A 144179-nucleotide genomic window follows, 5' to 3' on the forward strand; every position below is an offset into this window, starting at 1 on the left:
GGGCCACAAAGATGATCAGAGGACTGGAGCACCTTTCCTGTGAAGAAAGGCTGAGGGAGTTGGGCTTGTTCAGCTTGGAGAAGAGAAGGCTTTCCAGTACTTAAAGGGTTTCCAGCACTTGAAGAGAGCTTACAAATAGAAGAAGGGCTGACCTTCACATGATCATGATATGACAAGGGGGAATGACTTTAAACTAAAAGAGGGGAGATTTCAGCTAAATGTTAGGAAGAAATTCTGTACTTGGAAGGTGGTGAGGTGCTGGCACAGCTGCCCAAAGAAGCTGTGGGTTCCCCATCCCTGAAGGTGCTCAGGACCCCTGGACAGCCAGAGCTGGTGGTGGGCAACCAGCCCATGGCAGGGGGTTGGAACTTAATGGGATCTGAGGTCCCCTCCCACCCATGCCTTTCTATGAGCCTATGATTCTATGACAAACTGAAAGGGACAATTATTGGGGCTATTAAAATGGGACATCTTTTATTTCCGTGTGAAGATACATATGTAACTTAGAGAAATGAAATGGCACTTTTAAGGGTAGCACACTGCAAAATATGTGTAGGACAGGTTTATCCATGAAAGGGTGTTTGTGTGTGTGCATGGGGAAAGCCGCTCTGGTCCCAGGCTGCTCTGGCAGCCGGCAGCTCCCAGCAGTGCTTTCGCTCACCACTTGTGCCGAGCTCAGCACGCTGCTGTGGTGCCTGAAAAGCTGCTCTGAGGAAAACGGGCTCTCAGTTCTGAGCAGCGGGACCGGCAGCAGGACGGTGTCGGTGGCCTCCCCAGCATCCTCCCTCCCCCTGCTTTTATTGAAAGGGAGAGCGACCGGACCAAAGCCGATGGCATATTTACCTTCGCGAGTTTTAAAAAAGTTAATTACTGCTTGGAGCAAGTTGGTACGGCTGTCCTGAGCTGCCTTTTATTAGTAGTCGCCTTCATTAATTTCCCTCGCTGGATTTGCTGCTAATAGCCGCTTGGTCCTGGGCAGCACAAAGCAGCATCTGTGCCATTGAACGGAGAAGCGGGAGTCGGGCAGAGGGGGGCCAGGGGGAGCGACGCCGTTTGCAAATCAACCCCTATTAATGTGATGGCCTGAGCTGCGCTGGCGGCAGCTCATGCTTCCCCTGCCCGGCACAGCAGCTCAGGCCTCAGAAGGCCCCCATGCACCTGTAGGTGCTGGTGGTGGCATCCCGGGAAGCAAAATAGGAAGCGGGGTGCTGGGTGCACAGCCCCAGGTGCCCCATCCTGCTAGGAGGGGGGATGCTCAGCAGCATCCAGCAGCAGCTGGGTCGTTAGCACTTGCTGTCTTGGAAATTTGATTTTGTTGTTGTTACGTACTGGGATGAAATTCTAATTGGAAAGAAGGAAAAGCGAGAATAGGGCAGGGGGAAGTCAGTGTTCCCAGACGTGTGGTGCAGGCAGCTGTGGCAGCAGGAGGACCTGCAGAGGTGCAGGTGGAAGAAGTTCCTGAACCGTTGTCTTCCCAAAGCAATGGAGGAGTGCATTAGCACATGGCCATTGCACTGTCAGCAGTGGGATATTCGGGTTTGGCCTGCTGCTTTCACTGGAGGCATGGACGGCCCTTCAGGCCTCACGTCCTGCTGCTGGCAAGGATATTTCACTGTTCCTCTCCAATGAGCTTCTCTCATTCTGCAGAGACCACAGAACTGGTCCTTAATGATCCTTAGTGATAACAAATCCACCCTATAAAGCAACTTAGTTAATACAAAAGTCTGAATGTCTCAAAAAACAAGAATGTTAGTTGGCTGGTCCAAATGGCTTTCTTTGGAAAGCAGAGGAAATAGCGAAACAGAGATGTTGCTGGTTGGAAGCTCTAAGCTCTCACCCAAAGGGTGAAGAGTACTGACCTGTGCTGGGGACTGACAGAGCAACCAGGCCAAGCACTGCAGTGCTAGTGCTGCTGGGAACAGGGCAAGCTGACGCTCAACGCCAACTTTTTCAAGCTGCTCATTCAGAAATCTGTCAGTAGCCGTAAATTTAGCTGGGATGGGAAAGTGTCTTACATCAAACAACAAAAGAAACCAGCTGCTAAATGCTAATACTACTATGTTGGGAAGTATTCCAAATATTAAAATTCCCCATGTATGCATTCATGCAAAAGCGTATCTAAATACATTTTTTTTGGTCAAGCAAGCAGCAGACTGGAAAAAGGCGCTGCTTCTCGGGGTCGTGGGGCTGCCTGTGGGCAGTGCATGCGGACACTTTGTTCTGCAGGGATTGTTTGGGAGGGTTTCTTTTGCTCCTAATCACCTCTGCAGAGAAGGAAAAGACTTTAACACAACATTTCTGCCACCGACTCATTCCCAAAGTCTCTCTGACCACCTTTGTTTCTCCGTGGCAATCCGGAGTCCTTTTTTTGTGGTAGCATGAAGCCACGTTTGCATGGTTTCTGTCACTTGGTTAAAGGCAGCACACCCCCCACCGCAGACAAGGCAGCCCTTTATTGGCTGCGGAACAAGATAACTGGCTTAATCTTCCCGGTAACACGTGAACTTCCATGTATCACTTTAATCTGCGAGACACTGGGGCTGAGTGTACCGTCACATGCCGATTTTACTTTTCTATGAGCGAGTGACTCCCGGGCTCAATGATGGATTGTTTTGCTCCCTTTTAACAACAGTCAAGATGGTGAATGCCCCGGGGTGATAGACAGTGTGCAATGGGAACGGCAGCAAATCTGATGGCCCAGTTCAAGTTCACCTGACAAAGCTGGAGCAGTCTGCGAGCAGCATTCGAGAAAGGATTATTCACACTAGCATTATATTTTTGAATGCATTTTTCTTCCCTTGCAGCTGCCCAGCTCCCCAGCACTGAAGGTTTATGCACCATAATAAAGAGATTTAATTTTTTTTTCTCTTGCTTCTCCCTCTTTACACCTAGCTCTAATTGTTCAGCGCGGTGATAGGGCATCTTTCCAAACAACTCGGCGCAAACATCCCCTCGAAAACAATGGCATTGCTATAAAGCGGCAACAAAAGCCTAAAAATCTCTGCCGGTTGCAGAAACAAAAGCTGATGGATTTGTTAAAGCTAACGCTGTGGTGCTGGGACCCATCTTTCTGTGGGAGTTTAATGCTGTGTTCCCTTTCTCTTCACACAAATCCCCCAGGAGGAGCGATCCCAGGGCAGAGACCCTCGAGGCTCAGTGAGAAGGGGAGCACATCAGTGAGGGCAGCTTTCAGCACCGCATGCAGGAAGGCTGCTCACCAATTGTCTGATGGGGACCCCTGTAGCACATGGGTGACTGTGCACACACATTGGGTGTGTTGGCATGGTCTTGGAAGAGTAAACCCAAGGTACCATCATGCTTGTTTTTGCCTAGAGGCAGGTTGCTGAGCAGCTGCAGGTGCTATCTCCAGCCCTGTTATTCCAAGGGGGATACACACACACACCTTTTCTTGGGATTTCACAGAGCAGCTTTTGGCCTCCTGCTTTGGAAAATGACTTTTATTTTCTTTATCCTTCAACCAAAAGCTCCAGCCTGCTTAACTTGGGAGCAGCACATGGTGTCATGAGCTCCTGCTCCCTCTCCTCTGGGTGTTTTCTCAGCTAAGAAAGGCCCATAAAATCGGGAGGCACCGTGACATCATGTGCATGCATTATCTGATGGTGCCACTGAGTTGGACTCAGCTTACCAGCTTGCGTGGGAAAAAGAAGTGGGATTTCAGCTGCACAGCCAGCATTCACAAGGCTGGAAGGGGTCTGCTTCCCAGCATGTGCTTCTGAGACGTACTGTGTGCCTCTAACCCAGCACACACTGTTGGAGCACATGGCCAGTATGCATGTGGCAGGCTGGCCAGTGCTGGCCTTAAATATCTGGTTCTCTGTGGGTACAATGCTATGTTACAGCCATGAACAATAACAGAAATTCAGCTGCAGTGTTTAAGTTGAAGGCTATAGTCTGAGTTGCAGCTGTTTGTATGAGAGGGAATAAAGTATGACCCCTGCATGGGCAGAATCATCAAGAGAAATCCTCTTTGTGCAGGTAAAGGTTTAGCCTGTGGCTGCATGAGCAGAGCGAGGTGAGAGGATCAGGTCTCGGCAGGGGCTGTTAGCTGTGGGAATTCATTACAGAATCATAAAACTTATGGTGCTCACAGACAAAAAGAGGTACTGTCCTCAGGTGAGAACTGTTCTACCTTTGGGAAACTCTGCTGAGAGTTCGCTAGATGTAGCAGGCTTAAATTATTCATGTATGGATTATCAATGTTGTGAGGGTTTTTTTTTTTGTTTGTATGTTTTTTTTTTTCTTGAAGAACAGCAGTTTTCTCAGCTGTTGCAGTTAAAACACTACTTCCATCTATTTAAATACTTCATGGTCACACCCATGAACACACTTGTAACAGAAATGCTGAGTGAGGCCTCGAAAGAGCAATTGAGCCATTGCTACACTTTTCACTGCATTATAGTGTTCCAACACTCCTGTGAAATAAATTGCATTTTTATTTTTTAATCAGCCCCAAACATTGCCATTTGTTCCTTGAAGCATTTATACAACTTACTGTGAATTTTACGGATGGCTGAAACGCAAGTCTCTGTCTCACTCCATTTTGTACTCTTTCCAAAGAGCAGATGGTGCCTGTTGCCCTGAGTCTGTAGATGCATTGGAGGTTTGTACAGTCTTGTAGTACATTTCCACTGAATTTTGGAGGCTGTTTTCTTCTTTCTCTTATGTTCTTCTGTTAAGTCTCACAGATGGTTGTAAGAGCACATGTTTCAGATGGTACTCAAGACGGTAACATGGTACGACCTGGTGTTACTCTACATATCCCAAACTGTTGCAGGTGCTTACACGGATGTCATCTCAGAGGCCCTGTTCTCACCAAGACGACATGTTCCTAATTGTGTGTATGATAAATATCACCATACCATTCAGCTTATGGGCCATACTCTCTTTGGCTGTCTTCTGTGAGTCTACATTGGTGTCTCTACTGAGGGTCTCGTTAAAGAAAGGCAATGGCAGATTTCATTGCATTCCACATGTTGATTGTTGAAGAAATAATAAATTCCTCTCTTCCCAAAGTTAGAGCGTGAAACATCTTTGCTATTAAGAGAATGAATCTGTGGGTCTGTGAGGTAGATGAGACCTTTTCCATTACCTGTTACCCAGCCTGCAAAAGAGGGATATGTTTTGGCAATGAACAGTACAGCCTTTGCACCATCACACTCACTACTGGCTGCTTGGCACAGCAAATCCTCTGATAACAGCATTTCAGTGATTCTCAGTTTACACCTACGTCAGTAAAAGCAGAATAAAACTCTAGGAGATACATAATGGATATTTAAATCGTATATGAGCATCCTAGACATATCTGAGTGCACTAAAGGTTGAATTTTGAATGTCATATCCTGGGCTTTCAAGCAAAGAGCTCAGCTCTTCATTAGCTGAATAGATAATTTTTTAGGCTTGCCGATTATGAGAAGGAGGAAGCTCAGGAAGATCCACGGTCTCTTTTAGTGATTCTCCTTTAGATGCTTTCCTCAGGCATGTCCTTGCAGATTGGCTTCACCTTAATTGGGTGCACGAAGCTGTGGCACACCAGGGCACTGTAGCTTTCCTGCTCCTACTGTGACACAGCAGACAGCAAGAACACTGCTCAAGGTAAAAAAGCACCTACACATACCTCTCTCACTTTAGGTCGTTTAGAGAAGGTATGTCCTGTAAAGCATATTCTGCAACATGAGGGGACATGCAATAAAGGAAGCTCAGTGCAATACAAACCTTGCAGGTCAACAACAACTTCCGTTCCATTGGAGAACTCGTAGGAGAAATGGCCGTAGGCCAGACCATACTCTGTGGCTTTGTACTCATTCTTTACTACCTTTGTGTTGTTGGACAGCTTCACAAACTCCCCAAGGATATAGGGCTCCACACTCACACATCCTTTTATTGTCCTGTCTTCCAGAATCTGAAAAGAGAGTTTCAGTGACACTCACCCAAGTAGAGATGTAAAAACAAGGACACTAAAGATCCTCTTAACTTTATTTCTGTCGTTTTTTTTTTTCCTGCTAGAACTTTCTATCATAAGATGGAAAGAGTCCCCATATTAATCCACTGCTAATTTAAATATAAGTTCTGGAAAGTCTGTGCTTTAATCAAGAGCAGTGGTGTCACCAGATCCAACACAAAGCCAACTTAGCAGGCCAAACTGGGCAACAAATTCTACAAATATCTAGCTTGTCCAGCAAATGGGAAACTTCTTTCAGAAGACTGTGTCTAAAGCTGAAAAGATTTGGATAACTCTGCTCCTCTTGGTCCTCCTTCAACATGCAAATAAAAAATGGTGGGTTTTTTGTGTGTTTTTGGTTTTTCTCGCCCCCAGTAATTTCTCTGTGCAGAGACTAGCATAAATACTGACTCCAGGTTGTCATTAAGCCTTACTAGCAAGTGGCATAAAGCCAGATCTAGTGCCAGAATATCTAGCAGAAACAGTAACATGCATGTCATGCTATCATATACATAGTAATAATGAAACTGTGAATTCAGCTCTGCACCCTGCAGATGCTGGTATACTGCTAGAATGATCTAAAAGACTGAATGACTCTAGAGCTTCATACAGAAGTGAATTTCTGGTTTCCACCAGGACATAGCATCTTTTTTTTTTTTTTTTTTTTTTTTTAAACCAGCATTTTTTTGAACTTGCATCTCTGTGCATAAGTATCTTCTGTCTTGAAAAGATCAGGTGCATCTACCAGGTAATATCACGTGAATTAGAGCATGTCATCTACAGGTGGCCTAACTATTTAAACAAACAAAAAACAAAAACCAACCAACCAAAATGACTTACGACTCTTTTCCCATCAATTCCCTGGCACTGTTTTGAAGATAGCTCTTACCAGAAGTACTGCAGATGGGATATAAAAGATTTGGGTAGGGACCTTTTGCTCGTACAGCCTTTTGTTGAATTCTGTCACGTAGTATTGGGCAGTCATTTGTCGTTCCACATCACTGAAATGATGAAGAAGCCCCTTCTCTTCTTTATATTCTTTCCCAACATACCTAAGCAAGCAGAAAAATCTTTGCTGTAGTCAGTTTTGCAGCAGACTGCACTCAGGAAGCCCTACTTGTGGTACACAAACATCACCACAAAGCAGAGTGTGGCAGCCAGTTGGTGATGGTGATACACCTAAAATTACAGTGATTAAAGGTATGAGCTTTTTTCCATCTCCTATAGTAAAATACTGTAAGGATTAACCTGATCCTAAGACAAAGGTTTCATATTAAGGAAAGATTTGAAGTCAAGCTTTAAAATACTGTTCTTAACACATAAGAATTCTTACGCTACTTCTAATAATAATCTACAGTCTGTGATTAGCTGCAGGTAGAGCTCTCCTCATGTTGAGGCCTAATTGAAGCAAATAGGTGATTTTAACTCAGCTTTCAGAACAAATGCATCCATTGCATGCACCCACTGCTAAACTTAAACAACTGAAGAACTTCTCTGCCTGTAGCTTTTGTTGCTTCTTCACTCTGTGCTAAGAAAGATCTCGGTGTCAAGCAGTTCTAGGCTGGGAGCTGCGTACTCAGTACTGCACCTGTCTGTTAGCTAGGGTAACTTCTTACTGACTCAGGCCCTGCACCATATTAAGCTTTCCTTCTTTCAGATGGGAGCAGATATGAAGCTGTATTTCTTGGCCTATGGATGGAACAAATGCTGGTGTCTTCACAGGAAGGTAAAGGTGAGCAAACTGATTTGTGTCTGAAGTACTAATACAACTCTGTGCTTGCCCCTCTTCAGCATCATAAAATGTTGTATTGCCTACCCATGAATAGGATTAGGAGAGCTTGTTTTATGAAACAGCAGAACCTGGAATCTATGCTAGCTTAATTACTTACAGTTGTTTTGGGTAAAATTATCTTAAATCAAGTTAATCTCAAATTAAGTATGTTTTGTTAGGGTGCTAGGAAATAGCAGAAATAGGAATTCCCTAAAGCAAATCTAGAAGCCAAATAAAGTGACAGTTAAGCTCATTTAAGCTCACTTGAGTTTGTTTCAGCATGGATGAAGGTAGTCTAAGAGTTGTCATGAGCAAACGGACAATAACATGGTTGTTAGAAGACAACAGTAAAGTAGCCTTTTCTTTCCAAAAATTCAAAATTAGAGAGTCAGATGGAATGATGAGAAGAATTAGCGTAGTAAAGACTGCAAAGTGCTCAATAGATTTAAAAAGGCAATGAAGCATTCTTGCTAAAGTGAATCAGTCAAAGGCTAACTCAGTGTAAACTAAATTGAAACAGAATAAAGAAAAAAAATCTCCCTTTGTGACTGTAATTCACTTGTCCAAGTGAAAACTCCTTCTATCTTCTGAAAATACCTTACAAAAATTACAGCATGACAAAGCAGTGTACTAGCTGAATCACAGGTGTGAGATGAGTCTTACCAGAGTTTTCATTCATGATTACACAGAATAGCACTGAAAATTTTTCTTTCAGAAACTGGTTTCATCAGTACCTTCCCAAGCTTTCTTCTTGGTGCAGGAAGTGTATCCAAAATGCATTTCTCTGTTTGCCTTCTTTTGCCACGTTCAGGTAGTCCCCAATGAATACAGATGTTTCCTGGCCTGTCCAGAGGCCTGATTTCTTTGAGTATTTCAAAAGAAGAGCAGCTACAAGAAGAAAACACTGCAGGTAGACTGAACAGTTCAAGACTTCTGTAAACCTGTGCTGAGGGATGATATCTCATCACAGAGGAGACAAGGTATCCAGGCAGAGTTCCAGGCAAACAAATATATGCTAAGATGTAGCTAGGTCTACATCAAGGACAAAAAGTCGCTAAACAGATTTGAAACATGATAGGATGAGCCCCCAGCAGGTTTTACTTAATGAGCTTAATGAGCTGCAGAGATGCTGCTCCTAACTTCTGTGTTTTCTAGTATATTCAATAAGAGTCTACAAATTAAGATACAGCAAATAAATTAAACTGTTATTTATGATTAACTTAATAATCATTGTCTCAATGCATAGTTTGCAGGATTAAATGTGGAATCTAAATTGGCATAAGGAAAGGGAGAGGAATGACTTGATGAACTGGCACAAGGCACCAAGTGACCTGAGCTACCTACTGCATGAAGGGATGAAGCAGGAGGGATTGAGTGGTCGTGGAGATGGAGCCCATCTCTGTTAAGCTGCCAGTGATGTGCAAGTGAATAAGAAGGAATAGTAGAAAATGGTTCAAGGGGGTGTTCTTCTGCTGCTAAAACTGCTGCACAAAACTCCTTAGAATAACAATTTATAAAACCCTAGAAAGTGGTGACTAAATTATGAGGTTAAAAAGCCCGAGTAAAAGCTGTTTTCTATGGAATTAGCATTGCTTGAAAATGCCAGTTCCTGTGAGGAAACTTACAGTATGCTTTATGAAGCTGTTTAGACTTAAACATTCCAGTAGGCATCAATCTCTGGACAAGCCAGTTGTGTTCTACTCCTGCCAGAAGCTGCATGTAGTCATCATCCCTCAGAATCCGAGCATCAAGGATTTCTTCCTTGGTTCTCCCAGGTGTGAAGACAAGACCACTTCCCCTCAGGCTTAAAAATGGACTTCCAGGGGAACTGCCGGGTATCGGATCTGAGCTGTGCCATGGACGCAGTGATGAGCTGAACAGTCTTTTGTTGCTCTGAGGCTTTTCCTCTTCCTCTTCTTCAGTACTGGCACACTCGAAGTGTTTTGTTACAGATTTGTTTCCTCGCAAAGGCAAACCTGTTGCTGCACCTGGAGCCACCAGAAGCACTGGAGCAGTCGCTCTGAGAGAACTGTTTACTAACTCTCCAGTACTGATGAAATCAAATTCAGTGTCATCTACAGTTTCTGCCTGGGGGTCAACCTCAAGCACTTCGAGAGATCTGTGTCCGACTGTGGCTGCAGGTTTCCTCAGCCACTCACTCACGAAGGAGCTGCCGTCTGGCTTTGGCTCGCTGCCTGTAGATCCTGCAGCAGCAGCGCTACTGGTGGGAGGACTGAGGTCGGACGAGGGGTGCTCCGTGCTGTCGACGGTTCCTCCCCCCGGGTCCCGCCCCACACAACTGTTTTGGGCCGGGGGCGCGGCCACCCCGGAGAGGAGATGGCCCACCCTGGCGCTGTCCGTGGTGCTGCAGCCTGCGCCCATCGGCCGGGCGGCCATCACCCAGGGCTCCAGCTCCGCCCAGGAGGAGGAAGAACACTCCTCCTCCTCCATCCTGGCAGGATAAGAAGGAGCGGTGAGGGAAGGAACCGAGTTGTTCTTTAAGTCTGTGTTATTCGTCTCCGTTTTCCCTTCCGAAGAGTTCTCTCCCTTCCTCAGCTTTGCTCCCTCAGGAGAAGCCTTCTCCCCAGGCCTTCCAGCTAGGGCTGTGTCTACCCCTAAGAAAGGCTGAGGTGACCTCAAACAACCATATGGAAGCTCTCTAAGAGAAGTATATTGAGTTCTGGGTGACAATGAGTGCATGTAAGCAGCTTGACCATTTTCATCTGTTTCTGTTGTGCAGCACTGCTCCTCCACTGAGCCTTTTTCTTGTTGCTGTCCTCCACTGGGTGACTCTTTGTTGCTATTACAGTTCAGTTCCTCCCAGCTGGAAGAGTAACTTGATAGTGACAGCTTGCACCAAGCATTCTCTGAAGAAGTGGTTTGACTTCTGTTTTGCCATCTGCTGAAAACACTGTTTTCATCAATTATTACTCTTTTTACTGATTCGGTCCCTTTTTCAATTGAAATATTTCTTACATCAGAACTGCTCTGTTTGTTTCTTGTTTGGCCACTGAGCTTCTCTGAGCTACTTTCCACTTTTGGTGTACTAAACATTTTTCCAGCACCCTTCCTCTGGTATGCTGTGTCATCAGTGGTACACATGGTGTCTGTATTTTTGGTTTCAGTTTTTAAAGTTGTAATACAAGCTCCCACATGTGTTTCTCCCAGTGTGTTTTCCTTAATTCTGCAAGGATTTTTAAACACTTCACACACTGAGAGATGGTGCTGAGAATTCATGGCAAGGATTTTCTCAAAGTTGGCTTCCCCTTGCAGAACAGGTTTTTTCACTGCCCCTTTATAGCTGTCTGGCACATAAGACCTGGCATCAGAATTAGGAAAGGTTTCCACTTGTAGGAGCTTCTTAACAGATGTGATCAGAGACATGATCTCTTCCGCAAGCACTCCTTTCTCTTCCTCTTCCTCTTCCGTAAATGAAGTGCTGTAGGTATGCAGTTTTGCTATGGCTTCTCTACAAAGTTGATCAACCTCACAGAGTTTCTCACTCTCCCCATAGAGCCATCGATGCACGGTTGTGAGGCAGAAAGCAGCTTTAATAAAACTGTGGAGCTCCTGCTTGCTGGTGACATGACTGTTATCATTCTTGGTGAGGAGGCCGATCTCAAAGGATTCTTTGGCTTCAGACAAGTAAAACTTCCTCCTTTCTGGGGGGCAGTCCTTGGAGTGACTATAGGACAGCAAACACACTCCACGGATGTTCTGGGAGGAAGAAAAGAGGAGTCTAGGAATTAAAAACCTGTATCTCTGTCACAAATAAATGAGAGGAAAAAATATCTTTCTTTCCTTCTTACAACTGAAAGCAAATAGTGGCTCTAACTGCTTGCTGCTGTGTTTCCATGAGGAAACAATTTTGCTTTTTCACCTTTGAAATATATTTGGAGTTAAAGGAGAAGCAGCACTCCCAGTTGGTCTTGAAAGCCCATCTTTACTCTATGGATAGATACTGCTTTCTTCCCATCTGCTTAGCTTCAGATTAGAGTCCAGTGTAACATATAGCATCTGCAAAGCAGATAGGAGCCTACTCTATGGTATGAAGCTTGGAAGCTATATTAAAGCCAAATTTAATAGCCTAGACTCTTCTCTTACATGCATAACTCTTCCAGAATGTGGGCTAATACTCACCACAGCTGTGAGCACAAACAGTGGGGTATACTGGCTGTATACTGCTGCTAATTTGCAGGCTTCAGCAGCTGATAGCAAGCGATGGCCGGACTCCTGGAGAAGGGTCTGGTGAAACAAACAAACAAACAAAAAAACAGGAGAAGCTCCATCTTAACAGCTGTCTTTTCAAAGAGAAGGATTTATCTGAGAGGCAACCCTACTTGATTGGAGGGAGGCAGCTTGGGATTTACCCATCAGAATCCAATGGGATTTGTAGATTTCTGATACATTTGAATCTTAGAGAAGGACACAGAATCTGACACAACAACCACTTGTATTTCTGAAGAAGACTTTCAACTTAAGTTTATCATAGATTTATTGGGTTTGGCTCTGTAAATCTTCTGTCTACTATACACGCACATACATACATACACACTCTACAGTTACTCTTGTTTTCTTTTTCCCGGAGCTAGGCAATTTTCTATCTAGGTGCTAATAAACATTTCCAATGGGAACAATGGAATTTGCTTTAGCCCTCTCAGCAAAGATGAGAAACTGGAGGATGCAAAAATATGGTTGAATTTGAGACAATGACATACAATTTGTCAGAAGAATCTGCACTAACAAAAAAACAAACCAGAAGTCTTACCAGGTTAATTGCTGCATTGGTTTTAAAACGTACATAATCCTTCTCATTCATGGAAGAAAATATATCTGCCAGAATACCCAAGGAAGTTGCAATTCCCTGAAAAAAGAAATGGAAAGTAATGGTAGGGTTTTTCCCCTATGCTATGAAGTGTTGATTGCAGTAAGTTAGGTTGTATGTACAGCAGGAAAAACACACAAAACAAAACAAAAAAGTTCCAAAGGGAAGCACTGCTAAGTAAGTCAGAGTGGTCATCTCAGGGTGGTAGGGTTTTATCAATTTGAACTTGCAGAAAGTGCAGCCTAGTGTATACTTAGGAGTTTCCTTAAGTGGTAGCTATCCTAATTGCTACTAGTTCCGAGTTTCAACAGAAATTTGAACAACACTCCATTTTCCTTAGCTATTTTTCCTAGGTGCTGTTTGTGACAGTGAAGATAGGGGAGAGGTGATGCGGTCTGTTTTTGTCGTATACCCTTTACTGGAGTACAATTACAAAAAATGTTAAAGCATCACCCCAGGACTCACAGGACTTATGTTCACATTCCTATTTAGCTACGGGCACTTGGTGTGACTGCTGCTTCATTGGCAGTGGGAAGATTAGTGTGACCATGCCTCACAAAGTTGTTGAAGACAGATATGCTAGTTGTTGCAAAGTGTTTAGGTACCACAGGGCCAGAGGATATCCATCACTCACAACTGCTAGCATAGGGCAGCTTATGAACCCTCCAGCAAACAGCTCAGTTACTGGCTAAATAAATTTAGCGGTAGTCCTACAAAAAAAAAACCACAAAAACTTGTGGCTGCATTCTGGGATTAGTGAGTCCTTTTCAGAAGCAGCTGTGACATACTAGGTGATGGTTCACTTCAGATGATCCTGCTTAATGAAAATGATTGCTTTCATTCCCCTGCAGGAAAAAAGGTGTCCACAAGCCTGTGCGCGCATGCATAAATGATGTGCAATACTTCAGTTAGAATATTTGCCCTGAGTGTTAATGGTATCTGAGATGCATAATTGAAACACTTTTAAAAAGACATGACTGAAGTAACCAGATGCTAATCTGGAATCACTATTAGGTTAGCAAGATTATCCAGAGTGAAAAGGAGATCTTACTTTTTTATCTGCTTGAGGAAGTTTGAAATATCCCACAATTGAAGCCCAAATTAACTCCGCTGCCTCATACCACATCCCTGGAATAAAACAGAAAACAATTACTAAACACAGTACTTCTTTCAGGTAGCTTTCAACATTGTAGGTGGATTTTATACTTCCTAGAGACAGAAGCCCTCAAAACAGTATAAATCCATAGAATCATAGAATCCCCAAAACAGTCTAAATCCATAGAATCATAGAATCCCCAAGGTTGGAAAAGACCCCCCAGTATCATCTAATCTAACAACCCACCTACCAACAATATTTCCTCATTGAAAGCATTTTTTGCTTTGGTGACAGTGAATGGTTTTTTTTAGTTTCCTCTAGCTTTTGACTGTACATGGACACACATTGTATGTTCATGAAAGACTTCAATTCAACAGTCACTGAAGATAAAGGGTCACAGCAAGGGCATAAAATTAAAGCTGATGGCCTCAAGTACCAAGTCCTAGATACAGAAGTCCATCATGCTAAATGCTAGGGATCTTCTTGAATTGACTGAGGAAAGTGCTGTGATAGATCTCTGTTAAACTATAGCATGCCTTTGGGAACAGTGAACTTGATAAAAGCATCAGAAGAAAAATGGAATGATATTTCAGGATGTTCTGTAGCTTCTGGCTACGTTAATAATAAAATGATAATTCCTAATATGTGCCTGCTTGGTACATGGTTCTAGGTCTCTGCTTCTTCCAACAGATGTGTATATACCTCATCTTCTGTGACTGCATTACAGACACCAGGCAGATGTTTCACATAAGCTAAAATTCTGACATACAATAAATGCATTATTTAGAATAGTGAATAACCTTGAACAGATACTTATAGAAAAAAGAAAAAAAACAAACCTTACCCAGCTTTTGCAGAATCTGTCCTCTGATTTGTAAGCAGACTGACTGAACAAGGATCCTATCACTTTCCTTAGCATACTGCCAGGTACCTGGGAAAGAATTGAAAATTTCAATAGAGAATGAATAATGCTGCTGCCATTTTCAGCCTCTGAGGACAACCTAAACCCCAGCAAACTGTGAGGAATCTTTCCATTGAATCCATCCAGTTTGAGTCAGATCTTACAGCCAGAGAGATGACAAAGGGTAGTGCAATAAGGAATATAAGCAGACAGCATGTGTCTTAAGTGACAGCTGTACAGAGTGTAAGAACTACATAAAATGTGAAAGGTACCTTTCTTCTTTGAAGTAACAAAAAATCACTGTATGTAAAACATACTGAGTTGCAATAAAAAGCAAAAGGATTTACACTGCATATTTTTGTCATCACTGACATATGCAGTAGAACAAAATACTTTCAACACTCGCAAAGAAAAAATTCTTTTCAGATATCAGAGCATTGCAAAGATCAAACCCAAGGTTTTCACATTAAAACAGAATTACTAGTTACACAAAGTCTTTCATTATCAAACCTATTTTGATACCTGATTATAATACAAAATGAAATCACCACTTTAACAGTGATATGAGGTATTTTGTTTGAGGCTCTGTTGAACGAGGACCACTCGTATGAGAATCTCAGTTTGGCATTAGAAACAAAACAACAAAAACCAGAATAGGCTTGCTAAATTTTTTAATTTTCATAGCTGTTGTGAAACCTGAATATAGCAACTAAATACACTCTGAAGACTAAAAGTTAGCTAACAAGTCTAAAAATCTAAAATATATTGTCTCAAAACCATTATTAAATTGTCATTTTGGATGCCCATCCAAATTTGTGAATTTTTATCATTATAAATAGTACATGCCCCTGCAGATCTGAAACAAGTCATGCTACCAGTGGTATGGTCATTTGACAGGAAGGGGAAAAAAAAGTAGCTTCTGAAAGTACCACCACATATTAAAGAATATTCCCATTTTTATAGTTTGCGTCTGTCCAGGCATGGAATGAAGTGCTGCAAGATGCAAGATTCACTCTCTTTTCCTTAATTCCAAATTATGGTAAATAAACGCACCGCTACCTGTTACAGGTCTGGGTTATATAATTTCATTCACAAAATTAGTGTGAATAAGACCATAAGCATTACTCAGCCTGGTTTGTTTTCTTGGGGGTGTATGTTTTCCTTGCTTTTTAGATCAGTAAATTTCTTGAAATTGGTCCATGTTTTACAGAGAAATTAGTAGTAAGGCTGGCAATCCATAATATTTTTCCTCCCAAGTGGAGACATACAAAGATGGACTGTGGAAGTTTCAAAACAAAGTCTCAGTTCACAGAATGAAACAATCGTAGGGGTTGGAAGGGACCGCTGGAGATCACTGTGTCCATTGAGTTTCCATGCTGTAGTAGAGTGACAACAAAGGGACAGCAAAGGAATGGTGGTGAGAAAAGACTGATGTCAGATTGGCTGCATTTGAAATTTTTGTGACTGTTAAAATTGGTACAAAAAAAAAAAATATATATATATATATATATATATATATATATAAAAATATATATATATAGTCCCACCAAAATAGTAATTATGAAATTGGAAAATAAATATATATTTACCTGTTGCTCCATTGTCATTAATAAGGCTGCTGAGGATGTATTCAGCTTTTAAAAGTTTACCTAATTAAAAACAAATCAAAACATTAAGAAAGTGAATATAAAAACATGCATTGTGGTATGAACAAAAATATTCGCTAGTGAAAGCCCCAGCAAACTGTACTCCTCAGTGCTGAAATTGTATTCACAATCAGCCTAAACTTCCCAGTTAATTGTGTACTGCTAAATGCTGCCTCGTGCTCAGGAATCACTGTGACACAGGCTATTCTGCATACACCAAAAATTTTGCAAGTAAGTGCTGGTGAAACAAATGTTTCTAGCTACACATCTACTTCCAAAAAACTCTTTACTTTCTTTCAGGAGAGATGTTAAGGCTGTATGTTGGTTTAAGAGTCAATCCAGCTGCTCACACAAGATTAGCATTGTTGGACCATGACTCCAGGTAGACTCAAGTCTACCTGCTTTTAAGAAGCACCCTATGATCACAAGATATAGCCAAAATCTGAGCAAAAAAGGATGCAGTGTTCAACAGAAGGTTGGTACTCTGCATTCTGCATTTCATCCACCTGTCATATGGTTCAGAGGTTTTGTTGTGTAGCAGAGTCATCTGAAGCAGCTTGATGGGCTACAAGAAACGTCTGAAAGTCTAATATGATTAACACTGATGCTGCACCTTGCTTTTTGTCACAGTTATCCAAATTCATTCATTCACTGCTCCAGCCAGTGAAGAAAGATTAATGCTGGCTGAACTAGCCCATAGATCAGGTTGTGTCAGCAACAAATGGTTATGCAGGGAGCTAACAGTCCTATTTTCTGCAAATAAAATATTCCTTAATTGTCTTTTTCAAAGCAGGTTTTTCTGGATCTATCTTGTTCCCCAAAAGAAGTAGGAATACATCTTTGCAATAGAAAGATGATATATAAAATACCCTTTAGGTGTTGCCCATGTTATAGAACGATGGACATCTAAAAAATTAATATATCAATCAATTTTCTTAGAGGGGGTAAGCTGCATTGTTTGCATAGTCAAGTGGTCCCACTGGAAGAAAAAAAAAAAAGAAAAAAAAAAGCAGCTGGGACAGTGCAGAGAAAATGCCAGGACTCTAATTTACTTTTTAAAGGCCCTTGGTCAGAAGTATAGCAATTCAGATATCCCTGTTTGAAACCAGCGGGGAATATTTGTTAAGGAACAAAAGCTCCAATTAGTATTTTCTACACCCTTTCACAATTTTCTCTACTGCTTTTGGCTCTGAAGCCCTTTATACCAGCCCCTTTGTGCTACTGAGAGGAGCTGGGAGGGCCCAAGGGGGCCGGGAGCGGGCTGTGTGTTTGAAAAGATGGCACCAGGATCATAAGCATGTCATCCCCAGAAAGGGACAAAGTATCTTCTTCAAAGTCAAGTAGCTCCTAATTGGGTCTGAGCTGAGAAAATGGAGCAGTGGCTGCCCGGGAGCTGGTACCTGCATTGACAGCAAGGCGAGCCTGGCGGATGACCACCTGAGGACCAATTGGTGTGGTGGGCTGCAGCTTGTGCAAGCCCTTGGCGATCTTCAGGAGTTTGCTTGAGGCATCAATCCAGTACAGGAACCGGTCAATCAAGAACACAATAGCAGCTGCTGTCACACAATCCTTGACCATGATGGAAGCTTTCAAATAAACCTGAAAAGAACACCAGTGCCATGGGCTACCTCGAAGAAATCCACGGAGCAAAGACTCTGCCAACTGTTTATAGAAAATACTCAGCTTTAGCAATACTTCTCCTAAAAGGGCTGCTACATACCATTTAAAGACAGGTTGAATTTCCTTAGTCATTTGTTGAAAGGCAACTGCACAGATTTATAAGCAAGTAGAATTACCAAACAATACAAGAAGCAAAAACTATCAATTAAAAGGCTGCCTCAAAATTTCTACTCATAACCTCTGTCTTCCTAGGCATTTACAAAACAGGGTAAGTCTTTGTAGCATTGATTAGATATTTACTATAAGCTATAATTTGACTAATTCTGGCCATATTTTCATTCTTAAGATTGAAAGATTCTGGTTTTTGTTTTTAATTGAACATTTGGGGGTTTTTTTGTTTGTTTGTTTTTGTCTTTGTAATTGGTGTTCAGTATTTGGAACCATATAATTTGTTAGTCTGTTAATGAATTTAAATTATATTCAACAGATTAATAACGGTAATAACAATTAGTTTTAAAGGGAGTCTGGGGAGACTGGAAATGGTCACTAAAGCATTTGTCTCAGATGGGACTGCCTTCTGTCTGAGTACTACATTTTCAAGAATATGACTGTCAGCTTTTCTTTGCCTCTTTTTCCTTAGAAGTCCCCTAGGAAATGGGGGACACTTAGGGACCATGTGGCTATCTGTGGAACCAGACCCTGGCTATAAACAACCAGCATCAGTGTAGCTTTAAGTTCAAATGGAAGATTAAAATTTCTTTGTACACCACATACAAACAAACAGGGCAGGCAATGCTTTCCCCTTGCAGATTACCTTTAATAACTTCTGTAATTGCAAGAACTTTTTCTGTATTCCAGCAGTCATCACGCTGACATGAGGAATCATACAGAGCTCCTCAGGCAGCATGCTGTTAAGAGGACAGGACCCCAATGAAACCACCATGTAGCCTCTTTGAGGATGCAAATGGCACATCGATGGCTACCAAATACCACTTTCTGTGGTAGATAGCATATTACTTTCAAAACTCAGCAATCAGCTGTAACAAAGGACCCATCTCTTCGGCCATGCAGTCTCAGGGGTGCTAGGCACAGCCGTGGCTTGCCTGGACTTCATGGCAGTGGCCATCAGAGCCTTGCCTCCTGGTATCCCACCTGGCTCCAGTGCCAGTGAGCTGGCAGTGCTCAAGTACTGTGTTATGATATGGGAAAAATTGCAAGAGAATAAAGCAGGAAACACCTTCAACTATACGAAATCTCCTCATAAAAAGAAAGTGTTTCTCATAGCATTCCTGTCAGCCTGTAAATCTGCTAATAGCAAAGTTTAAGCAACACAGTGGCTCGGGCCCCACTGCATCATGAGAGGATGATTGTCAAGAAGGCTTTGTGAAAATCCCCACTAAAACACTCAGTTGGACAACTGTCTTCAGTTTTTATCTTCAGCATGCGTTTCCTTCCCTTCTTCCTTGTGTGGACACGCAGGCCCAAGAGCACCATGTCAGAGATGCTGCTGATTACTCCAGTCACCACTGGGCTTCTTGAGTCTCCTCACTGCCTCCACCCTGTCCAGACTTCTGCTCTCTTCTCTCAGTTCAGAGAACCACCTCCTGACAGCAAGACTCATTCTTGATTTTAGCAGCTTAATCATCAAGTGATAGAGGGCAGGAATGGCAGCAGCCTGAGTTAACACTTGTTTCTAATGAACAGAGCCCTCTAAGGTGTGGGGAAAGCCCATATCAGACCATCCAGAGAGCTTGTGATTATGGTGTGAACGCTGGGCTGCAGCATCAATCCGCTTCAAGTGTTTTCTGGCTTGTTTGCACTTCACTTGCCTCTGCACAGTGAGGCAGATTTGTGCAAATTTCCTTTTTTTTTTTTCTTTTTTTTTTTTTCTGAGCTTGAGTTGGATTTTCTAAGAGGATGGCACTTGAAAAGGATTCCTGGAGCTCTGCACGTACAGCCCGCTTGTGCTGGTCAACAATGGAGGAATCCCCCTCTCTAAGCACCTGTAAACTGACACTGCAAACTATCCATTTGAAATGCTCATGAACAGGCCATATATTTAAGCACAGAGCATCGCCTAATCTATTTTTTTTCCTCCCCTTCTTCCTTTAATAGATTGGAGCACAAAAGCCTGAGAGAGGGTGACCTACCAAACAAAAGGGCCTTTGAGTCCCTAGGAAAAGTAGACTTGGAGGAGGATGGAAGGAATCCAAGTGGCCCTATTATTTCCACTTGCACTAATTAGACATTTTTCTGTCAGCTATTGAGCACTGCTGAGAGGCCAAACTCACTGAATTCATTTCTAAAGTGTTTACAGAAGTTTGCATCTGTTTGTGTCTCTTCAGGAGGAAAATAAGCACTTCAATAGCATTGTGGAAAATCTAAACGAAGCATCCTATTCTGAAGGGCTTGGCAGTCTTGCAGCTGCATAATTTAACTCCTCGCTCAATGCCGAAACCTCTTGTGTCCCTCTCCAAAACCAAATGGACACAAAATGTAGAAAAGTCAAGCCAGGGGGAGAGACTCAGCTCCTCTTTCCTGAAAGGCCGGGCCGCACGCTGTGTGGCACACAAGGACACGGTTCGGTGTCAAGCTTTGCAATTATGCTCCCTGCAGCACACCCAGAAATCCATACCCACGCCTTTCACCCACTGCCAAATGGCACCACTCAGGAATTCCTCAGCCCAGCTCGGCTCTCACTTGCGGGCATGTTTCTCTTCAGACGGGACAAATGAGATAAACAGGTTTACTCGCTGTCTTTCTCACTGCATCCACATCGAGATGGAAGGGGGAAAAGAGAAAAAGAAAGAGTGGGGTACGTGCGCACTTTGTTTTAACATCTGTGTCCGTGATGCCCAATGCATATGTCTAATTGAGTTTAGGACACAAAGGGAACCTCACGCTTGGGAAGTGGAATCAGGTGGTGACAGAATTAAATTTGCACGAGATTTCTATACACAGACTGTGGGGGAAAATGCAAAACAGCCTTCAGTGAAGGGCTTGTCCTTAATGGCGATGAGTGGGAGGGTGTGCTGTGTGCATGGTTTCCTGCATTAGTGGGTTAACTCCTCCTCACGCCGGGGCCGAAGTTTGGGTCCCAGTGTTGGGTTCAAAGCCGTGATGCCTCCTCTGCATTGACAATGGGGCTGCTCCCGAGAGGGAGCAGCTCAGAACCGGGGCCATCTGGCACGGGAGCTGGCAGCATCGCGTCAAAGGGAAATTATTGGTGCATAGTAAATGAGGGTGGGGAGGAGGGGAAGGGAGTTGCAGAGATCTTATGCGGCAGCTGATGTAAGAGGAATTACAAGCCCAAATAAATGAAATATTGATTTAATCCACTCTCTCTGCCCTCTTTATAAGGCGACAGTCCCACAGGCAATTCCCCACGCAGCCTGCAGGTGCAGAAGGGTCCCCATTGCAGAAACATCCCTGCAGCATCAAGGGTTGAAATCATTTTTGAAGTGCACACACAGTTTTGCAGGCACTCTGGACTCCTGCATTTGCCTACGGTCATTCACCTCACCCTATTTTAGTCTTTATTTGTAATCAAGGCTGAGGTTTTAAACTCTAAAATCTAAATCTAAAAATAAAGAGTAGTCACAAAAAAAATCTCAAGCTATGTGCACAGAGTAGGCATTTCCAGGTGCCAGGTTCTCCTTCAAAATCTACTGCCAGTTAGTGTTTCACTGAACCCTAACAAATTGCCTGTCTCTTTCTCCCCCTACATTCGTACCCTGTCAGATTAAACACACAGTCAAAACAGCAATGGATTTGGCTGAAGTCTCACCCTTTTACCCCACGCACTGTTAGCAAAGCCTGCATTTCCAAGAGACCAAAGCCGCTGTCACTGCACGGGACTTCTCTATCAATCTCAGCCTTTCAGCTGGCAATCAGAGCACACTCTGCAAATAACAATGAATTAAGCCTCCTACCACCTCTGTGACTGGCAGGAGAAAGCATGGCCATGATGTGCAGATGGATAAGCCTGAACACAGAATGGGTGAGTTGTGCAGTACATAGTTGCAGAGGAAGGAACGACAGGTTCCTGGACACTTTATTCTCTGCTCAGAGCAGCAGAGGATCCACTTTAATGGCTTGAGCGACTGAAGCTCTCAATTAGCTCATATTATTTATCCTGAAGGCGGTGGAGAGTTGGGTGTTTATTCAATGAGCCTAGCATTAGGTCAATTATTGGTAACTCAAAACACCGCAGAATGGAACAGTTTTGACAAGCTGCCTTATCATCCTTCATGAAGTGAGAAACTATAGGGGCAGTGGGGCATGTTCCTCCATTCTGTTCCCAGCTCCTGCTCTTGAGTGCACTGCCTCTTCCCTTGTCACTTGCTCCAGCAGAGCAGACCCAGGAGCGTTCACCTGGCTGCACCACGTCCCAAATCCTCTGCAGGATGGAGAAGGACACATACCTCACCACAACATGAAGAGAAGGCACCACCCCTGCTCTAGATGTGCTTGCAGACTGAGGGGTCAGTGGGAAAATGCTTGCCAGTGGGTCAGGAGACACTGCCATGATGGACTTGAACATTCTCAGGAGAAGCGTTTTGGGGCAGGAACAGAAGAAAAGCCTTTAAAGCACTGAGGAAACTTCCTGAGCAGGAGTTCCCGTGGGCCTTCTCTTTCTGACAGTAGGGATTTGAGGGATCCCTGGAGCAGAAAGATTTTGCTGACTACTAACTGTAACAGGAACTTTGTGGCACCGATTTGCCCTTGCTGTGCTCCGTCTTCAATTAAAAGCCAATTGGTGTTTCCTTGTGTTACATTAAAATACTGCATTAAAGGGGATATGTTAATACTTCAAAATAGCTAAGTGCCTATGAGAAACCCTTCCTGATAGGGCAGCATCAGTACCCTTATTATCATATACAGATCCAAGAGTCTCCAAGAGTCTCTTTCCTAAATCTGTCCTCAAGAGAAGCAGCTGGAGGAGGGGAGGGAGAAAAATAAAATAAATATCACAGTGACCCCATTAAGACAACTCAAAACCTTTTCCAGGGACAAAAGGCTCCATGAAGCATCATCTGAGAACAGTAAATGCTGCTGATGCGCAAAGCAAACAAATAGCCCTATTGGTACCCAGGACCACAGCTCATGTTTTTCTCCGGCACTGCCCATGCAAATCCTGCTGCAGTTTTTCCATATGTGCAGTAGAAGATGAGTGCTCTGCAGCACTGCACGGCAGTGGGACAGGGCTGGCCAACTGCACAGCTGTGCTGAAGCTCTCCCACTGAAGCTGCTGCTTTGGCAGGGCAGTATGAGTGACACATGGGATACTGTCCATCGTCCCACATTGACAGGGCCTGATTTCTGATACTTCTCACTCAAAAAGCCCCAAAGTGACAGGGTTTGTGCAGCATAAGGGGACAGGATGCCACCAAGCCCTTCATGAGTTGAGATCAGCCTGCAGCCACAGCTCTGGGCTCAGTCATTCCCTACTTCACACAGATCACCAAAGAAGAGCTCTTAAGAGGCAGATAGCAAAAGGTCAGCCAGAATGACCAAGGTCTTAAGGGCTTTGGTTCTCCTGTTACCACACCAGCAGGTATGGGGAGGAGTAAACTAAATCCTCAGCTCCCTCTTCAGCTGTTTTTCAAAGGCTGCAGCTCTCAAGATCCACACACATCCCTAAGGGTATCAGGGCACTTCCCCCAGAATGATTATCCTAATGATAATCCAGCAGCACATAATTAGGTAGGGCCCAGGCAAAGGCTACAGGGACTTATTCTTCTTATTCTTTTCCACAGCCACATTAACTACGAGGAGATTCTGTATGACCAGGGCCAGGATCTGCACTCCTCCAACTAGAGTGGAGATCAGCCTGCACAGCCTCCCGCACAGCTGCCTGGAGTAAACCTGCTCTTGGAGAGTCTTGGGAACACATGCAACCTGACAGACACTTTTAACCTGAAGGTTATTCAATAGTGCATTTAAAAATAAACTGAGAATGACTGTCCTTAGTGTAATTGCACAAGCAAATGAAATCTTTGAAGCTGAAAAGTGGCAGGGTTAAGATAGTAGTTTACATGTCTATAGTTAGAAAGATTATCATGGTGGAAAAGGACAATCAAAAATGATATGCTCACCCGTATCCTAGGCTCACAGTAGAAAACTTCAAAAGGAGGGATCTCCAGAAAGAGATCCTTCCCCAGTGGCAGTCAGCCCTTAAATGGGATTCTAGGAGAGGTGCAGCCAGGCTGCAATCCTTCCAGTCACACAGGTGAACTGCCTTCACCTGTGCTCCCATGGCTGACTCAGTCCTTTCCTCAGGTGACCAATCAGTGGTTCAGGCTGTGACTCAACACATCATTACAAGGGGTTTGAACATAGGCTCTAATTGTATAAGAAAACACAACCAAACATTTCATGAATAATCCCAAAAGAGATCTACTTGCATGTAAAGTTGTCTTCCAATGAAGCCCTCAGTAGGGTTTGCAGGATCAAAGCCTGTGCGCTCGTGGGCATGTTGCCCTCTGTTGGCTGGCCACTGAGCACAAGGGTATTTCCATGTCTCCAGATATGGGTGATCTGCAGGAAGGGCAACACTTGCAACTCTCCCTTTTGGAAGCGCAGCCTCATCCTTTACCCTGCAGCAGGTATTCTTTTTTAGAGAAGTTACCCCTGTTTGTTTACTGTGATCCCACAGTAGAGTTAAAGAAAAGCTCTCTAAAAGGATGCAGGTGTGGGTGGCTTTGCTTTCTTGGTGCATCAGACGAGCACACAGCCACCAGCATCGGGCATCCCACGTTTTAAAGTGTAGCACTAAGGCAAACCCTTGAAGCCAAAGCCTAATCCGCTTACTCCCTGCACTGGTCTCATGGAGCCTTTCAGCCGACGTGACGCGCAGCGTAGAACGGCCAGTCGGGGCGCAGGCAGCCAGAGCTCCACACCGCGCAGTGTGTTATGGTAATGAAGCGCCTTTCATTCAGGGATCTCAAAGTGCTTTTTAAATGTAATGAATTACGGTTTATGAGCTTATTCTGAGCATGGCAAATTAAAATAAACAGAGATGAATTTTTTTTTTTAAGGTTTTCATGAACGTTAAATTGGCAAAGACTTGAATATTTTTTTCCTTTGGGGACTTGCATGATCTTTCTGTCCCTCGTGCCAAAAAAAAAAAGAAGAAAGTTGCTCAGACTTTTATCTTTCCTCATCACACTGTAATCACTTCTCTTCAGCTTCATTTCCCTCCCAGCTTTTTATTCAAAGAACTGAAGCAGCCTTTGCTCTGCCTTGAAATTTTATTTAAAAAAAAAAAAAAAAAAAAAAAAAGGGGGGGGGGGGAGGAATGAATGAAGGGGAAAAAAAATCCCTTTTCCCGACTAATACTAATAATACAGGTCAAAATGTCAGTCTTTCTACAATTAAATGGAAAACAAAAAAGGTTTTCCCTTTTTCCCATGGTACAATAGCACTGGAATATAAATTACCAGCGAAGATGAAATAATACTTCAAAGCACACAGGGAAAGGCAGCACAATGTTTACAAAGTATTTTCAACCACACGACGAAGCATTGAAGCCGATGGTTACCAATGGACTTCAGGGGGTGTTGGTGAATAGTCTGAAACGAGCATGCGGTGGGATTTTAGGTCCCTATGGTCTATGACCCCATGATATGCTTTGTTTAACAAGGGCAGCTGCAGTTATCAACAGATGTTTCAGCAATAAATAATTGGTATCATCTCAGAAAGGACCCATCTACCTGGGGAGAAGGCATAATGCTGAGAACACTGCCCCTCTATTACCGCCGCATTAATCTCCCATCTATCCAGGTCTCTCCGGGAGCTTACTGCAGGTGTTTGTCCTGGGAGAGAGCAGACAAACGCTGCGAAGCCGGAGTTCTGAACAGGGATTGTAAAGGAGGTCAACCTCAGCCATAAATTTCTGTCGGAGGCCACACACACCAAAGAAAGAAAATAAATGCCCAGGGAGCAGCACCACCCCCCGGCACATTTGGGATCCCTGGGACCCATGGTGCTGGCAAAGGGATGTGCAGTGGGCACAGCCCTTAGCTTCCTGGAGCTCCTCATCACTGCCCAAAGCCATCATCCTCCCCAGGCAACACCTGCAGGCCTCGCTCAGGCTCTGCTGGGAGAAGTCTGCCCCTTGGGCAAGCAACATGTAACTCAGATAAATCAGAAAGCAAGAAGCCATGGGAATTCCTTCCTGCTTTCTGATCTTAAAGATAGATAAAATATGCACAGTATGCTTTGGGATCCCTCAGCACCTCCTGGATCCTGCAGCTCCTCACTCAGACTGGTGCCTCTTATGCACATGGAAGACCATTACATGCTTAACTTGCTTGCCTTGGCTTTGGCCAGCTCAGGTCCCAGTCAAGCGATTTTCTGGAAAATCACTAGAAAAGCGTTTTGGCTTTATTACAGTGCCAGGTCTTCAGGTAATAAGCAAACACACATCTTGTTGGAAACAGAAGTGAGCAAGATGAATGAGCAAAGCAAGCACTCAAGCTAAACAAACAAGAAACTCCACACCTTCTCAGAGGAGGAAACCTTCCTGCCCCAAGCATCCCACGCTTCCCACAATAGCTGTGCTGAGCTTCATACCAGTAGATCGGGGAGCCTGGCACCAATCGTATCCTGCAGGTTGATTTTGTCCTCTGGGCCCAGATCCTGCTTGTATTGCCATTTCTCTGGCACAAAGGGCCACTTCATTCCCTTCGCCTCCTCCAGAAGGGTCCTCAAGTCATCAGGAAGCAATGCTGGAAAAGACAAATTGCTGGTAAAGATACAGCAGTGAGCACAGCCATGATCCCACACAGAACAGCTGCATTGCACAAAACAGAGATAAACCTACAGAGCAGTTGGGCATAGATCTAAAGGGATGCAATGAAAAACAGTCAGATGTGTTTGAGAATGTTTAACTCATCATTTGGGAAAAAAAGTAATTGGTTTGAGTTAGTCTAAAAAAAAGATTGAGTAACTCAAAGAAAGCTACAGGATACATTTTCCCTGAGCAGCAGAGAGATCATTGCTACAGCAGGAAGAAATTGATCCACATGCTTGGGCACTGACACTGCCTGCATGTGCAGAGCAGATCCCGGCGGAGGCTCGCACAGCCCTCTGTTCATGCACTGACCTGGCCACTGCTGGAAGCTGTTTCTTTGGAGGCAGTGTATCACAGTCATTCAGGTGAACTGAGAACCCTGTGTGTCAGGATTGCTGGGGCAGAGGATGCCAAGCTCCTGCATGCTATACCACAAGGCTGAAGAGCTGCTGCTGTGCCCTGAGCACAGTCTAGCTCCTGGGTTGTGCTCCCAGCATGAAGCATCGCCCATGTGCCATGAAGCCATTGGTCCAATCGTGTCTCCAACCCATCTGACTGAGGAAGGACTGCTAGTGGGAGCACACAGCTGGAACTGGGCCTGAATCTGTCCTTTCCTTTCAGCTGCAACCCACATTTAATTTTCTCCAAACAGCAGTGAAGCTGCAGCTCCTATGTACTGTACTAACCATAGGCCAAGCAGGCTCTCTGGCCAATAAAAGTGGATTAGCAAGGATTATTGACCAGATGGGGTCAATGGTGATCATCAGGTGCAGATCTAACCCCTACTGGCCATTAATCCCCAGAAAAAATCCTGCTCAGAGACCATAATTTCTTTAATGAGATAATGCAAATAAATGTATTACTACCTACTTTTTAATCTATCTTTTATGGAGAATGGAAGAAAATAAACTACATAAGGATTCTGTTTTGTGCTCATATTGTAGTGCATTCATCAGTATGTTTTTCCTATGCAAAAGAGGGAAGTCTGATATGGAGGGCCAGTTTTCCAAAAAGTCACCTTTAAAAAATACATCACTTTTTCCAACACAAGTTTTCTCACTTGCTGATGCAGGTCTGGACACACTTCCCATCAGATCACAGCACAACTGCACTGCCCTGCTGGTCTCATATCACGCCTTCAGGAGGCCTAGCCTTTCTTGGTACAAAGAAAGGAGCCCAAGAGGCAAGGCCAGAGGAAGAAGAGTTCCTATCCCCATGCATCTCATGGCTCCTGTGGTGATGGCACTGCAAAATTAGGTAGGAATAGGGGCACTCTGCCCCCTCATCAGGCCTGAAAACTGAGGTAGGGCCTGACCCTGTATGTAGGTTGGCCAAGAAGAGGCCAGCGGTTGAAGATCAAGCTTCCCAAAATCTTCCTCAAAAGAAGACAAAGAGTGCCTGGAGACAGTCAAGCACACTGATATTAACTCTCCCCGTATGATCCCAACAGGGGTGGGAGGATTTTGGGGGGAGGGGATCTAGGGAAACAGTCATAGGATTCTCACATGGACAGCCATTCTGTCTCCTCCTCTGCCATCTGCTCTTCCCACTCAAACTTAAGCTTACTTAAATAACACCAAGCAGGAAAAGTAATAGTGTCAGAATGTACAAAAACAACCAATGGGATGATGTGGATGTTGGTATTCTCTCTGAAAAATACAGGTATTTCTGCTACCCAGTTCTTCCAGTCTCCCATGTCATACTTGGTTAAGCCTTAATGCCCCTCCAGCCTGATGCACCAAAGAACAAAGAACATCTTTACTAGTGAAGTTTCACTCTCAGAGGCAACCCCAGCAGTCACTGTGGATGGACAAGAGGAACTCAGAGCAAGGTTTTCAGCAGGATCTGATCTATGAGCCCCAGCCACCTTCAGTGTTGGGCATTTGTGTTTGTTTGCTGGGCTTTGAGTCCTGACCTGATTCCAGTAGTCACCACTTGGAAATAAATGCAATTAGCATGCTAATGATATTAATTTGATACTGTGACATAGAAACATCCACTATAAGTACATGAAGTAGCTGGGGAGCTGGTATGAACAATCCTGTAGCCATGAACTGAAATACAGGTGCCAGAACAAGAGTGCCAGCAGAGAGGGCTCTGAGGGCCACGGAAGCCACAGGGCCATGAGTTTTCCCTTCCAGAATGGGCAAATGGGTCTGAGCCCTGTAGGCACAGGTCCTGGGGAGATGGGAGATCATTGCAGGCTCTGATTGCCCATTTCCTCCAGCAGCTCACCTGAAGGGCTGCAGCTAATCAAGCAGTTATAAAGGCGCTGATTTACCTTAGCTGGAACTAAACTGATTATTTCTTGTCTACTGCAGTAATAGGAGAGAAGGGATGAGGAGGGTGAAGGGAAAAAGCTCTACCTGATTAGGAGTTCAAGAGCCTATTCTGAGGGGAGATAATCAAGCTTTAAAGAATTTGTGATGAGAAAACAAAGTAGCCTTTTGTTGAAAACAAAAAGAGAAGAATCTTCCAGCATCCCTGGCAGAAATCTACATGCCACCCTCCAGCACAGACAGGCTGAGGTGCTTCAGAAAGGGCGGCTGACCTCCCAGCGAGAACAAGGCGTGCGCAGAAACATATTTGAAGCAGCCCCGCACTCTGGGCAAACAAAGGGTTTTAAAGATCACATTGACGTGATGGTCAAGCCGGTCATGCAAGCAACACCAAACATTATTGGCTTTAAACTGGAAAAGGGATGGTACAGCAGATGTGTAATACAAAATAGAACCTGCATAAAATTCAAGTTTTGCAATTTTTTGCTGATGCCTGTACTGTTTCCCCCAGAAATATCAATTTTGTCCTTTACTGCATTGCCCTGTACTCACTGAAGTTATTTTTTGGTACGGCAGACAGCAGTATGTAACATCTCTGCTCTGCACAGAACAGGTGTGACCCTCACATGCCCAGCAATGCAAACATGGCTCTTCATTGGTGAGCAAAAAAACTGTGGAAGTTACGTTGTGGAGCTCTCTGGAAGTCTGACTCTGGAGAAAACTGAACTGAGCCTGTCAGTGATTAGTATCAGCTGCATTTCCACCAGAATTAGTAAGTCATATTTTAAAACCTCCCTTATTACCACAGCACTGAAATAAATGTTTCTAGCCCACAGTGCTAGCACTGAAACAAGTGAAGAGCTCCTCTACTAGTGCCCTCCCTAACTACTGCTTCCCTTCCCGGTTATTCATTCCAGCCATTAGCTGACATGGGCTTTCCTTTCAAGAGGGATACTGCAAGTTTTTTCTTTGGACACCACTTACAGAGGTCACATGCATTTTACGAGATAAAGATTCAGGCAATGAGCTCTTTAATATATCAGGAGAAGCTGACAAACAGAGAGGGCCCTCCCCCAGCCCCACTGAAAGGAGAGGAAATATGTGCCCTTATTCAGAAGTTGCATCCTTTTTCTTTTTTTCTTTTTTTTTTTTTTCTTTTTTTCTTTTTTTTTTAATAACTGAAATTTATGTGCATCAGCAAACTTTCGGGCATTGTTCTTCCCCAACTAAACTGTTCCTTACAGCCTCATGTTTACTGAAGCCTAAAATTAGAACTGACAGCAATTCACCGCAACAAAGTGGGCTGCTTTCCCCTGCCTACCCGCAGCCCACGTCCCATTCACTGCCCTGAAATCCAGTCGTCTCTTGGCTCTCATCTGCCAGGAGCAGAAAAATAGGGCATGGCTAAGGAGCGGCCGCCCGCCCTGCTGTCCCTGGGGCCTCACCTTGGTGCCGCTGGTATTCCTGCTCCTCTTCCTCACGGATGTCTGCCTTGGCTGACAGCAGTGCGGCCAACGAGCGCTCACAGTCCTGCAGCAGTGTGGCCACTGCGCCGTGGGTGTTCATGGCCACCGCTCCGTCTTGGCTACTCCAGCAGAGAGGGCTCCTTTGAGGCGGAGGGACCTGCTGAACAGAGCAGGAAGATGGCTGAAGCCCCGTCCAGCAGCACCAGTGAGCGCTGGGGGAGCCCTAGGAGCAGAGGCCTGCCTGATGGGTGCTTACGGCGTTGCCAGTGGTGGAGCAGAAGGAAAAGCTTTCTGCCTCAGCCATCTGAAATGAAATGTGTGGAAATATGTCTTCCATTCTTTCCTGTGCAACAAAACAAATCTGATCGTTCTCTTGCTTAATGAACTCCTCCCATAATTCAAAGTGATGTGGTTGGAAACAGCCTATGAAAATATTTCTGAAGTTGGTGAAGCTGTAGGCTTCAGGAAGGGGAAAGCAGAACGGCAGGCAGCCAGGCACAGCTGGCTCTGTATCTCATCAGCTGAATTCTCCTCTGCTGCAGCTTGGGGTGGCTGGATCCCAACTGGCAGCACCAGGTGGCCTGGAGATCAGAGAGCAGAAGCAATGAGCTCATGCAGAAGCAGAGGGAGGCAGGTGGAGTGAGGTGGGGCTGGCATTCATCAGCATGGAGCCCAAGGCAGGGGCCAGGCAGCGGGGCTGTGCTAGCACTGCAGATGGATGGCACGAAGAGAAGAAATTAAACGGGGACACAGAGAGGAGGTTGGGGCAGGATGCAGTGCCAAGAGCAGCTAGAGTATGGGGAAGGCAAGCATGAGGTGCAAAGACCCTCGTCCAAACCCAGGCATGCCAGGGCATATCAGCTGCATTCCACTTCTGCAGGGTTTTCACGCCAGCCATAGCGCATGGGGAGCCACGTGTGCATCAGTATTTGTGGAGTATCTGCTATGTGAACAATGGCTCAAGCAATGGGAAAGTGCTCTGAGGAGCGGCACAGGTTCCATCACTGCATTTGTGACTCTCAGCTGGCCAAGAAAGTGACTGAAAAATAACCCATCAGAAAAAGCAATCTAATAAGATATAGCATTCAGGTGAGGGTACTTAAAACAGATTAAAGGCTTCAGTTCCCATCCCTCAACAAAACACAGAGGTGGGATTTCTGCTATCAGCCCTTCCCTTCTTTGCTCTCCCCAAGTTATGCCTTGCTTTTTCTCCAACTACTTCTGTGTTGTACATGCCTTCCTGAGAGAGGTATTTTCTGAAAACAGGCCACCTGTGGGCATGGAGGCAGCACACAAGCACAGGGCAAGGTTGCAAGGACAAGCTGAGAGCTGTGGTGGCAGCACACAACTGTATGGCCGTGGGCCCTTCCTAGGGCTTTTCTCCCATCTTAGCTGAGGAACCCAGCTGCAGGCATGGACACAGAGCAAGAAGCAGCCAGAGGTATGGTTGGAGACAGCTGCAGCATGGTGCTCTAGCAGAGTGGCAGCCCTGCGATGTAAGGATGTCTGAGCTTGGTGACAACAGCCAGACATGTGCGTGGGGCAAGCCAAGCCCTCTCCTCCCACCCTTCTGGGTCTAGAAAAGCCAGACTTGTTGCTGGATACCCATTAGGGAAAAGAAAAGCGTCTGCCTTTGCCATGATCGCTGTCACACACCTATCGCTCTGCTCTCCATGCCGACATCTGCTAATTGATTCATCTGATTACACAGCCCTGCGCGGCCACGGCTGTCCCATGAGTACCTCCCAGGTTTGGATGGAGCGTTCCTGCCATCTGGCCCTGGCTCCACTCCTTTGTGTAATTGATTTCTCCCAAGTCCTGTCCCCGAGGAAGCCCTCTCCAGAAGCTGTGGTGCAGATGCAGCTCAGACCCACAGCCAGGCAGGCAGGAGGCTGCTAACAGTGTGCAGGAGCATGTCACAGCCCTAGCAGGAATATGTCCATAACCAGATGGTGTACGACAATGTGCTGAAGCTGAGACACTTCACAGAAAAAAAACCCAACAAACCACAGTACTAAAAGCATCCAAGCTTACAGACACACTCCAACGTGTCTGTGTTGCAGCGACAGCCCTGCTCTAGCCTTACAGGCAGCCCATGGAGGGCTGCAACCTGGGCGAGCGTGTGGGGCTGTGCTGTGACGCTGAGAGTCCCGTGGCTTTGTGAGCCGCATGGCGCGCGAGCTGCACAAAGAGCAGAGGGGGCTTAGTGGGGAAGCTTAAATTAGTGTAGAAGTGCAGCACGTGGCTTGCTGGGATTGCGGGGATTTAACTCACCGGGAAACTGCTGGATCCGTAACAGGGATATAGGCAAGGCGGCAAGAGAGAGGTTTTTCTTCAAGTATGTTTTTTCAAAGAACTAAATAAACAGTGAGGGCACTTAGTGTAATAAATAGCGATTTACGGCAGCAGGACCAACAATGTGGTGGAACCACACAGACCAGTGCAATAAACTGCACGGTACACTCAGAAGCAGGACAGCCTTTTGAGACCCGTTACTGGGGGCAATGACTTGTGTCATAAAATCAGATGAAAATGCACCAGAGAGCTTTAAACTTCAGCAGCATCCTTTGCACAGATGCACGCTGTAAGCTGTGTTTAGTAACAGCTGCAGCTCTGTGTGGCAGCTGAGAAATGAAAACCCTGCAGGCAGCACGTGGCAAATGCAGGACCTGAGAGTGGAGCTGAGCAGCAGAACCAGCACAGTTCTGGTGAGCCCTAGGACAGTCACTAGTTGGCTTCCTGTCACTGCTGATACATCTCAACAAGCAGCACTTTAAGAAGTTGTGCTGAAAACTGAAAGTAGGTCCAAAAATGACTCCACAGCTGTCTACAGAAAAGTGCTTTCTAAAGACACACCACCCACTACTACAGAACACCTAGACACACCTACACTACTTTGGCTGCCACTTTCAAAACATGTAATAAAGACCATTTTATATTACAGTGAAGATTTGGGCAATCAATGCAGTTCAAAGCAGAAATGATGGAAATAACCATCTGCACCATTTCAGGTTAGTGCTTGGGTTTCAGTAACTTCTTGCATCAAGTATGATGACCGAAAGTACAAAGATCTCAGGGAGAGGGGAAGCATGTTGCTGCAGATGCCTCTAATGGGAGCTAGGACTCAGAACAAGAGGGAAGGAGGGGAGAAGGGAGGGAAGGTCTGAGTGGCCCACAGAGAAATGATCTCTTCAATAAGAAATGGGCCATACTGTGACACTTCGGAGCCCTTGGGCTAGAAGACCAAAAGGTCTGTCAAGAGAAAGAAATTTTTTAAGTTATACTGTGGACAGGAGGGAGTCCGGGAGTTAGTTGGGCCAGTGTAAAATTACAATTAACTTCAGAGGCTCAAGTAAAGAGAAGATGCAATTGATGCACTGAATGCAGCAAGCATAACAACCATTTGTTTCTCAGACAAAATTATTTAGGAAATTTTCCATGGCATTATTGTCCTGAAACACAAATTAGAGATCATCAGAGCTTTTCTCTCTGAAAATACATTATCCTAATTTCCATCTTACTCAGGCTACCCTCCAATTCCAGGGAGACTAATGAAGAGGAAGCAAAGACCTGATGAGTTCCACGCAGAGGCTACATTTATGGATTAATCCCAACAGGGAGCAAATCAACCTTATTCCCAGAGTGCTCTGTTGGGACTCAACACAATCAGTTGAGGACAGGGTAGTTATTTATGACTGAGGCTGTTTTGACTTTCAAATAAACATTTTAATTATTTTAAGTGCTACACTGGAACTTAGAGTACGAGTCCTGTTTTAATTTAGATGGCGGCCTTGCCTTGCTCTCCTCCCTCCTAATCCCAAACCACTCCAGTCATTATGATACAGTGCCAGTGATCCTGATCATTATGCCTGTGACATTTGAAAGTGTGGACCAAAAGCAAAACCCACTGGTCAGGCTGCTAAGAAGAAAGCCCACATGCTCTGTACCTGCAGTGAGGCGGTCTAGCTGAGATTTGTGCGTCTGCCATAGCTTGCTTTACCAGTAGCACCCCTTGGCATAGAACTAATGCACATGAAAAGAGCATCTTAATAGGGGTACCAACTCTGAAACCCATTTGCACACCCTGATCCATCCTTGTGCGATATTTTCTATGCCAGCCTTTCCAAGCAACTATCAGTTTCTGTCAATAAGAGAGAACCTGAACATTTATTTTACCCTCAGCACATAGTAGAGAGCACACATGTCCAGGGCACCCCCAGCTCCCCACCCCATGGATTTGTGCAGATATTTTCTGCAACCCTTCCCATTACCTGTGCCCCAAATAACAGGCTTAGCTTTGTTATCAGATTTGGCGACTTAAGGAAGAAGAAAAAGCAGAAAAGGAAAACTTGCTTAAAATGATTTAGTCTCATAGCAAAAGTTTCAACAACTGACTTAATATTATCCTCTATGGAAAGAAAATCTGGTTCCCTGCTTCAGTATACACACATTTGTGCTCTCCTAGAGCGTTTACCTTGCTTGCCAGTACGCAGAGGCTCTGCCACATGAGAGAGACAAGATGATGACCAAACAACAGCAAAATTCATTTGCTAGTGGATTTATTTATTTATTTTACTTCTCTGGCTTAAAGATGAGATGTTTTCCTTCAATAAAGCTGCATATACCAACCGACATTGGCTGTATTAAAATAAGGAAGAACCTCAATCAAAGAGCCTCTCCTAAGGCAAGCTTTCTTGTTAATATGCACCAACATGAAAGGCTTTCTTTTCATCCTATACAACTACAGTGTGTGTAAATTGCAGGGGGCTCATTGGCATAAATCTTGGCTGTGACCTCTGAGGTAAACTGGATTTACATTACTTTCTGACAAGAATTAAATGAAGGCCTTGTGGATATATGAACAGCCTTCTAGACTGCAACAGATGGGCATGAATGTGCTCCCTAGGCAAACTATCAGTGACATCTGTGTCCTCCAAATTCTGGTGGTCTCAGCCAATTAGCAGGCAAAAGGGAAAAAAAAAAAGGCAGCCTCTGCACAGCTACCCCAGTCAGTGCCGAGCAGAAGTGCTTCTGTTTAGAAATGGGATCAAGAACAGCCTCCAGCAGCAAGGGGACAGTTATCTGACCGGGTGCAATGCAAGGCAGCACAACAGAAAGCACTGAGGTAATTAGAAAGGATATTAATATGGATACGGGATAAATCCCAGCCTTGGCTGAGCCTGTGAGACTAAAGTAATGGGCTGCAGTGATGGATTTACATGGATAGGACAACAGAGTTCTATCCACACTAAACACAGAGATGGGTCCAAAGTGCACTCAGTGCCTTCCACAGCCAAGCTAAGCATTAAGGAGCCCATCCCCAGCCCTGTACACTCTCAGTAAACCCCAGTCCCCCACAGCAACAGCTGCACCCAGGCATGAACCCTGCTGGCACAGACCTGCCTTGACGGCAGAGCCACCTCTGCCAGGTGCCTCTGTGACATAGCCAGGCCTGAATCCTCCCCCTGCCACACACAGTCTCCCTTGTCCCAGCTGATAACCAGGTCTGACACCCAACAGTGTGGGCGCTGGGCAGGCAGGGCTGTGGGGTTGGAGCGTGGTGCCCATGCAAAGCACCTGTTGTTTTATCCTAATGGTGACTTCCCAGAGGTGCCGTTTGGGCTGTTTCCCCTCATCTCTGCTCTGCTGCGTGCTACTAGGGGATGCCAAGAAAGGGAATAATTGAGGGGCAGATCAATAAATTATAAAGTCCCAAAAAAAAAAAAAGAAGACATAATGAATTTGGTACAGCACATATTTTTAGATCAAAGATGCCTTTGAAGTGACAAACCCTTAATCCATAAACCACTGAAGCACTTCCTTTCCCTCACAAACTACTTGTTGTCAAATAAAATGGAAGTTAAGGAAATTATCTTTATCTGAAAATGGCCAAAAGAAGCCATCATCTAATGACAGCCTTGTCAAAATGACAATTGGGGAAATTGTTAGGCAGGCAAGGCCTAACGACAAGAGGAATAAGCTTGCTGTTTGCTCTAATCTGGTCAGGCAGGCCCCACACAATTCTGCACAGCTTGCCGTGTGAAACAGCCGAGTCTTTGTCAGTGTGAGCGAGGGCCAGGAGGACTTCTCTTTCATGAATATGTATCACCACCCCTCTATGTCTATAGAGAAAGAACCTTCCAAACACCAAAATAAGAAATAGTTAAATAAAACAAACCATCACCATTTTAAAAAAATCTTAAAGCAACAAAATCCTAAACTATGGAGTTGTGCCAGGTGAAAACTATTAAGCAAGGAAAACTGATATTTTGGAAAGGGAGTCAGAAGCATCTTCTTCCCAAAGGCTTTTTTGGGTTCAGACTCCAATCCCCAGAACATGGGGAGGAGGCACTTCAAGTCATCACAGAAGCAAAATGGCCCGTTGGGGTACCTGAAGTCTATCACTGTGTTTCATATGGGGCACATTTTCAAATGTGCTGCTTTGGGGTCAAAGCCCAGGTCACAATCACCTACAGGGATGCCACATGTCCTAGGAAGCATACACATGCACAGCATCAAAGATGAAAATAAATCCATGCATAATAAACATTGTACAGTGCATTAATGCAATAACAGCGGATTCCTCAACACACAAAACTCAACAGAGGCTTACGGAAGAGGTCCAGTGCTCACCAAAGAATGGATTTCTCAGAGGTATTCAAGACCTTCTACAAATAAAATCCCTTCCAACTCAAGACTGACAGTTTGAATTTTTGGTTCCCTTGAAGTTTTGGAGCTTTTTAAATATATATACCACGTAAATCTTCACAAATTCAAAAAACTAGCATAAAACTGGAGGAGAATCACATCAAGACTACTGGACTGCCAGTGGAAGCTAATGTACAGACAGAAACTGCCTTTAAAAGATGAAATGTCTCAGAAATATTGTATCTCTGTAAGACTGATGCTGACACACATTTAAGCCCAAACGTACTGTCTAGAGCAACAGAATGGCAGGCAAGGTAGGGATGCAGTATTGAACCATGACCATGCTTGTTATAGAAAACCCAAATGAAGCCGTTTTAAGATGCAGTGGGTTTTCTCCCTGCTGGAGAGCAAGGACACTGTTATAAAGCATTCATCAATGTTTGAAAAGTTACATTCAAAAGTTTGTTTTAAACTTCATTTGTAAGACTGCAAACCAGATATTTCTTCTCTATGGAGAGATTGTGGTGATACTAAAAACTTCAGTTTTTTCTCCAAACAACAAACGGAATATAAAAGTTTGACTTCCAGCAGAGATATCATGACACAATGCTCAATTTTGAGGGTTTACAATATTATGCAATGTTTGCTGTAGACATTACCATTTCATTAGCATACTCTACTTTACATGAAATCCAGCAATGAATGCTGTCCCTGATCTAAGGCTAATCCTCTTTAAAGAGCTACAGGGTATATTACATGTGGCCACAACCACAGTTGTGCCATGACTGAATCACTTTGAAGCCTATTGAACAACGTTCCCTTGTGAGACTATACACAAACCCCTAAACCAACGCTCCCTGTGCTGTAAAATTCTATTTTACACTGAGATTTTCTGTAAGGGGCAATGCTGCCCTAGTCCTGAGTGAGGAAAGAGGTACAAGGCTGCCTTCCCCACATCCCAGTGACAATTTGTGACTGGAGCACATATGCCTGAGGTAATACAAATACAAATACCTACCTCCTAAACACCACATGACAGCTCACAGGGATGCTCTGTCTCACAGACTGGTTTCTGAAATACAGAAGGTTACCGTGGCTCACTCCTAAAGACTGCCAATATAACCCAGAATGGGAAGGAGATGGAAGGTGATGGAGCAATGACAATGCCACACTGATTTACCAGGAACTATAATTACAGCTGACATCAAAGGAAAATGGGTAGTGTTGCACTGTGCCAGTGAACTCCACAACACAAAGACATCATAGGCAGAGCAGTTCTGGACAGGATCATGCATATCTTTAAAGAAAAATAAAGGCATCATACACCTTCAAGACAGGCTGCATTTCTTACAATTGGGTGCCCTTAAATGCTATAAAGCGTGATAACAGAATAATATCTTTCTTGCCACACAGTCCAGAATATGGAATCTTTAACATCTATACAAATTCAAAGGAAAAACAGGAACCACTGAACTACTACTCCTGTTATATATCAGCAAAAGCCAGTTTATTTTAATGCTTATCTTTAACTCTTCAAAATAACTTTCTATATTAAATCACTGCTTTTAAAGAAATCTGGAAAGGATGGTTACATTTAGTCTGCATTGTGCACAGTGCCTATCATCTCCATTGAAACAGCATGCAGCCAGATAGAATGAGTAGATCCAGTCTCTGTGGTTAAACCTCAGCCCCAGTGAAGGTAATATGTAAATTCCTTGCTATGAAAATAGTATTTCATCCAAAATGTTGTCATCCAACAAATTTAGAAGTGTCACTGTATACCCAGGACACAACACCACAGCACTCCTGTTGTGAACGCAGAGGAATACATAGGTGGCATTTGGGAGGAAGTCCTGAAGCTTCTGCTTTCAGCGAAATCACTTCACTGGAGTCTAACTCAATTGTCACGGTTTTTACATACCAACGGATTTGCTTCAGCACAAATGAAAACAGATTACTTACTGCAGAAGAATACATTTTATCATTGTTAGAATCTTATCAATTCCCAGTAGAGTGTTTAAAATACTTGCCACTACACAAAATGTATTGCAATATCTTTGATGAGAGCTGATGTCTGGTCACTTCGAGAAAGCCCAGCTTTAGGCAGTTTCCACAGTTTAGTTCTAATTTAGAAGAGGAAAGAGAAGAGAATATCAGGCTGAAATGCAAGGGCTATAATCAAGAAAGAACATACTTTCCTTGGCTGAAATTTTTGTAAGAAACATGAACTATTACTTCAGTTCTTACAGTGAGTAAGGTCTCTTAATGGTCAGGGTTGGTCAGCGGGATTATGAAGATGAAGAATTTGTTACCTGATGGTTATAGTGCACCAAGTCTTCTCTTGTTTAGCTCGTCAGTGTGAGATTTGATATGAAAGATGGGCTTCCCCTTCCTGGCATGCTCCCTAATGCACAAAGGTAAGCCAGAGTGTCATGCTGTGTGCTGCACTACCTACAGCAGCATAGATGCCTCTTCAGTAAGCCTTTTTAAGGACTGACCACATTTAGCTTGAAAATTTGACAAGGTCAAAAACAGCTGTCGTGATGAGGGTCTACGTGGTACCTAAGGAGGGGTTATCTGCAGCTAAGAAAATATCAGAATCACACACAGATTGTAGACTTCCAGGAACAACTACAGAAGGAAATGCTGTATAGCATGCATTTTACCTTCTTAGTCTGAACAAGATTCCATAAAATCATGTGGACACACATAAGTATGAGAAGATGTATATGCCAGCTGAAAGTGCAGTGACTTGTAAGTGTAGATCCTTATATATATAGGGATCAAAACTTCAACCATTAAAGGTTGAAGGTAGAGAGTCTTCCAGGTACAGAAGAAAGGAAATGATGACAAAATAAATAAATAAATAAATAAATAAAAAATAATAATTTGAAAGCCAGAATCCCAATTATTGGTAAACAAAGAACTGTGGTAGAGTTCACAAACAAACAAACAAAAAAATCCCAATTCTTTCTAACTATTTTTAGAAAATGTAGGGGACTCTTTTATTCAAGATCTATGAGGAATGAGCACAGTTACACTCAGCAGCTGTGGGGATAATACTCATCTCCAGCACGCTTCTGTTACGCAAATGATTTTTCATTTCTAATTCTACTGAAATGCATTAAGACACTAATCTGAAAAATGTGATGCTCCAACATGCTTAAGTATCTAGCTTTTGTTCTAACTTAAAGTGAAAGAGCTAACAATTTTTTCTTCCACATTAGGGATTACAGATTTAATTTTGAGCAAGAAGCAAACACCTGCTCTATGGTGTTGCCTTCTTCTTGTCCCATAAAATCTGGAGTTACAGTAGTGTCCATCTCATAGCTGCACAAACTGTCCTCTGGAGACACATTTGCTAAGAAGAAGGGGTTCCAAGGCATAAAGAACATCTTCACAGACAGCGAGAGGGGCAGAAGGATGGAAGAGAATTGAGGTAAAGGAGAGGCTGGAAGGGTTAGAACAAGATATGCTTGGCAGAAGGATCAAGGACAAACTATGGTGCAAGAAGAGGAAGAAGATGACAAAACTGGGGGAGTGGTGTAAGTGAAGCCCATCCAGTCCCCTTGAAATGGAATTCCTCACTGGGGCTTTATTCAGATCAAACGTGATGGGAAATGACAGAGTTCTTTTTTTTCCCCAAGTAAAGGAGCAATGTAGTAAATAAAATACAGAGGGAACTGCGCTCCCTTTTCCCTCTGGAGTACCTTCTCACCACCTTGTGGCTCTTGGAGATGGTATCGGGAGTGTCAGTGAAAGCCACTCTTTCTAGCGCACGTCTGGTCTCACCATGAGCTCCACCTGAATGTCCTGCTTTATACTTGTAATAAGGAGCTCACAAATAAATAAGCCTTTGAGAAACTTTTTCTCTTCTCTTTGAACAGGAGACACTCTGCTGCTGTAAAGTCACAACAATTAATTGCAGAACCCCGCTGCAGGTTGTTACTTGTTCTGTTACGCCTTTCCCAAACGAACTGCTGGAAGCTGTCGCTCAAATTACTACCGTTAACTTCAGGTGCCCCGACAGCTCGAGCAACACGAAAACGCCATTTCCCGGTGGCTGGTCGAACATTGCCACCTACCGACCCCCCTGCAGCCCTGTGCTGGGCACCGCGAGGATTTTATCTCCCCCAACACCGTTACGTACGTGCACACGTTCCCCCCACCTGCACCGCAGGGCCATCATGAACAGCCATGCCACCTGCAGTTTGCCAGGGCAACCAAAGGAAAGAAACAATCCCTCACATTGGCATGCTCTGCTGAAGTTTCTCAAAGCTTGTTGGGAAGGAAGGTTTCCTGTTTAGTCACTCAGGGAGAACTAGTAGGAACATGTAGCCAAATGGAGTCCTTTCACTCACCAACCCACAAATACAAACATGAATTGCCTTAAAATTCCATCTCAGAAAGAGTGATTGGGCACTAGCACTGGCTCCCAGGGATGTGGTGGAGTCACCAGCCCTGGAGATATTCAAGTACCATGAAAATATGGCACTGAAGGACATGGTTTAGTGGGGAAATACTGGTAGTAGGTGGATGAAATAATTTGAGAGGTGTTTTCTGACCTTAATGATTCTGATTCTATGAGTCTATGAAAATAGGAGATGTATTTGCTTTCAGTAACTCTCATTTTCTCTCAAATTGATAATCACTAAAAGCAATTTAAGAGTTCCTACTATTTTTTCCTGATTTGCTTGTTTGAGATGTGGAGTTACTTGAAACCTCAGGGATCAGATCAAAGTTGTAGAAGAACACCACACCAACCAATCCCAGTGCTCCTCTGTATTACAGCCTCCTGTAGTTAGTCATTACATGTAATTAGCTGAGGCAGCTAGGGTTCCTAACCGGAAGCAACACAGAGAAGCCATGCTGGTCGTATACAAGCAGAAACCATTGCACTTAACGTAACGAGCAGGGCTTTTCAAGAAGTCCTACTCCCTTATGAATGGAAAGGCAATGAACAGAGTGTTGGAAATGCAGGCTGCCTTGTGAGAAGAGAACAGCCCCAACCCACTTCTACATCCAAAATTATCCTTGCAATCCAGGGACTGGCTGTGCAGTCAAACCTCATGTTCATCCTCCAGAAAGGAAAGCATTCTTGGGAAAAGCTGCACAGGTTCTGAAAAAACCCAAAGGAGAAGTCAGTTGCATGGGCACCACAAAGCAGCAGGGCTGGCCTTGGTCCCACCACACCACGCTGCCTGGCAGCGCAATTACTTGCAGTTTTGCTTTTAACTAAAGAAATTTCAATTGGAGAGGGAAAAAAGTTAACACAGCAATAAACTCTGGTAAACCAAGTAGCTATTTTTGCAGAAAGTGCCGGGGATTTTTCACTCATAGGGGAAGGCTGAGATCATCTTGCTAAAGCTGGCAGCATTTCAGCCAGTGCAAAGCTTAGAGAAGAGAGGAGCAGAAAATCCAGTCCCAACCAGAATCTAAATGAAGTCATGTAGCACAGTATTAAGTTGATAAACTACCAGGAAAGATAGAGTTAACTACTTCTAGGCAAAAATTAGCAGGAAGAGCATAGACTTACCTCAATATCTCCACACAGTAAAATAACCTCACCAGGAAAGCTCTCACTGTGCCATGCTCTTGTAAACAGGCTGTATGCGGAAATGAGGGGCTGGCAGAGGTTACAAGAAGCAGCACATGCAGCATTGCACAACTCCAGGCTTTCCAGACGGCAGTGAGCCACAGTGTGTACAGCCAGCCTGCTGCAGCCCAGCACTCGGTAAGTCAGTGGTGGGGGGACCTCTGCTTCTCTGCTCTCAAAGCCAGCTGAATGACAGAAGGGGACATGCAGCAGAGACACTGGGTGCAGATAAATGCCATAGTGGGAGGGCTGTTGCTAAATAACTTATCAAGCTGTAGGTGCTTTACCTGATTATCAGGTAAATAAAAGAAACTGCACTTGAAACAGTTTATTTGAGCTGAAGCTCACCGTACTTATCAGAGAACCGTAGAATGGCTTAGGTTGGAGAGGATTTTAAAGATCACCCAATTCCAACTTCTGCCACAGGCAGAGCTGCCACCTGCCAGATCAGGCTGCCCACAGCCTCATCCCACCTGGCCTCGGTACTCAGCGGAGCACAACACGTTTGGGCTACAGCACTTTGCAGGTAAGAGGGATATGGAACTGCATGGGACTAAGAACAGCTCAAACCCTTCTGCTATGGGTGCTGCCCCCTGTTCTGGATGTGGGAGTAACCTTGCTTAGTAGGGAAAACAGGAAGGGAGGGAGTGAAGGGCTCGCTATTCCTGTCAGTCAGCAGCACTGCCACGCACTTCTAGCAAACAGGTATTTTCAGCTCAGCCAGGCTCGGCAGCCCAGGAGCGGTGAATGCTGTCTTTCCTAGAGGCATTGCTTAAAGCACAAGAAAATAACCAAATACTTGTAAATGCTTAATTTTAAAATGTTACTAGTTCTGTCAAAAACATGTTTTGTAGTTACTATATGCTGTTACCCTTCAAAATGTTAACTTGAAGGGGAGGGGCATAAAACTGAAACTACTTGAATTCTTCAAAAAAGTCAAACCCAGAAGCCCTGGAGCATGTAGACCTGGTTAGCAGCATGACTGCTGGTTTGAGTAGATGACCCCAGACAAAGCTGAATTCCCTATGCTTTTTGGAAAAAAACAACCCAAGTACTTGTGTGCAGAGCAGTTCCACCCCAGGCCTCTCCTTCCCTGCCCCTGTTCTGCAGGTCCAGAGGTCCCTGTGGCCCTGCAGGCCTGGAGGGGTCACAGCTTTGAGCAGTGGAGAAAGTGGAGTGTCCCTCCTGCTTCAGAGGGAATTAACGAAGTCAGCGTGGTTTCCACCTGTAACTGCTGTCATGCAGCTCTGCAGACACATTAGGAGATAGGTTCAGCTTGGGTTTCCTTCACTGTCTTGCGGAAAGGTGGCTGCATTGCATCTAAACTTTGGGATGTGCTGATCCTACAATAGCTGCGTCTGGTGGCTGGAAGGCTGAGCAGGATCTGTGCTGCCCCATAGGCACTCTGTGCACGTGCGGGACTGAGAGTGAGCAGCACTTCCAGTATGTTCTCTTGTAAATACAGCAAATATCATTTTAACAAGGCTAAGGCTGTAGATACTGAGCACCCCAAAGTTACGAGCTCTCAGAGGTACACCTGCCTGCAGATGGTTGCTCTTTGTACTCACCTGTGCAAAATGTTAATTTGGTGATAATGGACTATTGTCTGTGTTAGGCACCTAAGATACCAACCACACAGGACAAACCTGTCCAGGAATGATTAGAGGCTGAAAAGCAACTTGCTGATTGCTGGCCTCCTGCCTTGTCCCTCGCTGCTGGTACTGATTGCAGCCTGCGTTCCTGGAGGCAGAAAGTGTAGCCATGTTTAGGTATCATCCTTGAAAGCCTTCCACAGCACCCTGATGTTGGTGGTTATTTAAAACAAAAGGCAAAAAAACCGAAGTGGATGTACCTTTTTTCTTTGTATTCAGGCTGAAAAATTTATGTTTGCGTCTACGGAAGCAAACAGGCAGTGTGCCCTGAACTCCAGCTTGACGGTAAAGCTATCACCATTGAACAGCCAGTTAAAACACTCAAGGTGGAGTGCTATGATTTCTCAAGTTAGGCAACCTTGTTCTTAACTCTAAGCGTCACTCTTCTGTCTCTTAAAACGGGGATAGTGGTGTGCACTGAAAGAGATGATGCTGTAAGAAAGGAAAGAGGTAAAATCTTGACTGACTCAATTGAAGGTACAAACAACAGCATTATAGAGGGCCACCTTACAGTTGCAGGAAAAATCTTTGCTTTTAACTATGGTCAGTTTCCTCCTCTGGATAATATTCTTCAAAATCTTTCTGCTGTGCCATACAATCTAATAAACTCCTTTAGCAGTAATTTGGCACCAAACTCAACCCAGAACTTAAGACAGAGAACTGAGTTTCTGTAGACTGACTTGTGAACTCAGTGAAATGATGTGGTTTCCCCAAAGCCTTTAGCCTTCCCTTGAGCCAAAGCTGACCTTGTGTAACATCTCACATCCTCTTACTGGAGCGAAACAGTGACAAAGGCAGAAAAGTGCACAGAAAGCAAAAGTTCACTCTCCTTCACACAGAGCTGTGCTCTGGGGCTGAAGCATACTGCTGGAACAAGGGATGGATGCAGATGCCATGCAAGCATATCTCACAGATGACAAAGGAATAACAAAGACTCTCTGCCACCAGAGAGTCTTTATACTTTCTTCAAAAGCACGGATCATATGCTCAAGTTAGTTTTCAAGTGAGCTTTGAGATCTGCTTGAAGTTTTATATTTCTCTAAATATCTATGCTTGGCAGAAGCACTTCTGTAGCCTACTTAGCTAAGCAAGCTGTGGTAGCTATATTCCTGTGTCACAACTGCTGCTGTTAGTGTGCTAAAGGTCAGGGAAGGAAGGGATTCCAGTAGATAGGCATACATACATAAACCATGTATTGTGCTTGGAACTTATTTACAGTGGTATAATATAGCCTTACAAACAAGAAGTCAGAATAAGCAGCGATGATTCAGCTACTCATAAAACAACAGCTTACACTGTAAGGATTCATCCAGCATGATTCAGAGAACAGAGCTGGTAAGACAGCTTAGAGATCTAGGAGAAACACAAAGCATATGCACTTTATATTTGCAGTTAAATGGCAGCTTACAAATAATGCTGTTTAATAACACTTCTCTGGCTAGCAATAGAGCTCATTCTTAGGTTCCCACTTTAAGTACATAATCTTTTCCTTCTTCAGACTAAGTTCCAGTGAAGGAAAATACTAGGCTTGCACTTACAAAGGACCAGACTGCAATGGTTCCTGAAATGCTTCACAGATTTATATTAGGATGTGCTGCTGTTACTCGGATTTTTAAACAGAATATAGTTCAGAACTAACTTTGTGCTGCATTTCAAAAGCTTTTCCAAACAAACAAAAAAAAAAAAAAAAAAAAAAAAAACACCACAAAAAAAACCCAAAAAACAGAAAACAACCCAAAAAAACAAAACACCCTGATAAAGCTTGCTTTCTTGTTTTGGCACCTAGTTTAGTACTTCTCACAGAATCACAGAATCACCAAGGTTGGAAAAGACCTTCAAGATCATCCAGTCCAACCAACCACCTATTACCAATAGCCCTCACTAAACCATGTCCCTCAACACAACATCCAGCCTTTCCTTGAACACCTCCAGGGTCGGTGACTCCACCACCTCCCTGGGCAGTCCATTCCAGTGCCTGACCACTCTTTCAGAAAAGTACTATCTCCTAATATCCAACCTAAATCTCCCCGGCGTAGCTTGAAGCCATTCCCTCTAATTCTACTAGTTACATGAGAAGAGGCCGACCCCCAGCTCACTACAACCTCCCTTCGGGCAGTTGTAGAGAGCAATAAGGTCTCCTCTGAGCCTCCTCTTCTCTAGGCTGAACAATCCCAGCTCCCTCAGCCACCCCTCACAAGGCCTGTGCTCCAGACTCCTCACCAGCTTTGTTGCCCTTCTTTGAACCCGCTCCAGGGCCTCAATGTCTTTTTTGCAGGCATACTTCTGCAGAGAGCTGGGACTTTCTAGCAGGGAACAGAGAAATTCCCAGAATAGGTGACAAGTCTCTGATATTCCAGCTTTTGCATTCATTTTACAAACTGCCACATGAAATCATTTCTAACCATTGTATTTGGTTTCATAAAAGAGGCGAACTCTTTATTCACATTTATAACACTACTTTATTCACATTTGAAATATCAGTGCTTACTGTCAGATGGCATGTGTACAAGTCGGCTGATGTCTAGACAAAGGAATACACTGTAAAGCAGTGTGCAGAGACACAGGTTGTGCTACTATCACTCCTCTGTAAGCCCATAGAGCCAGTCTTACTGTCACTGTTAAGTGCCATCTATTTTTCAGAGATAAACCCACCTGTGAGGTCCTCATGATGAACTAGTTGTAGGCATTTACAGTCATATGTGGTCTTCAGAGTTCTGACACATTACAGATCCATGGCAGCAGACAGGAGATGAACTGTTGGGAAGGGGCTAGCATAGAACAGTCTGCCACTTGGCCCCCATCAAGTCAAGTGGCAGGAAATGATGGTTATCATGGGTAGGGCGTGCTCAACTCCCACTCTTTGTTCTGGTGCTTCACTTAGGTTTGTTGTCAGCCTATTCACTAGAAAATACATAGAGCCACTAAATAATAGACAATTTACTTGGTTCTGCAGAGATTTCATGGTGTAACTTTACCTTTCCTTGTATTTTTGAGGACTCATTTCACCATGACCTCTTTTGAAGAAGATGAAACTGAAGAAACAGCAACATGCCTCCACATGACGTTTTACCATCCTTGCCAACAAGACAAGATGATGTTTCGTTGCTTGAATTTCTGTAAGCGAGAACAGGTCAGGGCAGATGAAATGGCCAAGTTTGGCCGTGATTCTAACGTCTGCCATTATAACTTAGTGGATACTCGTGTTTCTCGGATCCAGTTTTCACTGCAGTTCTACAGAAAACTTAACAGCTCAGAATTTTGTTTTGAGATAAAGAACATGAGCAAGAAAACAAAGTTGATGGTAAACCAAACAGAACTGGGTTACTTAAACAAAATTGATCTGCCATGGAAGTGCATCATTTGTTTTGGAGACTACCAGATTTTAGCAGAGATTCAAGAAGGAGAGGCCATGGATTATTTCGAGACTCACTTACACTTGGCTAAAGTGCCAATCTTACAAGAAAGTTGCCTGCCATCTCTGCACCCCATACCCGAGAAAGGCATTTTCCCTTCCTTGTCTCCTTCCCAAGGCAAAAGCCCCATAGAGATTGATGAAAATGAGTCATGCTAGCAGCAAGGAGGAAGCTGGATGAGTTTTTGAACATGTGAAGCCTGCACAATTTCAAGAGCTGAAGGCGATCATCTCAACCCACTGTTTCTAATGGTTCTCACTGCTGTATATCATCAGTCCCCTTACACACAATTTCCCATACAGACATACCAGGTGTCTCAATCCAATTACTGGAGGAGGTGGTTCGACATACGTACACTCGGAGGAAGATTAAGGCAGCAAGATGCCAAATGCTGTCAACTGACTTATTAATCTCAGACAAGGGCTGCTGAACAAGCTCTGAGGCAAATTTTTTTTCTAACTTCTCACACCGGGACATTACTTTGTTGAACAGAAACAGTGTGTCTGACACCGTGTTTATCAGGGCATACATGCTCTCTATTCACTATATAAACATGTCCATAGCAGCATATTCTATTCAAAACTGTGACTGCGTGCCTACAAGGTATATTTAGCAAGCGTTAATATTTTATGCAAGCAGAACAATGTCCTAGCCCCAGTACTGGTTAACTAAGGAGGGGTGTCATGTCTCACTACATTTGTTACACTTCGCATTTTGCTTCTGACATTAAATTCTGAACAGTATTTTCAAGCCTAGGTTGTAGCGTCCCAGATTTTGCAGCTTAGAAGCACTTTGTAAGGATAGCATTTTTAAGTTAATGTTTTTACTAACTTTGCACAGAGATTTTTCTAGTATTTTTTAAATAGATGAAAAAAATATATATGTATATATATATTTTTTGCAAGTAAGCTGTTTCTGAATGTAAATAAACATATAATGTTATGTAAAGATCCAGATAGATTTTGTAATAAAGCATTTGGTCAGCCAGTAAAGATTTGTTGTCTTCTGCACCTATAAAGTAAAAAGGCTTATGTGAATAAAATGACTTCCAGGACAATCCACCAGCAATATTCTAAAAGTGATGCTGCACCAAGAGTTAACTAAAACGCTTTGTGAGTTTTCTCCCTATTCTCTCTCTCCCCATGCCCCACCTCCATTAGTCTCTTATAATTTTATTTTCACTTAAGCTTTTGTTAGGGGCTCAGCATTTCATTATCACTTCTGTTTTGTCAAGTGTTTTAGACTGCTTGAATGAAACACTGGAAGGGCTCAGAGCAAAGCACTTTTAAGAGTTATCTATCTTATCCTCAAGCATTAACATCTACTGAGTAACTAAATTATCCCAAACGTTCAGAACACCCTCCAACTTTAAACTACTTCCAACCTCTAAGCTCTGTAATCTGCTACAGAGTAAACCTCTGCTACATACTGCTCTTGTTCCCACACACATCTGTCTGAGGAGTCCTAGAGTCAGGCTTACATTGAATGGGCTGTCAACCGTTCCCTTTAACCTCCCCAGAACTAGGAAAGCATTTCAACATTAGTCGTTACAATACAAAGAACCACAACATAATCCAAGATTAGTGGAAACAATCACAAATGAGAGAAGTTTGTGGAAGGGCAATGAGACCAAACCCAAGTTTTCATGGGATTTCATTTGTCTGTTTCATCCTTACAAAAAAAATGCCTCGTTGACAAATTTTCCACCTGTTGAACTAGCCTCTAACACTCACCCCTCTTACAGTCTTTAGGCTGGATGTGCAATGCAAAACTCAGTTGACACCTCTCAGCACCAATGCCTCTACCAGGTGCCCGGCCCCTCAGCCTAACAAAACCAACCCAGCAGGAATCACCAGGTCACCAGACCTGGTGCCACTGGCTGCTTGGCTTCCATATGCTTTCGTTATGAGTGTTCCTACTCTCTAATTAGAGAGAGTGGCAAATAGCCTACAAACGCAAACTGTTCAGAAAAAGAACAAGATGAAAACACATTCTGCAAGAAGCTCTTAAATTTAATAGCTTTTATGTGGAATCAACCTTTCATATAAAACGTGTGAGATTTCTTAAGTTCATTAATTTGGCAAGTGTCTGAGGGAAGAGGGAGTGTTCTGCATTCCCAAGGAACAGCTTTGTTCTTACGAATGCTTTTAAATGATTGCATGGTGACAAGCAAGTTCTTGTTTCGTACCGCTTGGGTCCTCAAAATCAGGTTGCTAGTACTACTGCTAAACAGTGTTATACAGTTCCTATACGCTGGCCCTGCCACACAGGACATCAGCCTCCAGCACTAATTGTATTCATTGCTTATACTTTCTCCGCTGTTAATTACAGGAAAAAAAAAAAAAAAAAAAAGAAAAAAAAGACAGACAACCTCAATCATAACTTTTCAGGCTCAGTATATAGACAGAAATTTTTACCACCTACTGACCTCAGGAAAATCTTTTGTCTGTTCTGCAGAGTTCCAGTGCTGCATCTCAGAAGGTTTTGCATTCACACTGAACAGAGGGGCTCTGTGACTAGCCATAGGTCTGGAGTGGCACAGTCCATAGCACACCTCTGGAAAGCAGCAGACAATATTGACCTGGGGAATGGAAAATGAATAATATTTTCCAAACCTCCTTCATATGACAATATAAAAAAGCAAGTGCATTACTGCGTGAGAGCAGCAAGACTAGAGGCACAGGTACCAATGTTCTAGCACTTCCTGTAGCTTGGTTTATCTCGAGATAAGCTACAGTTTTATTGACTTTGCCATTGCTGAAAGCTCTTAAGGCCCAATTAAAAGCTCACTGGAAACATTCCCACGGAATTCAGAGGTCTGCAGACCAGGCATTTAACAGCAGTTGTGAAAAGGTCAATAACTGGCATTATGGTCCTCCAGTGTGTACCTTAAGCAGCCTCCACGAGAGCCATTCTAAATTTGTATCACCACCAAAAAGAGTCTCAACTGTAGGACTTACATACCTGTACAATACAAAGATGGTCATCTTAAAAGTGAAAAATTAGAGGAACCATTGCACAGGTGCCACTTTCTTAAGCTACAGTGTCAAAAACCAGCACAGTCTCTCACAGCACTTTTGATCCCAGGAAAGCAGTGACAAGGCTCACTTCTAGTATGATTCCCCCAGAACAGTAAAAATATTGTTATTTTCCAGAAAAGAAACACAAAAATTGGTACTGTGGATAAATCACATGCATTGATTTTGTAGTAGCAGTCAACTAGAAAAATACTGGAAGGGATGAGCTGTGCCCCAGACACACAGCCACCTGATGAATATCCCTACCACACACTAGTTATTAATGTGTGTGCTAACAAAAGAAAATATCAGTACATACGGTCTCAATAAATATAGACACCTTTCCAGAAATTTCAAAACCTTTGGGACATCTTTACTATTCTTATTTCACATCTAAAATGAAGGTGACTCACATAAAAACAAAGTCAGGCAGGCACGATGAGACTGGATTTTGGCAGAATGATTTTTTTCCATCTTGAATATGTTTCTATGGCAATTTTCACCCTCTGTTATACAGCACAAAATTTGCAAGCTGTTGTTTCAATGAACTTTCAAACCTCCCTGTCATTATATTTAGCCAAACTTATTCAGATAAATGCTTAGTGAAGGAGATTCAGCTGCAGTTTAGGAAATGGCTGGGTTACTTACAATGATTGCACATAACCTAAGAGCAGATTTAATGTTCATTTTTAAATCAAAGATTATTACACATGCCTTATTAATATGCTAAAGTCAACATTTCAACCTATTAAAGCGATTGCAAAAAGAAACATTGGAGAATTCTGCATGTACCATACTGTGGGAGGAGACAATGATAACATACAAGATGAAAAAACGTTACCTAAAAAGCAAATAGCCATGCTTGATAAATGAAAAATAATTTCTAGTTACCTCACTATAAAAATCAAGAAACGTAATAGGAACATAACCATTCAATAGCACACCAAAAGCACTGCATAAGAAAAAAATCTGGGAATTAGCTGGTTTTGAACGATACATATCCAGCAAAATGTATTTTTTTTTTTCTAGATAAATAGACAAAAAATATTTAGGATCCACACTCATAATGCACATGCTAACAGTTTGTAGAAGTTAATAAAATTTGCTTTCATTCACAAGCTACACTCTGATAGCCTGTGACAGCTTTCATGATGGCCAGGGCCCGTTTCACTTTAGAAGATGGTGAAAAGTAAAAGAAAAATAGTGAAAATGACCATTTTCCATTACAGAAGGCAGCTAGATAACTCAATGTTCTGAGCATACACTCTCTCCAAAGTCAGATCCCTCAATTTGAAATGATTCTCACAATACTTCACAAGTTATTTAATTGATCATCAACCAATTCATCACTTTGGAGCAGTAAGACTGAATCTTCTTTTAAACCAACTGCGTGAGCGACAATTTTATCCCACTGACTTGAATGAAAATCACTGTTCATACATCAGTTTATGAAAAGATTGAAGAGTTTGGATTAAGGGGATTCAAAATACAAAATGGACAGTTTGATGCTTACTTTTCTTATTACTATTTTGAGGCTTTACTCTCAAGTCTACTGTTCCAGTTCAGGCAAAAGAGAAACACAGGAAAGTTACACTACCAGTATGATAGCAAAGCAAGCTGGCAAAGTGCCTAGGAGGCTACATAAAGCTGGCAACTGAAGTAATTCAGAAATACAACTCCCCCTTCACAGAATTTAGTTGATATCCTGAAGACACTCCTTTTATGTCTTCCAGATAATCAGTGGGAATTCAGCATCCTTGGGTTCCACACACATGGACAGAAGCTGCCATTAATCATATATTACTAACTTAAGTGGAAAAAATAATACATGCATTAAGGTAGATGCTTTTTTTTTTTTTTTTTTAATTTCTCTTTTTTTTTTTCCCCCTACTTGGGATAGCTAACAGCATTCACAATTACAGAATACTAAAAGACAGTATTCTCTGAAACACTAACTTTCTGCTAGTCAAGTAATACCGCAGAGACTGCCCAATCACATCAACAGATTTCACATTTGATTACAGCACAACTTCAGCATAAAACATACTTAAGATGAACAACTTAATAAAACTCTTCCTCAATAGAAAACAATTTCCAATTAATTAATATACAGTTGCCCCTATGCAGACACAGCCAGCAAGTCAGTTAAAATGATATGCTAGCTAGGACAGACAAGGAGGACAAGGATGCTACTTGCATTACACAAATGTAACCTTAGTTTGAATCCTAGTGCTACAGTTGCTTCTTTTTAAACAGAAAGGCTCCACACTCCAAGTTCTTCAGGTCCTCTATCATTGCAACTTGTAAGAGCTTCCATTCCACAGCAACAGGTCTCAAAGAGGGGAGGGTACAGTAGTAGCTCAGTAGTTCAAAGGCACAGCTTCATCGAAACCTTAGTTATGTGATGCATAATAATTTTAAAAGTGAAACAGATTCTTTCACAACGCAGAGATAATTTTGGGTAACACTTAGCAGTTCATCTTCACGTACTGCTTTCACTATGCATGAAATAGTGACCACAAAAACAACAGAAAACACTGTTAAACATAAGACTGACTGAAAATTTTAATTAGTTTTAAGTTTTTTTTTACAGAGATACGTATTTTATAGTACTGTTGTGTTGTTTCATGTGAGCTGTTTACATCCTCTTTTCATTTCTCACATTTCCACAAACATCGAGAGCAATTTCTTAAGTCACTCTGTGATTCACTTAACTCTGAAAAGCAGAATGCTAGTAACCATGTCTACAGAACACACACATCACAGTACAGACTTTCAGTTGGAGATAAGGCTGCTTTTTTGCCAAATGCCTGCTCATTCTACAAGCAGGACTATAGCTTACTTCCTTGAAGCATGATCAGGACAAGTCAATCTCATCTGATCAGGAAAGGGCAAGTTACAGTTTCAGCAGGTTAAAAAAGTGTTATTTACATGGTGAGAAAGTTGTCTTCATTACAGTAAGAATATATTATACGAATAAACATCAGAAGTTATACAGTAGTAGCTTATGCCAAACCAAAAATATACATTTGATGTGTACAAATTTTTAAAGCATATTACAGGCACTGCAAATGCAGATAATACATTAAAATATTTCCAATGACATTGCTACAATTTAAATTAAGAAATGGAATGTTACCAACAAAAGATTTTTTTTTTTTAATCTTTGCCAGTGTCGATATATGTACATATTTAATCCAAATGTGCAGGATTTTTTAAGTTGTTAAGAAGAGGACCACATTATAGCAATCTTAACATTACACAAGAGCTCAGATGATCTAAAACAGTTATGTAACTCGTACCAACAAGTTCAGTTGTTCCAGTGATGCCGCTTTCCCTACGTAACAGGGTAAATGCTGAAGTTAAACCTCACTCTTTTTTCAGGGGGAAAAAAAAACAGACAGCTAACAAAGTAACAGTAGACTAGTATGGCTGTACTGAAATGCTGGGGAAATCTTGAGGTTTACAACTGTTTTGCACTTTCTCTTCAGTGAGGATTGCTTTTCTTTTTTCCCCTTCTTAAAGAGTAACTTATATTAAAAACAAAGGGGAGACCACACAATACACTAGATCTGCAGTAGCTGAACACCTGCTTAAATTTCAGCCCATGTTAGCACTACTAACCATTTAGTTTAGAGGCACAGGAAAGCTAGAGAGCTCAACTACACTATTTCATAGAGAAATTCAGTCTCCCAGTTCACTCAGAGAACGTTTTTCAATGATCGTTCTCATTAGGCTAATTTACAAGTCATCCACAACTTCAGAATTTTAAAAACCATGTAGTAGCAAATGTTGACCTTGAAGGGAATGGGGTGATGGGTGATCAAAAATCAAAACTTTGGTCCTCCCAGTCACCCAGCACATAATGGGTTATTCCAGTTTAAAACAAAGTAGTATTTATATTTTGTTCCCCTCTGTCTAGGCACACTGTGCCTAGACAGCATCATTACAGAAGACAATATTTTACTTAACCCGATGATTCATACCATGAGGTAAATTGTGCTTAGCATAAAATAATAAGAAAAAAGTAAAGGAAATGGTAAAAGGAACACAGAAGGCTAGACAGAATTCATGACAGAGAAAACTGCAATTCATGGTGTGATTTTTTTTTCCACAACTGGCTAATTCCACCCTTTAAATCGCTGAACACCACATCAGAGAGCACATATAAGAAATAAAGACAGATTTTTAAAAATACTTTTCTATATTCAAGTATTAGATAAATTATATAAGACTTTCTTAGGACAACAATGAGTTTTAAAAACAAATCATAGAAACATCATCCAGAAAAGAAGGCTAATTAAAATATAGATACGCTAAGCTACGAAGCTTAAGTTAGCACAGATAATTTCATATTAAATCCAGATATCCAGAAATATACACAATAGAATCATCCCAGTTTTCACAAAAGTTTAGAAGGTAGATGATAAAATTGCACTTAATTCTGAATTCATCAGATAGCAAGTCTTCCCCATTCCTTGCTGATCCATTTGTAAGAAAAAGAAGGAAACAGTGCTATAAAAGAGCAATATGTTTTTGTACATTCTATTTCACTTTTAAACATTTGGTCACAAACAAGGGTCACAGTTTCACTACCTGTCCTGTTGATCAGAATCAGATGTCCTTACATCTGATGTAGACAAATCTAATACAGGATTTACAAATCCAGCATATTCCGAATTGCCATTATCATCCATTTCAGCACTAACAAAGTCATTCTCCCACTCCAATCCATTAGAATCATCAGAGGCTGAAGCTGGATTACTTCCTGTCTTCTTGCTATTAAATTTCAGTGCTGCCCGGAGTATGTCTTCTTCTGTTTTCGAGCGTTCTCTCATTGGAATCATTCTGTTCATGCCTGCAATTTAAGACATGTTTATGAGAAGGACATAATTGAAGCAAGTTATCTTTACATTTCCATTGAAACATAAGAAACAAGAATCTCAGACTCAGGTATTTTCATGAGTATCACAGGTTTTTCCTTTGTTCTGCTCCACAGTGTTGTTATTCACACTGTAGCCAGCTTGGCTACTAAAATTCAGAGGAAGTCAGAAAATACTGTGAAACAATTCAGAAGCAGTATTCATTTCTCCTGTATATGAAACCTACTGCACCCCATTATGGGCATGAAATCATTACAAGATTTTGGAACTGTGCCATTTTCAGAAAAGCTACATATCTGTAATACTCCTGTAATTCATCAACAAACAGATGAAATATCACCACATTTCAAACAGAAGCTAAAAATTAGATATTGGATACTTTTTTATTGGAAATGTAAGCTTAATTTCATATAGAATAAGACAAAACATTGGTCACATAATTGCACATCAGAGCTGCTATTTATTCTGTCAGTAGACACAGACTTTCTGAGAAGTCCCTGTACAACTCTACCATAAGCCCTGCTAACATTTGAAATGCACTACTAATCCACAAAGTAGTACCTTGGATCTCTCAACCCAGCCACCAATACACTCTTCAGACTGCTATGGTCTCTACAGTAGATTTTGCCAGTAGATAATAGAGTAACTAAATTGCTTACCGTAAGCAAGCAATCTCGTTCAAGGAGATTGTTTTAATACACTTACAGCTAGATCAGATCCAGAAAGAATTTGTTAAGGCTACTCAAAGTCTTTGCAGTATTGACTAGTAATGCTTTCAAATGACATTACTTTCTTTACAACCATTAATACAAATCGTGTTCCATGGATTGTGTTAACATCTCTTCTGCTCAAGATTTGAGGGGAACAGGGAAAAGAAATGCACAATTGTCACAATGAATAACTCTTAAAAATGCTGCCCCTTTGCAGCACAGAAGTTGGTAGAAATCAGAAAAAAACACAGCAATGTCTGCAGTTCAGCAGTTTTTGGCACTTTCAGTACTAAGTATTTAAGTGCAAAAACAGATGAATACCCGTGGCTAAGTTGTTAGCTGGTTGAAGTCTGCTGAAATGCAGACATTGCCGTGTTTTTTTCTGCTGGTGCTAATTGCCTCTCAATGTAAAATCCAGTATATTTCAACATACATGGCACTGTTCTAGTTTCAGTTCCTCTGGCCCACATTAAAAAAAAAAAAATAAAAATAGGTTGTATATTTCTATGAAGATTGGTGAAAGTTAAATCTTTCTAGTTCAGAAGCCTGTTTTGACATTTTAGTGCTCTTGATAGTGCCAACAATTCAAATTACACACACTAAAAAAAAGTTATGAATTGTTAAATTAAATTCTAGCTTATTTGTGGTGAGCTTTTCAAAAGGCAACATCCCAGAAACTTGGATAACTTTGAAAGAAAGACAAGGGCTTCTGAAGGGCTTTCTGCCCCCTCACTGCAAGAAAGATATTGAGGCCCTGGAACGTGTTCAAAGGAGGGCAACAAAGCTGGTGAGGGGTCTGGAACACAGGCCATATGAGGAGAGGCTGAAGGAGCTGGGAATGTTCAGCCTGGAGAAGAGGAGGCTCAGGGGAGACCTTATTGCTCTCTATAACTTCCTGAAGGGAGGTTGTAGTGAGCTGGGGGTCGGCCTCTTCTCTCGTGTCATTAGTGATAGGACCAGGGGGAATGGTTTCAAGCTACGGCAAGGGAGATTCAGGCTGGACATGAGGAAGTATTACTTTTCAGAAAGGGTGGTCAGGCACTGGAATGGACTGCCCAGGGAGGTGGTGGAGTCACCGAGCCTGGGGGTGTTCAAGGAGAGGCTGGATGTTGTGTTGAGGGACATGGTTTAGTGGGAGCTATTGGGAATGGGTGGTTGGTTGGACTGGATGATCTTTTAGGTCTTTTCCAACCTTGGTGATTCTATGATTCTATATTTCCTAAAAAGAACAGGAAAAATCTACAACAGCAGCAACAAAAACAGTTGGGATACTCATCCGGAACGCACAACCAGGAAAGTTTCCAGTAGAACCATAAAAGTTACCGTTAAAGTAATCCGTTTTAAAAAAACCTGAACAACACAAATAAATCAACCAAAAGACGAAAATCCCACTTTCCTGAAATACTTCAATGAAATATGCTTGATCAATTTCTGTAACTGAAAAACGAAATAGAACAAACTGCTCCTGCTGCTACTGGCTCACAAGAGGGCAGCATTTCTTTACAGTTCATTTTGGCATGGGCTTACCCTACAGTTTCGTTTAATAGAATAAAGATTTAGTAAAAGATTCAAATAAATGAATTATTAGACAGATAACTACATTTATCAAATGAGCAGTTTTCTACGTAAAATTTATGTACAGCTTAATCATTACACATTGAGAGAAATATCATTAGAAGTAAGCTTTTTCCCATTTAAAAATGACAAATTTACCTTCTTCATCTTCCCATTCTAAATCTAATGAAGTGCTGTCATCATTTCCACTCGTTGATTTTGTTTTGGTCATTAAGTCACAACTGCTCTCTGTGTTTGGTGTCAGCACTGTAGCATCAGATGAAAGTCCTGTACAAAAGAGTTATTCACAAACACTTGGATTTGAGATTTAACACACAAAACTAAACTTTCAAATTAAGTTTTCATTCTATGTCGTGTACTTCAAGTCCCATTTGAAAAAAGGCTTCAACCATCACTCCCAAGAGTACAAAGTTGCTTAGTAACACTCAACAGCACCAAGATCCTATGGGATGACATTTAGTCACACTGTGCAATTACAACTATGGAACAATTCATTAAGGTGCAGGTTGAATTTGTATGACAACATACTTCTTATTGATTATCACAGACCATCATTAAACTAATGGATTTAACAGCTTATACATTTATTTTCCCATAAAGTGCTAGTGGAATTTTTAAATATAGGCAGCCAAATCTTCTGATGAACTTAATTAGAACAAGAAGTTAATTATTAATTTGATTCTAATTATTTTTCTAAGACACGGTTTTAAAAAGCTACATATAAACATTTGCATCCTTAATACACTTGGACTTCACAAAAAAAGTCCACTGCACGGACGTTGCCTCCACACATACAGTTGGAATGCTGGAATGCTTTAGTAAAGTAAAATCCGTGCACAGAACTTGTCCCTACATAACTTGCCTCTGAGAACTGCAATGGCAGTAGCTCAAGTTATATTTCTTATATTTTTTGAGCTCTTGAAGCACTGCAGATTAAAGAGGAAAGGAACTCGCTCTCTGTTCCTCCCCCCCCCCCCCCCCCGAAGATGATACATATAAAAACTAAAAACTATGTTTATCTGTGTGGGGAAAAAAATATCACTTCTGTGCTCCTGAGTCACTTAACATTTAAAAGACACACGTTACAAAAGGAAGACTTACTGCTACTTCGAAAAGCTTCATACTGGAATTTTGTATTTCTTAAGAAGGAGTCAAAATCTTCCTCTGTCACAGAGCTGTAAATGCAAGTTTTATTTTTAGCTTTATAAACCTCTAACAACACCATGAAAGAGATGTTAATCCACACATCCTCCCATTCACAGTTTTGAAGAAACCGTTCACAGTCCCTTGTAAGCTATAAAGCACATAAATCTTTAACTAAAATCTACAATAAGATCACAGAATGACTTTCTGTTCTTTCAGATCACACACCTCCCGAGTCTGAGCTTCTGTTCAATTCTTAGTTGTAATTTCAGCTAAACATGAATTATGTCATAAAACAATCTTTCCCCTCTCCTCTGTCATTATGGATCATTCCTAACTTTTTTTTTTAGTTCAATGTATTCAAATGTTGTAACACACATTTCCAAAATGTGACCAATTCCAACTTGTCCAATAAAACCCATTTTTCATAGCTCCTTTTCTTACTGTACTTTCTCCATCTAACATCCCTTCTATTCCATTTAAAAATAATGGTTTGCCTTTAGAGCTTTTTCTAAATTCATACATCCTTTGACAGTAAATATCTTTGTAATTTGTAGGGAGAATTAAAGGAACAACATTCATGAAGAAACAAGCAAAATATATAAACCATTCAAGTTCCCATTCAATTAATTTGTAGCTTTATGGGGCATTTCTAAGAGTTCTGAATAAAGACATTTTACAATTAAATGTTTTTGTTACACAATAAGGCATTTTATATACATGTGCATATATAGATTTATGCATATGTAGGTGTGTACATACATATAAATCACTAAGATCCTGTGATATATAATGTATAGACAGACAGATGTTAGCTGAGAGTAGGTTTGATATTTTATGAATCAGTCTAGTAACTACAGTGACAATTAAAGCAAATGCAATCTCCCCTCAGGGTTTGCAGATTAAAGGGGAACCAGTTTGCATTCAGTAACTACTTGATGTCAACAAACCCGCAATGAATTAAAAGAACTCTGACTTAACAATGCAGTACGTGTTAAGTCTTGAAAAATTATTTTTTCCTGTATGTGTGAGATAGGGATGAGCAGGAATAAAGACAGCCGCAGCTCAGTTATTATTAACACTTTATATCTTACCTTTGATAGTCTCCGTTATTAAGGACATGTGTTCTCTGTGCTATCCTCTGCTGTCTACGCTGCTATTGAAAGAAGTAAATTGTTGAAAATGCTGAATGCAGTCTCTCAAATCTCAATACTCATTCGTTTAATCACAGCACTAAAAGGAGCATTGTCCTGGCTCTCGGAGCAGTCCAAGTACAGCTTAAGAAAAGACTGACTTTCACTCAAATGAAGATCAAATTTTAAAGATACTGAGGAGTCTATTATATGGAAGTAATATTCAACTTCAGAAATCTCTCAATTAAGAAAAGGTGGAAACAGAACGAAAAAAATGCAAGGTACAAGTTGAGAAACATTCATTTTGTAGTGATAAGAGGAACAATAAATGTCACAGAAGTAGGGTTCTACTGCTTCTTAAGTTTTGGAGTTTCAAGAACATAACTTTGTCTCAAGCTTTTTTTCCCTCGCCTGGAAAAAAGTAAGCATTAAAACTGGGTACCACCAACTATGTGACTAGAGGTAAATGAGCAATGAAGCAGTACTGCTCACACGGACTGTGGCAAAGCCCAGGATTAAAAATACAAAAAAACAACAACAACAACAACCAAGCTAGCTTTATAGACAAATCTGACTTAATTAGCTACAATGTTTTCTGAAAAATCTATTCTCAGCCTTTACGGATCTGTCCCTGCAAAGAAAAACAGAGTGTAAGTAAATAAAGTTTTTTTAATTGCCAAATTTAAACTTCATCAACAGTCACTCTTAGCTGGATTAACAATCACGCGCGATATTTCATCAGCTACTATTTTCAGTCCCAAGATGATGATTTTTTTTTTGGCACCTTCTATCACAAGTATTAAAGTATCAGAATAAGCAGGTTGAAACCAGTAAGGAAATAGGAAGCATGGAAGAATTAGAAGTGTAATATTGGTGGTAAGAGATGGGAAGACTTAAGTAAACAGGGAGAAAGGGCCAGGAAATTGGCCCTGACACAGTTGGTGTTAAAAGAAAATATAAATCAATAAGAAAAATCTATTATTGATGTATGCAACAACAGACTTTTAGAATTCATATACCTACATAATATTTGACTTGAATTACCTATCCATTTTGAGGAATCACAACTATACAGCACCATAAGTTCCATCATGCACATATATTAAAACTTTCTGCAGTAAACTACCCTGACATTCAGCAGGGAAACATCAGCAAACAGTTTTAAAGAGTAACCATATTTTCAATGAAAAAACATTTTTTAAATTTAAAATACTTAATGAATAAAAAAGATGTCAGTTATGTATTCAGAAAATGGCTTCTAGCTTGCTAGATAAAGCAAGGTTCAAGTTTAGTGCATATATATATATATATATATATACATATATATACAAAAACACTACCTTAGAAATCCTTATCGCTTCAGGATTTTGGATGGGATTTATTTATGGAGGGAGTAAGTGGTGTTAATTTCATAAGAGAAAGAAAATAAAAACTCCATAAATGCATTCTGTCACAGGTTGTGCCTCAGAGGTGCCTGATAAAAAGACTGAGACAAGGAAAGCAGTATTTTTCACACAGAATTTCTACAAAGATGAGCGAAAGGCTCAAGCATAAAAGAAATCAATTTTCCTGACTTTACGTAGAGGAGTTAAAAAAAAAAATAAAAAATGACAGGGACAGGGAAAGAGAGTCAGAAAGAATTAGCCACCCACCCTAAATGGCAAGAGGATAGAAAGAGAAATGCAAAATGAGATCTGAGCTATACTTAGTAATATAAATATTAGATGAAAACTGAGTCATCGCTATCAGCCTGCAAATACTAACTTTCAATTTATTCACTTTTGAATACAGAAAAAACACTGGAGTTACAGACCTTGCCTTTACCTTTTATAGATTTCAGACTTCTTCCATTACTCTAATTCTGAACACTTACAGATTTACTTCCAACTGAAGAAATATCACACGTCTAGCAGCAATTGCCCCAAACATACTACAACTTCAGTCAGACACATGATATATGGACAGATAGCTTGAAAAACACTCTGTTAAACGCGTACATTTCTGGCAACCTGAAGCCTCTGTGAGAACATATACTTAAACAGCTTATTAAGATGCTAAAAATATTAAGTGCACCAATACATGTTTTTGAACTGCAACATGGAAACAATCAGTAATAAATGCTATCAGGAGACAAATCAGTAACAGTTTTTAGAAATGCAGGGAATCAAGATATAGCTTTTGTTTTGTTTGACCAAGCTCCAGTTACCAGACAGACATCTAAAGGCAGGCACGGATACATTAAATAAACACCACTGTTAAGTAGTTGTTACTGGAGTTTGGCTACTATACATACAAATCACAAAATTATAAACAATTCAGGGTGGGAGGGACTTGAGAAGGTCATCCAAACCCAACCTCTTGCTCAAAGCAGGGTCAACAGTGAATTCAGATGACTCAAACACTAATCCCCATGTTAGCATGAACCACAGAGACAGGCAACAATTTAGTGCAAATAAAGGTATAAGTTCATTTTTTAAGCCTAAATGATGTTGTAACATGTGCTTAATTTCAATATTTTTAGTTAGAAAGCTATCATAGATTATGTTAAAGATCAGTAAATTCTATATAGTGTTACAAAATCTGTTAAGCTAATTCTAGACCAAAAAAATCATAATCTATAATCAGCATAGTAAGCTGTTTCAAACAATTCTAACGATTTTCAGCTCTCCCGGTCAGATTCAAATCATACTTTCTCTGCTGGAATTTACAAGCTGAAATACTTTTGTTTTTACATTTCCTGAGATAGAAAGGATATGAGGAAAGTCTGCATACATAAAAACAGAAGAGAAGCTCTGATATATATTGGGGTCTTTTTCCCCTCACCTCCAAGAGCTTTTTCTGCTTTGCTGCCCTGGCTGCTTCACGTTGTGCAGCATATAAAGCCTCCTCTTCTATTCTTAACTTCTCCTCTTGTAAGGCTAACTGTATATGAACAAAATAATAATGGTTAACAAAAGCAGAACCTATCTATCTTCCTGTGAGTAAAATCATAAGTTCTATAAATCAAAAGAAGAGCTACTAGAAAATAAAAACAAAATAAACTATAGGTAAAACATTTTTTTCCTTTAACTGAATCTAACAGCTTCCCCCCTCCACAAACATCCCAAGAAATTCAGATAACTAAACATTATCTTATTGAATAAACATAATTACTAGCGAGTTGCTGTAAATGCACTGTTGTATGTTACTATGCATTATAGTAGTTGTGAGGTTTGCTGTATCATAAAATAATTTTATGAAAGACGTAGAACTTCAGCTGCAGATTTAATTACTACTTTATTCAAAATCTTTCTCCATTTCTATTTGTATTCTACATCACATTCCAGGAAATGCTTCAGAACACATAAGGAAAACTGACAAATTGTCTTTTCCTTAAGAAAAGTTTGGGAAAAAACTCAGCACAAGAAAAACTAAATCAAATACATTCTCCATTTTGCCTTTCTTACAAATAGAAGACTTCAACATTTGACCGATCTCAGTAAGAGCCAGCCCATTCACTCAGCTCTGAAGTTATTAAAAAGAAAATCTCTGATGCAAACTTAGCTGCAAAGCAAACTCCTTGGGTATCTCATTGACTGAACAATTACAGGAGATGTACAAATATCAACTGTTTCATTCACACAAATGAAATCTCATGCTCATGGTTGATCTTAACTACTTAACAAAACAACACAAGCAAGCAACCAAAACAAGGAAAAAAAAAACCCCAAAAACTACCCACATCATTCTAGTAATTTTAACCACTTACCTCTGATTGAAGTTTCATATCAACAGCTCTCTGTTTTTCAGCAATGGAGTCGTAATGCCTCTCTTTCAAATCAGCAATTTCTTCTTCAGTCAAAGGTCTAAAAGCAAGACAGAAACACAAAAAGACTACTTATTGCTTAGTCATGATAAAATAATTTAAACATAAACACACAGCCTTTTTTGACTTCTTTAATCCAAATTCAACAAGCTGTGCATTAGGCCTGCTCCTCCTGAGCAGAGTTCCAAAATTCCAGTTTACTGGAGAAAATGCTGCCTTTCCCTTACAAAGCATTTCTTGCATCTTTACAAGAAGTATAACCTCAAAACATATTTTGCTAACAATTACTGGAACCAAATGGTTAAAATTTCATTGCTAAGTAACTCTTACTTCTCTTTCCTCATTTATTCAGGTTCCCTAATTCTGATTTGTTCCTTTTCCACTTGTTGCCCACTTTTACATGCATAACAAACCAGCATTATAGTAGTTGTGAAGTTTGCTATATCATTTCTTTGGGACCTCTGACAGCAAACTGCATTTTGAGAAACATTAAATGGAAGTAATTCAAAGTATCTAGAATTAGGCAACTGAAACACAGTTTAGTGTTTTCATACATTACCTTTACTAAGTTTTACAGCTTGCACAAATACTAACACAGCCAGCTAAAATTAATTGTAACCCCAAGGAACAAGAATGAAGACACTTCACAATGTTCTGCTTTCACACAGACTTGCCATCATCTCAACTGTTTTAACACAGTTAAGCATTAAGATTAATTTAACATTTTCTGCCCGTGCATCTAATTAAAAAAGAAAAGAAAAAAAAGAGTTTCGATGGGAAGCCTCAAAAATTTTTTCCAATTCAATAGGAGAGCAGAGGAAAAGAGGCCCTGAATCAACTGACCTGTGACTGCTTCCTGGGCTTTCCCCCTGTGGGAAACAGAAAAAAAACAACACAAAAACAACCAGCTTTAATTTTTGAAAATCCCATTAGTCAATCAATTGCAATAGAGTAGAAGACACATGATATGAAATCAGTTTCACTCCATGTGTTGGTTTTATTATTTTAATTTGGAATGTTAAGAGAACTTGAGTGATTCTGTGAACTTGTTATGCAATCAACCAAAGTAGATGACCAAGTAAAAAAAATAAGCACTTCCAACTGAAAATAAACATTCCAGTTGTGTATTTCAGGAATCAAACTACTAGTCATTGAGTTTTAAAACACAAGTCAAAGTAATGAAAACACATTTTTCCCACCATTATCAACCTACATTTAATTCATAGTTTTAAGGCCAACTTCTTTTTTTTTTTTTTTTTAAATAGGTTTTTTTTAAACCTTTCAGTCAGTTTACCCACAACTGTCACATCACAGGGCTACCAAAATGCTCCTCAGCAAAGCAACTTGTGCCCATTTACTACTCAGTGTTTGCTGAATTGCATACAAGGTCTGTAACAAGAGCAAATTCTTTTTCAAAGCTTTTTGGCTTTCTCTTTAGTTCCTGTCTTGCTAATATCCATAACACTTTTATGAAGTGCTACCTCCCACATTCCCACAGCCAGATTTTTTTTTTTTTTTTTTTTTTTTTTTTTAAATCATCACAGCTTTTCGTCTCTCTGAACGCATTAAATATTCCTGGAGCAACCAAAACTCCAGGAAAACTCCAGGAACCAAAAAGTAAAAAAACCCAGCAATTTAAGGCTGAACAGATCAACGTGGCATCCAGTAGGAGACAGATACAGACCTTGCAACCATTTTAAGTGAGTGCATTGCATTAGCAAGATTCATGTCATGATCCAAGCACCTACCTCATCACTTTCCACGAGGTTCTCAAACTGCAGAGAAAAAGTAAACAATCTTTACAATCCAGTATAACAAATCACTGAACACCTGAATTACACATACTCACGTATTTAACGTGCCTTGTGAAAATACTACTCCAGTGATAATACTGAGATTGTAATGCTATTTATAAAAGCATCTTCCTTCTGAGGAATTAGTACATTTAGCAAAGCTTCTATCTTGGTATGGCAATAAATCAAAGCACCCACTCAGCTTAACATACACAAAATGTGATGGGTACAGTGCAAGTAACTTGCCCTTTGCATGGTAATTGTGATGCTTCAAAAAAAGTATTTGAAGATGTATTTAACTTACAGAATATATAGGATTACTTCCTACCCAGGATTCTAAAAGCAAACAAAACACACACCCCACACCCCAGCTTTGTACATAAAAACCTAAAGGCCAATGAAGCAATGTAATGCCTTATGATAAGAAGCCCAAGAAGTCCCCAAGCAGTCTAGAATACATGCAGCATTTGAAGTTGCTTGAATGGGTACAGCAGCAGTTGAACTATCTCATGAAACAGAGGAAATGGAAAAATTCCCTATTGTTTTCAGAATAGTAATCACAAATGAGGTAAATACATCAAAAGTGGAGGTCAGCAAGACTCCTCTGCTGTTATAATTGCTGCAAGTAGAATGTCTGTAAGAACTTGAGGGGAGGACAGAACCTTCTTTATCATTTTGATGCTGCAGGAATGCTCTTTCACAACTGGAAGCTGTGTGCTAAAAACACATCTTCCACACTCTACATGGCTCCAAACTAAAGCCGTGATGAATTACTAGCATTCTCAGTAAAGGGAATCTCTGAAAGGTCTAGAATTTTTGGGCCATAAGAAATACTTGGAGGAAGTAAACCAGCTTATTCTGACAATTTCAAATAATACAAATAAACTTTACATGACCCTTCACAAAAAGGAGAGATATTCAGTTGCTGAGAAGAACCTCTCTGGTGAAAACAATGGACAGATGTGCATCTAACTATACATTTATAGAACTATAAATCCCAGCAGATTTTTTTTTGTTGTTTTATTATTTTTAGAATCAGACTCATGGTCCTGCAGTCAAGAACAAAATATTCCACATTAACAGCAGAAGGGGAGAAAATAGCTCCCAGCATATGAGGGATGAAAGGACCAATAGACAGATTTCAGAATGATCCGGTGCTGGCTATCAGGTGACCACAGTTACTTCATGTCAGATGATCACAGATGACTCTTTACAAATGATAGATTAATGAAGTGTGATGATGTGTGATCCAGTGTAGCACCAATTCAGCCTGGAATAACCCAGAGTACTTCAATATATTCAGTATTTTATTGCAAGAAGCATTAAAGGTATTGCTAAAAATAAGCTCTTTCCACTGATTTTCTTCTGAAAACAAACAAAAAAACATCACCACACAACAAAAATTAGACTATTTTCCAAACCAACCAAACAAAAAAAAAAAGCCAAAACAAAACAAAATCCAACCTGCTTTAAGTGTAAATACTCACCTCTATAGTGAAGTGCTCTCCTGTTGAACATGTTCTAAAGTACTTTGACCTGGAAAAATAAGTACAGTATTACTCTACAAATAATCTTCATTTCAACCTCAGCAGAAAGAAAACAAGAGTCACACAATTTTAAATAGCTTTTCAAATATTTTCAGTATGAAATAAACTTCATATATTTAATATGTTGACTTGTCAAGCTGTGCTCTCCATCGCTACCATCCTATACCAGAGCACAGAGGCTAACAGAACTGAAGAAAACGTGAACACCCTCAAACTGCAGGCACCACTATCAGCATGATGGACTTGCCATCGACAAATTAAGCACATTCTTTAATACACTTCTCTTGAAAAACGCTGTTTTAGACAGCTTCCAAAAGCTCCACTGCTCATCATGGGGTTTAATTATTTACCAGCATAATTGTATGACGTCAACATTAAACAATACATCCCATTTTCACAGCTTTACACAGCTGTAAGGTTGACCTTCTTCCCCCATATTCATGGAAGCATTACCAATCATCAAAAGAACAAGAAAGAATCTCTAAGAAAAACCAATCTGGGATAAAGGCAATACTCCTAAGCTAGAAAAAGAGCTATTTGGAGTCAGTAACTTTATACAGGGATTAGTCTCCTCATTTATTCTTAACCTGTCTTAATGTTGCCCTTTATAAAAAGGACAACACCAATACAGTATTGAGTTATCTGAATAAATTTTACCCAGCGACAGAGGTTTGGCTGTCCCCCAGAAGTACATTCATGCTTCACTAAAACATCCATTTCATCTAACTTTTTTAAAAGCAAAGTTTCCAGCTGCAAGTGCTCATTGATATCGAATATATCCAGTGCCCCAGTCATTTCTATACTTCTACGACAGATTGTTCTGTACTTGCAATCAACACACACCTCCACTTTACTAAAAGCTACACACCAGCCAAAGCCTGGATTATTTCAATCATATCACATTTCATTCCCATTGTATTTTCATTTAGAAGTCATTCAGGACATGCCCTCCAAAAACCTGCACAGCCCTTTTCAGTGCAGACTCCTGGTCAGCCTTTCCTTGCACACACAGCTGTAACACTGCAATGCACAGCTGGCACTAAGGAACCACCTTCAGTTGATTCATTGCTATAAAATCAGGGGAAAATGGGCATTTTAATTCATTCACTACATCTTCATTATAGCTGCCAAATGTAGTACGAGCATTTAAGATAATTTCACTGTTACTTCTTAGGCGCAACATTTTAGCACGCAAGAGCCAATGCCATTAAGAACTTAAATTACTATGACCGCTGCACAAAACTGTTTCAGGAAAACTTGTATTCTTTAACAAAAACACTGTTCCAGTTTACAGCAACAGGGGCTACTCAAAATATGACAAGTTTTCAGACAGAGAAGCTGCAGTCAGATTAGTTGCAAGAACTGAACAGTGAAGGAGCAGAAAACTAAGGCAATGTAGCGTAAGCTTACTACATGTATTACAAACATATCAACAGTGCTGACATCTCAAGGAAGATCTACATTTCCTGCTATGCATTCCTTACTGAACAGGGGCTCAATAACCTAACACCTAGTTCTGTACAAGAGTCTGGGACCTGAAATCTCAGCACATCTACAGGCGACTGAGTTCATGGAGGACAGAAATGGAAAACAGCTCCATCACTATACATACCAACTTCAACTGAAATAAAGTAGAAATACTGAAAAGCCTACCACTCTTATTATTCTCATTCCAACTCTTATTTGCTAAAACAGACTTAGGTTTGATGAGCATTGGAGAAAGCAGGGCACCTAGTATGCCACTGCACCTATAAACACTTTTAAATCGATTTTCAAGTTCAAAACAAATTAAATAAACCAACTCTAATCCACTTAACATCTATGTACCTTGTTAGCCTTTAATGCAAAGTCATGTTACTACCTGTATTTTTTAAATGCATGAGAAAAAAAATCTCTACTAAACATTAACATTTTGTGTAAGAAAACCATGGCACGAGTTAGGTTTTTTTTCCCCTCCACACTGAGGATAAAATTGGTTTTGCTACATTTTGCTGTATGGTAACACCTCCCTACCCTAATGAAAAAGAAAAGAACTACATACGTTGTCCCTAGGTTATTTATTCTTTCTATTCATTATTTTTAGCCCTATATATGTAAGAACCCTTATGGTCAAGCACGGAGATAAAATAGCAGTGACCTACTTTCTAATTATGGCTGCAGATTGTAGTACTTCATGTCAAACTATTTCAGAAGAAGCCTAAGGACACTCCCTAAAAAATAGAATAAAAAATAAAAAGTCACCAACTGAAAGTTTCTGTTTTTACAGAAAGGTGAACTATATTATACTGAAGATTTTCACATTTCTTTACTTTCTATGTGTGTTCAACATAAACTCTAGAATCACTGCAACAAATTATACATACATCTCCAAGTATTTAAACACAGATTAGAATCTTGCAGGCCTTGAAAACACTTGCTAAAAACTGTAGTTTACTACTTAATTCAGAATTTACTTCTTACAGTTAAGTCCTGGAGTACCTAAGAATAATGAAGTTCTCTTTCTGGAGAAGAAAAATAAATCTGAGTGATGACAATAATCACCATTAACTCGATAAGCTACATTATGCTGCCGTAGAAGTAGCCAGATCTGTTGAATTTGGTAGCAGAATTCAGAACTGCAGGACTTGGTCACTTTCAAACTTAAAAATTCATAACACGCATTTTAGAGTTTTGTATTTAGTCTCATACCCTGTCCCTTTCACTGTACACTTATGGAAAATACCCAGGTTGCTTAACACTCTGATACTATTCTGCGTACTGGCAGCACGTCCACAAAACAAAGGTCTATTGAGATGTATGCCACCTGTCTACAAGAGGAAGTACTGATGATTGTTTGCTTGTAAGCTGATCCCTGTACACGATATTCCAGTTTCAGGGTTCAAAAGGGAATCCAAACAGGTTGCTGTCTTTGCCAGTTAGAAAAGTCTGTTTTCTGCACTACGATTCCACTTTTCTAACTTTGCCCAGGGAGGTTGTGGAGTCTCCTTCTATGGAGATATTCAAGACCTGCCCGGACATCTACTTGTGCGACCTGGTGTAGGGAACCTGCTTTGGCGGAGGGGTTGGACTTGACAATGTCTGGAGATCCCTCCCAACCCCTATGATTCTGTGTAACCTCTGTGATTTTGTGATTCTAACAGTACCCAAAACCTTTCACTGCAGGCATGACCTGAAGGAACGTACATTTATACCATTACCACAGCAGACAGTAAGATTTATCTCACTGATAAGGACAGTCTGACCTTGGACAAAGACGAAATACATGCATGCCAGAGAAGCTAAGCCATCTCTGCAAACAACCTTCTCCTTTAAGGGTGGGCACCTACAAACGTCTCCTGAACCCCATCCCCCAGTTTAAGAGAATAGCATTTCTCATAATGCTGCACTTTGATATTCCTGTCTGCCACTATGAAAACCAAGCTGGCAGCAAACTGGTAACTACGTGGAAGACATCAAAACACAGTCTGTCAAGAAAACTGGTAACCTCAGTAAGAGCACGCAGAAAACCAATTGGTGAATATGAGAAGACTGAGCATGGCAGAAGCAAACAAGTTCTGAAAACAATTTTTTGTAATCACCTTGGTAAATTCAGTCAGACATGCACTCAAGCCAAACACTAGAAGAGATGGCACTGCAAGCACCAATGAATGTTTAGAAAACAGAACAAAACACACACAAAAAGACCCAGATAGAAGGATTGCAAACAAGCACAAAGAAAAGAATGTAAGGGGAAAAAGAATAAATAAATAGGCAACAGTCAGTTTGGGGCAGAGGGAGAGATAAAATATAAGGGTAAATCAAGGAATTACCATTATGGTCAAGACAATCTTACGCCTTTGTAGACTCTGCCTCCTACCCAATGCTATTGGGTCAGTTAACAGTGGCTGGGCAGGAAAAACAAGCACGAAGAAAAGAAACACCAACCCACTGAGCCTCAAAAGCAAAACAATCAATTTAAAGCACAAGAACACATAGCAGATAACTTCTTATCACTAACCTTGAATATCAGAAGGGCTATAATCAGAGACTCAGCAAAAACAACAGGTGAAGTAAGAACCTATCAAGTATTACCTGTTTTTCTCAGATGACAGCTGAAGAAAAGGACACTTCAGTGCAAGACACTTCAGCTATCCCCAGACCCTCACTGGGAGCACCAGGAACCCAAGCACAGGTATCCTCCACCGCCCAACCCTGCTCTCAGCCCCGTTCCTCGAAAAAGGATCGCCAGGAGGCCCTCAGGACAAGCTGACCTGCCTGTAGAGCCGGACTGAAATCAAAAGCCTCCAGCCTGCTACATGCAAGGTGCTCGGGTCAGCAAGACCTGGCAGTACTTCAGTTCTTACAGCAGGCGACACCGAACTGCCGAATACCGGCAGGTGTACGGAAGGACACGGAGCTGCCGGCAGGGCACGTACCCTTCCGGGTTTGCACGCTGCTTTTCCGCGAATCAGTGGTTGGAAAACAAAGCACGGGTTCCACACCGAGACGAAATCGGAAAGTTTATTTGCATCACCCTGCCGCCGGCCTCCAGTGCCTGCCCGCCGCACCGCAGCAGGGCTCACAGGGAGCACAAGGTCATCCTCCCGAAGACGTCGCCTTGTCCGCCTTCCCGCAAGGCGCGCACTTGGGCGGCTGCCACGAAACCCGCTTTATGGTTTTCTCTCTGCGAGAGCGCCCACGGTGAGGTAACCCCGCAGCCACCCGGCCCGGCGAGGTGCTACCGCCGCCGCCTGCCCGCCCGCCTGCCTCGCCCTGCCCGGACAGCCCTTCGGCGAGCCGCGCTCCCGCCGCGGAGGAGGAGGGCGGAGCCGGACGGGCCCAGCACCTCCCCGCCTCGGGGAGGGGAGAGGAAAGAGGGGCAGCCGCGCCGCCTGCTTACCCTCCGCCTCGCTGGAGCCGGCCCGCTTCCCTGCGGAGGAGCAGCCCGCAGCAGCTCTGCGCCCAGCAGTTCCCCATCGCATCCTGGGCGGCGGCGGCGGCTGCTGCTCCTCCTCCTCCTCCCGCCGCCGCCTCGTACAGCGCCACGCGGCCGCCCCGAGGCGGTCAGCGGTGGGGAGCTGCTGCCCTAAGGAACAAAGGGCCCCGCTAGGCCCGCCGCGGTCGCCGGGCGAGGAGGAGGAAGAGGAGAAGGGCGGAAACTCGGCGCCCACGGCCTCATAGCCGCGCCGCTCCCGTAGCGCAGAGGCGGATGCCGCATGCCTCGCGCTGGCACCGCCCCGGGCGGCAGCGGCCCGCCCCTCGCGAGCACACGTGTGGGGCCTGGAATGCGGCTCGGAGTTCCCGTTGGCTGTGGACCTCGTATTGCAAAAGAGAAAATGGTTCCTCTGAAATTACCAGGCCTGAACTCACTAAATGCCGTTCAAGCTGTCAAACGTGTCTGGATCATGGGGACTATACGATTTAGCAAGATATCTCACTTATCCTTTACCACCTCCAGTTTCTCTGGCTTCAAGTATCATATTGTCGGCCTCTTCTCGCATGTAACAAGTGACAGGACAAGAGAGAATGGCCTCAAGTTACACCAGGGCAGGTTCAGGTTGAATAATAGGGAAAATTTTCCCAAAAGAGAGGTCAGGCACTGGCACAGGCTGCCCAGGGATGTTGTGGGGTCACCGACCCTGGGGGTGTTCAAGAAATATAGAGATGTGACAATAAGGGACATAGCTGAGAAATACTGGTGGTAGGTGGATATTTGGAATTAGATGATCTGAGAGGTCTTTTCCAACCTGGATGATTCTGTGATCACACCAAACCCTATCATTTTAACTTACCGCTGCAGTTACATATACAAAGTTTAAGATCAAAACCCAGAAATAAACAACAAAGGCAACCTACAACCAAGAGGAATTGTTGCCATCTTTAAGTTAGTTTCCGGAGGAGGCTGGAATCACCACTTAACCAATCCTATTTGCACTGAATGCTGTCAATAAGCAAGAAGGGTTTTCCACTTCATCTTGTCCAGAAGCCCAGTACAACTGCATCCATCTGTGCTCAGGTCAGAAGGGCTCTTGGTAGGTCACGAAGGTAAAATATGTATCAGTGTAATAGGGACAGGTACTATATGTGCCCTGCATCATTCTCATTAGTCTTCCAAGAACATATTAAATCCAAAGCGGTGCCAGACTGGTACCCAGAGAATTGCATTCTTGAAAAACCTTTTGTTGTTCCTCAAGACAGCAAAGACTACAGACTCTGTTCTCCCTAAGCCTCTAGGTAGATTGTTCAAGCACCACTGCATCATCTCTCTTGTAAGCTGATGCACTTTTCTTACCAGTGATGAACAAAAAGAATTTCTGCCTGCAACATGGCCCTGAGATTGCACCTACCTCCTCTGTAATAGGTAATGAGATCTTTAATTTGTGGTCAACACAAGCTAACCTGGCCTTTGTGACTACTGAATCACAGAATCATTAAGGTTGGAGAAGACCACTAGATCATCTGCACCAAATGCGTGCATCTCTTCATGAGGGAAGGCGTATGTTGTAAAAAAGTACCATATAAATACTACCAAAAGAGGTGCCTCGTTGTAGATTAAACAATTTCTGTACAGAAGATCTTCAGGTGGACTTAGAGCTAGGGATGAAGGTAGATACGTCCAGTAGGGAAATAAAACTGTAGTACTGTTTGTTATGGTTTGAAAAAAATCATTGAAGAACCATCTGCGCTGACAAACTCAGTTTTTGAGGTCTATTTTGAGTCTATGGTTCTTGTTTGTGCCTTTTATTTAATGAATCCAAAAGTGGCAGCTTAGAATTGAAAGAGTTAATCAGTTGCCAAGTTAGCTATCTTTTAGTAGTGCTGAACAGATGCCTGCACCCAGAGAAAGCAAGTGCTACAATAGTGATAAGCAGTAGAAAGTGGGAGGTATATAATAAATTAATGCCAACTGAACTCTGAGTTTTTTTCCTGGAGATGTGAGGTCAGCCTCGAAAGGTTCATTACAGTGATTGCATATGGGAAGTGAGAGTGAGTATGAAGGAGAAACAAAGACAACTAGAAACTAATTACAGAAGGTGACACGTATCAACATGACTCAAGAGAAATATGATGCAGGTTTCAGAAGGAATTATTGGAATATATGATGCTTCACGATGCTGTTTTCTACAGAATTAGCATTTTGGCAAGGTCTGTGCAGCTCCTCTCCCAAAGAGAAATGTTGCAGTAGTCAAATCTGGCAGGCATTCATAAATCTCTTTGTAGCAATTGGTGACCTTTCCTAATAGAGTCCCGTGGACTGTGAAATGTAGGCCAGCAAGCCCGGGAGAGAAATGTCTAGGAACTCGTTGGAATAAACTGAAAAGTCAAAGTGGCAAACTATGGCTAGGCATGATGTCAGTGAGGTCAGACAATTTCCTAGCAACCTGGTGGGTTAGGAGTTAATGCAGCTTTGCAGGCTTTGGAACAGACATAGCAGCTGTCTGTCTGTATACTTTTCTTCCTGTTGCTTTCACCTCTTCATTCCCCCACCCCTCAAACAATTTTTAAATACAGCACCTTTGTATCTGGAATATCCACACACCATTTCTTTGTTCCTGTAGTTACAGTTTCTGAGCCTTATGAGACTGTTTTCTTCTGCATGAATCCTTCCATGAAACTGATGCCTAGAGCAAAATAAGTCAATGCCAGCAGTGTGAAAAGCAAGAAGAAAAGGAGTGTGGAATGGAAAGACCAAGAGTGCTCTAGATTAAGTCTAATTTGAAAAATACACATACAAATTTTGCTGTTACTGAAAAACTTTGCTCTTACTGAAGTAAACAGGTTACTTTCATGCCTAATGTTAAGTTGCATGTAGTGTGTGTAGAAAGTGCCATGCTTTTAAAATGCAGCGCACGGCAAAAGTGCAAATATCAACATCCATTTTAAAGCAAATTATTCCACCTTTATCATTGCCATATTCTTAGCAACTTAGGCTGCCCTGCAGTAGTGCACAATTGCTCAGATATAGAATATTCATTAAATGAATTCATAGTGATTTTTTTTTATCTTGGCACTCTGCCCACTGCACATTTTCATGCCAAGATAAGATTTCTTAGTCATTTATTCTTTCTACGTCTTAATGGCTTTAAGGAAAACCACAATTTTAAGGAATCTCAAGGGAGAATGCTTTATAAAGGCTTTTTACGTGTTACAGCCAAGTGGATTGCCAGCATATCTCAGGCACTCTCTTAGGTTGGCTTTGTTCAGAAGGAGTCAGGCAGCTCTTATGCCATCAACTCACCACTTGTTTTGTGGCTATTCCTGTCTTCCTGATGCCTTGGCGACTGTTCTAGAAGGCAGATGAAAAACAGAGGCAGTGTTAGGGACCATGCAGGAGGAAGAAGAAGGTCACATTCAGTCAGCAGCTGGCTACCAAACTGAAGTGGGGCTGTTAATTTTTAAGGAAAAATCTTAGTAGGATTTTACCCTATTAAAACAAACAAACAACATTCATTTCAAATCAAGTACCTCTTGTACTACTGTACCCCTGAAATCAGGCTACATTTATGGTTGCATAGTGTAAGCCTTATCACAAATAGATCTTTACCTTTGCATTTTCTTTTCTTTCTTTCTTTCTTTCTTTTTTTTTTTTTTTAATTTTTGTAAAGGTTATAAAGTTCCTATCCGTTGGTTTTAAGATCTTTGGAGTTTCCACAGGACACTCAAATACAGCTAGTCAGAATTTTAGGAACCAGTCGGCAATATCATAGAGGCACAGACAGTCAAACCATCCTAGCTGTTATACATCTAGGTTAAATTGTCATCTCCAGCTGTTCATTAATCTGAAATCTTTCAAAGAATCAGCACAAAACCCGATCACACGTACAGTTTAGCAAGAAAGGGCAGTAACCGAGCGGGTAAGGGAGAGGTGGAAACAAACAACTGTTCCCACTTATCAGCAATCTGCTTCTGTCAAACCTATTTGTTTTACTGTGCCGTAAATGTGAACTCTAATTTTTCTAAGGGCACTGTTGCTCACAATGATTTTATTTGTGGGAAGGTGTATTGAAACTCTTTTGGTTACCAGATGAATTTGAAAGACCTTGGACACAGCATCCTTGATTAAATAGGAACATTTCTTTACCTCTCACTTGGATGCACTTAGAAACTGGAATTAAAGGCTTATAACAAAATAAATGTCAAGGGTGGAGGGCAGACTCAAAGAAAAGGAATTTCCAAGTATTACACTATTCTGACAATAACAAACACAATGGTTTATCGTATTTGGGAATTTGAAAACAGAGAGAAAAGCACAAATTTACAAAACACACAACTGTCAGTTCACTGTAAGTAGTTACCAGGGAGTCCAGCAATTCGTGTTAGTCATAGCATGTAAGGTCAGTTCTGGGGGGAAAGTGACTGGTTGGCACTGGAATGGCAGGCAAGTAGCAGATGGTCTGGGTATAAATGAATGTAGAAGAATGCTAAACACCACTTTTGACAGTACAAGAGTTCAGGCTTCACATATTAGACTCTCGAATAGTTCTGCTAAATTCCCTGAGGTAAAAATAGGAAGTGTAGCATCACTTAAAATTTATCACCTCCCTAATTAAGAGTAAGACAACATCCTCTGAGCACAACTGATGTCTTTCTGAACCTGCCATTAGAGCTGGAATGTGTAAAAATGAGGGCTGCCATTTCCTTTCAAATGTGAGGGAATGATCCCAAGGTAGTTTTTCTGCTAATGCTATTGATGACAACTCATTTGCAGGTCACGCAACACACTGGCAACTGCTCCTCTTCCACCTCAGTGCTTACAGTTGGAGTCTTACAGCAGTCAAGCTTTCAAAATTACTTCCTTGCTAAGAATGTTGCATCTTTAAGGAACAAGCAAGCAGTGCGTAAGTCTCTATTCTTTCAGGGTCACTGTCTTGTAAAATAAGCTCTTTGAAGACACAGAGGAGAGACCAAAGCATCCTATATTGGACAGGGACACCCAACAGTTTATGCAGTGGTAGTTTTGTAGTCTCCTACACTACATTTTAAAACATCCTTAGGGGCCAACAGAGCAAAACAAGAACTACATTTGAGGTCAGGTTTACCTTTCAGTTGCATCCAGATAGTGCAATAGGATCTGGTCCAGCGGAGGAGCTCCCGCACACTAAGATAATGAAAGAGAGAGAACTATGATGAAAGAGTTTATCTGCTTTTTGCTATGTTGGTTTTAAAAAACACCATTCAGGTGGTAATAAAACATACATGCATTTGTTTATAATATGTGTTTTACACTGATACCTTCATACGTACTTATTATTTCAAATTGCACACATTTAGCTTTCTCCCATAATGAGGTAGCATGGAACAGGCATTGTATGCTTCCTGAAAGATGTGACTGATTTTTTTTCTATGTTCTTCTCTGTCTTGCAGTAGGTACTTGAGTGTTTCTGGGGGCTTGGTGGTAGCCCAGCAGCTGCAGGCATAGCTTCCTGCTTAAAGCAGATCTTGTGAGTGGAGGCAACATTAGGCTTCTGCTGATCTCTTTGCACTATGCATTTTTGTTGCTCTTCTACAGAAGATAAGCAATGCATAGGATCCAGAAAGAAAAAAGGAGTATTCTTCAAATATTCAAACATATGTGGGCTGCAGACTTAACATCATTTATATCCCAGCAACAAAAGAGCTGAGAATTTTCTCTGTCTTCCTGAGTCTGCTATGAATCAGTGCAGCCAATGACAGAGTGACTAGCTATCCAAGAGCATCCTGGGGCTCTGTTTCAGTTTTGTTTATTTTGACAGAAGAATTTTGAAGGAAATGAATTTGTTAATTTTAAAACCATAGACAGAATATGGAGTGCACAAGCACAAATATTTATTTTCTGTGCCTCTGATAATGTTTCCAGGATGGCTTATGCAGACAGGAAAGAGAAAAAATCAGGTTGCAGTATTCTGCTGCCAGCCCCAAAATAGCCAGCCAGGTTAAACTGTTAACAAGAGTCATCATTAGGTTGAAGAGGTTGGCTGGACAATAGTGAAATGCAGTAATTCAAGGACTCTCGTGCACATCTAGGAAACCTTTACGAGGTTTTGGAGATGTGTGGGGGAATTCTTCTGTGTATCTGTGTATTCTGTGCATCAGACTGAAATGGTTGTGGGGCCCTTTGCTTTTTCTCTTTCTCCTTCACCTGCGGGTTGGATGAGAATTATAAAGATTGGTGGTTAAGCACTAATGGTAGAAGGTCACTGACATAAGTGCTCTATCATAAAAATGCTGCAGCTTTAAACAATAGATTGCCTCCCTCCCAGAAGCACTGATTTATCATGGGACAGATCACCTAGCAACAAAGTCCCCACGGGAAAGGGTCTATGTCTAGTGCATTTCAGGGAAAAAAACACCCTTATGAAAATGAGGCTAGGACAGATATCTTGTTCTTTAGGATTTTTATGAGGAACTTTTCATGAGCTAAAGATTTTCCAATGGGGCAAGAAATACTTTTTATAACGCTATTTCCAGTCAGTAAATAGGAAACACTGAGAAAATAAGTATTTTGTTAGAAAGGTGCCATTTTTTCATAGTGAAAAAGTGTTATTGATACATATGTGCCGACCTACATAGGCAAAGCCAGATTATGTGTCTCATTTAAAAATAATAAAAATGCAAATCAGAGAACGTGTTTGATTCTGTCCTATCTGATTCATTTTTAAGACAAAAAGAAATCCTTCCAGCCATACTCAGTAGGTTGTCTCGCATGTATCATTCATTTAGAGGGAGTGGTGATGGCAGATGTGATCAGATTCACTCAGATGGTGTCAGTCATATAGTGTTTATATGACCAGACAGTTGATTTAGGTGAGGACCTCATGCTCCTGGAAAGCTACCTACATCATTTTCATCGCAGCACCTGGGCTTCCCTGGAAAGATAACACAGAACAGCTCACAGCGCTGCAGCCACAGTTATGATGACTTTTTAACAAAACACTAAACTATGGCTAATGAACCCCTTTTGCATTTCACCAGGCAGACAAGATTACCAGGTTCTTCAGTCAAATGTGGCAGACTTCTTTCTGCTTTCTGTCGTATCACACCCATATAATTTCTTCATTTTTTTCAGTCAAACCTCACTAACCAATCTTTGAGTGTTTATAGCTTTGCCTAATAGTTGATCTTGAAATTCAAACCCGTTTTTGGAGCAAGAGCTGCATCTCCAAATGAGGCTCCAATGCACAAGATAATGGTTTTTCCATTAGCGCACCTAAATACCTAAAAACTATTTCTGGGTGCTCCCACTGCTGAAAGATGTGAAACAGCCAATGCACAGGACTTTGTCTGCTGTTGGTTACTCACATTTTCCTTTCTGCAGGGCTCCTGACATCCTACATCTGGCCAGACAGGCAGAGTTCAGGCTGTGCATGCCCAGCAGGCTCAACAGCTGAGCAGGTGCTTGCTAATGGGGCTGGTAGGGCAATATTCAGACCAGTAGGAACATTTATTCTTTTTATTGTAGATAAGAGCAGAAATTTTTAACTGGCCTGAGCTCAGGCAGATTTCACAGATTCTGAATCGAGCTCCTGAAGTGGGGATCTCCAGCAAAAGTACAAGACTCCATGTTTTCCTAATTCTCTACTTTTTTCTCACTGGATGATATTGAATAATGCCACCTGAGGCAGCCACTTTGCAGATTACACATTTACTGACTAGGAGACGTGTTTTGAGATCGCAAAGTCCAATTGCAGAAGCCTACCATAAGCCCTGAGGTGATAACAGCTGTGATTTTCCCAGTGACATGGATTAGATGTGATTTGGTAACTGGAGCTGAAAACCATTCCCTCATACCATGGCTTCTGTGGAAAGCTGTTTCTGCCCAGGCATCTGCAGGCTGCTCAACTGCACGTGGAAGGGGAGGATGGTGCTGAAATTGTTGAGCAATTTCTGTTAGCTGAAAAAGGAAGTGCTGCTTGCATCATTGACCATGAGATTATCAGCTTTTATGGTCACAAGTAATTGAATGGCCAACCTAGGATGCTGGGGGCAGATTGCTACAATATACAGTTTATTGAGCAAAACAGAAGCAAGCAAGCAGAATTTAGCAATAGCTTGACTTAAGAGCCTAATTGTTTAACTCTTTTATTTCTTCCACTCTAATGATGCTTACACAGGTCATAATGGTTTGGTTGTTCAGTAGGAAACGATATCACTCATTCTTTTCCTTCCTCCAAGCCAGAAAAATCAGATGTTTGGAAACAGAGAACAGCGTTAAGCAAATTATAAACTGTGTTATCATGAAAATATATCTTTTAGTAAAATGAACCAAAGTCAGAGCAGAGATGAAGTTAGATAGGCTCCTTGCGTGACACACAGTACTGCAAAGTGCTGACAACCAGGACAGGGGAAACGAGCAAAACCACAATCTTTGAGGACCACTTCACGTACCCACCGTGCACTGATCTCTCTGGCAGAGCACATGATAAACTTAGCTCAGCTTTTCATTGTAGCTGGACCAGGAAACTGCATGAAACCTTTCTGCCATCTTGCAGGCAGTCATCCCATATAATCTTTTTTAGAAACAGTCAGGCTTTATGCTAAAGCTATATACAGTGTTTGTTGTCCCTAATGGTACTAGATCAGGATCTTGCTCAAACAAGTGAAGTCCTTTACTAATATCCAGACTAACGCTGCCGTCAGACAGTTTTTACCTAGTAACTCTTGTGCCCATCTGACCTTGAGAAACCATTCAGCTTCCGTAACATTTTCATTTCTGTGAACTCTATTCTGTACCAGACTGAGTCTGTTATTTTTAATTTTAAAATAAGACTAAAAAAATTAAGCACGATAAGTTGTTACATAACAAGACTATTTGGCAAAAGTATGCTGGGGTTGTATTTTCTGATGGTTGTATCTTATTTCTGGCTCCTATGTATCCTGCATTCAGCTCAAACTTTGGCTGTCCTTTGTCATTCTCAGCAGATGAGCTCTTAGCATGTCTTCTTAACTATGTCTTCTTGCTCATCACACTATGAAACTAATCCCCCCTCCCTTTTTCATAACCCAGGCTTTAACTCCAATGTGCTCTTGGCATAACCTTCTAATAGTCCTTCCTATTGCTCCTGAAAGTTTATCATATGCCTAGTGTTTATGCTACCATCGCTACTGCAAATATAAACAAGAAAGGGGTACAAAACCTCCCCTGAGAAATTTTTTTCTATAAGAATTCTTGGCCTTATAGATTTGCTTTGTTTCCCTTGTCTCAGTTTGAGTTACTACCTTCATCTTCCCAAATTGTATTAACGCTGATTTACAAGTAGGCTGGATCATTTATCCCAGCTATGAAATCAGTTATCAAAAATTACATGGCTCTAAGAAATAAATTCCCACCATATCTTATCTAGTTTAGTTACTTTCCTGTTATGGCAATAATGCATAGAGCACATGCATGGGAAATTTCAGGTAAGCAATTTTTAGAGAAGCACAGCAACTTCCTGCTAGCACCAAGAAGTGCAGGCTTCAGGCGATCATTTCAACAATTTCACACTTCGAAAGGCAAAATAGGAAATTCAAGCAATAGATACAGATGTTCTAAGCTTCCCAAAAGCCAAACTCAGGAAAATGTTTGAAGTTTTGTTTGTTTTTTTTTTACTTTTTTTTTTTCTTCTGAAAGTAGAGAACACACATGAAAGTATCAAAGCTTCATTATGATAGCATCAGGCTTGAATAAGCTGAGCTTGCTGAAGATAAGCTCAAAAGCAAGCCATGAGGCACATACATAATTTAAACACCTTTTCTAGCACTCAGCATCCAGCACAAGCTCATGCTACTGCAGAGCATATTTCCTGCTCTGCACTCACAACAAACAAGCAGGGAGCCCCTCTGAGGTACAGAGATGGTTTTTCTGAGGCCAAGCTGGAACATGCTTTAATATATCAAGAGTTGTATTCTAAAAAGCTCTGAAGTTCTTCTTTTGGGGAAGAAAGTAGTGACTGGCATGATGCTGAGGGGCACTATAATTTACTTACCTATGTCATAGGACAAATCAGCAGATTTGCTCACACACACAAGTTGTACGTTGCTGAGAAAAGCTGGAGATTCTGAGGGACTGTACACGATGCCACTTAGACACAAACCAAATAAGAGCCAAACACAGTTAAACAGTGGATGGCTTTCAGGCCACCAGAACTCAGTAGTTGTTCCCATCCTCAGTCAGCTACAGCTGACTTTGTTCTCAGCTGGCAAAGAGCACACTTAAATGAGCTGCACCTATTGGCTTTCTGGTGTCATTGTCTGAACATCCCATCCTGTGATCCTTCACAACATTCAATAATTAATTCACATCTTCACTTGAGTTTTGTTTTGTATTTGCAGTAACACTTGCCCAGAACAGCGCTATATGACCGATAAAGAAAGAAGTACTTGGCACCATGCTGATGGCTGAGCTGGGGACCAGCAGGGAAAGGCCATGCATGGGTCAAGGAAGGGGGAGTCTGCTTCTCAGATAGGTGACATGAAGGACCTATGTTTCAGGAAATAAGAGCACACATAAACTAAGCGCATGCAGCATCTCTTAAAAATCCTTTGTGAGATTTCAAAACTGGCTATTACAGTACCAATCTCCTAAATGACACAATAATTTCTATTCATCTGTGCATTACTACTAGCAGAATAGGAAGACAGCATATTCAAGATATATATATATATATATATATATATATATTTTGCTTTTGACTGCTGTTGTCCAGACAGGATGGTAACAGATATTCTACATCTGTGAAATGCAATGCTAGAATGGTTTTGCAAATTCTTGCCGTTAATAAAATCATTGAAGCAGGAAGGCATGAACAAAGATAATAATCATAATGTGTGGCACTGTTAACTATTCCGTTTTTGCACTGCAGTGCTTCAGTGCTTTCTACAGTAATAATGGCATAGACTCTGTGCCTGCCTCCAACTTTGGTACAGCAAGCTCCATTTCTTCTCCTCTAGAGAAAATGATTTCAGCATGAAAGCTACTTGGTTCCAAAACACACAAAAGACACCCACACACATTCAGCTGGCATCATGTGCTAGCTGCTGAAACTGAGCCCTAGCACAGCTCTTCAAGCACATGTGAGGCATATGGAAACCCCAGGACGTCAGGGAGGTAGAACAGGGAGTGTTATTTAAGGACTCCTTGTGTTTTCCTTTTACACAATCATAGTAAAATGCTATTTATTTGAGAGAGAAACTATATTCCTTATGAAAGAAACTGGCAGGAGAACGGAGAAGCTTATGCTTAGTTTGTTTTTTAAGTTTAGCCTGTTGTATTTTAATCCATGCACCTATGCACTTGGCAGAGGATTCCTTAATCAGAAACTCACTTATAAATACCAAGAATCAAAAGAAGTCAAAAGAATCAACATATATAATGATACAGAAGCAGAGAGGTTCTGAATCAAATGGTTTTGGAGTTCCTCCAGGACGTATCAGAAGCGCTTTGAAAAGAGAAAGTGTTTCCACTGTAGTGGTAGTGACTGCCTTCTATCTGGGAACAGCCACAAGTTTTTTCCTTTACTGCCTGTATTACAGAGGGATTTGAAGGGGGAAAGTTAAAGGTATCTTCAGAAAAGACGGGAGAAGGGTAGCATCAAAAAAGATCTGTGCTACCAGTCTTAAACAAGTGAAAAACAGAGCATTAATGATGGAGTAGTTACCCAGGAAGACCTGAGTTCCTTTTGCAATATCTTTATTTTGCTGCACTTTCTTGCAAAACACGACTAGGGCTCAGTCTCCTGGGAAACTACAGCATGACCATCACTGCAAAAATACATGCTATCAGTTTAAAGACTTCACTGTACTGTAAGACCTACCCACTTCTAAGCACAGAAATCCCCCAGCTGATAAAGCCCAGATAACAAGGCAGGCAGGGCTCAGCAACAACAAAACCCACGCTGGGTGCAGTATCCAAATTGTCTTAATGGTGCTGTCTCCACTGAGTTATCTGCATAGCATGGAATCGACTCTTCCCGAAACATTGTACAAAAGAAAGCTAGGTCCAAAGACTGCACAGTAATGCATTAGAACATACCAAAAACACAGACATTGAAGGAAAGCTAAAAAATGGGGTTGTTAGCAGTAATTTGTATTTATCTGTCAAAGACCTTGGGATAAGAACTTGTTAATTGAGAATAGTTAGTTCCATTGCTTACAAAGCTCAGTCAAATACTTCATGTCTAGTCACAGACGGAATGAGGAAACTATGAATCAAAATGAAAAAATTAATAGCCAAACATTCGCATGCATTTGGTACTCTTATCTGACTGAGCATCTGACTGAAATGGACAATAGCCTCCAGACTGCTTACTCTTTTTCCTCTGCAACAAGATTCACAGAGAGACTTACTGAAGTAAGCTTAAAGGCACAGAAATATTTGGTCTCAGAAAAACTGCATCATCATGTTTTTCCTAATCTTATTAGGTTGAGGACACAAACACCAAATACCGGAATATATTTCACTTCAACAAGAAGCACAGGACAGTTACCTGGTGCTCAGCTGTCTGAAGATGGGCAGAGCTGGACTGAAATGCCCGAGGAAATAAGGTGCCTGGCTGATGTCAGCTCTTGCTGGCAGGTGCACCCTGACAAGGTGCATGTATACAGAAAGTGACAGCAAAGGAAGTTCTGCAGACCTGCTCTGAGGCTTTGTGACACTGGCCAGGTAGCGTTAAAGATGTCTCAGTCTCTTCCCATGACCTCCATTCTGCTCGTACTGCCTGGCTTCACCCCTCTGGTAACAGCTAGTGTGGGAGGAATGGCTTTTAAAACAGCTTTGAGAAAGAATATGAATGAATGAATGATTCAAAAGGACAACCAAGTACAATTTTTGAAATAAGTCATTTACAAGCCAAAGCACTCAAGAACTCGAATTTCTTTTAAGTCAAGGAGAGACTTCTCAGCGTCTATCACTTTATAAAACAGGATTTTGGCTGCCAAAGATTTTTCTTTACCGAATAATTCATTTCCTTGTCACAGACTCGCTGTACCTGGGATGCAGTACTGATATCACATCAGAAAGTAGATAATTGGTGAATTAAGACAGAAGAATGGTTCATTTCCACCACCTATTCTTGGCAGCATGCAAACCCATGTCTCTTGTACCTTCATCATCCACAGGTATTTCTTTCACAAGGAAGCCGCCAATAGTTTGCCAGTGACTAATTTAGCACCCTCCTCACATACATTAAACCCTCATCCAAATGAGGACAAGAAGATGACCCCATTTCCTCTGCAAGGCTTTAAAATGCAATAGATAGCAAATACAAAATATGCCAAGACAGACACAGGCAGATACCAAAAGAAGGAAAAGTCGCCTCACGCAATGTTCATTCCAGATGTAAGGTGATGTGCCAAGACAAGCTGAGAAACTACTTGGCTTAATTAATTTACTTTTAATGAACACAAAACTGGACACGTATGCCCTCAGAGCTCTGTTTCAAGTATCAGCTGATGGTAATCACCATCTGAAGAGAGGTAAGCACAGGTTAAAAAAGAAGAAACAAACAAAAAACCCAACACATCAAATACCTGACACGTGTATTTTTAAAAATCTCTCTAATTTCCTCCCCTCTGGCATTAAGCAGATGCCCAGTAAAGCAAGATACCCAGCTGAAAATGAAATGACTGTCCGGGTGACTTTTAAGGAGACCAAGTGATTGGATAAAGCCCAAGCCCTTAGCACAAAGCTGTTCTTGTGAATGGCCCTACTGCAGAGTGAAGTAAGAAAAGTAAGAAGAGGATGAAGGTGTCAGTTCTGGAAAGGTGGAAAGGCCAAGAAATAGCTCCCAAAGACTAGACTAAGGCGCAGGAGGAAAAGAATCAAACAGAACACTGAATTCCCCTTTCTGCCACTTCTACAGAAGCAGACAGCAAGTCCAGCAGCTAGAGCCAAAGATAGGTTTTCTTGAAGTTGCAGACATCCAGTAAAAGGGCTGACTAAGAAACTTTACTGGAAATCAAAACCTGAAGTCCTGAATTTATTCAAGTATTGAGTTTTGTTTAGTTTGTGTACAACCACTTCTTTCCTTTTAGAAAACACACAGTACTTAATTTGTTGGGCATCTTGAGCAACACATACATACGCACCTCATGGTTCTGGCAGAACAAACATTCTGCTGAGCTGCAGGAAAAATATAAACAAACAGAATTGGATTTATTTGGGGATGTTTTGGCCCACAAGATGTTCTGTAAATACTTAGAAGTCAAATGAAAAGTCCCAAACCTTGTTGTGGCACAGCAACCATCACTGTTTTTCACACTGCTGACCACATCTGGTTCCTCCAGAGGCTGCTCTGGGTGCAAAACAGAGATAGGCAGTGAAGGGATAACTACTCACAGCACAGTGTTGCCATTATTTGCTAACAGGTGCTTCCCCTCCTTCCCCAGTTCAGTGCGACTTTCTATACACTCAGCCACTAGGGATGTGAAACAGTTTATTCAGCTCTGGAACTGCAGTCGTTTCTCCAACAGCTGATTTCAGGGGGAATTTGAATGCTGTCGCATTTCATCTGCGCCTACCTATGAAATCTGAGAAGCGAGAGTCCTGAACAAAGCACCACAAAGAATTCAGTTCTCACTGATGACAATACTTTTTATTACAAAGAATAACAAAGTGCTTTCCACAAGATTCACTTTAAATACAGAGTTGTTAAGAAACGTGATTTTTGCTTTTTAAAACAGACAGTTTCAATGCAATGATTTTTCAGTGCAAACAGGGTTCTCCAACACTCTCCATTGTGTAGCACTTCTTCTCTGTACACAGTAGTTCAGCCATTCAGGCATCAAGTGTGAAACAGTACCAGTGAGTCCATCTTTTAAAAAACAGAGGTTATGTAAAAGCTTTTGAGATGTCACACTGACCAACAGGAATTACATCAGGCTGTGTATTGCAGTCTGAGGGGACATCTTTCCTTCATACAGTCCTACACAGATGCATCAAGGTGCTTTCAGTTCTAATAATCATATATACCAATATAAACAACACTATCCATTTTAACTATATAGACAAAAGCAAAATTGTCTTTTTTTTTCTTTTTCTTTTCTTTTTTTTTTTTTCTCCTTTTCTTGAATGAAATTAACCTTTTGCTTTTTAACTAGAGATACACTGGGAATGCCTGGCGTTCCTCATGCTGTGGAACTAAATTTGGATGGAAGGAAGAACACAGTGCAAGGACTGTTTACCTATTTCCCCCTCTTCCTGGCACAATTAACAGTTAGATTTATTTTAACACTTTAAATACAGACATACAATCTTTTGGCTTGCCTGGACCGCACTGAGTGAAGAAGAGTTATCTTGGCCACGTATAAAATACATAACATAGTTAATATTTGTAACTAAACTTAAAAATATTTTTTTTATGACAACATAAAAAAGAGGGCAACAAAATCATAAAGTGAGGGGGATATTTGACCCTGTTTTTGTGAAACGAATGCATCAGGTCTGATGGCAGTGGCTGCAATTCTTGGTGAGCTCTCAGGGTGTTTGTCATGGATTTCTGATGAAATTTTCTCATGCTTCATTCTTGAGAAGTTATTCACAAATGTCCGAACTGCCAAACGTGATGACACAAGAAAGGTTTGATTGGGAAGTTAGTGGTATTTTTCTCAAACTTAAGTCTGGTAAAGAGAGACAATCAGATTTTTGAGTTGAGTCTCTGATTGCAACGCTATACCTCAGATTTCTTTATCACAGTGGAAAGCGCAGCCAGGCTTTTTTCACTGTTCACAGGACTGTGTTTAGCCAGTGTACCCCAACTCATAAACTTATTTGCCATCACCTGAGTGGCACTGCTCTGTGCCCTCCACCTGCCTGGTTTCAACCTAGACAGTGCCGATCACACAGCAACGCTTGGCTGTTGCTGAGCGATGGGTGTGTGCCGGGCTGCTCAGCAGGGCAGAGCCACCACCACGATGGTGGGGCAGAGGCAGGCACAGAATGGGCTGGGCTTGGCCGTGTGCTGGCCATATATTTGACATGTCTGCACTGCTTCACTGTGTCTATTTTCCATTCTCTGGATCTGACTGTATCTCAGTCCTTATGTCCTCTTTCCTTTCCTGCAAACAGCATGGAGATTATTTAGCAATCATAAAACAAACAAATAAACAAACAAAAACCAAACGATCAACTATGCAAATTCTTATACACAATGGAATGTATTAAACCACAAGAGTGAAAGTGAGGGGGTATTTTCCAGACAGGACTGTTTTTCCCCTCTTTGCTTTCAGTCAACGCCATTAAGAAAGATATTCTTTTGGGTTTTAAAATATTTTAAAACTTCTGTGAAGGACAAAATGTAAATAGTCATCTTTAAGAGAAACAGTATCAAACATTCACCATACACAACCTTAGTCCAGAAACCACTTATCCATACATCACAAGTATAGAGACATGAACTTCAAAAGAAAAACTTAAATGACTTCATGAATGAAACAGTCATAGTTGTACACATAATAAAAGGTTACATGCGTATAAACAGCTTCCTTAGCTTGTCAGTCACACCCTCAATTCGTTGTTCCCAGCTCCCTACACACAGACCAAAATCACCATGTCAAGAAAACACTACATGCTGTGTCACAATACAGTCTTCACACAAGTAGTACTGCAGTGAGGATATCATACTGACACCTTTCTTCACAAGACAAAAGGAACTGGATGAGTTTCTCTGAACAATAATTTAATCGTGGGAAGAAGGGAAGGATCTTTTTTTTAAATGACAAGATGCTTCTGTAATACAGCCCTTATCGAAGAAAAGAATACACTCAAACCCACCACTATAGCTATATAAATACGCAACAGTATAAACAGGTGTTCTGCTTTCCAAGGGATCGAAACAAAAGACAAAGTTTACTGTAGGCACTTGAGTAAAGAACTTCCTGCCACCAGCATGTGCTTACTTTTTGCTTTTGGAGTTCCAGCTGTGAGCAACAAAGCCCTGTATGTAGGAACACCTCCTGTTGCCAAAACACTTCCCTGCCACCAGTTTGACTATTCAACCAGCTGCCAGTCAACACAGGTTCCCATTCAGACACACCCTGGGCCTCTGTCTCAGGCACGCTGTCCTGCTGGTTCACCAGAGCCTCCCACATCCACTCACAGCCACAGTCATCTGAACATCTGGACAGGGGCTCCTCACAACGGAACTACTTGTTAAAGAAGTTGAGGCTTTTCTGGCACAGTGGCAGGGGATGGGCCACAGTATGCATGTTGCCCACAGGTTAGAGGTGCCTGAGCTAAACCTTTGTGTTCACTGTGCTAAAGAGCCATCAGTTCTCTAATAGAAAAGTCTGCAAAGATTGGGGTCAAGGGCTGTGGAAATATAGCCCAGCAAGCAACATGATCCATTGCGTTGGCATAAAATCTGTTCTGCAAATCCAGTTGTGACAAAGGAACCACAAAAGGACCCCACTTAACTTCAAAGGTCTTTGGATAAGACTCAGCATTTTCAACTACAAGCTATCTGTTGTTGATCGCTGCTAATATAAAAAGGTTTAGAAAAAAAATCATTGTAAAAGCTTAAGTAGTTATTTTGTAAATAAATGTAAATTTTACATTTTATTTTACATCTGTAAGTAAATGTAGAATTTCATTCTGACAGAGATGAAGTCAAATTTGCTGTCAAATTTGTTACTAAAAGTAATATACAGCAAATAATAGATTTGTAGCCTATTTAGTAAAGATTCTGTCTCATTTTACTATTTTCCTTTAAATGTGCACATCCAACTCTGAAATATTCAGTACATCCTTGGTGTGGCTCCTAGGGAGCTAGAGAGAATCTTGCACCTATTCTTCAATCCTGTTCTCAAGTTTGCATTGCCCATGCCATCCAATTACAGATAGGCATTTTGCTGCCTATTTTGGAAATAAGTCAATTAAAGCTACTAAGTAAAATGGCCACTTGATTTCACTACATTCTTGTCTTGCAGGAGGAAACAAGACTGATTTGCTTGTGTATGCAAGTTCCTAGCTTGTGTTTGGCCTACAGTGCAGCTGATGAGGGAGGCATTAACAGCTCCTGTCTATTATCTCTCTGGTTGTCCACGCAAGACTCCAGAGGAAGCAGACATTATTCTAGCAGCACTGTCTGGAACAGCAAATTCCCAAGACTGCAGTTAGAACTACTTACAAAGTCTGTAAGTTAGCCAAATATTTATATTCAGGAGGAGGGATGTGGGGAAGAGCAAGGAAAAAAATAGAGCAGCAGGAGCTAAGTACATTTCCAAAACCAACGTAGAGCCACATTTGGGACTGTGATTTCTCCCTAGCCCTAAACAACAGCTGAAGCCTTGTGTGAAGTCACCAGCATTAGTATACAAGCAGTTTTCTGGATTCCTTACTTCCTGGAGAAAAGCCTGCTATAAACTGTACTAAGCAAAGATGCTTTTACATGAACAAAGCTGCCTCCACTTCAGGGCACCCATCACTGAAGGTTTCTTAGCAAACCTCCCTCATGTAAACCTAGCTTTTTGGCAATAAACTAGGAAATTATGCAGATTCAGAGAACAAACAGCACACAGTCCTCAAACAATGAAACAGGACACTCACATCAAGTGTCCTTTTCAAACCAGACAAGAAATTTTCATAATTAGAAACAAGAACATTGCAGGAACTGGGAGGGTAGGAGAAATAAAATGCCAATAGGAGGACTAAGGCCCCAGGAGTGTAGAAAAGAGTATATTACTGTTGTTGTGTGATGAGGTGTTTTTTTTTTTGTTTGTTTGTTTAACATGTGTGCCCTGTTAAGACACAGTAGGACTACTGACTTTGCTTAAAATTCATAATTTTAGTCCCTCTCACACCGAATCTTGAAAGTTCAGCAAAAAACAATTCGAAGCCTTGCAACTTTTGATATGCCACCCATTTACTTAATCATCCATATCCACTGAGACAGTGGATTGACAGTGTTAAAACACAGAATCCAACAATGGGCATCTATAAAATCTTACTGTTGTACATAAATAATGACAAGGCACAGAATAGCAACCAGTCCAAGAGCTTGTAAGCCGACAAACCAGAGCATGACCCAGAAGAATATGATGATTACAGGTTCGACTATCCGTTCTCCAAAGTACATCCTCGTGAAGCCTATTCTGATAAGGCTTTTGTTCAGTCCGCCAAAGAGTGTCCCCATCTTTTTATAATCATCTATTACAGGTTCTGTGGCGTGGTTTCTTTCTTGCTGGACCTACAGGTAGAAGACAAAAATAAGAAATACATTGTACTATCAGTTCTTATTAGTATGATCCATGCAAACAACCTGATTAACATTTTAATTTATAAAAATAAGATTTGCATGCAAAAAAGCCACTCCTTATGTCAAGAAACTGAAAATGTGATACAGCTTGTGAGGCAGGTACAACGTTAAGCATGAGACTCACTGGTCCACGCTCAGAACACTTGAACTAACACAACAAAAGCATGCCAGCCTGTCTCCTTTCCAGGTTCCACTCTAGGGCATACAGTGAGATATGTACAGAACCACAGAACCTGCAGAACCACAGGAAGAATTCACAACTAGTAAGCATGAACTATTAAGTACTTTGCACTACCGTACAACTGCAGGGCTGCCATCATCTCTGACAGAAGGGCACTGAATTAGATATGGAAGAGGGCAAACATCCATCTTGATGTTGGCATGGAAACCAATCCAAGGCAAGCAAGGCAATATGAACACAAAGCGGTGGTACAAAGACAAAGAGGGGATAGGAAGCAAGTTCTGCGGGGTTTCCAAAAAGAAAAATCATGGGGCTTACTCATACCAAGGCAGAAGAACATCTTTAGATGAAGATAACATGGTTAAGTATCACTGCAAAAAACATGCACCAATGATATTGATTCAACATGTATATTTTAATCAGATTAGAGCTTGAAATCCCATCTCTAGTTCCCCAATGTCCAGAGATCCATTGCACAAAACCTGATTGCCTTATGTTTGGGTACAACAAACTGGGCACATTTTCAAGATGCGGGTTTGCTAATCCTTCCATTAGGCAGCAGTGAAAACACAAAGAGCAGCTACTCATCAATATTTCAGTCAGCTGATCAATAAGTCCAACAAATTGTCTGTAAACCTCATGTGCAATTAGTCAATTCCTTTCAGAAGCAAACATGCAACTTCAATTATGTCTTCAAGGATGAATGCCACACTGTGTCCCTGGTTACATGGCACAGACTCAGCAAGAAACAGAAACTCTACCCCACAGCAGCACTGAGCTCTCTGACAGGCAGCAAATAATAGATGGAGTCCCATTCCTGCAGAAAGTCACACACTGAAGACAAAAGGAAGCTAATATTCTGTTCTAAGCTAAACTTAAAGCCACAATATGTAACCCTCTGGCTGACTGAAGCTTGGGCAAACAACCACACACAATGCTGAAAAATAAAAAACCCCAAACAAACGAAGAAAAAAATCAGCACACAGTCCCTCAGTTTTGTGTGCTTGAGCAATTTTTTATTTGCATATTCATAAAGATTTTGGTTTAAGTTTCAGCACTGAATCCCAAAACAAGAAGAGTACAAGAAGTCTGAATTGTAATGAATACTGCGTTCAATTGCGGTTCTACAGAAGTGTCTAACCTGAGAACTCCAGCATTTTACTCCATGTGCTGACAGCCAGCCACCTCTTCTCTTTTCAACCTGCTTTTCAAGCACAGGTCATTTTTTTCCCCCAGTGGCTATGAAAATTCCAGCTTTCAGCATTTTGCCTTTAACTGTACTCATCATTCAAGTAACCATTAATTTCTCTTTAATTCCAGTGTCTCGAGATCAGCTTTTTCAAGAAAGGAAGAGGCAATCTCAGGCTTACAAAACGGAGTCCAGATGGCAGGATGCTTGCTGTCCTGAGAGCCAAGTGTTATTATGGGAACTCTCATTCCTCTTTCCTCAAAGATTGCGGGGTGATGGAGCAGAAACATGAAATGATTAGCCTAAGTGGTATATTGATTGCAACAATTAGGGAAAACAGAAAGGATGTGCTGGGAAGGAAAAATACATTTGCTTCCTGCATTCAGATGCCATGGGGAGCACAAACCTATGGGATGGCAGAGGGATCAGAGAGCAGCTCTCAGTGGAACCACTGCTGAGCTGCAGACCCATGACATTTGTTTGAGAAGTAGCTCCGGCTTCAAGCTAGCAGCCAGTGCAACCAGGAGCGGAAAAAACACGGCAACAACAAATCCCATCTTTGCCTCGGGGTTATGAGCAGCACTCTTCAACATGCCAGAAGCCTTGGCACAGGGTGGGCTGAGCACAGGACTGGTGGGGACACCAGCAGGCATGCTTATATCAGCACCATGTCACCTGGTCAGCTGCTGTACCAAGAACCGCACATTCCTACACAGAGAGCATCTCCCACTTCTGCATGGTGATCTGGGACTTCCCTGGCCTGGTCATACTGATTTGATAAGCTGACAGCAACAATTTGTGCAGAGCCTGTTAAAGCAGGGTACAGAGGCAAAGTCATTTCAGTGCTTTGGGATTTTATTTTCTATTTTTTCAGAAGATGTCAGCTCACCCTCTCCTTCTCAAACAAGGGTGGAGTCATGAATTCCTACAGCCATTGAACAAAGCTTGCTTCTAGGAAAGGAGACTGAAAAGCACATGCTTAGTTACAAAATAAGTGTGAAGTCTATTTTCCAAACGCTTTAGACATATTACAAAAGCTTTCAGAAAGATAATGGGAATTTGCAAAGCTTCAAAGTCTTCTGCAGTTGATTCAGGCCGAATATGCCTTGCTCCAGGCAACTCTGCCAAAACAAGTGCAACTGGAAACAGATGATGGCCTGTAAATCACAGACAGCAGTTTTCTTCCCTACTGCATAATCATTTCACAGGCTGGACAAAGCAGGTTTCTTCAGAGACGGGACTAAAGCAGAACCAGCAGGGCAAGCACCAGTAACATTACAATACCCCAGATGGATAACAAGTATTAATAACAAGTGTTAAATAAGCATTAACATGGCAGCTCAGAGTTCTCTTATTAACTTCCAATGAGATAGTAAAACTGCACAGAGCCACGCAGGCATGCCAACACCCCTCAGCACATCCTCAGAACCAAACAACTCCTCCTTTTCTTCCAAGAGCACTTTACCAAAAGCATTTTTAGAATTTGGTTGCCTCCGGCTGGTGCACAATTTCCAGCTGACTCTTAATTTCCATTGAGCTAATTTTTTGTATGGAATCAGCCTGCAACTAGAAAGACATTGCCATAACAGGAAAACATAGAAATGTGTTTTTATTTTGCATGTAGTGGGACCATCCATCCACTTAAGCAAGTTTCGTTAGTGAAATTCTTTACACAAATGCACAGCCACTGTATGTAACTTCACTGCCTGTTCCTTCTTCAGTTTATATTCCTTTAGTACATTCAAATTAATAGCATAATATTTACACTTTCTCCTTTTTAAACATGTGGTGCTTGGTTTCTATTTTTGAGTTTAAATTATTTACAGCTAAACGCAAGAGTTCTCACGGAGAACCAAAGGGGAAGTGCCCATGTCCTGTCACGCTCCTTGCTGCATGCACGTGGGCTGCATCCTGAGCACCCCCACCGCAGATCTCCAAGTGCTCTGTATACTGAGCTGTCTTTTCAGATGTTTAGTGCCCAAGTTTCCCTCCCTAGCTATTCAAAAAGAGATATTTCCATCTGCAAAGCCTTTGCTGATTGTGTCCCATGGTTCATTGGCAAAAAGTCAGAACTTGAAGATCCAAACTCTGAAAAAGGTTGTGACCAAAAGTACCCAGCTGCTAAGGCCATGTGGCTGCAGGTTAGATGCTGTAAGGAGAACCTGCCACATCTCTTCCTGAGGCAGATGCCAGCAAATGCACATTTTTCCCCAGGTAAAAGTCTCTGAAGAGCAGACACTGAGCACAAGTTCCCACATCCCTAAAGTGCTTCTGAGAAAAACCTTCCTTGTAAGTCAATATTTCTCTAGGCAAGCTTTAAAACAACAGAAAAGGTGAAGTCAGCTCAGCTCTCTGAATCCTATGAACATCTGGCCGCGGCTTTACCAGTTATGTCTCTCATCACCACAACACACAAAATTATATGTATTCTGACCACTGCTTTTGCTTTTGGCAAAATTTAATCACATTCACTCAAATCCACAGCTACCTCAGTTTGCAAGGAGCCTGCGCTTCCCACAGGACGTGCAGAGGCTGCTCACTCCACCCTGACAGCAGCAGGTTTTTGAGCTTATCTCCATTGGGGCAAGACTGTTTTGGCAATATAGAGAAACCAGAGATCCCCATGGAAGACAACCCCTCCTCCTACAAACCACCTTGGAAATGCTTCACATACTATTCCTTAGGAGAGAAGGACAAAAGTAGCGCTGGGCTTCTCACAACTGCTTAAGGCCAATCCCTGTCTGAACCACGTAAGCGCAATGCATTCAGCTCAAGGTCTGTTTTCCTCAAAATGCTGAGAGCATTCAGTTCCTACCACAGAAAATTTGCAGCCTGTATAGAACAGCTTTCTGAGACCGTGGAGGACACAGATCTGAAGGGGCACATACACTGCCAATGTGACTGCACAGTTCTGCTGTTAATCCAAGAGAGCGTTGAATTACAGAGCTAGCATTTCTCCTTTTCTGCAGTCAGCACCACTAACTTGCTGAAGGACAGCATGAGCTTTGCCTCTGTACAGCACCCAGACATCCTTACGCTGCTGGAATGGGCCTGGACCTTCCCTATGCATGCAGCCGGGCTGCAGCTGCAACACTCTCCCCTGCAGGTGACGGAGAAGCTGCCCACATGCCGCACACACAGCATCCCACGTACTCTGGACACAGTGGACTCACTGCCCACCCTCAGTTCATATCAGATCTAAACCAGCACCACTCTGTGTGCTCCTCAGGCTCCCACCTGCTGGATCAATTGGGTCCCTCCAGGCTTATCCCTGGGGGGACAAAAGTGATCTGACAGCAGTGACTCATGCTGGTGCCTCCTGCCAGTCTCCTTGAGGCCAGCTTCATCACCTGCCCTCTGCCACCAGGCTAATGTGATAAGTGAGATGCTATGGGGCCACCTGGAGAAAGACAGGAGTGAGCTAGATGGAGAGCCAGAACCTGAATGGCTCCGAAGCGGCTGTAATATTTCTCACCCTTACAACTTCAGTACTGCCCTGTGACAAGAGCAACTATTCGAGTTACATCCTGTCTTCCTAGTATTTCACCTGCTGAAGCAGCAGCACAGCCCACATTTTTCATAAAGACCTTGAGATAGTTTGTTTAGTGTGGTGCACGTATGTGTGTGTGCAATAAAATCCTAAGTAATTGACTTAAATAATTGGACAGAGCTCAGCAGCCCTTGTTCTGTAGCAGGATAGAGTGGGCAAACATAAATAATCTGTTTCACCTAAAGAATTTTTTTTCTTTAATTCAATTACTCTGAGGATACAACTTCATTCAAAACAAACCAGCCAACATCCCTCATCCTACTTCTCACTTTTTTTTTAAATAAATGCAAGAAATCCTAATACTCTTTTGCTCTTTGCAACAACACCAGGCTGAGCACAAATCTACCAGCTCCTCTATGCTGCTTCAAAGAGTGTTGAGCAAACATGATCTCCAACAATGAAAGATAAAGAAGTCTGATGGACTGGGAAAGTAACTGCTCTCCACGTGCTGTGGGTGATTTCACGCCCACCAGAAGCTGGTGATTTTACAGTTAGGAAAAACCCTGCTGGGCTGGTGGGGAAGAAGGAAAGGAGACAGAAAAAGGACTCCATAAAGTCTACCTCAACCACAGAAGCAGCAATGTCTCCAAATTATTTCTAACATGCTTCAAGTGGCAGTTGGTGACATCTGCTGTTATAAAAAAAAAAAGGAGACTGCATGTTTAAGGTATATATATATTTTTTTGTTGAATCTCTTCTTGAGTTTAATAACAAATGTGATTAACAACTTTAAAATGAAACGTTAAAACACTTGTAACTGAGAAACACAGTGGCATCACCTACATGCATGATGGAGATGGTTTCATGATTGATTGGACTAGATGATCTTAGAGGCCCTTTCCAACCTTAATGATTCTATGCCTGCACTTTTTTTTTTAACATAAGGAATTTTTTCTTCAGTATTTAAATGCTCACTATCTACTTTACTTCACTCATGGTTATTTTTACTCCAAGGGACAGGTGGCATACCTGATAGCTGAAGCCCACGTGTACTTCAATGCCAAAAAGCCACTAAGATGTGACTTCAGCAACATGGGTACTTAATGAAAAACATACTCCAGTATTTTTGAAAGCTAGATACTGACGTTCAGAAGGCAGCCTCACAAAGTCATCTCTTTTAGAGGATGCTAAAACTGAAAACACTGAAACTGCGAACTAAAACTGAAAACACTTTGGGCTCAATCAAAAGAATAAGAGAAGAAAGCAGGCAGGTGACAGAAACCATGCCAAAAGAAGCCACAAGCTCCCTTCCCCTCCAAAACAAGAGACCAGCTTCTGTTTGGTACAACCATTGTGCACATCTGCACATACCAGGTAACAGAGATCAGGAGGCACAACATCCCCAATTTTCCTTGTAATCAGACAGCTGATTGTGCAGTGTATAGCCACAGACAAACTTTAATGTGCTCAAGAAGAGCAAACAGGTTCACTAGAAATCTGATTTTCTTCCTCTTCTACTGTAGCAGGAAGAGAATGGTATTTGTTTGCATTACTTGCTAGCATGAAACCAAAGTCTAGCATTTGGCCCTGTACCTAAGTGGTAAAAAGATCTTGATACTCAGCCAACATGCTATTAAGAAACAAACTTACTTAAACTGCCTGCAGAACATCAACCAGATTCATTTCTGCAGGCTAACTTTAATCTGATATTTAAATATTAAAGGATTGATAGATTAGAAAAAGAGGAAAAGACAGTCATACATCACTTCCAGATGAAAAGGTGATTAAAAGTTCATTTTTTTCCCTCTGGGGAGGAAAAAAAAGTAAATAGCAAAATCAAAAAGCGTGGAATAAAATGACTACAATACTTTACTACTACCCAAACTACTTTACAATAGCTATCAACAGAAGTGCCATTCTTAAACAAAGACTTACAATGAAAACCTGCAAAATGAAGATTGAGTTAACATTTATTTCACAGCAAGAATTTAGACATCACTGCTTATAAAACAGAACCGAGATGTTGCTATAGAAACAAGCAACAACATAAGAAAGTCAACAGCAATGTATTAGCTTTATTCAGCTTTCATGGCAACTGAAGATTAGGATCAACGGTTGCCGCAACAAACTTCTACCCACCAGGAGCAGCTGTGTGTCAGGGAGATGAAAAGGCTTTTCCAGGCAATGAACTTCTGCATGTGCAGAGCAGATAAAACTCCAAACGCAATACAGCCTTTAGCTGATAAACCATATTGCAGGCCCAGCACAGAAGGAAGTGGGAAACAAAAAATAAGCCTATGTTAAAACATGGGGAATTAATCTGCTGCTGCTCCTGTACCTTGATCCCTACCGTGCTATAATCTTACCCAGAGATCAGACCAAAAGTCATTTCCAATCAGTCTTTTCCTTACAACCTCAACACCTAACTTCCACAGGATAAGTTTCCCCACTAAAAATGGTCAGCTGAAGCCAAAACAAAAGGTACAACCCCCGGTATGTTCAGCATGGTAATATCCCTCTAACATGCTGCAGAGCAGCAATGGTTAATCCTTCCTCGTAGGAAGAATAAGTTTCTGCACACTTCTGTCTTTGTGCAAGGAGGATCTTTACATTATAAAAGCAGGGCATACTATGCTATCTCTTGTATGCGCTACAGCTATGTCTGAAGGTTTTACTTATTTTAATTTCTTCTTAAAACTCTGTCAACTCACAGAAAACTCATTTTGGTGGGGGGTTGGAATGTGAGGATCCTTGCGGTCCCTTACAACCCAAGCCATTCTATGATTCTGTGATAATTCCTTTTAGAAAGTCTTTATAAGATATTAGTACACTGTTAGGAATCTTTACAGTAAAGTTAAGGTGTTAGTAGATCCAGAACAAATTTTGGATTATGCCATCCAGCCAGGTATTGTTCTTTTCAGTTCAGAAGCAAATCCCAACAGCCTCCTGCAACAAGCAGGAGAAGCCTACAATTTTCAGATTAACTCAGCATAGAATAAAGTAGAAATAAGTTTCTAGCCCTAGGTGCCACAGTTTTTGTGCATACTAGTGTATTTAAAACATTCTTGGCCTCTACTGACTTATGACTAAAATTATACAGTCCCATGAACAACACAGCATTTACATGAGAGACCATGAAGCTGTTGAAAGCATCCTTTCAACAGTCTCTGCTCTTTCTTTCCATGCTGTAGAAACATCAGTGATACAGCATGTTGGAAACATAGTAAAAAAAAATATCAGGATTTGAAAACCTCCAGCTAAGACATCTGTACTTCCTTTAAAATAATTCTCAATGGGAAACACCAAAAACCATTCAAAATGGAATCACAGAATAGCTTAGGTTGCAAGGTACTTTCTCCTAAGCCTCCAACTGGATGACCCGGTTCCAACCCCCACCAGGTCAGGCTGCCCAAGGCCTCATCCCACCTGGTCCTGAACACCTCCAGGGATGGGGCACCCACAGCCTCTCTGAGCAGCAGTGCCAGCTCCTCACCACCCCGAGTGAAAATCTTCTTCCTAACATCTAAGCTGAATCTCTTCTCTTTTAGTTAAAGCCATTCTCCCTTGTCCTATCACTGTCAGACTGTATAAAAAGTTGCTCCCTTTCCTTCTTGTAAGCTTCAAGTACTGAAAGGCCACTGAATAGTCCCTCTAGATCTGAATCCACCTATTACAATATAAAATACTCCATTTATAAGATGGAGTATATTATATATAAATTTATAAATTTTATATATATTTTTATAAAATCCATATATAAAATGCTACTCAAAATTACAATAAAACATTCAAAAAGGTTAGAGACTCGGGTTAATAAGGTGACTTATTAGTCTAAGCTAATTTATCTACCTGTGAACAAACGTATCACATATTAACTCCACATTTAGGCATCTTCTAGGAGGGAGTGATGGTTTTAGTTCAGCTGTCTAACAACACTTTGGATTCTGTTTATCTTCAACCAATTTGACACGGAAATCCTGCCTTCAGCAAAGCAACATAGAATTCTGCCATTGCCATTGCCTTTGATTACAAGAGAGTAAAGCCATTACAGCCTACACAAGCAATCTACCCCCATTCCTTCTGCTCACAGAACATAATTCTCATAATTTACCTGCATAGTAAGCAGCTTTTTGGAAGCCCCTTTCACAACTGCACCTAGAAACAGTGTGAGGCTGTGCACTGCATCTCCCACAGCTTCTTCACCTTCACATGGGGACCACGAGGCCCTCTCACCTCCTGGCTAACACCGCTGTACCCTCTTATCTCAGGGCTTCTGCCTCATCTTTCATTACTACACACTTGCACATCTGTCTTCAGCACTTCACCTGTCTACTCTTAATTTGTGCTTTAACCCAATAAGGCTTATAAAATAATTACACCTGCAGCAGTAATAAAATAGAAGACCATGACCCCAGTTCTTCAGTGCTTCAAAGACTACCATACAGGTAACCCTCCTCATCTTTGCACGCAAACCCACAGAGAATATTAATCACATCACCGTCCTGTTCAGCTTCTAAATCTAATCACTGAGGTAGGTAATTTTATAGCCTACTGCAATAATGAGTTCAACAGGCTGTGCTCTACATTTAGTAACACATCCTTCTGTTCTTCCAGAAATCTACCTCTCAGACTTCATTACACAGGTCCATGCTGACCTTACTGTCTCCATCTTCAATGCAGTATCAAATCCAGAGAGTTTGGCATTTCAAAAACAGACTCCCCAAAGGTTATTCTTATTTTTAAAAAGATACTAAAGGGTGCATATATTATTTATTTACATCCTAACTGTCCTGTGTTGCAAGGAGCTGCAGCCAGCTCGCTCCCATGCTGGGTATGTGACCTGCTTGCTCCATTTCCCCAGTGAAGGGCTTGGAGAGAGACTCACAGCCTTATGCAGTCACCAGAGGAATTCACGAAGCCCAGTGTCTTTCAGGAGCACCACACTGCTGGCTGTGAGGTCACATAGGTGTGCTGGTGTGCTGCCATACATTCAGCTGCTGCCAGCTTTCTAGTTCAGAGCAAGCGTAACTTTTTTACATGAATTTTCCACAGAAGCAATTAACAAACTAAATGAAACTGGCTGAACATCAGTTTGGGATGTGCTCTGGTGGCTCACCTTGCCCCTGTGTAGATCTCAGCTACAGTACATTTCTCTTTCGTTGCCCTTCTCAAGAAATTCACAGTGGATCACTACACTTAGGCATTAAACAGAAGTATATTTCTCACCAAGGGCTCCATGAAGGGGCATCAGGCACGGCGCCACTGTCCGAGCAGCGAGCAGCCCGTGCTGCAGCCAGGCAGCCACGCGCACCGCCGGGGAGAGCCTCTCCGCCACCAGCAACGGGGAAGGCACGCGGCTCCGCCCGCGCCCGAAGGGAACGGCCCGCTGCCGACACGCAGCCGACGCGCGTGCCGAGGAGAGGCGAGGCGAGCTCGAAACGATCAATTTCTCCCATAGTTACAACACATTCCGTACAATACGGCAGCGAAACAGCGGCACGCTCCTGCGGGGCGCCCAGTTACCAGGGACGATGACAGCGCCCACTGCTCCCAGCTCGCTCCCGGTGCGGGACGTGGGGCGGCCCCGCTGTGCCGCGCGGTGTCTGGGCTTGGACGGCCCCAAGGGCCCCGCACGGCCGTTTGGCTGCGGGTCAGCTTCCCGACAGCACCTTAACCGAGAGCAAAGCCGGCACGGCGCGCCGAGGGAGCCGCGGGCACCGCTGCGGGAACTCCAGAGAACTGATTCTCCGCTTACACAACGCGGAGGCTGCCTCACAAACCGATCGCTAACTGAGCGGCACCCCGCCCCGCGCCGCGCTCCCTCCGCTCGGGACAGCCTCGGCCCGGCCCTTCCCTCCCGCTGGCCCCAGCCGCCCCCGTTCCGCGGCACCAACCTGCTCCTCCGGGCTCCGCCGGTACCGGACGGGCGCCGCCCCCGCCTCCCGCTCGCGCGAGTCCCCGGGCGGCGGCAGCAGCTCGGCCGCCGAGCCCATGACTCCTCGGGCGGCGGGGGCGGCCGCTAGCGGGAGCCCCGCCGGGGTGGCGGCGGCGGCGGAGAAGGAGGAGGGAGCGCTGCTTCCTCCCACAGCGCCGAGCGGAGCCGCACGCTCCCGGCCGGCGGCGGCTCCTCCTCGCGGCGGGGCGGGGCTCGGCGCGGGGCCCCGGGGCGGCTGCCCGGGCAGGGCCAAGTCGCTGCCCCGCGGCGGTGAGGGGGCGCTGGGCTGCGGTCCCGCCGAGGTCGGCGCTCCCTGCCGAGAGCCGCGCCGCGCTGCAGCAAACGCGAAGCCCGAGCGCTGAGAGCCGCGAGCACGCCCTGGGAATGCCGGGCGCTACCGGAACGTTGGTTCCAGCCCGCTCCTGGAGCCCGGAGTGGGGCCCAGGGGAGGCGGCAGCGGGTGCGGCCCGCCGTGTCCCTGCCCCTGCAGCGCCTGGGCACCTGTGGCTGCTCCTGGTGACGGCCCAGCGCCGTGGCTGCAGGGCTGGGCTCCGTTCCCATGAGCCGTTAGCTGAGGCGCTGCGTGACAGCTGGGTTCGGTGGAAATGGAGCGTTTGTATGAATTTGGTCCGACTTTCTATTAGATGGGTGCGGATCTCGCTGCTGTTAGTCTGCACTCCACCCACGTTTTTGCTTTTCCTGCCGTTATCGAACAGCTGCAGCAAACCGAAAACCACCACAGAGAAGCACCCTGCCAGTTGCGGAGCCGTCACACCTTTGGACTAACAGCGAGCACATTTCCTCAAAGTGCGGGCCCGTGTCTAGACCAACCCACTGGCAGGCCCCGGGGTGGACAGGCCCAGCAGGCACACAGTGGTGCTGGTGCCATTACCCCTGCCCCTTGTGCTCCTTCTCCAGACAGGGCCACCACAGATCACTGAGTGATGTTTCCCAGTCTCCAAGCCCCTTGACTCCCAGCCGATGGAGCCTTCTCCCACTATCTGTCTCAGAAAATGCCAGCATAAATTCCAGTGTGATTTTACTGATAAGAACCAGCTATCTAGGGTCAATAGAATCAATGAGGTTGAAAAAGACCATAAAGTTCATTGCATCCAATCCCAGCCCACCCTCACCATGCCCACTAACCATGTCCCTCAGTGCCACATCTACACCATTCTTGAACAACTCCTGGGATGGTGACTCCACCACTGCCCTGAGCAGCCTGTGCCAGTGGGCCCAAATAAGTTGCAGACATGCAAGTTGAAGGGTAGATTCTGAAGAATATCCCATTGTTTTCCATGTCAGAAATACGTCAGAACATCTCCAAAGGGGTGAAGAAGGATCCTTTTAACCAACTGTTTATCAGTTGGAGGTCACTAGAGAGAGTCAGGATATCCGGAGAAAATTTGTAATTCATGGGATTTCTGGAAAAATGTGATGTTCAGTAGGAGGAAGACTGAGTGCTGCAGCTTTGCTCAGACCTAGGCCAAGCACACCAGGCCAACTACACCAGCCTTTCTGAAACACTTCTCCAGATCACAGTGGTGGTAACAGCTCTAGCCAGGTTTGTGCTTTCTGGCTGCAGCCATAGTAGTTGCCTGGCAAAGAATACTGTGCTGTAGGGATACTTCTGGAGAGCGTTCTTCTGGCTTCCAGGGTTCAAAGACATCCTGGGGCCAAGTGCCACGCTGACAGCGGGGGCGGTATTTCAGCAGCCGGATCAAAGGCACTGAGGAAAGACGTGCTACTGGGAGATCACATGCAGACAGAACAGAGTGCTTACACTGGGTTAGTTGCCCAAGGGCCAGGAGACCTGGCACAATGCATCCATTTCATCCTGCACTCTTTTCCCTTGTCCATCTCCCCAGCATTCATTCGTGCCTCCGCAGACTGCCAGGGCTGAGGCAGCGAACTGCTCTGTGGGATCTCAGCTGCTGGGCCTTCAGGGCTTTCCCATCCCACTCCTTCTCTGGAGCACAAAAGCCAAGATGAAACTCTGGTCTAGTATTAGAAATGGAGGTTGGTGGCAGTGCATGCAGCAGAAGGGTTGGATCCTTGAGATCCCTTCTAACCTAAGCCGTTCTATGATTCTATGAAGCCTGGGTCAGTGGATTGATGATGCGATGCAACCAAAATCAGTGCTCTAGATTGAAAAGGGCATAGCTGTGTAACACAGAAATGTGAGACACCTTGCTGGTTCCAACAGGTCAACACTTTTTGATGGGTTGGCTCTGTGGACTAGCACAAACACCTTTAACCAACCTAAAATCGTGTTTTGTGTCCTAACTGATTGAACAGCTTTGCAAGTGGCATATCCTGCATCTGCTCCAACCCAGCTGAGCCTTTGAGGCCATGTTAACACTAAACAACCCCTGAAAGGAGTCTCAGAAAGGACTGAGACAGGGGAAGAGCCAAGTTTGTACCTGCCCGCAGTCTGCCATTTCTTATCAGCCTGGCTGACTTTCTGCAATAAGTATGTAGTTAAGGACTCAGGAAAAAACAAAATCAAACAACCTACCTTTTATTCTTTCTTTATTTTATATGCAACTAACAGACCTAACTGAATTCAATATGAGATTCAGTCAGATTGCTGAGTGCAGAGTTTAATCCCGAATCTTTTGAAACTCCAGAGTTCATCTAAATATTAAAAGGCATGGAAAAAACAGAGGTTCTTTAAACCTTTGGTAATGGAAACTTTTGTCATAACTGGGAAGGGGTCAATGTGGTTTAGTAGAGTTTAATGGATTTACTGATAAATGAAACATTTCCAATTCTCTGATGGGTTTTATCTACTTTATATTCCAGATGTTAATATAAGTAAATTCCCTAAACTCTCAAACAATTTGTCCAGTATGACCATGCAGCTTATGGTGGTCATTGTAGCTCTTACATGGATTTCTGAAGTAAAGCTGCTAAATTCTGTAATTTCCTTAGATCCTTAAAGCATATTAAGAAACACAAGAAATGGCTTTTCCAATACAGGCTACAATGTGAACTGGGAGAAATTGGAATTCAAAACATGAAAATATATTAGAGTATACTGAATGAAAATGAAATGAAACCATTAATTTGGTTCCTTTTTCTTCCATGAATAATGACAAAGGAACGCTGAAGATCAGCTCCCATTAGCAATCCCTATTCTCCAGCTGTTGAAATATATCATGCAATCTCACCTGAGGGCCAAAGCAAAATTTATGTGGACTCATATATGGGGGATCAGGAGGAGAAACAAGACATTAATGGGGAAGAGCTATCACAAAAGGTCACCTGGAATATTCCCAGGCATCAGAGGTGGTTTTCTGCTGTACCTTTGCAAATGCATTCAGCAGTCTGATTTTTTTTATGTCCCAAGTGCGTTGTGCCATTTATCTTACGTATTATTTCACATATTTCACCTTAAAAAATCTGCCAAAAAGCTCCTCTCTTGGTATCAAATCTAAATTTTCCCCTTTTGATTTCATTCTGTTAGGTTAGGTTCATTTATCATCTTTGATGACCAGCCTGTTTCTGCACAGTGTGCTTGTGCCAACCATATTCACCTCCACTAACCCCACAGAAGAAAGCAAAATCTAGGTCTTGGTTTGAAAATCTGGTAGAGTTACAGAGTGATCCCAGTGCAGCTTTGCCCTTAACTAGCTGATCTTTATTTTGCTTACTTCACTCACTTAGCTCGGCTTTAATTTATGATCTTTCTTTTTGGCTATCATTTGAAGAGATTTGATCTTTTTTCTTGCAATGAACCCTCCCTAAGCATTTATTTTTCCATAAAATAAGCTCCAAGCAGGCCCAAAATACTTTGAAAACAGATAGACAGTGTAGCATTGTATTTATTCATTTGTGTACTGCAGGACACTGGATGCATGAGTCCAATCTGCTTCTTGATGTCACACAGAGATCTCATACTTCAAGCTGCTCTCCTCAGTAATACAAGCCTTTTCTTTTTACAGTCCTTTTTGCCCTGTTCAACAGCAACAAAATTGCTGCCCCAATTTATCTGTTAGGTAAAATAAGCCTAACAGTCTACTGAAACGATGCTTCATCTTTACAGCACAAACCCATGTGTAAACCGTGCTGGTTCCACAGGGCCCTCCTGGCTTTCCCTGGTGGCCCACTGCCCTCCCAGCTTTTCCTGCTATGGAGCAGACACTTCTCTGGATGGCAATTTGTCAGCCAAGTATTACAAAAGGTGTGTGATCATTTCTAGCCTTGTCCCATGAGCAGTTTTCTTGAATCTAAACCAGGACAGTGCTTTGAGTTGTAGGCACAGAAACAAATGGCTTGAGGTGTTTGGCACGAGAGCAGGGAGATGGGAACTGGTGCTGAGTGCTTCACATGATGGATCTGTGAGCTCATCCTCAGCTTTAAATTCCACTTTCCCTCATCCATTGAGAATCTCTCTGGGTTTACATGAAAAATTATCATTATTTTGAGGGTAGGGGTAGTTAAGCTATGGGCACTTCAACAAAGATTGCTCTGAGCAACCTGATGGAGCTGTAGGTGTCCCTGTTCACTGCAAGGAAGTAGGACTAGATGGCCTTTAAAGGTCGCTTCCAATTGAAATGACCCGATTATAGCTATGGGTTTGTGATGTAAGATTTGTTAGACTAAAACGAAGCCCCAAGATTTCTTTCATGTAGTTGTTAGTGCAAGCAAGGACAGGCCAGAATACTAGGGTGCTATACAAGCTATGCGGGCGTGTGTTAAATCTGACATGGGCAAATGAATTATGACGCTAGGTGTTTCTGAGTCTATAAAACAACTGCAGAAAGAACAAAGGGGATGCCAGGTATGTGGTAGCAGGAAAGGTCTTTCTGATGAAACTGGGGATGATTGTCTCAGTTTCTGATAGAAATCTCTAGCATCTAGGCAAGCAAAATTCACTGTGGCAACCAATTATTCTCCAGCAAGTAGCAGTGCATTTATATAAGCATGAGTAGACAGCAAAAAGAGGAATGGCCTGAATGAATGTACTTAATTGAGGATGCTTCCTGGTACCCTGGATGATCAGATCAACAGACATCAGGAGAAAGACCAAACAGAAAAACACACAATTTGTGTTCTGTTTTTTTAGCTTGGCTGGTCCTTTTTTTTTTTTTTTCCCCTGCCCGCAGTAAAGACATTTTATTTTCTGACAATAGCAGCCTGTGAGAAAGCTGTGTGTGTGTGTGTGTGTGCATGAAACTCAAGAGAAGCCTGATGAGTCAGGGCTATGCTTGCTGAAGACTTCAGTTTATATGGCTCCAACTTCACTTTCTGTAATTAACATAACTACAAATCAGATAAAATTCATCCAAGTGAGTTGTTAATAAAGGCCTAAGTGATGTGCTTTAAACTAAAGAAAATCCTGTTTTAACAAAGCTTCATTATTTGAAGCTCTCACATACTCTCATGCTTCAGGGAAAGGAGTAATAAATTAGGATCTTTATCTTGCACTAATTTTAAATTTCCAGATAAATGTTGTGAATAATTCATAACGGGTAATTTATGTGATGAATTTTACCTCTCTTCTTTGATATTTGTCCCCAAGCATAGCAAGATTTCCTCAAATGTATTTGATTTTAAAAAGTACTTGCAAAATCATTCATTTAAATAAAGTTCTTGATCTGCAGCTCATCAATGACCAAACCCCTGTGAATATCAGGTAGCTATCCTGTGGGACAGAGTCTGAGCAGGATACATCCATCTGACTAGGATCTCTTTTCAGTGTGTGCCTAGGTTCCTTGAGAGGGACCAGGTTAGAGAGCTGGCTCTGTGTTCCTGCCTTCCCAGAGGAATCACATGTGGAGTGCAAAAAGATAAAGCTCATCTTGTCAGCCTGAGGATGGACCCCGGAAGCAATCCGCATCCCAGCTGCACTACTGACTATTGGAATCAAATTTCTTTTGCAAAAGGTAAAGAAGTCAGCCAGCATTTGTGTATATGCCCAGCAGCTGCCTAACAGTTGCTTTGATTAACGCTGTACTACTGTTGGAAAGCTGTAGTGACAAAGTGTTTAGGCAACTGAGGATGCAGATAAACTCACACTGTGGTTTTTGAAAGTGTCCTGAGACGTCTATTAAAATTCCCAGAAGTACATATTCATATATTTGGGCACATAAATAACCTCTGAGTCAGGTTAAAAGTAATACAAAGAAATTCTCCTTTTTCTCTAAGCCTTATCTGTCTACGTGGTGTACTTCAGTATAACAGAAGACACTATTACAGGTCAAGTCTTTAATAATTTCATCTGCAGAGAACTAAAATTTCAGAGTTTTCTACTGGAATGAAAAAACTATGCAGAACAATGCTGCACACATTCTGATGGCAAGCTACATTTCATCTAAATGGCAAGACATAATTAACACTGCTCCAGCCTGGATTCAAAGTAAACTAACTCCTACTGTATGATTAACTCCTTTGTGCTTTACTGAGGGTTACAGAGATTGCAAATGTAAGCATCTGCTGCTTTCCAGAATTTAATTAAAGAAATGTAAAGAAGTAACTATTGCTACTGCAATTTCTCCTTGGGGCAACAAAAGACAAACACAATAAGCAGGAAAGGAGAAACTCAGAAATGTGAAGGAATTCCCCCCCGCCCCCAGAAAAACACCAACAAGCAAATTCCAAATAATTGAGTTGTTAACGGCTATCAACCCCTGTTCCACATCTCCTAAGTAAATTGGCTTAAATATTATCTATTCTGATATAGAGAATACTGCATAAATTCTGCATTGAAATGCCTCTTTTTTTTTTTTTAAACTTTGTTTTTTTCTTCTACATTAGTGTTGAGGAACAGAATTGGGACAGCTGACTAAAACTGGCCAAAGGGATATTCCATACCATCAGTCATTGTGTGGAAGGAGTTTTGAAGGGGATGGGTGTTTAACTCTCTTTTTTTACTGTTTGGGTAGCTGGGCATCAGTCAGGGGGTAGTGAGCAATTGCTCGTACATCACTTGTTATATACATTCATATATACCCGTGAATGAATCACTGTGCTCAGCTAGCAGCCAGGTTAAACCACTGCAAAGCAACTCAGAGATCATGATTTGGCTCCACTAGTGTTTGTGCTTAGGTACAATGAAAATGTTACAGTGCCCAGATAACTTATCTATCTTCTGATGATGAGTAGCTGATGAAGTTTCTGATAAATGAATGGGACCCTTCTAACTTGTAAAGTACCCCAGGATTTTTTGCCTTTTCAGATTTTTTTGTACTTCATATTCAGGGGAGACATTCAAAGAGAATGGAGCAAATTTATTGCTGCTGAAGAACAGTATGACTGCTCCAGCACTCCATGTCAGTTTTGCTTATTAAAAAATGAAAAGAGGAGAGGAAGATGAAAGAAAATGAATAATTCCAAGGGGAAAATCAATGAAATAGAAAGGTATTGAAAAGCTTTTCTAACAGCTAAGTTTCATTTTCTTTTTGATGTCCTTATTCCTCCCTTGTTGATGACTAAAACTACATAGGTTTTGATTCTCAAATGCGTCAGAACATAACAGTATTGGAGTAAAGTAACTTTATTTTTTTTAAGATTTTCTTTTCCACTCTGGTCAGCTAACCTGGAACATTCAGAATAAGACAGTTTATTCCAGCCAACTCTCATGGAGACCAACCCTTCAGATTGGCCTTGCTGACCAAATGTGTTCCAATAGTTGTTTAGACAATTAATTAATTAGGGCAGGTAATTTTAAGAGATGGAAGCTCAGTAAGTTAACACATCTAGTCAAGAAGGAGGCAAGCTGTCAAACCCATGTCCTGGATGTTAATTCAACATTTTGTTTAAAGTGTATGATGACGTTGGGCACATTTAACACCCTATAGCTTTTACTTCTGTACCCTGCCCTTCTTAGTACAATTAGCACTAGAAGCCATAGATGTGACACAAGCCTAATGTGATATTACAGTCCATTTTACACTGCAACTGATTATTTGAAAAGTGCTACTCTGCCTGCAAGGCTACAAATGGAACCTCAGCAATGACTGTAGAAATTCCCTGTCAGTTTCGTTGCTGTTGTACAATTGAGGATATGACCATGCAAAATAAGGAAAACTTTTGTTGATCCAAAGCAGCAAAATTTGACTGCCTAGAGCAAAATGTCCTTTATTTTAGAATTATTTTTAAAAGGAAATGTCAGAAATTTTAAGAAATGCCTATGCTGAAATGTTCCCAAATACATTATCTAGTAAAGCTTCTGATCTTTACATTTGGAAAGAGAAGTACTGTGAAATTAAACTGAACCCTGTTTAAATTCAAATTACTTGCTTAAATCAGTTTCTCTGCAGCCTCCTTCCTTCGCTTTGAGATTGTCATCAAGTTTTTACAATCCTTAGCTTTCAATTAGAATTCACTGTTTTTCCTATCTGATTGTCTTATCTTGCTGTCAGCTGAAATATTTAGCATTCTATAGAGAAGCACTCCTGCAGATCACAGTATAAGATCATGCCAAAAAGCTGCCCTGAACTTTAACTGTGGTTTTCACTGTTTTATGCAATCGTTTAGCTATGTCTGTGGTACATGTGCCATTCTCTGATCCACCACTGAATCCTTTCAAAATGGCAGTCAAATAATGCATCTCATTGTAAGAAAACCTTTAACTGATCAAAGCAGCCAAAAATATAGACATTATAGGGATTACAAGTGTACTGAGTTCAAAGTCATACCTATAGACTTGTAAGAAATGTGTATAGGCTTCAACTTTGCTTTTAGCCTTTGCCTTTCGATGGAGGATGTGGGAAAAGACATCGTCATTTGCACCTTCAGGGCTGAAGGGAGAACCAAGAGCATTCACTGATCTCCTCCCTTTGAGCTGCAGTCTGGAAGCTGCAGTCTGTACCTGGAACAGTGTATGAGGGAGATGTGTCTGTGGCTCATTAGCAGTGTTGTTCCGCTGATATCCTGGGTCAAGAGCCTGGCACCAAGTGGGCCCCCAAACTTCAAGAGGATGCCTGAGTCTCGTCACATTAAAGTGCTCTTTCTGCATGTCTGACTTAACCTCATCCTTACTCTCTTTTGTCACCTCTCCTTCCTGTCTCACTTCCTTAGGTCTGCCTCTTTTTTTTCTTTTTCCTTTTTGGGGATAAATCATAAAATTCGCAAAAATTTCATTGCTTTTCCTTTTCATGTATCAGAAATTTGTTTGGTGTTCTGCAGCAGTCAGATCCCTTTCCAGGGACCAAGTTCTTTGGCATATGAAAAGTACAAGGAGAAAGAGAACTAAAACAAGAGCAAAAATAGTTACTGTCCTACTTTTGGTCACTGTGGCCCAATGATAATGTACAGTCTTATCCTCAGTTTCTGTAGTATGTTTTAGAATGAATTAGGTGTAGGTAAGAAAATTTTCCTCCTTAATTCCTTTTGTAGAGCATTTCAGTAATAATTCTGTGTTGAGGGAGAAGAACAAGGGTGGAACTAGCAGAATGGGAGGTATGAAGGGAGTGGAGATGATTGGAAAGAAAATGTTCCCCTGCAGAAAGTTTTCCATCAGGAGGTGCTCCCCTGAGGTGCACAGTGTCCTGTGCAGAGACCCTCAAGTACTTTCAGCGTGGCCAGAAAATCAGAACATTACAGCTACATCTGGAGGTTCTAAGGCATAGCAGATGGGAAATCTTAAGAGTGCAACTTTTCAGTTATGTATGTGTGTTTAACAGCTCAGCTAAAACTTATCATGAGACCATGAGGGAAGTGTCTCAGCTGAGCAACAGCAGCAGTGTAATTTAAGCATGCTGTTATGCTTCTGGGAATCGCTTATTGCTTGAGTTGCTAATTTCTACAACTGGACACTGATTTAACCTATCATTTCCAGCTCAGTGCCTGCTTCCAGTGACATCACAGGGTCAGGCAGATTCCTACCGCATAGCGTAGATCAGCACATGACTGCACCTCCTTGTGCAGTCATTTAAGATTTAAGATTTAAGCAAATGCCTTGGAAACACTTCATTGACAGTAAGAAACTGGTTGAAATAAACTGGACTTTTATATCAGTTTTGTGTGTTAACAAGGGTAATTTCTAAGAGAACTAGATGTCTCAAATACTATTTTCTTGTGTGTATTCTTGTCTACCTGAAGCCTTTTTCCAGCTCACTTACTACTGATATTAAAACCCACTTTTACAGCAGAACAACACTTGGCAGGGTTCAGGAAACGTTCAATAATTATTCATGCTCTGCATAAAGAAGATAGAAATAATGTACACAGAGATGCTTTCAGCAGCCTTTTAGAAGCCTGGAAAAGTAAACAGTATGACAGCACCAAATGGCTCTGAACCCTTGATGCAAATGAACCGAAAAACAAAGCCAAAATGTCGGATGGCAGGACTGGGAGTGAAACCTCTTCTCCAATTCCATGTCAGCAGTGTGCTATTCTCTAACCACCAACTGAGTATGTCAGAGATCTTTCCTAGCACAAAGGATTTGGCAGAGCTTCTCTGTGATCTCAGTGTTTGGCTTCTGGGAAAGCCATTACTTTCAGAGAGCTGCTGCTGGAAGAGAAGAAGGATGGAAAGGCTCTAGCAATGTGGCCAGCAGTTGTATTTCAGGAGTGCATCAGCTGGGGATGGTGGAGTGCACTGAATGCTGCCACAAGAGGTGGATCTGTTCCACTGGGTTTCAGTTTCCATCAATATACTGTACATCAGCTAGACCTTATGTTGCTACACTTACCTAGACACACTCACACATATTCATGCAAAATTAAAATGGATATCCGGTTGACAATCAAGCATTTAAAACAACAGCAAACTACAGTTTTTGCATGGATGACTGTTAAAATGACATTTTCCAAACTTAAACTGTGATGCCCCCACTAGAGATTTTTTTTCATCTACACTAACATCTTTACAATATATTGATGTGTGCAGCCTAACTTCCAGCTAGTGTGCTGGAAAAGGAACACCAGACAACACGTGTGTTGGATTAAGATTATATCAAAATAAAAGTTTACGAGTCATCTACTGGAAAGTTTTCTCTAGTGTAGGAAGCTCATCGAGAATAAATTGTATCACCTGTTTGGCTTGTTCAGTGTCCAGTGTTCTGATTTTGTGCCAGTCTCTTTCCCTTTCTCTGCTGCATTAGATTTGAGTCACTCACCAGCACTAACAAATGAGTTAGAGGAAAAAAAGTCAACTGTCCTACACAGTGCAAATAGATTCTATTTCCCTAAAGCTTTCACCTAATTGAGGCCAAGTTGCTTTTAAGTCAGTGACAAAAATCCCATGCCCTCCATTAAGATCAAAATCACATTCCCAGAAGAGATCTGGGTATTTCCAGAAATAGACTGATCCTCGCTCAATAACTGTTTACACCTCATATAATCATAACTTAAGTTCTTCCAGATGACCTTTTAAACATAAAGGCCTTATAGCGAAGTGCCACCTGGTGGACAAAATTAAATTGCCTTTTTTTTCCTGCTCCACCTAACCAGGCAATACAATTTCTCCTTCCGGAAAGACCTAAGATACAGAAGCCTCTAGTGACCAGACCCAAACGAATTTTATCTGTCTACACGTAGATATGGTTTTATCTATTTATTTGTTTGTTTATTTTTAGAAGTAGTCCAGGTGCACATCTATTATTTTGTCTGCTGTAACTCCCACAGTGATGAAGAATGCTGATAGGTGCAGTAGGAACAAGTTTTGTAGCAGGCATACAAAATGCCAAGAATTAAAAGCCACGTAGTGTAAGGAGCTGGAAATTCATCTTCCTGAAGAGGAAGCCTTTCTTCCTAGCAGTTATTGTTCCTGTCAGCTGCACAACTGTTTTTTTCTTTCTGATGTTTTCCTCTAAGCTAATTTATATATTGCTGCTAGAATGGGGTTTGGAGGAAACTGTGGAACCTGGAATTCCTGTATAATTTAGACTTGTTCAAGGTTGATGTACACGTGGGCTTGAATTTGTGAACTTAGCTGGGTATATGAACTAGGACATCAAACAGGTAATAGGTGTCTGAGAGCTTAGCATATCTGGGTCTGTTACAATGAATAAAACAATCACAGAATCACAGAATTGTAGGGGTTGGAAGGGACCTCCAGAGATCATTGAGTCCAACCCCCCTGCCAAAGCAGGTTCCCTACAGCAGGTTGCACAGGTAGGCATCCAGGCAGGTCTTGAACATCTCCAGAGAAGGAGACTCCACCACCTCCCTGGGCAGCCTGTTCCAGTGCTCCGTCACCTCACTGTAAAGAAGTTCTTGCGCACATTTGTGCGGAACTTCCTATGCTGCAGTTTCTGGCCATTTCCCATTTCATAATCTCTATTCCTCACCATCCTTATGAATGTTTGAACCATAATAGCTTTGGAGGTAGGAACACAAAGCTGGACATTTATGACACAATCTACCTCAGAGAGAAGAAATGAAAAACAACATGATGTTCTAAACATGATGGCTGACGTCCGTCTCTACAGCTATTTTTTGAAATAGTTCTAACTCAAACCACAGCCAAATTAAAATGGATATCCTGTTGACATTAAGATTGCACTCAATCTCTAGTAGAACTCAACACGAATGTTAGTGTCCGTCACAGAAATTTCTCTGCTTTTCACTATACTGGGCATGATTGTTAATGTGTGGACATATGATATACATAACATTATTTCTAAAAATGAATTCAAAATATTGTAACATACTTAATTACTATATATGTATTCATATATGTAAAATAGATTGAAGTTTTCAGAGGCTTATTTAGATATTAGCCACTAGGCGGTAGTATAAGATTAAGTCATGTAAAAGTAACTGGTGGTTTTGTATTCATTGTGTAGCAAGCTTCAAAATACACACCAGCTCTATAAGAATTTTTTTAATAGATATTTTCATACTTCTTATTAAATCAACATTCTTATAATGATTTCACAATAGGTTAAGTGCAGTGTTTAAGGCCAACTCACCACACGGACAAGGGTACACAGAAACTCAATCTTTTCCCTTATCTGTTTGTGATTAGTAAGATTCAGAAACACACGTTTTGTATTGTGCAATCTTAATTACCTTAAAGAACTACAATGTGATCAACTTCTTCATTTTGCTATCTTTCCTCCACTGGAGCTGAACTGGAATGATTGGCATAAGTTTCTCTTTTCACAGAGTCATAAAACTTTTGAGGTTGGAAAAGACCCCTGGAGATTGTCTAGTCCACCTCTCTGGGGACTCCACTTTGAGTTGGGTCATCTACACTGGGTTGCCCAGGAATGTAATCAGTTGGATTTTGAGTATCTTCAAGGATGGAGACTCCACGGTTTCTCTGCACAGCCAGTGCCAGTGCTTGATCACCCTCACAGTAAAAAAGCTTTCTTCTTGCATTCAGATAGAATATTATGTTTTGTTATGTTCTCATTTGCAACCATTGCCTCTTGCCCTATCAGTGAGCCTTCCCTTCTATCAGGCATTTATACACATTGATAAGATTCCTCTGAGCCTTCCCTTCTCCACACTAAACAGTCCCAGCTCTTGCAGCTTCTCCTCCAAGAAAACAAGCTCTACACCCCTAGTCATCCCTATGGCCTTTTGCAGGGCTCCCTCCTGTAAAGCTGTGTACATTTGCTCCTATCAGTGGCCACTTCCAGAGTTCAGAGATACAAGGTGATCTTTGGAACGGATTGACTTTTGCTTCTTAAAATAATAACTGTACAAAGATATCAAGATTGTGAAATAGACTCACATGAGCATGGATTATTTGGGAGTAAAACCCACCAACTGCATCATAAAATCTCAGTGCCTCTTACTTGCAATCTGGCTAGCGTTTCTGATAAATATAGAAATTTATATTTGTGTATAATATGACAAATTAATTTTATAAGATTAGAAGCATATAGAAGGGAGAAATGTAAGACTACAAGATGTTTAAATAGCAGAATACAATTCAATTTTGGGAGGCTCTCAGCTACAGTAGAGTAAGTCAGCTTGGCTCACTCCCTCTTCTGTATTTGATTTCTGCATACTTGTATGATAATATGGTTGATTGCCTTCATTGCCATAGAAAAGGTTCTCCCCAGGCAAATTTGGGTAAATATCAAAAAGACCAGGTATGCATGATTTCTGCTCTTTTTCAAGCAAATGAAAAGATCAGATCTTTCTGCAGCAGTGCCTCCCTTGCCTAAAATAACTTGAAATATGCATTTACCATTAAGATGTTACGCACATATTTTGATGTTATTTTACCAGCAGATCTTCAGCATAGCTTGAATGTGAGCCATAATTGGTGAGAAACCCAGTTAAATGGAAAAAGAGTACAACAGACAAAGCTCCATGTACTTTGTTCAGCTCAGTTATTTTATTTTTTCTCACTATTCCTTGTTACTGCTCTTGACAGCTTGTGCTGGCACTGTTAAGATTAATATCAGAGAAATGGAAAACTTCCCAAATATTTTAATTAATCTACATAAAAATGGTAATAGATAAATATATAGTTCAATCTTCTTTTTACAGACTGCTTATGCACAGGAGATTATTTCATGTACAGGTACATACATATAAGTACACCTCAATAAAGAGGTTGCAAAAGTCTTGAAGTTTTGTGATAAATTCTATCACCTAGGATCTGAATTCACGTTTTCTGTTGAGATCTTTATCTAATGTTCTTTCTGCTCTACCAGGTATGTGTAGTTCTTCCTGAACTACGTGGGGCTATTGCTTATTACAGCACTATTTTGAAGCATCTCTCTTGGATTTATACATTATTGATGGAGCAATGTAGGGAGGTCACCCAGAAGAGAGCCTTTGTTACATTTTCACAATTTAAAAATATGTTCTCTGGTGGGATGAGCATATCGCACATTTTTAGGAAGATTAAAAACTTTTCTTCAATTTATATCCACATACAGCACATTTTTCAAAAAGCTGCTTTTTTTTTCTTTTCTGATTCTTGCCAACGTCCTTATCAATGTGCATTTTGTGGAATACTGTGTGGTTTCGGAATATTGTACATGAAATAAATGAAATGAAACAAATTTTAAGCTCACAATGGACATAAACCATAAAGCCAAAAGGGAAATAGTAAGGTGTTTTAATCTCAGGGTTTGTTACAGCTTGTTACACAAAGAGGAGCCAAAAACTACACAAGCAGAATGTGGGGTCACTCTTTCTGAAGAATGAATTCCATAAATGTTCTCATTAGACTGGAGTTCTGCCCTTTAAATGCAAACAAATTCAGGAAAGTTCATGCTCTTTAATTCTGAAGTCTATATATTGGTATGCACAATCTAGCAAGCATGAGAAGTATAATTATAATCCAACTAAATCTACCTCAGTCTTGCAAAACCTTTCCCACAGATACCAATTTCTACAAGCACAGTTTTGATCTAAACTGGGACTCCCCTTGATGAATGTTTGCAAAACCAATCAGACTTCTGTCCATTTTTATTTTGGTGCAGTATTTTTAAATCCTGACCTCTCAAGGAAAATGGAAAGACTCGCAGCACTTCTACCAGTGCAGGGGGAGCTCATATTGACTAATATGGAAAATACTTTTTCCTATCTGCTTTTGTTCATTTTAAGCTTGATGCAAATCATGTATCCTCAAGATCCATTTCCCTGTTCTTTTCCACTATTTTTGGAGGAAGTTCATCCTATCTATTCCTATCTCTCTCTTGAAGTGTGACATAAAGTTAGATATTGTGGTAAGTACTGGGGGCAGAGGAGAATTATCAAAAAAATATGTGCTTTTCTGTTTTTCTTACGAAGAAATTTGATTAGCATAGTTTATGATGGGAGCAACAAGTATGTAACGTTTCAGCTCCTTTTTCCATGAGATAATAAAGCTATTTCCTGTATTTGTAGGTACTGATATATTACAAAAAATGTTCTTTTCATAAAATAATAACATTAAACTCTTGCTTCTTAATTACCTTGAAAACTCTAAGAATCAATTGTTATTTTAGGAGGCTATCCAAAGGCTAACCAGATAAATCTAAAATTATGCTTATAAACAATCTAAACAATGACCAGCCATAGAAACAGATGCTACTTCTAGAAGGGCCCCAAACATTTTCACCATTAATTCAATGTAAACCTCCTGTTTGGAGCTTGGCAGCTGTGGTCTTTCACATTTACCTTTTAATGCATTGTTCCTTGAAAGGTGAGATCTGTGTCACAGTGGGTGAAGCTGCTTTAACCAGAAACAATGCTAAGCCCCTGCATACATGACTGACAGGAGAACTTGTGTAGCTCTCCTGAAATCAGTGGCACTGTTTTCCTAACTATAGTTAAACAAACTGCAACTGAAAATAAGCCCAGTCAGCTTTAGTTTTCACTGGTCTCTGCTTAATATCTGCAGTACCTGTTAATGGCATTTAATTGTTTTAGTTTAGATTATTATCACACATTATAGGAATATGCAGATTAAGCAGCGGTAGTGTCCTCAAGCAGATCTCCTCCTAGTAATAGCTTTTGGGTTTTTTTGACCTATCAGAAAAAAAAAAAAAAAGTTGAGTGTAGGCTTAGTGCTAGGATATATATTCAATGGGCAGGTTTTTTCCAAAAGCTCTCTGGATGGGGGAAAAAGTCATTATAACACAATAATTTTAAAGAATTATGCAAAATAAATGAGATATGAGTGCTCCATGTAATTTATTAGTTCCTCTGCCTCATCAGTATTTTAGTCTTCTCTGCATTAAGGTATTTCTTAAGTCTACGGTTCGCTATTTCTAAAGGAGGTGAAGTTATCCAAAGTGGGAAAGAATGCCTGGGAATTTATGGACTAGATACATGGAGACATAAAAAATAACATAAATATTAAATCCAAAGAAATGGTGTGGTAATTGCAACTCTGAGGCAACATAAGGTAGGAATTAAAAGCACTTGCTCCCCCTTTAGAAGTGTATTGGAAGAAACATTTAAGAGTCAGTTGCATAAACCAATTCTTGATTTGAAGGGGTTGATTACAGTTATCTTTGATCTCATCCAAGGGCCAAGAATCAGCTACATATATTTATTTGAATGGGTTGTACCCATTCCGGATATTTATAGCCGCTGATAAAATACACAAGTCAGTGTACGGAGATAGATTTCAAACAGAATAATGCCTAATGAGTCACGGAAAAGGAATTTTTTTTTTTTTTTTTTTTTTTTTTGATAAATCCTTATAGTCAATGTAACATAGCCACATCTGCACTTCCAAAGACTAGATAATGTTTAATTCATGTAGCTATGGAGTTTCAGGATCATCTCTTGAATAAGTTAGAAGTAAATATCTGTAAGGCAAAGAAGTTAATATGTTTTACAGGACATCAACAGGGGGAGGAACAGAGAGAGAGACAGAAAACAAAGCATATGTGGAGGGAATAAATCTGTCTAGAACCTTGGAGTACTCCAGGGGAGATAAATTTTAAAAGCTCTCACAAGAACAGCTTCCAAATATTTGCATAAAAGGTCTCTGTCACTAAGACATCTGAACTTTAAAACAACATTACATAAATACACCTTTGCAATGTGAGAAAAAACACTTAGTGCTCACAGCAACATGAGTGGGAGATGCCCAGGTTCTCCTGAGCAAGTTAAGAGGAATGGGACCCAGTGTTGCGTATGTGGAAATCAGTGTGCTCAACAGCTGAGCTGCCAAGTAACGCTTCTTTGTTATCCCCCAAACATCTGTCAGCTTGCATTTGCCAGCAGGTTGGCCACCACAATCTAAGAAGGACGTAAAGTTGTTAGATGGTGTCCAAAGGAAGTTTACAAAGATGGAGAAGGGTTTAGAGGGCAAGATGTATGAGGAGAATCTGAGGTCCCTTGGTTTGTCCAGCCTAGAGAGGAGGAGGCTGAGGGGAGGCCTCGTGGTGGCTGCAGGGTCAGGTTGGGTGTTAGGGAAAGGTTCTTCAGCAGAGGGTGGTGTGTGTGGAACTGGCTGCCCAGGGCAATACTGAGCACATCCCCAAGCTGTCGGAGTTCAAGGAGTGTTTGGACAGCACTTTCAGACACATGGTTTGATTTTGGTTGGTCCTGTGTGGAAGAATGAGGGGTTGTTTCTGTAAGTCCCTTCCAACTTGAGATACTCAATGATTCTATAATTCTGAGTATTATCCATCATTGTCATAGTTCTTGTTACTTATTTTGCTGCTCATTATTACCTGTTTATGAGTTAGCAGTGCAACTCTAACATAGAGCATGAAATGCCTGGTCCTTTGAAGCAGCTCTTCAGATGAGTGATGAGGAGATGGCTGGACTAGATGATCGTATAGGTCGTTTCCAACCTTGTGATTCTATGATTCTATGATAACTGGATAAATCTGGAAGATGTGCAGACAAAGAGTTCCTTTGAAAATTGAATAAAGAGGATTTTCTATACAGAAAACAGTAACCACAAACAACTTGGGGAAAAATGTAATTACCATGTCCTTCTGCACGTCCTGGAGCTTAATGGGGCATTTGGTGCTTGGAGGATGAGTAATTTCCTCTAGAGGGGAGATTTTGCTTTGGGCCCTCTAAATTTATGTGAGCTTTCCTAGGCAGTCAGTGTGCCATTATTAAGTTCGTTGTAGAGCCTTGCACATTAATGCCTTATCTCAACTCGTTCCTGTCCACTACTGCAATATTAATGCTTTGTAATAATGTAATAGTAGGACAGAATGATTCAGAGCAGTGGAGGTGTTTGGAAACAGGTGCATCAGCCTGTTCCCTGTCTGCATCGTGGGAGCTGGCAGTGAGAACATGGCCCAGTTGGCCCACGTTGCCTCCAAGGAGTCTGTTAATTCTGCTTTGGGGTTCTCATTCCTGATGGATCCTCAGTACAGCTGATCAGGAGAAGTCAATTTTAGCTGCTTGTGATTGTTTTATTTTGCAAAGTTACTTATATGGGTAGATGTATTTACATATAGATATAAATTTACGTGTATTCATAAAAATATGTAAACACATGCATACACACACACACACGTTTCTCCAATGCAAAAAAAAAAAAAACAAACAAAAAAACAAAAAAAAAAAAACAGGAGAAATAATAAGGAGAAATAATAAGAAGAAATAATAAGGAGAAAAAATTGAAAAATTTTTCAATTGAAAAACAAAATTGTTAATGAATAAAGATTGGTTCCTGGTTTACTGAGGGCCAGCTTTATCTTGATGACTTTGCAGTAGCAGGAAACATCAGGCTTTTTTTAATTGAATGCGTGACTACAGTTCAAAGACCTATTTTCCTTGATATCTTTCCAACACTCAAGTAAGGCTAACAAACTGGCCAATAAGGTGAGTGATAGACTTTGTATGCAGGAAGAGAACTGCGTGCTGCTTTTAGCATCACCTTTCCACTTGCCAGTCCAAGGGGAAGCCTAGGCATTTTTCACTATCAGAGTATGAGTCCTGCCTCTCTCTAGCTGTTACTATCATTCAAATACTTTATTGTTATTTCTACCTCCACACAAAATAACAAAATTACTTTTGATTTCATGAAAATGGAAAGCAATTGAACAAAGAACAAGCACAGAGTTTCTGCCATAGAGTATAGCTTAAAAATATGTTAGACTTGTTTGCAAGAAAAAATGTAATCCAGAATTAATTCTGAACTATTTGCAGTGATGTTTTTCAAAAATATTTATGCCAGGAGTCTCACAATCTTATGTCAGTCCCAGACAAACAATGAATGATCTCAAAGTTATTTCATATATAAAGATAGATATATAGATAATATATATTTATAAATATCTATACCACCTAAATGAGGAGAGAAAAACACAGTGGAAGCATCAAGTTAGACATGAACGTTTGGAAATGTAATCGGTACAGCTATCCTGTGATTATTTTTGTTTAAAAAAGAAAAAGGCCCAGTTGAAAATGAGACCAGAAAAGAATTTTGTTGTAGTGTAGTTTCAATAATTGAATACAATTACACTGAAATTAAAAAATTCAATCTAATCACTATATAGCTGGTAAAAAAAATCCCACTTTTCAAACCCATTTAGCTTGTTCTGTGCCTGCCAGTGTCAAAGAGTTACAGCTGAAACAATTACTGCATGAGCTGATTTTTAACTTTCATGAAAGCTGTGCTTACTGATTCAGCACTACATTTTAAGTTTACAAATCCAGTGTCAGAAATCAATGGCATAATGTTCTTATGGTAATCTAGGGAGAAGCCTTTTCTAAACCTAATGTACATTGTATTTATTCCTAAAATCTCATCAGCTAATCCCTTAGAAATAAACTGTTGTTCTATAAATGTCATGTATTTTCCTGTCTGTGTTTTCAATTCAAATGAATGCTTCCTTTTCTGAACTTCTCCCACAGAGTATCTTTTGCCTCTGGATACAAAGAAAAAGCATTAATCATCCAGGAAGATGGAACACTTAAAAAACCTCCATGCAGAGTTCATAATAAAAAAGTATATCTCAGTATATGACACATCTTTGCAGACACATGTTGTACATAGGTCACGTAAGATGTTGTCAGGAGACATATGCTGGGAAACCAGCCTGCAACAGAAAATCTGGTTTTTTGATGTTTGCAAGCAATCCTGGGCTATTCAAAAATGATTTGGCATGGATTGTATTTCTGTAGTTCATGCGAGTTTTGATTTGTGCATAACAAGATTCAACAGAAAACCCCAATTAAAAATAGATGTCGCTTCTTAGAATCATAGAATGGCTGGGGTTGGAAGGGACCTCAAAGATAGTCAAGCTCCAAAACATATGCCACAGGTAGGGTTGCCAGTCACTCGATCAAATAATACATCAGAGCCCCATCCAGCCTGTCTTTGAATACCTCTAGGGACAGGGTATCCTCAACCATTCTGGGCAATGTGTGCAATTCTTCATTGCACTCTCCCTGACAAGAGGAAGGGGTAAGCAAGCTCTGGTTTGTGCACATCTCTAAACAGAAACGTTAGTTGAACTAGTACCCTTCTGAAGAGTCACCAGCGAAATCATTATGTTGAGTAATGCTGCTTCACAGAGCTGCCCCAGTGTCTGCCAATAACTGGGAGAGACTGCCTTTAAAAATGACTTTGCATCGCTGATTTAAAACCTTGCAGAAACCAATGGGAATTGAAAATGTAGTGCAAGAAATCTTGTTCTTTGTTGTTTGACAGTGAAAAGGCACTTGGCTCTAATAATTTTCCTAATGGCTTAACTTGCCTGTTGTTATGTGTTACAAAAGTGAACTAGTCAGAGTGATTGCCAAAATTAACAAACCATGAGATCACTCACTTTTTAAAGAGAGAATTGAAACTCTGCTTGCTGTAGAAGTTCTGACAATTAAATGTTTGCTCCAGTTAGGACAGCAACATTAGCATCATTTCTTTGTGCTAGCTTAGAAGCATATATTTCAAGATAAATTATCTCATCAAAGGAGTCAGTTCTGAACCTTGTTTCATTTTTAAATTCCTTTCTATCAGGCAGCTCAGAAGCCCAAATGCTGTCATTTTCAATTTGGAAAAAAAAAAAAAAAAAAAAAAAAATAGAACAGACAAAATAAAGCTTAGTGGTATATTTGAATATAAAATGGCCTCATATAAAATGAGGTCAGCTTGGCTTATATTATACTCAGAACATAAGTGAACATGCTGAACTTTTTAGTTATTTTTGCATGCCGTTCTTTGTATAGTACAAAAGGCATTTATGATATATATTGTCATTTCAAGTATTCTTGCCAAGCAGTTTCTCAGTCTTTTCATAAATTTAAAGGAACTATATAACAGTTCAGCACATTTAATAAACATACTTTATATGGAAATAACTTTTTGAATAGTAGCATGAAAAAGTTTATCTTAGAAAGTTCTGCTTTAGTTTTTCAAAAGCAAACTAATCAGGATCTGATTTAAGACCTTATGTTAATGATAACTTGAATGCAAAAGCAAGCATAAGTTAACTGGACTGATAGCCCTTTGCTGCACTTTGAAGACTGCATATAAATTTGGAATCAGCTCATGTTTTAGTAAGAACTGAGAACTATTAGAAAAAAAACATCCTAAGTTTATAACAGTGATGAGCTAAAAATGTGTTATGCTCCCATAGATGAAGAAGTGAAATACGGTGTGCAGTACGGTAGGTGAAAAAGAGTGCTCATTTCAATTCCCAGCATGCAACAGATCTTTCACACACTCTGTGGTGAAAAGAAAGTTAAGGATCATTTTCTATAGAATTTCATGGAAATGAGTGGTTTAGTGACCCAGGCACATATTCTCAAATGTATGTTGATATGGGCTTCAACACAGTCACCCTGATTTGAAAATATACAATAGCTCTTCCAAGAAGTACCAATCAAGAAACTGATGGAGCTCAATCACACAATTAGTTAAGCACTGTGCCTAAGGATTTTTCCGTACTAAAATGTAAGCGCAAGCAGGTGCCATATGCTGCATGTGGAGTTTAATTTTCAGAACTGCTGAATAGCTCTGTGCACCCCTTAGATCTCTGGGAGAATTTTCAGGTTTAAATAATAGGCAAAATGCACCTCTCCTTAGTACATATATAGGCTGTTCTGAAAGTAATGCTTTCTGGTTATTTCCATGGAAATTTTAATAGATACGAAGAGCACAAATAACATTATTTGATAGAGCAAATTTGCAGATACAAAACAGTTTTTCAATATAGCCACAACCATTAGCTACGTGTTTTTATCAGTGATGAGCAAGAGCTTGTAGGCCGTGCTCAAAAAATCTGCACGGACATCACTGTCACAACCACTGAAATGCACCAGTCACCACCTCACTGCTTGCACCCACTGTTTGGTCTCTATAAACATTCAGCAAATATTGATGAATATCAGTGGGTGCCATTTTTTCCACATGGGGGAATTCAGTCAGAATTCAGCCACACCTTTGCTCCATATGCACTTCCATGTCAGATGCTGTTCTGTCAGACTGCCCCCCTGCTGTCATCTGTCACATGGCAACAAAATGTAATGAAACATTGGCGGGAAGGTTCCACCCTCTGTGGCCGTGCCACTGACATCTGCCTCTATGGGCCAACATAATAGCATAGGAGGCATTGCTTTCGGAGCAGCCCTCATAGCTTACAGTTATCTTTCAATTTCACTTGGTAGGAACGCTCCCTTTTTTCTCCTTTCAGGGTCAAAAATAATTTCTAGATAATTTCTCAGTACTATTTCATTTGGTCATTGCAGAGAATGAATTATAGTCATTCTGAAAGGCACGCTACTATTCTAAATATTTGGGAATAAAAACAGCAACAGTGACTACTCATGCACTAATCTGAAAATAATATTTAATGCTTAACAGATTAAAGCAAACATTTTTGTGTCTTTGACATTGTAGATTGCAATTTTGTGCAATTCTCTATTAAACATCTATGTAATGTCAGTCCAGTCAGCTGTTTGCTTGATGTAGCTGGCTTTGATGTCAAACACATTTGGGATGCTTGTTATATTGTTAATCAACGCCAGCCAGTTTTAATTACGCTCTGAGGAAATATTCTTTTAATTATTTAATGGCTCTCCTCTGGTGTTTAACTGTGCTTTCCACAGGCTTCTTTTCAAATAGTTGCATCACTTGAATTTTATTAGATAACTGGTTGACAGATCTTTCTTTGAGGAGCTGTGAATTATAGAATCATAGAATCACTCAGGTTGGAAAAGACCTTAAAGATCATCAAATCCAACCACGATCTAACCATACTACCCTAACTAACAACCCTCTGCTAAGTCATGTCCCTGAGCACCACATCCAAAAGGCTTTTAAACACATCCAGGGATGATGACTCAACCACCTCCCTGGGGAACCTATTCCAGTGCTTAACAAACCCTTCTGTAAAGAAGTGTTTCCTAACATCCAACCTAAACTTACCCCAGTGTAACTTGAGGCCGTTTCCACTCATCCTGTCACCAGTGAGAAGAGACCAACCCCACTCTCGCTGTAATCACCTTCCAGCAACTGGAAGAGAGCAATAAGGTCTCCCTTCAGCTGCCTTTTCCCCAGACTGAACAGCCCCAGTTCCTTCAGTCTCTCCTCGTAGGGCATGTGCTCCAAGCCTTGTTCTTCAAGCCCTTCTTTGGACCTGCTCCAGCACCTCAGTGTCCTTTCTGTACTGTGGTGCCAAGAACTGAACACAGTACTTGAGGTGAGGCCTCACCAATGCTGAGTACAGGGGCAGGATTACTTCCCTAGTCCTGCTCACCACACTATTCCTGATTCAGCTGACTGTCCGTCAGTACACCAAGGTCCCTTTCCATCAGGCCATTCATCAGCTCTTTCCTTGTGCCCAAGGAAGGGAGATAAGAATTACTGAGAGGAGAAAACACTGGAGCTGCCTCCACATAAGATGCATTCTGAAGGGGATCATTCACAAAATGGGACAGAAGCTATGAAATGGCAGCAGAAGGGGGAAATCTGCATATTCTAGTCTGATCGTTGCTAGGAAATGATCAGAGAAAGCTGAAACAACAAAGACTAGTAGTTCTCCATCAGTAAATGCAATTATTATATATTATTTACATAATGAGCTGAAGTATACTGGGCATTATACCCTAGATGAGCCACATTCTCATGTCTTCTTCAGTTAATCTGCTGCAATTTAATTTGAAGTGTCATGCTTCAGTATTACTGTGTGTTTTGCCTCCTGCCTTGCTGCATTTCCAAGGCTTGATGAAATGGGATATAATCCTTTAGAATATGTCTGCTCAAGGCTTAATGAATGCCACTACATCTTGCTTTCTTACATACTCTTGAAATTCTTGCAGATTTCTAATAATAATTACATCCTATCCCCCAACAAAATGTATCAAGTACGTTTTCTCAGTCAGTCTTCCTCTCACTCCTTTGCTCCCATACCTTTTGTGAAAATCTCTTTACAAGAGGGTGGTGGGCATTCAGCCAGGCTTAGCTATACGTCTTTGTGAATTTGCTAAAAGGGAAGTTAGGGCTTTACAGCATGTGTACCCACAAAACATTCTATTGTGTGATTTTGATATGACTTAATTAATCTGCACGCTTGGTTAAAATTAAGCAAAATCTAGCAGCTGCTCGGAATATACCACTTCCAGAGAGATTTGCATCCTACTGCTTCATGTAGGAAATTGCCTTGTATTTTTAAGAAGACCCCCCACCAGATGTCCCCCTTCTTCCACCAAAATGATGACAAGACTATTTAACTGGCAATTAAAATTGTTATAATTCAGTTCTCCATTACACTATATGTCCTGTACCATAGTACCTACATTTAGAGGTGATGTAGTAATAGCCTCAGACTGTAGGAAGGATTACATGATCTAAGAGCAGTGCTTTACATATGGAGAGCTTGAGCCAGGCAGAGCAGATATCTCCCTGAATATCTCTCAGTGTGTGGGAAATGATGCTATGTTTCAGGTGCCTGTTTTCTAGAACTGGAAATTCCCTGGATTTGCATTCAGCCACGTGCTTTGGGGAAAGTGAAAGAAAGTTGTGCGATACACTAAAGTCTCTTGGACTACTTGTTAGGAAGTTTTGATTTCTCAAAAATCAGAAATGCTCAGAAATGCACCAAAAGTGGACTGATTTCATGTATCTCACTATATATTTAAAATGCTAAATAAGGAAAAAGAAATGAAATCTCAGGGGCCGGATTAGCATTTTCACAGGAGTACCACTTGGAATATTTATTTAGATTCGTTACTGCCATTGGATGCCATAGAATGCCAGTTAATCAAAGGACACATTTTTGCATTTACTCTGCCACCAAATATGACAAACTACTTGCTATTCCCAGTCACCTCTTTGCTGGTATGAAATGGGCTTCTTGATCTTAAGAAAAAATGCTTTCTCATCAATAAGGGAACAATGCAGAAATGAGAGTGTAGACTAGGACAGAGAAGTGTATCACTGGTGATAACAAAAGCCAAAATATTTCAGTCTTAAGGAAGTGATAATACATGATTGAAACAGGCATGGCCAAGAGAGGAGAATTTCTGGAGCATCCTTTGAATGACACGCTTGCTGGTGCCTATGTCACTTATGAGGATGGTGCTGAAATGAGTCAGAACAAATTTACATGAGCATCTCAGACAGATTTAATTTCACTCATGGCTGCAGCAATGAGAGTCAACCTCCTTCAGATATAGCTATCTTTCTTTCTCTGCATACACCTGTTTCCACTCACTTTGACAGTTTCGTACTTAATGTGGAAAGGGCAGCAGGGCCTGGCCATAAGATCATGCTTACATTCCACAGAGTCCGAGACGAACAGGAGAAAGTGCGCTTATTTCATAGCGCACACAAAATAATGGGATACTTCTGGTGCTTGAGTTCTAGACATTGACAATTGAAAGTGACTGCTCATAAAAAGAAGTCTGCATATTTGATATCTTGCCAACTAAGCTATGAAGCAAGAGGAACTGGATTTATTTTTCTGGCACTGCTAGTCAGAATGTGAGCCAGACCCAGAACCTCAGTATTACATAGAGTAGATTGGTCTGGGGGAGCTGAGATCTCACAACGAACCTAGCCACTTTTTAGACATGAGTAGGACTAGAAAAGGAGATGCAAGCCAATGATTGTAGATTAACCCATTTTTCCTATTTTCTTGAAAACTGAAACCTCTGTGTTCCAAGCAGGACCAGTCCCGCAAGTACAAAAAAAAAAAAAAAGGAAAAAAAGAAACAGTAAACCGAACAGAAACCCAGAGCCCAGGGGTACAAAGGCAATGAAATATTGATTCTTTTGCTCCATCTCAGCTGCCTATGCATATACCAGAATTACGGATGCGTCTTTCATCCCACCTTTTGTCAGACAAGCCCATAGGGATGGCTGATTCTGAGGGTGGGGGATTGTTTTTCACGCCATGCTTGTACATCCCCTAACACAGAGGAGGTCTCCCTCTGGTAAATTCCTTGGATGATGCAAGTGATAGTAAGAACAAACGATGGGGACATCTTGACTGACAGAATCTATTTACAAACTCAATATGTAAGGAGCAATCTTTCAGTGTGTTTCTGCCAAATCGATGGCCAACAGTGCTGGGCATAGACAGTATTTTACAGGCTTAACTTCTTAGTTCCCTTTTCATTTTCTTCATGCAGAATTTTGAGGTGTAAAAACTGTCTAAAATAAAGATTACATGAAGAATAAAAAGGGGAAATCTGGCTAACAAAAGGATTTGCTGCAGCTATTAAAAATAAACAATTTCCCATCCACTACTGCAATTGAAATGGGTATTTCAAATATTCTAATATAGACAACTACTCAGTTGTAGCTCTAATGATTACAATATGAGCTCATGATTTGTATAAGAAGTGGTGTAATTACTGTGAATATCCTACTGGATTTTGAAATAAGGAAGAAAGGAATTTTCATGCTTTCTAGGTCAAAGAGAAATATAATTGATTTATGATTAACGTCAATGTCCAGGCTTATCTTCCAAATATACTATATTTCATAGAGAAACGAGGATAAAGGCATTTTTCTCATCTCAATTGAAACAGGGTATTTGCAAACTGGAGTGCATAGGAGGAATTCTAGTGAGAGCTACTGCTAGATGAAGATTTGACATCATTCATGCTGGATTGCAGTCCATCTGTTGTATGGCAGTAGGAAGATGAATGAGAGGTCAAAAGTCTAAAGAATAACATGAACAAGGTTTTTAAAGGACGTATTTATAAAGTAACACAATTAGAAAAAAACAGATCCACATCTTCCTGTCAGTTCAGTACAAATTAATTAAGCAACACTGATCACCAGGCATTTTTTGGGAACTAGTGAGAGTCAGAGGTTAATAGTCCAAGCCTGTGCCCTAGACCACCAGTATTTGCCAACTTCTCCTGCCACCCAATTGCCCCATACCAAGCCTCATATTGTAAATCAGATTAAAAACAAACAAACAAACCAACCACAACAAAATGCGGAAAGATATTATAATTTTGGGAAAGCTGTATCAATAACTGAGCAATAGTTATTCCTACAGGGACATAGGTTTGATCCTGAAAAGCACCGAAATCCACCACTTGCCATCAATCCGTCTGGATCTTTGGTCATCAGCAGTTGAGAGAAGCTCTTGCAAATCTAACTGACTTGCACCCTTAATTTCATTACTTTGGAGGTCCAATAATGATACATGACTACATCTTGAGGCACTTTAAGTATCCTCAGCTGCCATTATTACTACAATCAAATCACACTACTAGGTCTAAGTTGACTTTGTACTCATCTCCAGAAATTCCCGTGTTAACTGCACCCCTTTTCAAAAGGTATTTCTTGCAAAGAGTCCGGAAGGCCATGCAAAATCAGAGTGCTTTGCAGAAGGTAAGGAAAAAGGTTGAGAGACTAGATAAGCATCATTACACCTGGCTGTCTACATTTTACACATTTCTCTGGAATACTGAATAATTTTGCAGCACTCATTTTTATTTTGTTCATCAGCAAGGATGACTTACTACAGGTATAAACCGTGTTAAAAAATATGTGTGACTCCACCTTCAGAGAAAGATGAATGGGATTCTGACCGTACCACATAACGGGATGAATAAAACAATTCTGTACATACGATTCCTTACTCTCTGCAAAGGTTAGACAGGTTAGACATCTGTGGCAGGACAGCCACTCCCTGTCTGTACAACTGGCTGAAATGCCAGTCAACTACAGAGCTCCCTGATGCTAACACTTTGTGTTCAGGAGTGTCGAGCTTCCAGATGTCTGATTATTTCTAACTCAACTGCCAGTCAAACTTCCATTGACATTAACAGCAGCAGTAGCTATGGCTCAATTCTGCAAGGCTGCAGCTAAACTAATAGGCACTGTGTTTTTATTCTACAAATTCTCCCATGAAGTTACTACTCTTAAGATTCTGGTATGAGAATACTGCATAATGATACTAATGTCCAGGAAGGATAAGTATAGAGAGTATAATTGTGCAAAGTTCTCTTTTGAGGTAAGTTGGGATTTAACCATCTTTTTGTAAGGCTCACTTCTATCAGATAGAAGTCCTTAGCTGGACCTCTGGCTTCATATTTACCATAAGACTCAGATAGCTTTGCAATCCCCATAGGACTGTGGCTGCAAATCAAAGGTATAACCTTCTCTCCACATCTGCAGTAGGACACACCAACCAAAAAATCAGGGAAGAGAACCCAATGTGTGTGCTGCAGAGAGTAAATTCTTGAAGCTTCCCCGTGGTATCACTGCCCTGCTCCTCCCTTGTCCTAGGATGATTCCGGGCAATGCATAAAACCCAGCAATTTCATGAGGCTGTTCTAAACACTGGTCCTTACATCTAAAATCTCTCTCCTGTTAGCTTTGCTAAAACACATGGCACTCAAGTCCTAGGTAGTTTCTAAATGGCTATCAATAGACTCTGCACTTAAAGGGAAATGTAAAAAGAACAAACCAAACACATATATCATACACCTTTTAGGGCTTAGACATTAAAAAGCAGAAGCTTAATCTTTGGAATTTTTCAGTATAAATAACTGAGCCTGTTTATTCAACTCCTGCAAATGTCTTCCACTCTCTTACATGAAATTTTCCTCAACTAGTTCTTTGAGGAAAAAAACTTCTTGACTTTCCATACTATGATTTTCAATTTATAACAAGCAAACATAACCTATTAAGAAGTTATTCCTGCATACCATGCTGTTTTAAAACACAAGGAGGAATACAAGACACTTTGAGAGTACATTCTGTTTTCTTGAAAAATGAATTATTTGATACAATTCATCTTGTCCACAGTTGTTGTTTTTGTTAAGAATGACCTTTCTGACTTCTCTAGTGTGACATAAAAAATCAAGATGGTAGCCACAAAATACTGCAGAGTTGGTGGTAGTCTTTTCTGCCTGTAACTTATCTCAAAAGGAACTGAAATTATAGCCATTGAATGGGGATAAAAAGGCATGTGATATGCATTTTACTGAACATTGATCTCTGCATATTTTTCAGATGTCAGTAGACAATGCTTGCACAGTTTCAAGAGTGCAAACTATGATTTGAAAAGTTAATAGTATTTATGAACTGCTAAGACCTCCTCTAAGCTAGTATGCTGTGAAATGGAGATACACTTTCTTTAGAAGTGTTGTGTATATGCTCACTTTTAAAAGCACAGGAGACATGCTAAAACAAGTACTTATTTCTACATTTCTCATTAATCATGTTACCCTGCAGAATAGCAGGAAAGGAGATTTTATAAACTGCAAGCTACAACCAATCAACTGCATAGACTCTGCAATTTACAGGCTCTATTGATTAAAAAGGTGCCTGGGCCTTAACCTACACTCTCAGTTAAGCCAAACTTCATGGGATTTTGCTTGAATAAACACTGTAGGGTTGCACCCCAAACAGTGAGAGCACTTGTCCTTGGGCACTGCTCCTACTACAGGCAGACCTTGCCAAGCAAGTCAGCCCAGCAGAGTGTGAGTCTGAGTCTGCCTCTGCTTGCAGAACTCTTCCAAAATGTTTCTGAAGATAAACTTAATTTATCTCTAACTTTGCGTATGTCAGGCAGTTTTTCTGAGAAGTGTCCCTTCAGTCGTGTCTTGTCTACACAGGGACATGACCATAGCTGCTCCAAACAGTAGTAGAAGGGAACCTCAAAAGAGCCAAGGGAACTAACTTTGTAGATGCCTCTCACATCACAAAGTGCAAAGAATGACAGACAGTGGCACTCCCAGCCAAAGTGAGATTCACACAACAGACAGTCGAAGATACTTTCATCTGACTTCTGAAGTACTGAATGTTTCATTATGAAGCATACACGTACAATTAAAACAGAGTAGAAACTCTAATACAAATGGAAGCGGTCAGATTTGGGTTTCCTTTCTGCCTTTGTGGTTAGTGGAAACTAAACACTCGTGTTAAAGGTTTTAACTGAATACATGCATTGACATACAAACTGTATGAGGTAAATGCATTACACATTGTCATATACATCAGGATGAAGATTCTTTAAAGCTGCTGCCATGTGAGTGTGACTTTCCTCTGGGAAAGAGTACATGAATTAGCAGAAATATAAGGGGTGGGTTTGGGGTTCTAAGAATTCTGTAAATTCTTACACCAGTGGGTGTTATGGTTTTCTTTTCTGCCAGTACTCCTGAAAAAAACCTCTTTGTTGTTCAAAATAAGGAACCACAATTTAGCATTAATAATATCAATATTGCTCACTTTTTTTTTTTTTTAAATGAAGTTTCTATTCTTCCCTTAATATTAGAAAATGCAGCCATCGGAGCAAGGACTGGTGCCCAGCAACTAAGTGAGAATTATGACTCTGCCTATGGCATTATTTCTTTCTTCTTCCATGTACATCTTTAGGGAAACCTCTACTTTCCCTACGCCTAAAAGCCTGCGGATCCACAAAGTTTAATTAGGTGTAGTAAAACACCTTCAGGACTGTGAGTGCCAAACATTATTATAATTTATGACCTTCAGATAGCAAAGAAGTGCCCTGCTTTCACGTAAGGCATGTCAGGTATTAGATCACAAAACTGTTTGAGAGCATTGTCCTTCTGACACAAGCTATACATGACCTAGTATGCTGGTAAATTGTTGCTTACACACATAACACATCACCATTGAATTTTGTCAAGACACAGTACTTGCTGCAAGACAAGGGTGACGTTGTGATATTTATATTTAACTTGTGCAAAATCAAAGCTTTTTACAAGAAGTCCCTGTGACAAATTTCAGGATAAAGGAATATGATGACCTCTAATTTAACATATCTTAAATCACAAGATTAAATAAGATCAAATGCAGATTTGGACATGTTGGAAGAAAAGTTCTACTTCGCTGATGAAATCTAGAAGAATTTAAATAACGTAGTTGGGAATTTTTACATTTCCATGGAGAGTAACTAATTTTTCTTTATTTCTGTCACTTTTTAATAGTTGAAACATTTTTTTCCCTTTCCCCTAAAGCTCATAACGTGGTAAAAAAAAAAAAAAATTGTTGCAAATAGATCAGTTTATAAATCCTGGTCCACTGTAGATTTTACACATCTCAGGGGTTCAAGGATGGTGGGCAGAAATCTGATAAAAAATATAAAGCCAGACAGATTCCAGTGAATTCGCTGGCGTTCCTCCAGATGTTGGAATAACAGAGTGCAGAGTGTAGTTCAGGAAGTGAAAAGTAGAACAGAAGAGCTATGTCTTTCACCATTGATGCTGTAACTCGTGACAGAAACTTTCTCTGAAGCTGCAATGTGCTAGTGTTCCAACCATGCTGAATTCATTTACTTTGGCAGTTTCTTGATTGTTCCATTGCCTATTTATTTGAAGTGAAAACCAAGTCATATTGCCTGCCCTTCTCCTGGTATATGATTACACAATACATCTTCCATTTTTTGCAATCAATTACTCCCTGTGCTTTCTCCCCATTGTGTACCACTGTTCATGGCTTTTGCAGAGGCTTCCATCTGAACATAAGCAAAAAGGAAAAAATTAAAAATAAGAAAAATTGTGCATTTGAAATGTGTGAAGAACGTCTACGTTATTCCACGCAGCCACTTGGTCTTTTAATGACAACTGATTTGGAACGTATGGTTCTCAGACTTCTAGTCTGCTTACCACTTTTGGATGTTAGGGATAGTGATTTTAGTGTCAGATAAGCAAACTTTTTTTCAGAAAGACTCAGGACCTGTAGTTATTACAGATATCTCCTAGTTGGTGTGGAAAAACTATGCAATGTGGCTGTTCAATATCAGAGACAGATGAACCAAATATTTGGTATTCTTAGGATTCTTTTCAAATTGTTCTACAGTCAAATAAAATAAAAACTAAAGCAAGGTATGTAAGAGATGAATCACACCTCACAATGCATGTCAAATGCAAAGGAATTGCATTAGAAGGTTTTGATTTTTAAAGAGGTAATTCTATATAATTAAAATACATATTTTTTCTTTCTAAGGTCAGAGTTCCCACATATTTGTTAATGGACCATCCTTCAAAAAGTTATTTTATTATACAGATGTGGAAATTGAGATATGTAGATTAAAAAAAAAATTCAAGGTCAAGATCAACCAATAGGCCACTGGAAGGATGAACAATGTATAAGAGACAAGAATATAACTGAAGAAAGGCCATTTTTTGTAATAAAAGCACGTCTTAGTGAAAGTATGCGCTGTTTGGCTTCACCAAAATGCTGACAAAGTTCTCTTTCCTGTGGAGGCACAGGTATGTCTGCCAACAACTAAGAAAGGGCGAAGACTGTCAGAACTTATTTACCATGGGCTAGTGCTTCATCCATTTATACCAAAGCTGCAGTAAATCTACATAATTGATCAACTGATCACTCAGGAAAAGGGCTTCTGTCACCAAGAGATGCTCTCAGAGGGCTGGGATTTCCTCTCTTACTCCACTAAAACTCTCTCCTGCCTCCTGGATGGCTGATGTTTTTCCACACTGGCTATGCTGACCTTTTGGTCCTCTCATAGCACAATATCTGCTGGTGCCCTTTCCCTGTCACCTTCTCCTCATCTTTGCTATCTGCACCCCTACCACTGATTCTAGCTACTATTGCTATCTCCTCTTTCTTGACCAATTTCATTCAGCAACATAGACACTGATGTGATGTCTAGCAATATTTATTTATTCTCTACATTTTACTTTGCCTCTCTGTACCTCTATTCATTTTGCCAATTGGGAAGTGATGTTTTAAAGAAGGAGCACTGTCAAGCTCAAAAGCTCTTGGGGACCACCACTGTAGAGAGGTACAGTTCAACGCCTCAGACAGGGGTGATTGGGTCAAGGAGACTTCTTGCATCATTCAGTTCTATGAACAGTGGAAATCACCTCATCTTTGGCTGCAATCATCAAACTTTCTTATGTGTTCCAATCAGAAATTACTGAAGAGCCTACTTCTCCTAAGCTAGGTTCATATCCCACAGCTCTCTTCATTAACAATTACAATTGCAAGGATTGTATGCATACACGTTCTTCATCTGTGGGCATAAAAGGCACCTCAGACAGAATAACTAAGATAATTTTTCTAGAGGATACCACAAATCCTACAGACTTGAATGGAGCGGACTGGCAGACACCTGACACATGCAAAGGGCTCATCAACCCTAGAAGAAAATACTGTCAGTTTTGTTGCCTGCCTTCCTGAGAACTAGGGGACACACCTCAGATAAATGTACCATAGGACAGCACTGCAACGGTGGGAAATGTCACGCTTCCCAGAGAAGTTAGCCTCATGCCTTCAGAGCAGTGAAAAAAGAAAGGAGTGAAACTCCCACTGGATTAGCATCTAAATTATACCTAAGTAGAACAGTAACGTGCAGAGCATACAAGTTGAGGCTTGCTTTCCTCAGCATCTGAGCAGTCATATTTAAAACTGTTTCTCCTGTTATTTTGTCAAAATTAGAGATTCCCAGCAGGCTGGTTGACAGGTTAGACAAAGAGCCCTGTTCAGTAATGAAACAGTCATGCAGGTGTTCTCCAGTTCTCCCTGCAGCATTTGTACTGAGCACGTGGACTGTGCTTGGACCTGATGTACTCCTGCTTTACCTATGGTTTGACAACAATTGCTATGGAAGTTGAGGAAATGTTTGGACTAGAGCTAGCATTTCTGAAACAAAATAGTATGGTCAATAATATTTTGCTTCTCAGGAAGGCTGGTGATATATTCACTGTATCCATGTATCACAGCAAATGCTGATAAAGTTTGCTACATTAACAACTGACTTCAGGAATTAAATCTATTAGAAAGATCATCATTTATCTTTGGAGATATAAGACCATAATGCACATTGGGTACAGACCTGAATTAAACTAGGAATGGCACGGAGGCAAATGCGTATCATCCACAGCCAAAGTTACTCCCCTCTTTTCTGCCTTTCTTGTGCTTGTTAAATGTTGCTTTTCCTCTTATCTTCTTTCATATGATTACACCTAGCACAGGCAAAAATTTGGCTTAAGAGTTAAAGCTGCAGGTTCCCTCAAGATGGGTTGAGGAAAAAACTTTAGCTTGGAATAAGCATTCAGCTGAAGTTATAAAAAACAGTTTTAAGTCTCCTGACACCAGTTCATCAAGTCTTATTTTTTCAAGAATACCATGCAATGTTATGGCAAATTTTTCAAAGCAATTCTCTCCTCAAAGCAGTGTAGAAGAGGAATAACCTGAGTGACATGAACAGAGATAACCAGAAGCAAAACAGGCATGTAAGAGGCAGATAGTTGGCAAGGTCTGGAGTAACCTGAGCTACCTTGCTCTGCTTTGAACAGTGGATTGTACAAGGCCACTCCAGAAGTCTTTGCATCCCCAAATTACATAAATTGTTATGAAAATGATGCTATCTATTAAACACAGACGATGATATTGCTGTTCTTCCCTGATACAATATAAATCTCTCTGTTAGCACTCTGCTTCAAAAATAACTTTGGAATAATTAATAAGTCGCTAATTGCATTTAGATTTCTTTTCAATAGTAATATCTTGTTCTTATTAGCCATTTAGCTTCCTACCCTTCTCCGTTTTCATCCAAATTCTTCTTTTCAGATTCTATCAATTAGTTCATTCCTTTCTCCTCATCTCATTGATGATGATACTTCACTTTCAGACTTAGGACAATTACTCCTTTCCCTTCTCTTAATCTCTTATCACCAACTTTACAGAGGCCCTAAAATTTAGCCATTAATACTCAGCCAAACAAAGCCTACACTGACTACAAAGACCATTGCAAAACCAACCAGAGAAAATAATCAGAATGGGCTAACCAGAAATAAAAGTGCAAGATTTTTAGCTTCTGCGCTGGTCTGTTCTTGTCAATCCAGAAAATGAGAAAAAGCCTGGCCATATGGCTTTGGTTCAGACCTGCAGCAAAGACCAAATCCTCAATAAGTAAAGCAGCTCTCTGAGAAGATCTTTATCCTTGTATCTCATATGTTTCAAATAGGCTCTTGCTCTTGGTGTTTATAACTCTGCTGAAGTTGCAGTCCTTTAAAAAGGGAATGCCTGCTGACACAGCAAGAGGACAGGTGGCCTGCCAGAAACACAGTAGATACCATGAGGAGATGTTTTAATTATGTCACATTCTTCTCAGAAATGCCAAATATGACGGTTTTTTTCAGGCAGTCTTAGATTATGACCCTCCCTGGTGCTATTTCTTACCTGATATCATTCTCTAAAATTGATGCAACCACATGATTTATCTGGTGCTCTTTGCTGTGCAAAAGCTACTTGTTATGGGACAGACATTTTCACATACAGTTTGAAAGGAAAAATGGGAGAAAATGCTAATTTTTGCTTTCAAAACCTTTATTTAGATGTCATTTCTATTTGTAACCCTATCAAATCAGTTATTGAGAAATATAAATCTCCCTAAATACCTGCAGGGGTATATCTATCTATATTTGATGCTCACTAGACTAAGAATGTCAACACTTGCCCTTTCAAATGCCAAGAAACTTTACATGTCAGCAAAGCAAATAAAATAAATCACAGATGTATGTTGATAGAATGGAATGTAATGGGGAAATGGATTTAGTGACTATAGTTCATATTGGAAACAATGGTAAATCCAGGTGCATGATTGACAGAATTGGTGAAAACATTTCTAAAGCAACCTTCTCCCACAGTACACAAGGCCACCTAATCAAGAAGAAAAATGGGGACTGAATACGTGGTGTGGAAGAGACAGGAGAGTATCTCAAAATGCTGGAGAACTTTTCAGTGCTCCATCTAACCGAACTAAAGCTAGGCCTGCATCTAAGATAATTGGCAAAGACTGGGAACAACATAACTAGCAGCTGGGAGAAGACTAACACATAGTGAGAACTCCAAGAGAACAAAGACAGTTGTCAGGCATTAATAGCATTGCTGTAATTTAAAAGGCAGTAATAAAAGATCAGACAGAAGGTACAAATGGCTGGGAGGAGAAGAGACTGATAAGTATTACAGTGCAGTAGATACCAATATGTCTCGTGCATATCCACATCACAGTGTACAAAGGACAAGCTGAAATAATTTATTAGGAACAAACCCAAAGTCCTTTAAAGAATTTAATGAAGTCCTAGACAGTCACAAAGCAAAAAGTTATAAAAGTAAATGGTGACAGATGAAAGAGTAATCTAAGACAGAAACAATAGGACAGTAGATTTTCTGTATTGAAAGACACCAAACAATGGAATGTATCAAGGATTTAAAATAAGATCTACTTATTTGATGTGTTTAGTAAGGATTTGCTTTCCATTTTTGTGAACATAAAGAATCATAGGGACAACTAATGCTGCTTACAGTCTCAATTAAACACCACTCTAGAAAATATAATCATACAAACATCTGGAGAGAAATTTTTAAGTATTCAGCCTTGTTTTAAACCCTCTGTAACTATTACTGATCTTTGACTATAATGAGAAAATCCAGCTCTAAAGATTTTTAAACTGTAATCAATCAGTCACAACTACTGAAAACAAAAACACCACAACAATCTTCCATGAATCTGTAGGTACAAAATTACAGACTAGCTACAACCAAGCTGAAAAATCAGAACGTAGCTACTATGTTCTCATAACTTCAGCTATGAAAATGTACAATTATTCCACACACTCATTCACTGATGTTATTCATTAAAAATACCTTAAATTACTTCTCAAAATAACTGCCTAAAGGCAAATAATGGCATCACTGACAAGACACTGTATATCTTTTTCAATTACATTTATTGCATGGTTAAGAAATTAAATGCTTCCCTGTTTCTAAATGTTCTTTCCACACTGAGTAATAACAGAGAACTCTATATTGGCATAAACCATAGCTTTGCTGGAAATTTAATTAATTCATAAAATTCAGGTATGGTTTATTATTGCTGAAGTGTCTGCCTAAAGGAAAATTAATATATTAAATATCTTTCCATAGAACAGTCTTTATAAACTATAATTGTTTGAAATAAGCCTGATCCTAGGAAGATGTGAAGGAGGTGCTATTTTTAACATGAGAGGCAAATCATACCTTCTAGTGTTTGACTTCCCAAATACCTTTTAAGTTTCTCATTGAGTTTTGAAAACGTCTGTTTACAAGATCTTTTTCTCTAGTAAACCTGTCTTTCTGGGAGTTCCATAAAATAATAATATATTTTTTGCAAGTTTATGGTATGACTTTCTGATCTTTTTTGATTCCAGTCCAAACCAGTGAGACATTCCGGCAACTTTAAAATGGAATTAAATTGTCCTTGTCTTCATATACATAAATAGTGTAAATAAATATTTATGTCTTGATAAGAAAAGGCACCTAGCTGCATGCTGAATTTTAATCACATCCCTATTTCCTGAAAAAAATAAACCTTTAACTACATGGAAATGATCTCCTTTGCCAAGGAGCTCTTGCTTGTTTCTTTCATTAATTTGTCATTTTTTGCACGTACTGGAAAATATTAACCAAAAAGTTCAACAGTTGGACTGCATGGGGTGATTCACAGTGACAGCATACTGCTGTTACAGACACCTCAAAGAGAGAGGTCTAATGAAGAGCCACAGGTCTCTGAAGAGCCACAAGGGGAGATTGTTGCAGATGATGGCACATCTCCCCAGAAGCCTTTGGCTTGAATTTAGCGGGATACGCCTGTACGTGAATTTCTTTCCACTGCCTGACTATTGTCAATGTTGAGTTACAACCCGTTTCCTCTCCGCAGAATCAGTTCATGGATTTCCTTTTATGTTTGCACTGATTTGCTAGGGAGCACCTGTCTGTGTTGCTTTCCTCATTTCCTCTAAAATGAGACTAATAGATACCAGCCTGCCTCTGAGGTGCACTGCAGGGCTTTCCTCTTTGTATAGCGCTTAGATCTTGTAAAAGCCTGATTTAATGCCATCCGCCCCAACAGAACTTATTCCCGCTAACATTTGTAGCATCTTGGAACATATGACAGAACAAATTGCATTCTCAACCCCACCAGCACTGTTGCCTAATTTCTCTGCTTACAGTAGCACAGCAACTCTGGATTTAGACCCACTAATTAAGAGCAGGAAAGAAGAGTATTTGTTTTTTCTCTGAGCCACTGCTATTCTATTTCCAAAACTCTTAGGAGGCTGGGATCTGGCCAAAGGTACCTATATGAAAAATTTGTAACCCCAACATTCCAAAATTTAACAAAAAAATATGAAAACTTTCATTGTGATATAGAGCTCTGACCTTCAACAGTAGTTCAGTCATATCCAGCTTTTGTTACCTTCCAACACAGATACATTAAGAGATCTGTATCTGATCAAATACAATATTTGAAGAATAAGATATACTGGCAAAGAAGCAATTTTCTGCTAAGATTGATGCCAGACTATCAAACGCTTAGATTATTCATAATTTTAAAAGTGTATAACAGTACATATGCATCTGATATCAGAACTGAAGAATAACTTATGCAAAGCACAATAGCTTTGAAAATATATTGCCTAGTATTAAGAAAAAGAATAACCCTACACAATTTCAGAGCTCTTTTTTTTTCTGCAAACTTAAAAAAAAAAATCTGGACAAATTGCCAAGTTTACAAATATGCACACACATTCCACATATGGATATGCTTTAGTAATCATCTTTACAAACCTTTTAGGCTACACATGGCTCTAATAAATAACCCATTCACAAACAATATATTATCATCTAAAAAAAAAAGAAAAAAAACCAAGTCCTTTTCATATACAGCCCAACAATTCTAGCCTTTACTTTCAACCCCCAGTTTCATGATCAATCATTACGTCAGTGTCCATTTTTCATGGTTTGGTGTTAAACAATAAATGGCAAAGAAAATGACTGAAATAATTAATATTGCCTCTGACAATGAGCAAAGTCCAAGAAAGAGCTTGCAAGCAACAGCTGAGGACAGTCTGCCCTCTGTAAATTGCAAATGTAATAAAATCTGAACTTTTTTTCTTCTTGGACAAAGTTCACATGGGCAAAACTGCATGACGGGAAGGCTCACATGTCAGTCCCTTTGTGTAAATAGTAAACAGCTGCACTTAAACGCTTTACCCCTTGAAGGACAATACTTATTAGTTCAAGGTTAAGAGCCTTGCAGAAGGTCAGCCCAGCTACTGGGGAGCTGTGAAATATCATCCTCTGGCTATCTGCAGACTTGCATTCAGGGACTCAGTTATGCAATATAGATAATACAAGCCCCACTGCTCAGAAAATGACATCAGATTAATAAAAATCATGTTCCCTAGCTTCCAAATTACTAGGGCAGTAACCCTTTCAAACTGATAATACCCTTTTTTAGTCTTGATCCCATGAGTTTTCTTCACTCTCAAATCTCACTAAATTGTTACCTCTATCACAAATATATGCTATCCTCACACATGAAAGCTGGACAAAGACCTTTTGCCTATATAGCCTGCTTTTGGCAAGGTGAGATGCAAACCAGAAAGGAGTGGTGGAAGATTCTAGAAGAACATAACTTCAAGTGCCTTGTGCTGTTTTCTCCCTGTGTGTAAACTTGTATACAGACAGGTGTCAGAGAAAAGTAGTGCTAGCTGCAGCTGGAGAATGACAACTTTCTAGAGAGTTCATTTGAAACTAGAGGCCCTAAAGGGAAGGACTGAAAAAGCCTCTCTGTACTGCGAATGTGGATCTGAAGCAGGGGACACCTGGCAGTGTGGTGCTGGGAAGATGGCAGGTGGGTGCCATAGGAGAACATGGGATGGGAACCAGTCATCTCAGTGGGGAGATACTGGTATGTTCTTGGCTGCACTGTCTCTTCTACCAAGTCTCAAATTAATTGAATAGTAAAGCATAATCTGGACAATTTTCTTCATTGTTATTGTTTTTTCTGCTTACGTTTAATGAGAATTCTGGCTTTCCAGATTTGTCAGAAGTAGCAAGAATATGCACCTTTTCATTCCCATGATTTATTCAAGCTTATTATCTTAGTCTAAACACATCCAATTTTTGTTTTCTTCTAGCACCAATACGTTAGACATCTGGCCTATCCCAACATATGAAAGATGTATTTGCCTTGGCAGAGAAACAATTCTGAGCCTGACTGATGCCAGACCCTAGGCAGTACTAATTATGCCTCTTTTCGGTGATAGCAAGAGTCTTTCATCAGAATCAAGGCTCAGAGCATCCAAAATCTGACAGACTGTAGATGAATGAGACCATGGTTATATTTCTAGCACACTGAACAGTTTCTGGCCCAAAAATCAAATGTTTTTCATGGTTCTGTTTTCATGTTGTACCACCATTTCTCTAGTACCTAACAACAGAGTACATATTCCTATGAAGCTCAGTATGCTTAAAGTTACAGAGAGTATTTCAGCTTTCTGCAGATTGTCGCAAACTTCTTCAGTGCTTATTTCATATGCAAATACTACTTGTTTGATTGATGAGATATACCCATGAATGCTGGAGGCTGGCACGTAATGAAAAACATAATGTAACAAGATATTAAAAAAATTAATAAATTCAACATAAATCTTCCAATCTCAGATCCAACTGCACAACTCCATTTACCAGCTAAAAGGGAAAGTAAAAAGGTATGTGGAGCTGCCAACGTTTCAGTTCTTTTATGCTAACACTATCCTGATGTCCCTCTTCCAAGAAGACCTTGGTGTTAGACTGGCATCTTGAACCAGTCTAAACTAAGTGCTGCAGTTGACCTCATCTTTCTCACAACAAGAAGTAGTGTTTAAACCTAACCAACTTCTAGAGAGTAGTCCAAGCAGAAGGGTCAAGTTTGCACTAATGGGTGAGTAGTATCAATCCCCTGCATAATCTTGACAGCGATTAAAAGGTCCTCCCTACTGCCAGCAGTTACAGCAGGTTCTCCTTTTCCTCCATGAAAAGAGATTTAAGGGTCCAACCATGGGTTTGATTTTCACAACTGCCACAGCAAGAACTATAGATACTCTCCTACTGCTGGCCCAGTGAGAGTGAATGCCAGCAAACCCAGCAGCACCGAGCACTGTAGCACTAGACTAGAGCAAGGTTGGGAAGCCTGGCAGTCTGCTTGCTGCACTAAGCAGGTGGGCAGCCACATGTCACAATAGCCTCCACTTCCAAGTGACCTTCACCAGCAGCCCAGCACACAACATTAATCCTTTCTGGAGGTCACAACAGGGTGGCGAAGTGTGCTGCAGTGCAGATCCAAGAGAAACAGTTGCAAATGCCTAGCCAGATGCAGATG

At 41.2% G+C, this 144179-nt stretch overlaps 4 protein-coding genes across 9 annotated transcripts; 1 reads left to right on the forward strand and 3 right to left on the reverse strand.

Moving 5' to 3' along the window:
- Positions 1 to 4436: 4436 nt before the first annotated feature.
- ALPK1 (alpha kinase 1) lies at positions 4437 to 30817 on the reverse strand. Of its 4 annotated transcripts, XM_048942605.1 has the most exons (14): positions 30617 to 30817; positions 30340 to 30517; positions 26396 to 26550; positions 17599 to 17797; positions 16142 to 16201; positions 14496 to 14582; positions 13607 to 13683; positions 12499 to 12594; positions 11871 to 11975; positions 9356 to 11447; positions 8465 to 8618; positions 6849 to 7011; positions 5734 to 5920; positions 4437 to 5122 (listed from the first exon to the last, which is right to left on the reverse strand). In XM_048942605.1, exons 1-14 carry the CDS (start codon positions 30695 to 30697, stop codon positions 4926 to 4928), a joined length of 3831 nt encoding a protein of 1276 aa, XP_048798562.1. In that variant the 5' UTR covers positions 30698 to 30817; the 3' UTR covers positions 4437 to 4925. The 4 variants fall into 4 exon arrangements, with proteins under 4 accessions (XP_048798562.1, XP_048798559.1, XP_048798560.1 ...); XM_048942602.1 differs by lacking the exons at positions 26396 to 26550; positions 30340 to 30517; positions 30617 to 30817 and adding an exon at positions 23917 to 24011; XM_048942603.1 differs by lacking the exons at positions 16142 to 16201; positions 26396 to 26550; positions 30340 to 30517; positions 30617 to 30817 and adding an exon at positions 23917 to 24011.
- Positions 30818 to 42504: 11687 nt separating this feature from the next.
- TIFA (TRAF interacting protein with forkhead associated domain) lies at positions 42505 to 48740 on the forward strand. The gene is made up of 3 exons (XM_048942606.1): positions 42505 to 42742; positions 43031 to 43130; positions 47251 to 48740. Exons 1-3 carry the CDS (start codon positions 42661 to 42663, stop codon positions 47825 to 47827), a joined length of 759 nt encoding a protein of 252 aa, XP_048798563.1. The 5' UTR covers positions 42505 to 42660; the 3' UTR covers positions 47828 to 48740.
- Positions 48741 to 53226: 4486 nt separating this feature from the next.
- AP1AR (adaptor related protein complex 1 associated regulatory protein) lies at positions 53227 to 72500 on the reverse strand. Of its 3 annotated transcripts, none has more exons than XM_048942390.1 (10): positions 72155 to 72499; positions 67216 to 67264; positions 65684 to 65710; positions 64779 to 64804; positions 63879 to 63975; positions 62954 to 63052; positions 60092 to 60150; positions 58956 to 59029; positions 57993 to 58121; positions 53227 to 55544 (listed from the first exon to the last, which is right to left on the reverse strand). In XM_048942390.1, the coding sequence occupies exons 1-10, from the start codon at positions 72229 to 72231 to the stop codon at positions 55279 to 55281; spliced, it is 903 nt and encodes a 300-aa protein (XP_048798347.1). In that variant the 5' UTR covers positions 72232 to 72499; the 3' UTR covers positions 53227 to 55278. The 3 variants fall into 3 exon arrangements, with proteins under 3 accessions (XP_048798347.1, XP_048798346.1, XP_048798348.1); XM_048942389.1 differs by having other exon boundaries at positions 60092 to 60153; XM_048942391.1 differs by lacking the exon at positions 62954 to 63052 and having other exon boundaries at positions 60092 to 60153; positions 72155 to 72500.
- Positions 72501 to 86782: 14282 nt separating this feature from the next.
- Positions 86783 to 102426, reverse strand: FAM241A (family with sequence similarity 241 member A). Its single transcript, XM_048942477.1, has 2 exons — positions 102218 to 102426; positions 86783 to 91394 (listed from the first exon to the last, which is right to left on the reverse strand). Exons 1-2 carry the CDS (start codon positions 102314 to 102316, stop codon positions 91152 to 91154), a joined length of 342 nt encoding a protein of 113 aa, XP_048798434.1. The 5' UTR covers positions 102317 to 102426; the 3' UTR covers positions 86783 to 91151.
- Between the last annotated feature and the right edge of the window lie 41753 nt (positions 102427 to 144179).

Source organism: Lagopus muta, chromosome 4 (assembly GCF_023343835.1).
Source record: "Lagopus muta isolate bLagMut1 chromosome 4, bLagMut1 primary, whole genome shotgun sequence".
In the NCBI taxonomy this organism is placed as follows: domain Eukaryota; kingdom Metazoa; phylum Chordata; class Aves; order Galliformes; family Phasianidae; genus Lagopus; species Lagopus muta.

Bases quoted from the DNA above. Each gene is read 5' to 3' on its own strand.
- ALPK1 (XM_048942605.1), bottom strand. From the start codon at position 30,697: ATGGAAGACATATTTCCACACATTTCATTTCAGATGGCTGAGGCAGAA. The intron at 8,619-9,355 runs GTAAGTTTCCTC...TTCTTCTTGTAG, and splicing joins ACAGCTTCATAAAGCATACT to CTGCTCTTCTTTTGAAATAC. The intron at 5,921-6,848 runs GTAAGAGCTATC...CTCTCTTTTCAG, and splicing joins TCCCATCTGCAGTACTTCTG to ATTCTGGAAGACAGGACAAT.
- TIFA (XM_048942606.1), top strand. From the start codon at position 42,661: ATGCAGCATTGCACAACTCCAGGCTTTCCAGACGGCAGTGAGCCACAG. The intron at 42,743-43,030 runs GTAAGTCAGTGG...CTTCTGCCACAG, and splicing joins CTGCTGCAGCCCAGCACTCG to GCAGAGCTGCCACCTGCCAG. The intron at 43,131-47,250 runs GTAAGAGGGATA...TGTATTTTTGAG, and splicing joins TGGGCTACAGCACTTTGCAG to GACTCATTTCACCATGACCT.
- AP1AR (XM_048942389.1), bottom strand. From the start codon at position 72,231: ATGGGGAACTGCTGGGCGCAGAGCTGCTGCGGGCTGCTCCTCCGCAGG. The intron at 64,805-65,683 runs GTAGGTGCTTGG...TGTTTCCCACAG, and splicing joins ACCTCGTGGAAAGTGATGAG to GGGGAAAGCCCAGGAAGCAG. The intron at 58,122-58,955 runs GTAAGTCTTCCT...TCTTTTGTACAG, and splicing joins TGAAGCTTTTCGAAGTAGCA to GACTTTCATCTGATGCTACA.
- FAM241A (XM_048942477.1), bottom strand. From the start codon at position 102,316: ATGGGCTCGGCGGCCGAGCTGCTGCCGCCGCCCGGGGACTCGCGCGAG. The intron at 91,395-102,217 runs GTTGGTGCCGCG...TTCTACCTGTAG, and splicing joins GGCGGAGCCCGGAGGAGCAG to GTCCAGCAAGAAAGAAACCA.